This window comes from Triturus cristatus, chromosome 1_1 (assembly GCF_964204655.1).
Source record: "Triturus cristatus chromosome 1_1, aTriCri1.1, whole genome shotgun sequence".
Taxonomy (NCBI): domain Eukaryota; kingdom Metazoa; phylum Chordata; class Amphibia; order Caudata; family Salamandridae; genus Triturus; species Triturus cristatus.
The window spans coordinates 154747193-154880683 of NC_140579.1; the positions used below are offsets into that span (position 1 = coordinate 154747193).

Below are 133491 nucleotides of genomic sequence, written 5' to 3' on the forward strand. Positions count from 1 at the left end.
GGTAGAACAAAAACTGAACATGACAAAAGAGTGAGACAGGTTCTTGAAATATTAAATGAAAAAGGATTAACTGCTGAATATAATAAATGCAAATTTGGTTGCAACTCTGTCAACTACCTTGGACATCAGATTACTGGGAATGGTATTAGCCCGAAAAAAGAATTGATGGATGCCATCATGGACTCGCCGGTTCCCACCAACAAAGATGAACTGAGATCGTTTTTGGGAATGGTGGAATTCTATGCGAGGTTTATTAGAAATTTCTCACAAAAAACTTATGATTTGAGGCAACTCCTCAAATTGAAGAATACATTTACATGGTCAGATGACTGTGACAGGAGCTTCAAAAATATTTAAAAAAATATGTGCGCAGCACTACCCCTTAAGGGTTTCGATACTTCTCTTAGAAGCTTTGTGACAACCGATGCAAGCAACAAGGGGTTAGGTGCTGTGCTCTCACAAAAAGACCCCAAGGGTGTAGAATACACCATAGCTTTCGTATCGCGCTCACTCACTCCCTCTGAAGAGCATTTTTCAGTGATTGAGTGGGAAGCCCTGGCTTGTGTGTGGGCACTGGAACACTTCAGGCATTTTGTGTGGGGCCGCAAAGTCACATTATGTACAGACCACAAACCGTTAACAAACGTTTTTACCACCAAGGGTTTGTACACGGCATCCCCAAGATTAGCCAGACTTTCTGTTCGCCTTTTCGACTTCATGTATGAAATCGAATATGTTCCAGGAACCAAGAACGTTGTTGCAGATTTCCTAAGCAGGATGCCTGTTGATCATCCGACTAATGAAACATTTTCTGAGGTGGAAGAGAATGCAATAGCAGCAGTCTTGGAACAGAACAGCGGCATATCCAGGGACGAATGGTTCGAGGAGCAGAAAAACGATTGCACCATTGAGCAAGTGATAAAATTCCTAAAAGACGGATGGTGCACTAAGAATAAGCTCAATGAGCAACTGAAAGCATTTTGGCATGTTAAGAATTAATTGTCGTATGAGGATGGTTTCCTACTCAGGAGCGGTACATTTTTACCTCCCCATAAGATCAGAGGTAAACTTTTAAAACTATGTCACGAAGGGCATTTAGGCATAGTCAAAACGAAGGAGAGGGTTAAAAACATGTACTGGTGGCCAGGAGTCAGTCTGGAAATTGAACGTACAGTGAGGGAGTGTGCCCTGTGTATGTCATCAGACAAAACACAGGTAACGTTCAGACCACCCCTACAAGCATTAACCAGCCCAAGCATGCCTTGGGAAAGAATAGGAATAGACATTATGGTGCCGATCACGATCCGGTAAAAAAATGGCCCGTACGACTCGTATCCGGTCTTTTTACCGTACGAATCGTACAAGTGCCGTACAAACTGGCAATCACGATTCGCACGGTAAAAAGACCATACGAACCGCCTTGGGAATTATTCCCCACACGTCCTTGGGTCGGAAAATGTGTCCGACACGTCCTCGGACGATTTACCGTACAAATGTGAAAAGTGAAGTCCGACCGAGGAATCACGATCCAACCCGTGCGTCCGATCTTACAACCGTATGGTAAAAACACCGTCCGCACCGAACTCCCATAGCAACCATGGAGACATGTGCCCGCATACGCGCCCAACACTCCCCCCAGCACCCATACGTCCGAGTCGTACTCCCCGTGTATGTACACACCCCCCCCTGTATGTACACCCGTGTACGTGTCGAACCCCCACCCGTGTATGTACACCCCAGTACGTTCGAGTCCTACCCCCACCCCTGTACGTGTCGTACCACCGTGTATGTACACCCCTGTACGTTCGAGTCATACCCCCACCCCTGTACGTGTCGTACCACCGTGTATGTACACCCCTGTATGTTCGAGTAGTACCCCCACCAATGTACGTGTCATACCACCGTGTATGTACACCCCAGTACGTTCGAGTCCTACCCCCACCCCTGTACGTGTCGTACCACCGTGTATGTACACCCCTGTACGTTCGAGTCGTACCCCCACCCCTGTACGTGTCGTACCACCGTGTATGTACACCCCTGTACGTTCGAGTAGTACCCCCACCCGTGTACGTGTCGTACCACCGTGTATGTACACCCCAGTACGTTCGAGTCCTACCCCCACCCCTGTACGTGTCGTACCACCGTGTATGTACACCCCTGTACGTTCGAGTCATACCCCCACCCCTGTACGTGTCGTACCACCGTGTATGTACACCCCTGTACGTTCGAGTAGTACCCCCACCCGTGTACGTGTCGTACCACCGTGTATGTACACCCCAGTACGTTTGAGTCCTACCCCCACCCCTGTACGTGTCGTACCACCGTGTATGTACACCCCTGTACGTTCGAGTCGTACCCCCACCCCTGTACATGTCGTACCACCGTGTATGTACACCCCTGTACATTCGAGTAGTACCCCCACCCGTGTACGTGTCGTACCACCGTGTATGTACACCCCAGTACGTTCGAGTCCTACCCCCACCCCTGTACGTGTCGTACCACCGTGTATGTACACCCCTGTACATTCGAGTCGTACCCCCACCCCTGTATGTGTCGTACCACCGTGTATGTACACCCCTGTACGTTCAAGTAGTACCCCCACCCGTGTACGTGTCGTACCACCGTGTATGTACACCCCAGTACGTTCGAGTCCTACCCCCACCCCTGTACGTGTCGTACCACCGTGTATGTACACCCCTGTACATTCGAGTCGTACCCCCACCCCTGTACGTGTCGTACCACCGTGTATGTACACCCCTGCATGTTCGAGTAGTACCCCCACCCGTGTACGTGTCGTACCACCGTGTATGTACACCCCAGTACGTTCGAGTCCTAGCCCCACCCCTGTACGTGTCGTACCACCGTGTATGTACACCCCTGTACGTTCGGTCGTACCCCCACCCCTGTACGTGTCGTACCACCGTGTATGTACACCCCTGTACGTTCAAGTAGTACCCCCACCCGTGTACGTGTCATACCACCGTGTATGTACACCCCAGTACGTTCGAGTCCTACCCCCACCCCTGTACGTGTCGTACCACCGTGTATGTACACCCCTGTACGTTCGGTCGTACCCCCACCCCTGTACGTGTCGTACCACCGTGTATGTACACCCCTGTACGTTCAAGTAGTACCCCCACCCGTGTACGTGTCATACCACCGTGTATGTACACCCCAGTACGTTCGAGTCCTACCCCCACCCCTGTACGTGTCGTACCACCGTGTATGTACACCCCAGTACGTGTCGTACCCCCTCGTGTATGTACACCCGTGTACGTGTCGAAGCCCCACCCGTGTATGTACACCCCTGTACATGTCGTACCCCCGTGTACCTACACCCGTGTACGTCAGAGTCGTACCCCCACCCGCGTATGCATGGAGCGTACCCCCACCACAACATCCTAAGGACGGAGCGCACCCCAGACCCCAACATCACAACCGAATGTACGACTCGTACCAAGCCAAACACAAGGACAGCACTGTACAACAAAATGGGCCATGTACACACCGTATACACGCCAAAAAACGCACGTACACAACCAGGACAAACCAAAACGACACAAGAATACACCATTCGAATGGCACAAAGCCACAAAACATGTCCAACAACTACCAAAACAACACATTCACTGACCTGCAACTGCCAAAAACAAACAGAGGCCCAAAACACCACCACTCCTTATAACACACCCACCCAAACTTCAAACACAGCCACACCCACCAATGGACCAATAAAAAGGGCCCACACACACAAACCATGAGCCTTTGTAACAGACTCACTGCTGCCAGACCCCACAGACGACCTACAGCACCAAACTAGAAGCTTCACCACACCTTACACTTGCACACCTTCACACAACCACCTTCACAAACACCCCATCATCACATTCACACACACACCTGCACAACCACACCCACACACCCACAACCATCCACACCCACCCCCCCACCATCCACACCCACACCCCTCACCATGCCCACTAACAAGAATCCAAAGTTCAGTAACCGAGAGTTGGAGGTCCTTGTCGATGAAATCCTCAGAGTCGAGCCACAGCTCTTTGGAACATTGGTCAGACAGACCAGCATTTCAGAAAAAACAGCCATGTGGCAGACCATCGTCGATGCTGTGAATGCTGTTGCGGACACCAGAAGGAACAAGCAGGAATGCCAAGCCAGGTGGTACGATCTGCGGAGGAGGGTCCGAGCCAAGATGACGGATGAACACAACCAGGCCAACGTCACTGGAGGAGGGCCGTCCCGCAGACCCGTACACTACCATCCCTGGGAGGAGAGGGTGATGGCCATACTGCCGGTGGAGGCAGTCGCAGGATTAGGAGGACTCCGAGACCCAGGTGAGTACACAAACAACGCACCTCACATGGGGGGAACGTCATCCACAACCAAACTCACAAACAGGCACGCAACCACCCCAAGCTATCGCATGACTCAACCACACTCCATGAACACGCACATGCCACTGGCGCCACCATGCCCCATGCACCCAGCTGGACAATGTCAAGTCACAGGCCACAGAAGACACCAACACATGACACGGTAACCCGGATGGCGGGAGGGTGGGCCCAAAAAATCACATAGTGCAACTCAGAAGCAGACAACAATGCCCTCTGCCCATATGGCCTAGGTCACAGCCACACAAACAGTGTGTCCCCACACAGGAAAGACTCGCCAGCAAATGGCGGACGCCTTGCATTAACACATGGGGGTGAAGGCACTGTTTTGCACATGACAGCAGCTAATGAACAGCCAACATTGTGAAAGAGTGGCAGCACACACCACCACAGCAGCAGCGCAGAGACACACACTACACCCAATGGGTGCCTGGAGATCAGAAACAAACTCACATCAACAAGCCAAGAGCCATTCAAAGATCTGCTAACAGTGTGTGCCCAGGAAGCTGGGCTGAGGTGACAGAGGGTGACACACAGAGGGAGGGAGAGGGGGACAGAGAGGGAGGGAGAGGGGGACAGAGAGGGAGGGAGACACAGGGAGACGGACAGAGGGAGGAGGCTGACACACAGAGGGAGGGAGAGGGGGACAGAGAGGGAGGGAGACACAGGGACACGGACAGAGGGAGGAGGCTGACACACGGAGGGAGGGAGAGGGGGACAGAGAGGGAGGGAGACACAGGGACACGGACAGAGGGAGGAGGCTGACACACGGAGGGAGGGAGAGGGGGACAGAGAGGGAGGGAGACACAGGGACACGGACAGAGGGAGGAGGCTGACACACGGAGGGAGGGAGAGGGGGGACAGAGAGGGAGGGAGACACAGGGACATGGACAGAGGGAGGAGGCTGACACACGGAGGGAGGCAGAGGGGGACAGAGAGGGAGGGAGACACAGGGACACGGACAGAGGGAGGAGGCTGACACACGGAGGGAGGGAGAGGGGGACAGAGAGGGAGGGAGACACAGGGACACGGACAGAGGGAGGAGGCTGACACACAGAGGGAGGGAGAGGGGGACAGAGAGGGAGGGAGACACAGGGACACGGACAGAGGGAGGAGGCTGACACACGGAGGGAGGGAGAGGGGGACAGAGAGGGAGGGAGACACAGGGACACGGACAGAGGGAGGAGGCTGACACACGGAGGGAGGGAGAGGGGGACAGAGAGGGAGGGAGACACAGGGACACGGACAGAGGGAGGAGGCTGACACACAGAGGGAGGGAGAGGGGGACAGAGAGGGAGGGAGACACAGGGACACGGACAGAGGGAGGGTCTGACACACGGAGGGAGGGAGAGGGGGACAGAGAGGGAGGGAGACACAGGGAGAGCAAATCAGCCATGTGGTGTGTGGGAATGTCTGCTCGTCACCAGGTGGACTGTGTGCATGTAGACAAGGGTGGCCAGTGCCAGCACCCCCCCTCTCCTCCATGGCAAAACACAGGGCCAAGTCACAACCTGTGCACGAGCACAACGACAGCTACCTGCATCATATAAGTGTGTGTAACTACTTCATGTGCCCACGTACAGTGCAACACGGAAGGCGCCAATGCACGGTTCGCCACACCTGCCCACTCCACTGCTGACTGCAGTCACACTTGACGCAGCAAGTAAGACTGTGCCACACATAGTTAAAGGCGCCAAAGCTGTCCCGAAGGGACACACCCATGCACAAGTGCACTGTGAGTGGAATGCAAGACAGATCCAAATTCCCAGAGGAAATGTTCCAACTTTGAAACTGATGAAACATGGATGTTGCATGGACCAAAATTAACATTGTCTCTCTCACACACAGGTCAACCTCGTGGTTCACCCCCCAACACTGGGGGGGAAGACTCACAGGACCCGGCTCTGTGGGAGGCCGATCCCACCGGCAGCGACGACTCTCACCACTCTGTGGACGACCCCGACCAACCTGGCCCCTCTGGTGTCCAACGACCTGCAACACCTGCGTCAGGTACAACGGGGCCAACCACCACCCCCACTCCTGCCACATCCCAGGAGACACCCAGGATCCCTGCCCCACCACCACAAAGCAGCCAGGCTGGCCAGGAGGGACACGGTGTCCCGGGCACCCAGGAGGAGGCAGGCGACAACGCCAATGCCACCCCTCAGGGGTCCTGGAGACCCGATGTGCCCACAAGGGCAGGCCAGGTGCAAGTGGGCAGGGGTGGTGGGAGTGGAGGACGGCGGAGGCGCCAGCCTGACCAGTTGGCTGGGGATCCGGTATATTACCATGTCCGAAACATCCTGGACACATACCGGCAGGACACCACGGGCCTGGCCCAGGTTGTGTCCGTCCTCGAGGGGATCAAGACCCAGCAGGCCCAGCAACATGCGGAGCTACATGCCTGTCTACTGCAACACCAACGGAGGATGGAGGACGGACAGGCTGAGCTCGTGACGGTGTACACGGGAATTCGCGATACACTCCGTCGGATGGCCGACAACATGGGCAACCCTCCCTGTGCCAGAAGGTGTAGAACATCACCACCCACAGGGAGGGATCAGGAGGAGGAGGAGGAAACATCGGATGGAGCATCCCAAACATCGTCACGGCCTGCTTCTGAGGGTCCCCGCAGGAGGGCAGGTCGTCCACAGAAAATACCGTGAGGGTCGGCGCTACAGCACCATCTCCCAAGACACCTGGCCTGGCACCTGGCCCACTGGAGCAACAGCAGCACAGCATCAAAAGACATTCTCTGCCACATGGCCTTGCTGGTCACTGTCTGACCAATGTTGACAAAGACTGTGGCATGGACTCTGGGGATTTCAAATGGCAAGGACACCAACTCCCCTACTGAACTTTGGATTCCAAACACCCGGAAAGCCCCTCATGTCATACCCCCCCCCCCCCATTAAAATAAAAAGTCACACCATGAAGAGAAGATGCCTGCTGGTTGCATTATTACCTTACATGTGTCTTGTAAAGTCTAAACATGCCTGAGTTCTCTTTTGACTTCAACCATCCACACCCTGGGGCCTGAGTCTGGCACAGGACACACGGGTCACAGTGTATTAGGCAAGACAGACATGGAGCACCATACACACCCGTGATGGGCCCAACCAGCTGAGGGGGTGGCCGCACAACCGTGCTGACAGACATATTGAGTACAGCAACTGTCATGCGCAGAGGTCAGGGATCATGTCCAGTGTCCTGGGGGGCACCCAGGTATGTGTAGACAGGTGGCAGAACCATGTCCTGCAAGCGTGAGTCCGGTGGATGCAGATAATGGGGGCCTGGCCAACGTTGGATGCATGGGGATGGCACATGTCACAATACCCACACAGTCATGGACATCATGCACAATACACAGTCTCATCCCACACACACAGCTTGCATCTTGCTACTCGACACATAGACACATAGCCACTATCAGTGAAAACCATGCCAGACATGCTGGATGCACCGTGGCAACACACCAGCATTGACTGAGAAGAGGCACCTTGGAGGCATAGGGACACCTTTATTAGTCATGTTTTCGGGATTGCAGAGGCAACTTGAAGTACACATGAATACTTCATGTGGAGTAACATGTGGGTCCAACACTGGCACCCCCCTTCTGCAGCACAAATGCGTGATAGCCATGGAACTGGCACACAAGTGTCGGCTAACAGCTAAACACCCACAGCTGCTCACGGAGAGCCTGCCATACACCATAGATCCGCTGATGTGGAAGTCCCACAGCATGTCAAGCCAATGCAAACCGTATGTGTCCGAGGGCAGTGTTACACACATTGATGCCATCATCACAATCCACTATCCCATCACTGATGACTGTCAACAAGTCTGACCATCTATTCAGGTGTACCCAGCTGCATGTCATGTGTACCATGGTGATGCAACATGGCTGCAGAGGAACCAAAGATCGACAGGGGCAGTGTGCATACATCGTGAACAACTGCCACACCCAATACACCCCTGATGCATCCCTTACCCTAAGGAGACTTCCAAACGTGTCCGTGCCTGTAACGCTGAGTCAGCACACGATGACGTGTCCATGAGGAATAGCAGTGCCACAACAATGCAAGCAGCAGACGGCATGCACAAGTACCTGGGGAAGAGAGACACACAAGAAGTCAGCCACAAAAAGCACAGCCACTTGCATGTGCATTTACTCGACACATATATGGATGACAACATGCTAGGTCATAATTATGACTGGGGAAATACAACCATCACTGGCACCATCACTCCAGTGACACACCCACACACACCTCTGACTCACGTGCCATACATGCAGGTGGAGACACACATCACAACACATGCCACACGGGGACCAATGCGTGCACACTCAGACACTGGTACTCACCACTAAGCAAAGAAGTCGCGTATGAGCCGAGTCCGGATGTCCTCTTGCGGCTCCACATCCTCCACATCACTAGCCCCATTGCCAAGCCCTTCGTCCTCCACGGGTGGATGGTCCTCGTCATCTTGATCCAGGATGAGTGGCACAGCTTTCTCAACTGCCATGTTGTGCAGCATGCAGCAGACCATGAAGATTTTGCAGACCTTCGCCGGGGCATATGGGAGTGCGCCGCCGGTCTTGTGTAGAAACCTGAATCGGCTCTTCAGCAGGCCAAACGTCCTCTCTATCACTCGCCTTGTCCGGCCATGGGTGGTGTTGTAGCGGAGCTGGGCCGGCGTGATGGGGTTGCGGAGAGGTGTGATCAGCCATGGAATGTTGGGATAGCCAGCGTCCCCTACATGGGAAGCACATGGACATCGTTAGAACAGGAGAAGCGGTCGTGCTGGAAGTCTACGCAAAATACAGGACAGACAGACTGTACCCACCAACAACACATGCTCGTTCGTTGCGCAGCTGCGTCATCATTTCAGGCATCCTGCTACGCCTCATGATGTAGGCATCGTGTGCTGATCCTGGAAAACGAGCACAGACATGTGAAATCACCATGTTGGACAGACACACCACAAGGGCATTGATGGAGTGGTAGTGCTTGCGATTCCGGTACGCTACCTCCTGTGCGTGTGGTGGTACCAAAGCAACATGTGTCCCATCTATGGACCCAATGACATGGGGCATCCCTCCCAGGGCATAGAATCCACGCTTGACCCCAGTCAACATTTCAGGGGTAGGAAAATGTATGAAGTCATCCAGGTGAATCAACATGGCCTCTAAGAAATCATGCAGCACACGGCAGAACATGTTCTGGGACATGCCACCAACATGAGCTATGGTATTTTGAAAGGTACCCGTGGCTAGAAAATGTAGGGCTGCCATTACCTTCAGCTTGGGTGTCAGTGCCGGAGGATACCTGTGCAGCGGTTGCAGGTGTGGTGCCAGTCTCGCCGTCAAATCCAGAATCAACCGTTGGGGGAAGCGGTAGTACCGGATACAATCATTCTCCCGCATGGCAGCCAAGTCCGGAATTGGTCGGGGAAAAGGCGGCGCTCTGCAGCAATTTGGAAGTGACAAGGAAGAGTGAGTGCACCACAACAACAAATAATTTGTCCTGAGCACATGTTAATCTGTCTATACACATATGCGACATACGGAGTCAGGTATGTGCCACATGCCCTGGACACGTATGGCTGGCAGGTGACACTCCTACCAAGACCCAGCTACACACGGAGATTGAGAACCTCCACATGCCATGGCATGGGATTAGCTGTGTCCCAGTGCAAGTGAACAGCCAGACGCAAGACAGGAGTGACATACACCCACACATCAGCAGAAGTAGGATGTAGATTGCAGAGACTGGTAGCGGAACACTAGAGCCACAGGTCACATGACATTACACTAGGACAGCCCACACACCTTGCCATGAAGGTGCACATGTCATGACTCACCACACATTCATAGAGAGGATGCAGACATGTCCTTGTTACGCTACTCCGTGTCCCATGCATACATACGCACCTCACATCCGATACCACATGTGGCATGGTGTGCGGAACAGTGTGCCATGGCCATCTACACACAGACACATGTTGGTTGCTGCAACGGCTGCAGCTTTTGAGGGAGCTCAAACATCTACCTAATGTGAACCCCCCACACATACATGACATAGTCACATCGTGCACCGTGGGTAGTGACATGTCAGGTGTGGTAACCCCTGTACCGGGCCTCAGGGGACATTTCCGTGTGTTGGTGTCCGTGCCATGCCAGTGACGCTCATGCCAAGTGTGCAGTACGACATGCACACATGTCAAAGGAGTCAAGGGCATGCCTGGCACACATTGCACCGTCAACCATTACATATGTACACATCTCATCATACATCTGGTGCCTTCTCCACTCAGTAGTATTGTGCCACATCACAGCCTTTCACACCTGTGCCCCACACATGTAGTACTGCCCAGACAATGCCTTGAAGTCCATCCATGAACACGTATGTCAGCCCTATTCCTTCCTGTGTGCTGCCTGTCACCACTGTGATGTGTGAAAAACACCGTACTTCTGCTAAGAGGGCCTGTGTACCTTCCCGTATCACTATGGGAGTGCTGCCGTATGTGTACCCATCGTGATGGTGAGCGTACAGGCATGTGTACGGTCCGTACCACTACGAGTACGCATACGCAAGAACACCCATAGTGGTACGGCCCGTACACGCGTGCCTACGTTCACTTTCACTATGGGTGTCCTCGCGTATGCGTACTCGTAGTGGTACGGCCCGTACACACACCTGTACGCTCCCTATCACTATGGGTGTCCTCGCGTATGCGTACTCGTAGTGGTACGGCCCGTACACACGCCTGTACGCTCCCTATTACTATGGGTGTCCTCGCATATGCGTACTCGTAGTGGTACGGCCCGTACACACGCCTGAACGCTCCCTATCACTATGGGTGTCCTCGCGTATGCGTACTCGTAGTGGTACGGCCCGTACACACGCCTGTACGCTCCCTATCACTATGGGTGTCCTCGCGTATGCGTACACGTAGTGATAGTGAGCGTACAGGCGTGTGTACGGGCCGTACCACTACGAGTACGCATACGCATACGCGAGGACACCCATAGTGATAGGGAGCGTACAGGCGTGTGTACGGGCCGTACCACTACGAGTACGCATACGCGAGGACACCCATAGTGATAGGGAGCGTACAGGCGTGTGTACGGGCCGTACCACTACGAGTACGCATACGCGAGGACACCCATAGTGATAGTGAACGTACGCACGCGTGTACGGGCCGTTGCTATGCATTTGGGGTGCCCTAGGGCCCCGGATCGCACCGTACCTGTGTGTGAAGCTCAAAATTACATAGGGGACACATGAGGGACAAGTATTAAGGCCTACATGCATGCTGGTTGTCATGGAGACCAAGTTTAAACTTTGATTTTGTTCTGGAAGGTGCACAGCAGAAGTCAGTTGGAATGAATCTACTTTGTTGCAATGTGTTTGTGGGGTTGACATATCATGCTGAAGAAAAAAACAGAATAAGAACCCACTGACTGCTAGGTTTGAAGGGATTGGAGGAAACATAGGAAGCAAATGTGAGTGACCAATCACTCTGCACTCCTGTGCATGAAATGGGCCAGCAAGGCAGATATAAGGCAGCCAGGTCCCATGAGGGAGCACTTGCCTGCACATCTCTGTATTCCACGACCCAGCTGCTGCTACTGATTCCCTGGAACCATGTCAAGGGCTGTGGAGAGGTCACAGCCATTCACCCTGGAGGAGAACATGGCTTTGGTGGATGTGATCCTCCCACAGTACCCCATGCTGTATGTGCGACCAGGTTATCAGGTGAGTGCAGTGTCCACTGGCACAGACTGTGTCCCTTTTTTGTGACTGTGACTTCTGCCATTGTGTCCAGGTGTGACACACATGCTATGTACTGTAGGGGGGGTCCCAGGGGGGGATTGCCTGATGTCTCCCAGCAGTGCCCAGAGACAGGAGGGGTGGGTGCCTTTCACTCCAGGCAGTGCCCAGAGACAGGAGGGGTGGGTGCCTTTCACTCCCAGCAGTGCCCAGAGACAGGAGGGGTGGGTGCCTATCACTCCCAGCAGTGCCCAGAGACAGGAGGGGTGGGTGCCTATCACTCCCAGCAGTGCCCAGAGACAGGAGGGGTGAGTGCAGAGTCCCCCCAGCAGTGCCCAGAGACAGGAGGGGTGGGTGCCTATCACTCCCAGCAGTGCCCAGAGACAGGAGGGGTGGGTGCCTATCACTGCCAGCAGTGCCCAGAGACAGGAGGGGTGTGAGCAGAGTCCCCCCAGCAGTGCCCAGACATATGAGGGGTGGGTGCAGAGTCCTCCCAGCAGTGCCCAGAGACAGGCGTATACTCCCAGCCTCGCATACATGTGGTACATGTACTGCAGGGTCTTTGTGCACCTGACTGACATTTGTGGGCATGGTATCTGTGGCTACTCCACCCTTTGCGTTCCATGGGCACTGCTGGGAGTGTTAGGCACCCACCCCTCCTGTCTCTGGGCACTGCTGGGAGGACTCTGCACCCACCCTTCCTGTCTCTGGGCACTGCTGGGGGGACTCTGCACCCACCCCTCCTGTCTCTGGGCACTGCTGGGAGGACTCTGCACCCACCCCTCCTGTCTCTGGGCACTGCTGGGGGGACTCTGCACACACCCCTCCTGTCTCTGGGCACTGCTGGGAGTGATAGGCACCCACCCCTCCTGTCTCTGGGCACTGCTGGGGGGACTCTGCACACACCCCTCCTGTCTCTGGACACTGCTGGGAGTGATAGGCACCACCCCTCATATGTCTGGGCACTGCTGGGGGGACTCTGCACACACCCCTCCTAATTCACAATATGTACGCTTCGAACATACACGGGTGTGGGTTCGCTCCATGCATACGCGGGTGAGGGTACGGGTCGTACTTACACTGTTGGGGTGGGGGGTTCGCTCCATGCATACGCGGGTGAGGGTACGTGTCGTACTTACACTGTTGGGGTGGGGAGTACGCTCCATGCATACGCGGGTGAGGGTACGGGTCGTACTTACACTGTTGGGGTGGGGGGTACGCTCCATGCATACGCGGGTGAGGGTACGGGTCGTACTTACACTGTTGGGGTGGGGGGTACGCTCCATGCGTACGCGGGTGAGGGTACAGGTCATACTTACACTGTTGGGGTGGGGGGTACGCTCCGTACGTACGCGGGTGGGGGTACGTGTCGTACTTACACTGTTGGGGTGGGGGGTACGCTCCGTACATACGCGGGTGGGGGTACGTGTCGTACTTACACTGTTGGGGTGGGGGGTACGCTTCGTACGTACGCGGGTGGGGGTACGTGTCGTACTTACACTGTTGGGGTGGGGGGTACGCTCCATGCATACGCGGGTGGGGGTACGGTCCGTACATTGCCGTACCCACGCTGTGGAATACGTGTGCGGGCCGTCCCCAGGCCTTTGCCACGTGGGTACGTGCTGTCCCGCAATTGTTGGGGTGACGTAGGTGTGGGCGTGGTACGACTCGTACCCACTCTCTTAAGGCGTGGGTACGGGACGTACCTGTATGGTTGTGTTGCCGGTTCGCGTCGTGAAGAACTTCCGTTGTGGCGGTCGCTGGCTTGGCTGGACACGCCCCCACCCCCTCGTAGTGACCAGGGCCTGAGGGTCAGGTATGTCCAGGGCATGTGTGCTGTGTGACTTGGGTGGGGGTTATGTGTCCTGCCCCTGCCCCCCCCCCTTTGCCCATGGGTGTTGTTCTGACCTTCTGCGGCGTCTGCGTCGTAACCTGTAGAGGAGGTCGACTGCTATGAGGGCCGGGATGACACGTAGGTTCGGGTCCATGTCTGTCCGTCGCGTACAGGTCCTCCTTGTTCGCGTCGTCCTGTCTGTCCGTCGCGTACGGGTCCTCCTTGTTCGAGTCGTCCTGATTTCCCGGCAGTTTTTGGCAGCCGGAAAATATTTACCGTGCGGGATGACGTCGGTGCGAATCGTAATTCCTGGTTCGTGAATGGCAGGCTGCGTGCGTCCCGACGTCACGTCGGCGCTTGCCCGGATCGCATTTGTACGTTTATTTTGTTCGGTCGGGGTTTTGTACGATTCGTACGGGAAAGGTGTTTCCGTGCGAATCGTAATTCCATGTTTGTAGTTTGGTACGACCGGGTACGTGTCGGACGGAGAATATGCTCCGTCCGACGGTTCGTACCCGTTTTTTACCGGATCGTGATCGGCACCTATGGGTCCAATATCGGAAGGTCATGAGAAATGGTATGTTTGTGTCATGATAGATCATTTCTCTAAATGGCCAGAAGTACTGTTCACGAAAAATCCGGAGGCATTAAACATTGTAAAGTTCATGGATAGTGTTTTCTGTCGCGAAGGTCTACCTAAACAAATTGTAAGTGATAATGGCACCCAATTCACTTCAGACATTTTCAAGGAGTATATTTTGAAAAATAATATTATTCATAAGACAACCTCAGTCTACCACCCAGCAGGTAATGGAGCAATTGAGCGATTCAACAGAGTAATTTAAGGCATAGTGCAAATTGCAAATAGCAACGGATTGCAGTGGAGGTGTGAAACACTGAAGACTGTTTGGGCTTATAGAATCACCCCCATGTGAAACAACGGGACACAGCCCCTTTGAGCTGATGCGTGGGAGGAGACCGTTGTCTAAGGACAATGTTGGTTGGATCAAGGCAGCCAGGAAAGTTGACCGGTCATCCAAACTGGTTCATGATAAGCTTGCGGAGTCACAAGCTAGAGCTAAAGCATACTATGACAAAACACATGGTAGCAAACTGGTTGTGCTGAAAGAAGGAGACTATGTGAAAGTAAAAAAAAGTGGGCATATCGCAAAAGGTCAAGAAAAATACACTCCACCGTTGCAAGTCAGTGAGGTGTATTGTAATTCTGCTCTTCTCATTGATGGTAGGGTGTGGCACTTTACCAATCTATCGGCATTCAGACATCCCTGGGATGATTCAGAAGCCCACACTTCAAAAGAACAAGCCAGTGGATCAGACCCGGAATCCAGGAACACCACCCTGCGCAAGCGGGCGCTGGACTGTGACTCTGAGTGTGATATGCCAATGAAACCTACATTCAGTGCCAACCAGAGTGTGGTGGCTCCTTCCGGTCAGGTTGAGATGCCCAGTCCAAAGGAAGACAAGATCAGACGCAGGCTGCCACTACCATCGGTTTTGGACAATGATATACCGGTAACGACCAGCAGGGCGGGTAGACTTCTGGGTCCGCCTACCAGTTTAAGGGACTATATTTGTGAGTGAACTTTTTCATCCGTTTTCCAGCTTTTCCCTTTTCTCTCTGTTCCCTAGGGGGAAGGATGTATTGTGTTTGCATATTGTCCCTGCGTGGACACCGTAGTTCCGCCACTCGTCCCAGCTGATACGCCGTATCAGCTGTGACGTGATCAGCTGCCTTCTGTCTTTGACAGTTGACAGCTGACCACTGAACCCTTTGGATGTTTTGCTTGCTCCGTCCTCGGAGCATTGTGTTGGCTTATTCTAATAAAGCAACTTTCAACAAGACAACTTCGTCTGTTTATTCAACAGAAGTCCGTGTTTTTTTTTACACTAGTGTAATCCCAGATCATTGAGGCTGCCCTATCTCACAAACGGTGTCGGACCAGTGGGCAGAAAGTGCTCTCACCCTCTCCTGGAGTCGATAGTGCCGTGAGATACGATGGTGCGGTGGGGCACGGAACGCAGTCGGGCCATGTAATGGTCCGAGAGCAGTAGAGCCGTAGAGACGATGATACTGCCCGCTGTGCCCGTCACTGGTCAAAGTACCTGATTTTGGTACCGCTGGATGACTCAGCGGTTCCGCCGCATTATTACTGCTGGGGATGTCTTCAAATGCTGCGGGAAATGGGTTAAAATGCAGTTTCTGGCATTTCACGGGAGGAGAAGAAGGTTCACGCCGCCATCTTCGCCGACGTCCAAACCACGCCGAACTTTAACTATTTTTGTCAGCATCTGTAGTTTTAGCATACTGACTTGTGGTTTCTTGCACCTAGACCCAGATACCATTAACACAGCGGCATGTATCTCTGACAACTGTTCATTGACGCAGACTCTATGATAAACGCTGTGGTAAAAGAGATTAGTCAAGAAGTCTTTTGAGTTCACCTGATCACAAGCAATTAAAGACTTTAAAATGATTTGGAGTCTTATTTCGACCCAAAATGAGTCCACACCTGGTTTTATATGTGTCTGATAACTTCATTTTCTGCTGTTATTATTTACCTGTAATGATAATCCTTTTCTGACTGACCGGCCATTGATTTGACTGTGCTATGCTGTGTTAGAGTCTGTAATCACTACTTCTCCCTAGATTAGGCCACCTTCTTATCTGATTACCCATGAAGAAAAAAGTGGCCAGATGGAGTAGCTTGGGGTCCAATCTATAGTTAGCAACTACTCTGTTTTTTGCAGTGGTCTGCATGGAGCATGGCCTGTTCTACATTAATACCTCTGATTCGGGGACATGTGAAGCAAATGTAGTGCGACTGCCTCAGCTCTAAATCTTACCAAACCCAGGTTCAAGAAGAACTTAAAAAGGCATGATGAATGTTTTGGAAGATGCCTTGAATAAACGTTTCCCCACATTTCAGAAAAGAGTATGTGGTTCATGCCTTTGGATTAATGTGTTTGAATTGGCTGAGAGATAGGTGTGACCCTAGTCAGTTCTCAAGCTTTGGAGGAAAACTGATGTCGTCCTAACATTGTTTTAAAGATCTGTCATATTAAATTCTTATTTGCCCCAAGACGCCATGAAATTGGCCCATGTCATGAGAGGGACTTGGGGTGAATATCGCTAAACACACTGGTACTCGCAGTTTCACTTTTCACATCACAGGTACATGGCTACAAATTCCATAAAGGGAAATGCTGTTAGCTGAAGAGTAGTGACGGGCTGAAAGTCTTATCATTACATTCAGCCAGTTGACTTCTCTTTTACCTTTGTACATGTTGGAATATGATGTACAAGCAATTAGCCATTGTAGTGAATGCCATGCTTCCACCATGGTGAATCGCTGTATCATATTTATTATTAGATCATTTTCTATGTTAAGTTATACTTGAAAGGATATTTTCATTTGTGTAAAACAAAATTGTAATACTGCTAACGTATTATCCACTTTGAGACAATGTATTTGCTTGTCTTCCAGCTCTACTGGTGTATCGGGTCTTCAGGAACGAGTCCAAGTATACCTCGAAAATCATTCATGGGACACAGCATGTCTTCGCTTTCGTAATCGCTCTTGTAGGGAAGGTAGCCAGTACCAAACCCATGATATATGGACTGGTGGAGGGACTGAATAGAAGAGGGGTTGGTGGTCCTTGAGATAAGGTGGGGCAGGGGAGCATTCAAGTCTACAAGCCTATAATCAATGGTGCCAATTATCCAAGCTATTGCAAATGAGGCAACACACTCTCATAGAGATATTTCCTTGTTAATGGCCTCTATCACTATATGTGACATTCATAGACAAATTAGGGGATTACCAGCCTCTCTGGATAAACTAAAATATTCACATTTCATTATTCTGCATTGTTTCTTCTGCATGTAAATAACGTGGTTTGAGCCAAGACTCTCAATGAAGTTTATAGAGCCTGCCCTTTAAACTGCACAGGCATTTTCAGCCTTAGCTTCAGATGCATTTCTTTGATTACAGAGAAGTGAATCCCTTTAAGTAATGGTATACTACTTTCTAATTTAAAAAGGAAACGTTTTTCTATTGAAAAAAGGCAATGAATAAGAGCTAGTATGTTTTTCTTTTATAAAAGGCCAAACTGAGATCCCTAACCCCAGGAATCTCATCCCCCTGCAGGGAGATGTAGAGTCACAGAGATTGGCTTATGCCCATTAAATTTATACACTTGATGAGGTGTAGAGGTGGATCCTGGATGTTGTTGCCTATCATACTGTCATTACAGGCAACCCCAACAACAAGGGTTACATATTTGCTTCTTGATCTAAACTCAGAAAGAGGTAAAAGGACTCATATGACCTGGAATGGACTCACACCTAACCCTTGGGTAGCCTAAGTAGCACCATTTGAGGATGGGGGCAGAATAGATGAACATAGGAGTTTTATTCCCATCTTTACAGAGAATATGCAGTGATTTGTGTCCCTGTTGTCATATTAAAGAGGAGTGCTACTCCTGGCAGTGCCATCAGATTATTGAATCCATATTGGCACAGCCAGTCGTTAAAGTACAGTAGGTTGCCTAAGCAGGTTCTCTCCAAGAAAGCCTTCCTGGTCCTGCCAGTTTCTAGGAATATAGCTTGATTACTAATCTCATGAGAGCTTCTCCATGGTAAACATAAAAGTAAACTCCACAGTTATAGGAAGGTGGGGATTTGGGGTGCACTTTCCACTCAATCTCAGTGTAGGTATTTGCCCAGTCTAATTCGCACTTGGCTTTGAACATAATCCTCAGCATCAGTCACTACATGGGAAGGTCATGGTTCTCATGGCAAACTCTCCAAGCGTTGCTATATTCCTCAACCAAGGAAGACTATGTTTTTAAATGACTATTACGATGGGCACATGGTTAGTACATTTCTCAGCATCATTGTTAATCTTTTCCATTACCACTAGTTCTTTCATGAGTACAGAGGCCTACTTAAAGGCAAGGCTTCCCATCACTACCATATTTTACGGCTTGGGCATCAAAGAAGAAACAGATTATACACCCACATTTCACATACCCAATCCCTTCCTATGCCAATTACCCACATGTTTTCTGAAGGCAAATCAAGATATTTCACTACCACGCGTGTGCACATAACAAGGTTTCAAGGGGAAATCTTGTTTATTACCATAATGTCTACAGAAATGGGGCAAATGTTGGTTCAGGTACCTTTCTAAAAGTCACAAATGATTTATCTGGAGACAAAATCAAAATCCACATTCTGGAGTGGCTAAGATTTGCTTTATCTCTAGGTACTAATGTGAGGAAGATAGTAATTATTCTTACTGTTTAGATCTTGTTCGGTTTGCAACACAGCAAAGCTCTAAATGTAATTGTCCAACAGACTGAAACAATATTAATAGATAATTCTAAATGTAACTTTATGCACACTCAGTATTGATGGATGCTAATACCCTGTTCGGTTTAAGATCTACTGAATCTACCGAATGGGCATTAAATATGTTTACCTTGAAATTAACTCTGCTCAATTTTCCTACTTTGAAGCCAAGATCAACAGGGCATCTAACTCCCCAAGGGAATTTTTCAATTATGTTGAATGCTTAACCACATCAAATTCTGACAGTAATCATCCAGAACCTACAGTAGCACATTGCAATAAACTGGCACTGTTCTTTCAAAAAACATCTACGATATCTATTGTTCCCCACAAAGTATGAGGAGTATCCCTAACCCCCTCCCAGAGGGAAAGGCAGGGAGCACATCTACAGTATACCTAACAAATTTCCCCGCCATTACTGTCAAACTACTCCTAACACTTTTTAGTAAAGTAAAGTCTGGGTCCCCCCAAACCACACCACCCCAAATACTCGTTCAAAGAGCAGAATGTATTTTTCCAGCTATAGTGGATCTTCTCAACCTCTCACTAACAAATGGCGCTGTTCCCTCAGCATAGAAACACGCTGTAGTAAAGCCAATATTTAAAAAAACAAAAAACAATCTTGACCTAATATGACCTGGGAACTACAGACCTATATCTCTGCTTCCAGCAGCGGGCAAGATTCTAGTAAAACATGTAAATCGAAATTTATCTCTATTCCAGGAGGAGAATACTCTCCTACATCCCATGTAGACAGGATTCCGCCCACAACATAACACTGAGACTGCACTCTTGGCGGTCACAGAGGAGCTTAGGATGATGTTAGACCAGGGAGGGTCCACTGCTATCATCCTCCTCTAGTGTGGCTTTCGACACAGTAGACCATTGAATACTTACCCAAAGAATGAGTCAAGCTGGAATAAAATATAATGCTCTAAATATGTTTCACTTCTTTCCTAGAAGACAGGACGTTTCAAGTCTGTGAACAAACTTGCTACTCGGATATCTTCCCCCTGAAGTGCGGAGTGCCACACTCAGTCCCATACTTTTTAACCTCTCCATGCGCCCATTCGTGGACATTGTCCTTGAATTTGGGCTGTCAGTTGTCTCCTATTCAGACAACACACAGCTAGCCATCTCACTTAAATGAGGACAAGGAGCACAGCCTCAGCAACTGGCTCCCTGTTTGGAAAAAGTAGCTAGCTGGATGGTGGGCTACTGCCTCAAGCTCAATGGGGAGAAGACGGAGATTATGGTATTGGACAATAAGCCAAATTCCCATATGATGCTGGGGTGAACTGACTGTCTAGGAACTGTGCCAATTCCTAAGACCCTATTAAAAGTTTGGAGGTGTGGCTTGACAGATCTCTTTGAGTGGAAGCACAGGCTAGGAAACTTGCCGCCAGCTGTTATAACATCCTCAGAACTCTCTGGAAAATCTTCGATTTGCTCCCCCTTACTTCCAGAAGGATTGTTGTTCAAGCCTTAGTACTATCTCGCTTGGACCATGGGAACTCCCTATACCTGGGTTTTGACATGTGACGAAAAGGCGACAAGTTGTTCAAAGCGCAGCAACTCGGCTTTTGCTCAGTGTTCCAAAACATATCTCTGCTAAGAATGCCTTGGTCTCCCTATACTGGCTTCCCACTTAGCAGCGGGTGAAGTTTAAGGCGTTATGCCTAGCTCATAGAGGACTTTACATGAAAGGCCCCTCTCTGTTGCTGGCCCTGATGATGCCCTATATCCCAAGCAGGACACTGAGGTCAACCAATGCTCGACTTCTGAAAGTGCCCCAAATACATAGGACACGAAGGGATGGACGCTCTTTCTCCCATCTAGTCCCAAAACGGTGAAACTCATTGCCTTGTAACCCAAGGCTGATGGATAACAAACTCGTGTTCAGGAAGCAGTTAAAATCATGGCTCTTTCCTATTTAACCTCCACCTAAGACTGGTTTCAGTAAAGCTTACGTGTCAAAATGCGGCAAGGCTAGCTCTGGGAAGACTTCAGGTAGCCATGCACTCTAGAAATCCATATAGAATGGAATAGAATAGCCGCCTCATAGGAGATTAGCCAGGGACACCCACCGGGCTGCATGAAACTTGAAAGTCTATAAATGATTATGTCTTCTTAAATTATCCATCAGCACAACATTTGTTCTGCATAGAACCCTTAAAAGATTCTGTACACAATCATCATTTCCCATTACTGAGTTTGATCTCTTAAGATTCATAATTAGGTTTTTAACACTGTGGGCACTATTCACAAAAGTATATTAACATGCAAGTATATTTACATGTGTTAATTTACTCTTACACTTTGTAGTAAAGGTATTACTTTTTATAAATTGATTACTTTTGGGTATTCACCATTTCCGAGTGTATATTTACTTGTGTAGTGTACATGTCTCCACCCCCTTAAACAGGGGGTAGAGCTAAATTTGCGAGTGAAAAGTTACTGCTGATAACTTTTCACGTACAGAAGGGTATATTAAATAGATTATTAAAATATTATTTATTTTTATATATATATCTGTATACTTACCCGTGAGCAAGGCGGCTTCGCCTAAACGCGTAGGGTGCTTTTGTTTAGCTCGATGAATTAAAACTCTTTGGAGCATTTTCTGGAGTTGGCGTTATTATATGAGAGGAGTGCACGCGTGCTTGGTTGCACGAGGAGCGGTATAAGAAACCGGGTTGCCTCGGACCCGGAGGTGCACCGCGGCTTAAAGTGTCCCGGCTTTCTCTGAGGGTGAGGAACGAGTGTGTATATATATATATATATATATATATATATATATATATATGAACCAACGAGGTGCCTGTTGTAGAAAAACCCCACGACAGGTAAGTATCAGCCACATTCATTTATTGGAGGGAACAGCGAGGATGAAGAATTGCAACCACACAATAATGTCCAAACAGCCTGACGCGTTTCGTGGAACAACCACTTCTTCAAAGGCAACAGACTCGTGATGCAAAGGCATGGCAATTTCCAGGCACCCCATTTATGTCTACAGTCCTGCCTCAGTGGGCGTGGCCACTCCCGTGGCCTGATGGTATTTGTAGTGCCATGTATTTCTAATGTTAGCTGGCATGCCCTAGCACTCACAATGTTCAAGTATTCCCTAGTGGGTAGTGATGAAAGGCTCCAACACACCGCTGACACTTTGTAACTCCAATAAACCGGCACCTGTGCCTTCAACAGCGGCGTCGGTTGGCGTCGTTGCAGGAGTGCTGAGAACAACACCGGGGCTCTCTCTGCGGCTCAGGCGGGGTCGCAAAACATGAACCAACGAGGTGCCTGTTGTAGAAAGACCCCACGACAGGTAAGTATCAGCCACATTCATTTATTGGAGGGAACAGCGAGGATGAAGACTTGCAACCACAAAATAATGTCCAAACAGCCTGACGCGTTTCGTGGAACAACCACTTCTTCAAAGGCAACGGACTCGTGATGCAAAGGCATGGCAATTTCCAGGCACCACCATTTATGTCTACAGTCCCGCCTCAGTGGGCGTGGCCACTCCCGTGACCTGATGGTATTTGTAGTGTCATGTATTTCTAATGTTAGCTGGCATGCCCCTGCACTCACAATGTTCAAGTATTCCCTAGTGGGTAGTGTTGAAAGGCTCCAACACACCGCTGACACTTTGTAACTCCAATAAACCGGCACCTGTCCCTTCAACAGCGGCGACGGTTGGCGTAGTTGCAGGAGTACTGAGAACAACACCGGGGCTCTCTCTGCAGCTCAGGCGGGGCCGCAAAACATGAAACATGAGTGTCAGCGGTGTGTTGGAGCCTTTCATCACTACCCACTAGGGAATACTTGAACATTGTGAGTGCAAGGGCATGCCAGCTAACATTAGAAATACATGGCACTACAAATACCATCAGGTACATAAATGGTGGTGCCTGGAAATTGCCATGCCTGTGCATCACAAGTCCGTTGCCTTTGAAGAAGTGGTTGTTCCACGAAACGCGTCAGGCTGTTTGGACATTATTTTCTGGTTGCAAGTCTTCATCCTCGCTGTTCCCTCCAATAAATGAATGTGGCTGATACTTACCTGTCGTGGGGTCTTTCTACAACAGGCCCCTCGTTGGTTCATATATATATATATATATATATATATATATATAGAGAGAGAGATTTCCTATGGAAACGTGGTCCTAACTATAACTACCTACTGGCGACCGCCAGTAGGTAATATATATATATATATATATATATATATATATATATATATATATATGTGTGTGTGTTTCTTTAACATTAAATTAAATTTATGGATATATATATATATATATATATTTTTTAAGTCAAAGTAATTTAATTAATTTTAACAATATTTTCAACGGGGTTCTATTTTAAGTCCCTGCCTCAGTCGTTTTCTATGGGATTGTGTTGCAGTACCAGAGGTAAGCCATGTGTGGTGCTGGACTTATTTCAGGTCTGAGCTGGAGTACATGTACAACTGTTTTGGGTCCTTTTTAAATGTAGTAACTTTAGAAGTGCAGTTTGTGAATAGGAATCAGATTACACTTTTGTGGCTGGATGCATTTCTTTCCCTAAACTCCTTATCTCTCCCTAACCCCTTCTTCCTCCCCTCTAAACCCCTACCATTTTGTAGTAAGGAGTCCCTGTTTTTCCAGCCACTCCCCCATCCCTCCCACATTTATTAATAAAATGTCTGCAGTTAGGGCAGAGATCCCCTCACAGAAAAGATACGAGAGGCGAAGACCTCCACATGTAAGTTAGTGAATAGCATTTTGTAGTATGTGAGTATGTGAGTAGCACTACTAAAACTACAACAAAATGCAGTTTGTGAATATACCCTTATGATTGCATCAGACTCATCTACTAAAACACTCCTCTAAAGCAGATTATGACTGGAACATTAAGACAATTGATTGCATCTGCTGTACATGGAAACATAATTAAAAATACTGGATTTAAATGACTCAAACTTGGTCCAACAGCAGAATCACGACATTCAATCTCCAAATGGTTCTGGAAAAACAGGAAAGTGAAACAAAATATGGTCAGATGTAAATGTGACACTCTTAAATGGGGATTATAAAACATTTTTTATAGTGGCAACAGCAGTGGGTAATTCAGTGTGGAAAATGGTTACAATTGTATTGATAATGTCGTGGATTTAGCACACTTCAAAATTATATGCATTGCATAATATGAAAATCTCTGCTAATTTCTTCAATCAGATCCAGTATCAAAATGAGATATATTCTTAAATGAATAAAGGATACAAAACATCAGGTGTGCAGGTTCCCGATGGGCTACCGAGAATCACTCTAAAACTAAACTCCCTGAATGGGCGATCATTTGCAGCCTTTTATAGATGCATGTCTTCCACTGTGATCCCTGCTTTTTAGAAAAGGAAACTTGATTTCACTGATTGACTAAAAAGGGACCTATTCATTATTAACACAGTTATAGTGTGCTTTCTTTATTGGACTACATCTGCAAGGCATTTGTGAAATACATTTTTTCTGATTGAATTTTTTTAAGTGTTAAAAACAAAATGTATTTCAACAAGCACTGATTGAGGATAATACCAAAAATATGCATATCCATAGACTGTAAAAAACAAGGTAGAAGGTATTTGCCATCACGGCTAATCATCACAGATGCTTACTTATTCGACTAATCAAGTCAAAATTCATCAATGATAATATTGTACTTATATATGCAATAAAGAGAAAGAATGATAACTATAACACAGAGTATACACAGCTAATCATCAGTAATAATAATATACTTTTATCAGAAATAAAAAGATATACAGATGACTATTGCACAGAGGATATATACCACCAAGTTATTAAAAATATTCATTCCATCTCTGACTAACCCCCCCCTCCCCACCCCCCGTGACCATTGCTCCAGAGGGGCCCAGATCTTCTTTCCTCTCTTTTTGGCTTTTTTGCTAGGGTGACCAGATTCTCAAAACAAAAAACGGGGACAGGTCATAGACATAGAAGTAGGACTACGATTTGCAGTAACCACCGACATAAAAGTAGGACTATTTGACAGCTGTGATAAACATAGAAAAAGGACTACGACAGCTCCCTCCAAGACCGAGATGAAGCATTACAGATGACAAATCAGAGGTCTTTTATCGGCAGTAAGCATTAATTCCATTTAAACAGACTTTGCCTCAACATTTGCTTTAGTCCAAGTTTGTTTTCTTATTAGATAAGTATATATATTGGGATTGTTAACTGAACAATAAAGAAAATTGCACAATCGAAGAGGAGTTTGTGCTCTTGTTTTTGCCATGAGGAAGTGAACGAGTGCATCGCTAGCGAGTTTGATAGATATATATATACACACATATACACACACACACATTCTGTCATCGTCAAAATCAGATACTGCTGTTTGTAGAATACTCCTTCCCATTAAGCACTCCCCCTACGTTCAGCGCAGTTGACTGAAATATAAATAATGTTTGCTTTATTTACGTGGAAACATTTACGCACATTAGCATAGTAAATAGTTTAGAACATATAAGACAGGGCTGGCTTTAGTGCTGGTGGCGCCCTGCGCGACAATGTTTGTTTGCGCCCCCCGCAATGACCACCTCCACCACGGATTCTCTCACTAGCACCCTTTAACAGTGACCAAGTCACCATAACCACACTCTATCAGATGCATTGAATTAGTTATATAGCGCCACTCATACCAGTGTAGGGTGTCCGAGCACTTTGCATCACACACACATTACACAGAGACAATCAATCATACGTGTGTAAATCAGTGTATAGGAAATGTTACATAAGCCAAAGGACTGAAAGTGTAGGAGTCACATGTCATCCATACTGGTAGGCAGTATAGTTTAAGAGTGCTTGGTGTGGAGAAGCACAAACGCAGAGTCGAAAAAGAAACAGCATAGTTGGGAGTTTTCTTTAATATTAAGAATCGATTTCTAGCCAGATTAACCCTTTTTGAAACATTAATCAATGTTCTAATAATGTATACTTTGCAGTGTGTATGCAGTTCTAGGATGAAAGTTAATAGCTCACTATTCTATATTAGGACTTTAAGTTATAAATTGCAAGTAGCAAAAAAATGTCTCTTTTGAAAGCAGTAACCTGCTGATCTGTTTACATCATACACACTCTGTAATCTACTTGGTACACGTTCTTTGCAGCAGGCATATTAACCCTCTGCACTAACTTCAGCCAAGTCAAAACCTCAACTATACAAAATGCTGATCTCTCTCCAGGAAGATAATTAATCACACTCTTGACATTTATGTGAGGCCTGGTAATTGCTGGGGGAAAGAAACGCTACACGGCCCCCCAGGAAGCCAGCACTGGTGCGGATAAAACTCTCAGGGTTAAAATACACGTTGCGGGCTTGCAGGCTGGGAGGGCAAGGATTCCTGGATGATGCAGCTCTGATGCAAGGCAGTGTCCCGACGGTGCTGGTAGGGCTGGGGAGGCGTCACGAAGCTGCTGCTGGATTCTGCTGTAGTTTGAGACTGTCCGACCCTCGCTCGCTTTAAGGCAGAGCAGGGTCACGGTGGATTGCTGCAGGCTGTAAAATCAGGGTCATGCCGGTCACAGGTGGTTCTAACCAGCTGCATGATGACGTAGGTGGCGCTGTGTAGACAAAGAGAAGGGAAATCCCGAGAGAACATGTCTCTCTTCAAAGGATTTCCCTTCCTGCTACAGCGCTCACCTCAGTGACGTCACCAAGCTGTGCAAACAGAGCATGCGCGCAACCGGAACAGTAAAAAACCGGGACATTTCTTTGTTCAACCCGGACACTGTTCTAAAACGGGGACATTTGACTCCATTGGAGTACAGTGTCGGGACACGGGGACATTTCACAAAAAACGGGGACCGTCCGGGCAAAACCGGGACGTCTGGTCACCCTATTTTTTGCCCATTTGACAATATAGGCTGCTTTCTAGATGGAATAGTGAGAGCAGCTTAGCCAACCACTGATGCAATGCAGGAGGGTCAGAAGTGAGCCAGGCTGTGGCAGTGCTAATGGCAGCTACCATCATTGCAATAAACACTAGGTATTGCCCATCAATCCTACCTGTGTTGTCATGCACTCCTGAGAGCTTCAGTTGAGGAGATAATATCACTTCAGGGTGTAGGACGATCTGCAGAAAGCAAGATATCTCTATTTTTAGGGAGTCTAGAGTCTGACAGCTAAAAAACACATGAACAGTCTCTGCTTCCAAACGCTGACAGCGTAGGCAGAATATACCAGTGTCCCTCCCCCAGCTAGCTATTTTAGCCAGAGTGTAGTTGAAGTTAAAAAGTGTTTTTAGGGCGGTGTGGCCTGGAGTCAGCTAAGATGGACGCGTAGGGAGAGAGCTCCGCCGAGGCCGTAACGAAAACCCCTAAATATCCGGCATTATCCTGTCATTTAGCGCGCCTGCTGCGGCCCGCAGTGCCTGTATGCAACTTGCGGCAGTGAGCGGTGTCCAAATCCGGAGGGAAAGTGTCCGGTATCCCTAGTAAAAACCCATCCTGGGGACGGAAGCGCAGAGTGGCTCAAGACCTGGAGGGGCGGGGCTGTGCTTGAGTAGCACGCAGCGGACCCGACGGCTGGAGAGATGGGAGACGGCTGCGTAGCAGAGCCTGTGGATATGCGGCCTGTACCCCGACCGGCAGGTACAGAGATCGGAACCGGCCTGAATGATCCTGGGGGACCGGGCGCCTGCAGTGTGCGGCGGAACAGAGGTGAGCACGGAAGATGTGGTGCTGCACCGGGGGTGCCCAGAGTGAGTGGCGCAGGCAGAAACCCTCCCCCCCGGGTGGCCTTACAACAACCGAGCGGCAGTGCGACTTCCAAATAGACTTTCAGCGCCCCCGGCTGAGGCCGGGCTGACTGCTGGACTGATTTGCCTAGATGGGAATAAGCACCCAGCTGGGCCGCCACATACAGGTGAGAGTGACCAAGGGGAGGACGCCTAACACGTGCAAATGGCTCCATAATAGTCCCCAATTGGTTCCCATGAAGTGCATACCCTCCGGTGCCGGACCACACCATGCGTGGGAAGAGCGCGTGTCCCCCTCCAGAGATCCAGATAGACAGTGGTAGTGCGAGTGCAATACGAAGAGTAACAGCAGTATAAACCTGCACTCCGGTAGCGCCGGCCCTTAAGCCCTGAGACTGAGTGCACTGGGGTCTGGTTGGGGTGTGGGTCCCCTGGAGAGAGCCCCCTGTGGAGGACGATGAGAATAGCGCCCAGAGCATGGCAGAGACAATAATACATCCCGTACGTGGTTTTGTACGGAGCGCAATTGAAGAGAGGCTTGGGCGGGGGGGACCAGCTGAGCCTGTCATATTGGTGACAATTCAGAGCAACATCCTGGGGTCAAGTAGAAGGATTGCAAGAGGGGCATCAATATAATCGTCGGATGCGGAAGTCCAAGACCGCAACGGAATATACGGCACCCCCAACCGCGTCAGCCCCCCTGGGAGCGAGACCTGGCTCAACAGAAAGTTATCCTCTGAGCCACAACCAAAAGTGAGTACCCCACTATAGCGCACGTACCCAAAGACATTGCAAGAAAGGGGGGGGGGGTGCGTGGGGACCGCGATCGCCCTCTGGCCCGAGGGCTGCCCATTGGAACGGGCCCGTATTGGACTCGGACTCCGCCCCTGCCCACAGCCCAGACTCTGCAGGTACCCACGAGACCACTTTAGACTAAACACACAAAGGACAACGTTAAGGCAAAATGAAACCAAAAGTGGGCGCAACGGTGCAGGCCAATAAGCTTGATAAGTATGCAGTCCCGAAACAGTCACTCACCGAAGAAGAGGTTTCCGGTGGTCAGACCGACAACCCGTAACCCTCACTCAGCTCCATAATGGCGGCCATCCAAGTTCTGGGTGCAACATTAGAAACCAAAATAGACAAAGTCTCAATAGAAATGAACCTACTCAGGGCTGATTCGAACAAGACATCGGAGATGGTGACCAAGACGGAAGTAAATATATCGGAACTACAAATCACTACACGCAAGCTCGAAGAGAGAGTCCAACAACTTGTCCACCAGCATCGGCAGGTGGCCCTGAAACTGGAGGATCAGGAAGGACGGGCCCGCCGCAATAACATCCGCTTAGTAGGGGTCCCGGAGGGGGCGGAGGGGCCTAGTGTGGGCCTTTTCCTTGAGGACCTAATCTTAAATCTCCTCAAACCAAAACGACTGTCTAACTACTTTACAGTAGAACGTACGCACAGGGCAACGGTCCCCCCACCGAAGCCAGGAGCACACCCCAGGACAATTATAGCCAAGATTCTAAACTAAAGAGACCGGGATGCCATCCTGCAGGTCGCCAGGCTCCATGGGGACCTCCAGTATGAGAACGTCACCGTGAGATTCTTCCCGGACTTTACCCTCAAGGTACAGTAAGAGCGACGCACCTTTGACGGAGTGAAGCGCACTCAGAGACAGAGGCATCAAATATATGATGTTCTTCCCAGCAAAACTCAAAATCATGGCTAAAGGAAAATCCTGGTTCTTCACCGCTCCAGTGGAAGTGCAGGCATGACTGGACTAAGTGGACTCACGGAAAGACGACCGACACATGGGACAGGATGGAGAGACACCCGTGACGGATCGCCGGGTTCTTCAAGTGGTCGTGAGGGCCGGTCCAAACAAGATCAGTGCTCCTGGCGACCGACATCGAGTCCAATACTCCCGGGCGACAAAGGAGAATGACTTTCCTTCACAGACACCGGACTCAAGACTTGACTTAACAACAGTAAGATGTAATGTTTAAGAGAGATGCTGACAACTGCCTCTTTATAGTGGGCGGGCACTGCAAGTGGGGCGGCGCAGGCGATGCTGCTCACCGTAACTGGGTTGGAGTTGGGCTCCTGGATGCCTCAAGACGGCGTCACCCAGCACACCCATCCACTAGTTGACTTGTTTATTGCTCGACAGGCGCTCTGCTAGTTGGGGACGTGGGTAGTTACGAACCTACGAAGCAGGGTAGCATGGAGGGGAGGAACAGTTTTCAAGGGTTTCCTTTTTGATGTCACAATTTATTGTTTCTCAACCACCAAGGTTCATGCACTGTGGGAATGTTTTCAATGTTAATGTTTTAACAGTTATTGATCTGCAATTCTCGACATACAGTCACTATAGAACAGGGTTCACAATGACCTTCGCTGCTCGCCATGTCACGACCATTAACATTTACAATGACCTTGTCTGATCCAATGACACAACGCACTACACTGCCGACGCGGTCATTCCTCTCTTGGAATGTCAATGGGCTGAGGGACAAGATAAAATGGGGACTGGTGCTACAATATCTGAAACGCATATCCCCGGCAGTTATGATGCTTCAGGAGACACACTTGATGGACTCCATGGGTAAGGCCCTCAACCGGTGGGGGTTTCAGTTGGCGGTACATTCAGAATTCACCACAGGATCCCGGGGGGTGGGGATTTCGATACGAAAACGATTCCCCCTCATTATCCACCACACATTTAAGGATGACCATGGCTGCTTTGAGGCAATCTCGCTTCAATCGGAGGGTCGTATGATCAACTTTGCCTCTCTCTATGTCCCGCCTGCTCTGCAATCCCCCGCCTTTCAAGATTTGGGTAAATTCCTCCTAACACTACCAGACGGAGATTTAATACTAGGGGGAGACTTCAACGTGACCGTAAATGACGCACTGGACCGTACACCTATCCGCCCACAACATCGTGTCAGTTCACCACTGGCCGAATTTTTTGACGCACATGAAATCACCCTGGGTAGGGGGACGAGACAGGGCTGCCCATTGTCGCCCTTGCTGTCCGCATTGGTCCTGGAACCACTGGCGGCGTGGATAAGGTGGGAACCCATGGTCCGGGGTCTAAAATGGAGGGAGGAATGGGAAGATCGTATCTCCCTCTAAGCTGACGATGTATTGCTACATATCTCCTCTCCCGCGCGATCCCTCCATGCGTTACTCAATATCTGCGCAGTGTTTGGTTCAGTATCTGGGTATGCCATTAACTGGGATAAGTCCGTGCTGTACATATTACATGGAAAGCCCCCGCGTCTCCCAAGGGACTGCAAGGTTCAGATAGTCACAGATCGCTTTAAGTACCTTGGCATACATATAACATCGGATCAAGACACATTTTTAGCACTTAACTTACAAGCCCCTTTGCAAAAACTGAAGCTTGACATTAAGCATTGGAAAGCACTACCACTCACCCAGCTGGGTAGAGCGTCTCTCATTAAAATGATGGCCCTGCCCAGGTTTCTATACGTCCTACACAATACGCCGTAATCAGTCCCTGACTCATACTTTAGAGCAGTGAATTCAGAGGTCGCTGCTCTCCTATGGGATAGCAAACCGGCTAGGTTGGCAGCAAATAAACTGGTGCGGAGTTGGTATGACGGCAGGATAGCCTTGCCTGATATCAAAGCGTACTACTGGGCTTCACAACTCACAGTAATCAATCAATGGCTTCACGTACCGGACACAGACCCTACCTACCACCTGGACAGAATGACCCTAGGGAAAGGGGGTGTTAATAGAGCACTTTACAATGATCGGAAGGCCCGTGACCTTATAGGCCCGGCGAGGCATACTATCCGCATATGGCACACGGTAAACAGACATCTGGGCTGGTCGGGCAGACTTACACATCACACACCCTTGTTGGACACACGTCAATTAGGAACTCTAGGTAACATTGAAGGGTTTCAAAAATGGGATCTGATAGGCATCTCCCGGCTAGGGGACCTCTGGCGTAATGGAGAGGTCGTCAGTTTAGCCTATTTGCAAGAGCAGTACACAATGGCCCCGAGCGAACAGTTCAGATATATGCGAATTAAACATGCGATAGAAGCAGCCCTTCCTACTGCTGAGACGCTCCCGGAATCATCCCCTTTAGAGGAACGACTGCTCACCGACTATCTGCATAAACGAGAGACCTCACTAACATATAGAAAAATCATTAATAACCGGACAGATCCACTTGACCGGCTCAGGGAGTCCTGGCAGTCAGAGGTGGGAGTGATGGATGACCCTGACTGGAGTGAGACAATAGCATCGCCTAAGGAGGTGGCACTCTCCTCTAGACTACGATTGGTGCAGTTTAAAATACTGCATAGGACCTATTACACACAGGTTGTACTACACAGGCTGGGGAGGACTCCTGACCCATCTTGCATGCGCCTATGTGGGGACGTAGGTACCTTCTATCACACCTTATGGGGCTGCGCAAGACTTGTACCGTATTGGGAGGCAGTGGTAAGAACCATCACAGAGGTCACCGAGAAGCATGTCCCGCTAGAGCCTAATGTTGCCTTCTCAAAGTCTGGGGACCGACAGACCTTAACCACGCCGAACGCCAATAGGCAACGACGAGCATGACAATAGCTAAACGGAATATTGCGAAAAAGTGGGGAGTAGAGTCTGTACCAACGTTATTGAATTGGTGTAAAGTTATGGATTTGGTCATGGTAGCGGAAAAGACCAATTTTATTAATAGGAAATGCCCTAAAAAATGGGGAAGAGTGTGGGGAAAATGGAATGTATATAGGGGAAACATCTGCATGCCTCCAGAGGAAGACAGCGACTCGGATGAGGACATGTAGTAATAGTAAAGGCATATATGCATCAATGTAGAACTGTATGTCGATTGTCTGTAAAGAAGTGACATTAAGAATGTAAAATTGTATACGCAGATCAATGTTGTTTTCAAGAAACTTTAATAAAAAAATTATATATTAAAAAAAAAGTGTTTTGAAATGCTGTGGCCGCAGCCCCGCAGAAAATAATAGCATATGGCCAAGTTCTAATGACTCATAGAAGTAGCACTCAGTGGACCCAACCCTTCGCGTCCAGTTGCCTGACTGTTTCTCAAGATCATCAGACACAAAGCCCCCCAGATACTCCTAGATCTGACTTATCCTACATTCTGCAGTGTTGTGGAGTAATTAAAGTAATATTTCTTTATTAAATCCAGTTGTTCCGTCACACTTTCTGGTTAAAAAGCTTCCTAAACTGTAGATATTTTCAAAAGTCTCTCTTATTGAGACCAAACTCAAGTTGCAGCTCCCCGAATGACAGCAATTGGTTATTTACAAAGAGGTCACCGCATTTTTACTTCCATTTTGCTTGCTAAGGCAATATGAATTGTGGAAAATCGTTGGTAACGCCTAGGACTGCCACATGGGGGTATTACAATTAAATCTCCCTATGCGAATCTTCTTCCTGACTATCCCCCATATTTTATATGCAGCTAATAAGATCTTGAATTTTACTTTTTTATAGTCGCTGGGTTCTGCCATTTTCAAAAAGAGAGCCTTAGAGTCCTCCCTTACCAACAATTCATAATATGCTGGGTGTCATCTCCGCCACGTGGGAGTCATACTGCTATCCCCGAGTAGAGAATTCATATATTGTAAAGTGGCATTCCACTAATAAAACCTGATTTTTGGAACAGCCCAACCACCTCTATCTTTAGGCAGTATCATGAACTTTAAGGCCCTCCTGGCTTTAGCATAAGACCAGATGAAACTAGTAGATAACTCTTCCATTTTTTAAACCTGTGTTTTTCGAATGCCAGTGGTACAGAGCTGAAAGGGTACAGCTCTTTGGGCAAATATAGCATTTTGATGATATTTCAAAAGCTAATTATCGTATGACAGAGATTATCCATTCTTCTAAAGTCCTGCTTAGTTTTATGACGTACTGGAGCAAGATTTATTTCGACTACCTGATCTATATTAAGGTTAACATTAACCCTTATGTACACTGCCTGGTCCACAACCTGATCATCCTCGGATTGTACATGATCGTTGAGTACCAAATGTGTCTTATTCCAGTTCAGAAAATAGCCAGAAATCTTCCCAAAAATTAACGCTTTCTTTTCCAGCTCCTGCATAGCCCCTTTTCGGATCAGACCTTACCACTGCAAGTGGTAAATATATAGAGTGAATAGTAGAGGTGAACAAGGGCACCCCTGCCTTGTACCCGTGCATATTTGCAGAGGGTCAGATTCCACCCCCCCATAATTTGGAATCTCGCTGTTGGATTCTCATAAACAGCATGGCTAGCTGTAATAAATCCAGCGCCAAATTTATGCCATCTCAGCACCGCCACCCGATCAAAATCCTTCTCGAAATCTAGAAGGACATAGGGGCCCCAGCACATTTGCCCAGTCTAATAGAGTTATAACTTGTCTAACATGGTCGGTCATTCCACGACCACATTTGAAACCATGTTGTCTGGGGGAGTAGTTTGTTGATAATACGGGTTAACCTGACTGCCAACATTTTTTAATGTAGTTTGGTATCACTGTTAAACAGGGAGATGGGTCTGTATGACCCAGAATCGTAAGGGGATTTCCCTTTTTTCATAAAGAGCACTATATTAGTAGTACCCCCGTAAAACCCCAGTCATGTCCTCTTCTAGGACAGACAGAAACACTTTATAGAACTCAAGCATAATTTTGTCCGTAACTGCTGCTTTGCTGGAAGTAAGAGCCTTAAAGTGCTTTTGTAATTTCCTTCTGGGAAAAGGGGGCTCCAAAGGGGCCTGATCTTCTAAATTAACTCTGGTACACCGAGTAGCCTACAAATACTTAAAAATACTCTGCTCATTCGTCAACACTTACGCTTGGTACAGTTCTTTGTAAAAGTTTCTGAAAACCTCCAAGATAGCCTCAGGGGTGTTGGCTAACTGCCTGTCCTTGTCTCTAATCTCAGTTATTTTGCCATAGACATTTTGTTGCCTGGCCCAGGGCTTCAGTAATCGACCAACTCTTTCATTATACTCATAGCACTCTATTTTACATGCCATATGTTTTCTGACGACCCCTGCTGAGGCATTCTTGATAGTCGATTTAATCGCTGCTAGTTTGTGCATAATCTGTTGGAGTTCACCCCCTTCAGAAGTTGCCTTAATCAATTGAGCCTCTGCATCCAATAACTCACTACATTTATCGCTCAAAAACTCGGCAAGGGTCCTTTGCCGATTATGGCTAAAGCAGAGTGTCTTCCCCCCTAATTCCAGCCTTCAGTGTCCCAGACCATGCCAACTGAGGAACCTCCCCTATTTCTTTCCAAAAATTCGGGAATGCAGTCCTTCATGAAACATAATCTTAACTAGACAGTAACCCACTACCAAATGACCACATCTGTGAGAAACCTTTCCTGCTCAGGGTAGTTATTTCCATAACCAGCAGATTGTTATCCAACAGGACCCATGGATGCTTCTCTATTTGCAACCCACTGACCAGGCTTGGAGAGATGAGGAAATAATCTAACATGACATGCTTCCTATGCGGAACAGAGAAGAGCTTATAACCAGGAACTGAAGCCTTAAGCTTGTGCCAAATATTCACCAGGCCCTGATTCAGCGTCAGATTCTGAAATGGTTGATAAAGCCTGGATTCCTGCCAGAATAATGCCCATCAGAAAAATTCACTTGCATATTCCCTATTTTTTTTTTTTAACCATTCTTTTTATTAAATAATGACCGGTGAATGGTAGGGTACAGTGGAGCCATGCAGTTAACACTTCGCACAATGTATGAATGGAAGGATATACAGACAGTACATATGAGAGGAACATCACGGCAAAATAGGGTCATCATGATCAACATTTCGAGGTGGTGCGCGGATCTCTCCTCTAAAAGTGTTCCATGGGTTCCAAATAAGTGACCACTTCCTAGGGCACCCTCTTGCCAGATACACTGTCTTTTCTCTAAACATACACCAATCGAGATTTTTCTCCCAACCTTCCAATGTGGGTGTGTGAGCTGCCCCCCACAGTTGAGCGATATTTTGTTTTGCCAGCATGTTCCCCAGAGTGGCCTACTGGGTCTGTGAAGTGTTTAAGTCCGTGGGCTCCCAGATGTTCAGGAGGCACCGTCTCACCTCGGGGCGGAGGGAGACATGTAATACTTTGTTAATTGTGTCAATCACTTGATGCCAAAAGAGGTTGATATGTGAGCATTCCCAGATGATGTGCATAAATGTTCCGGTAAGGCCACATCGCCGTCTGGATTCCCCTGCCTCCGACCACCCCATGTGGACTAATCTAGATCCTGTTATGTAGGTTCTATGGAGGATCTTTAGCTCAACCAGTCGCAAACGTGCCGGGATGGTCACCACTTTGGGGGAGGAAACCGCTGCCTGCCAATCTTCATCGTCAAGCTCTACCCCATCCTGCACCCACTTATCTCGCAATCATGTGAGGGGGTCTGCCATGTGGTTGATTAGCTTTTTGTATATTAATGATATTGTTTTATCTGGGAGGTATCCATCTAAGACTCTGTCCTCCAAGGGGGAGGCCTCCGGGGGATTGGCTCCTCTAGGCAATGAAGACTGAAGCGAATGTGAGACCTGTATATAGTGAAAGCACTCAGTATCCGCCAAATCATATTCACTCTGAAGCGCGCTGAAGGACTTAATTTCCCCCCTTCCCCAAACATCTTTAATCACTGAGATCCCAATAAGGTCCCACTTATCGAACCCCTTCATCCTCCACAGGTCGCCCAACTTCTCTGAATCCCAAAGAGGGGTGGCTAATGTTAGTCTGTTTTTCCACCCAAGAAAATTCGTAACATCGTGCCAGATTTGAACCGAATGCTTCGTGGGGCCTGTTAGCTGAAACCGCTGAGGGCGGGAGTATAGCGCCCTACCATACGTGCCGCCCGGAAGGAGCCATCTGTCCATGGCATAACCTGGGTCATCCGCCCGACCATATGTGCCATGGTTGATAGCTGCCATATGAGAGGCCCAATAGTATTTCTTAATATCCGGGAGGCTAATGCCCCCATCATACCAATGTAACGTGAGCTTATTCAAGGCGATTCAAGGCCTTCCGTCCCATAATAAGTCCCTCTGTAGGCTCTCAACCTCCCTGAAATATTGTGCTGGAACTAGATCTAGGGTATTTTGTAGGGCATACAAGAACCGTGGTAATGCCATCATTTTGAACAGAGTAGCTCTGCCCAAAAGAGAAATGGGGAGAGTCTTCCAGCTAGCAATGTCACTTTTAAGTCTACGAAGAGGGGGAAGGAGATTCTGGGCATAACGGACCGAGGGTTCCAGCGAGACAAAAATCCCCAAATACTTAAATCCATCCAAGTTGATTTGTATTGGGCAGTTCCGTAGAGGGACGGGAGGGTCCCCACTAAGAACAAACAACAAGGATTTACCCCAATTAATGGAAAATCCCGAAAATCTACCAAAAACTGCGAGAATGTCCAGCATCGCTGCAAGCGACTTCCTGGGGGAGGCCAAATAGAGTAAGACGTCATCTGCATACAAGGATATGCGGTCCTCCCAGCCGGGTGACCACCACAAACCCCTTATCAATGGGTCCCAACGAATCCAGGCGGCAAGGGGTTCTAAGGCCAGGGAAAAGAGAAGGGGGGATAGTGGGCAACCCTGACGAGTTCCCCGACCAAGCACAAAGGAGGCTGAAACCTTATTGTTTACCACAACTTGAGCCAGTGGTTCCGAGTATAAAAGACGTACCCACTGAATGTACTTCGGGCCAAGTCCCAGTTTCGCAAGAACGGCCCACAAGTACGGCCACTCGATGGTATCGAAGGCCATAGTTGCGTCCAACGATACGATCACGGCCGGTTCCCGAAGGGTATGGACTCTGGCTATCACCCCATGAACCCTACGCAAGTTCAAGGCTGTATTTCGATGCGGCATAAAACCGGATTGGTCCGGGTGTACTAAGCCACCAATCACCTTCACCAAACGGTTAGCTAAGAGTTTGGCCAAGATCTTAGGTTCAGTGTTTAAAAGAGAGATGGACCTATACGAGGCACAGTCGGATTTGGCCATCCCTTCCTTGTGGATGGTGACAATAGTTGCTATTCTTTGTTCCCGGGGCATCATTCCCACTTCCCTAGATTCTTCAAACATAGACTTTAAATAGGGGGCTAGCTTATCCGGTTTCAGCTTGTAGAGCTCAATGGGAAGCCCATTTGGGCCCAACGCTTTCCCAGAATCCAGGGAGCAGATCGCTTATGCGATCTCATCGGTTGTAAGAGGGCTATCCATAAAATTCAGGTCATCAAGGGAGAGACAATGAAGCTTGATATCTTGCAGTAGGTTCTGAGAGTCCTCTACAGTGCGGGAGGAAACCGCTGTATATACTGAGTGGAAATGTTCCGCAAACCGGTCCACTATGTCCTGTGGCTCTGTGATTGAGACACCTCCTTGCACCCTGAGCTCCGGGACCAATCGACTCGCCCATTCCTTTCTGTCTAGTCACACTATCAGCTTCCCGGCTTTGTCTCCCAAGTCATAAAGTCTGCCTTGCTGCTCTCTACTCTGGGCCGTGGCTCTTTCTGAGGTCAATGCTTTATAGTCGTGCTGTTTCAGACTCAGCAGATGGAGCTTCTCCGGCGTGACACCCGACTCCAAGTCCCTTTCCAGTCTATATATGTCTGCTTCAATCTCAAGGACCGCTTTTTGTCTGTCCTTCTTGGAGCCAGATATCAATGACAGGGCTTGTCCCCGAATTACAGTTTTAAATGCTTCCCATAGGGACCGCAAAGAGGACACTGACCCTTCATTTTCTGAAAAAAGTTGTCAATAGCTTTAATTGGCTCTTTACGGATCTTGGGGTTACGAAGATACCAGGGGTTGATTGGGGCCAATCTACCGACTCCACCCATACTTATGTGCAAGCGGACCCAAATAGGCGAGTGGTCTGAGATACCTCTGGCCAAGTGCTTAATTTCATTGATATATATGGCTTAGTCTAGGAGGGAGAGACTGTTGTGCGCCCCAGAGTGAAAGGTGTGCTGAACTTGATCTGGATGATATACTCTCCAGCCATCAACCAGTCCCATCGCCTCAAGGAAGTCCGGCAGCCAACGGGCAGACGGTCGCACCTCTCGAGGGGGATATCTATCCAATGTACCAGAGACCACTGCATTAAAGTCCCCCCCCCCCCCCCCCCAAGACCAGGAGCCCATCCAGAAGTGTGAGCAAGGCTGAGCCAAGATCGGCAAACGTTGTACCCTGTAGGCCTGGTGGAACATAGACAGACAAAGGTGGTGGGCCGTCCCTCCCATACCCCGGATATACCAACATATCTGCCTCTATCATCAACCTGTGTGGAGTTGATTGTCAATGGGAAGGTGTTCTTCATCATAATACCTACGCCCCTAGATCCTGATGTGAAACCAGAGTGTGCAATGAGTTTGTATCCTCCCCTACATGAATTTCCAACCAGATGTGTTTCCTGGAGCAGGACTATGTCCGGAGAGTGCCTCTTAATGTATAGGAGAAGCACGCTTCGTTTGATTTTATCACCTAAGCCGTTAACATTCCAACTCAAAATCTTTACTTTTTTATCCCCCATCCTGCCTGCAATGCGAACCGTAAGTCAAGAAGCCCTTGGCTTGTATTCTTTCTGCGACTCCTCTGCACATGCACCCATACATTGCACCGAAAAAATAACTGTACCAAATAACAAACAACCCCCCACCCCGCTGCCCTGCACTTTGGGCTCAGAACTGCCCATCGGGAACCTGTAGAGTGCCTGTCGCCCTAACGAGAAGTTCAAAGGAAGAAAAAAATGGTGGAATAGTGTGCTCCGTGTCCCTGCCCCTAATTATGTGAAGTGTGACACTCCTGATAGAAAGGAAACTTAAACATATATCATATCCCCAGCTCCCGCAATGAAACTTAAATGCCCCGGCCCACTCCACATCAAAATCCCCGTTACTCAGTTCTATGTCGTCATCCCCAGAGTTCCAATGGAGGCTGGTTCGATGCATGCCTATCCTCCGTCATCTCCATCCGCCCGATTCTTTGCTTCGCGATGTTCAATCCACACTGCCACTGCTTCAGGCTGTTCGAAGACCCACGCTCTTCCCGCTGCTTCAACTCGAAGACGAGCTGGAAACAGCATTGAGTATTTTAGACCCCTTTCTCTCAGGTCACGTTTCACAGAAAGGAAGGACCGCCTCTGATTCTGTACTCTCTGCGTGAAGTCCGGAAAGGAGATATCCGCATCTTCATAGCGAAGGGGGGCCCCCGCTCTGGAATTTTGGAGAATAACATCTCTGTCCCGATAGTTCAAGACCCGAGCTAGTATGGGCCGTGGGGGAGCGCCCGGCCTGGGACGGCCGCCCGGGACCCTATGTGCACGTTCAATGACAAAAAAATTGCTGAGGCCTTTGGGCTGCAGGTGTTTAAGTATGAGGTCCTCAACAAACAGGTCCGGAGATTGCCCCTCCGATTTCTCCGGAACTCCTAGGATGCGGACAATATTGCGGCGGAGCCGGCCTTCATAGTCATCCAGCTTGAGATCAGTGTACTTGCGAGAGTCCTGGAGGTCCTGCACCTCTCTTTGTAGTTGCCGGACATCATCCACCAGGCCGGAGGTCGTTATTTCCACCTGCTTGACTTTTTCACTGAGTTTCCCTAGGTCAGCCCTAATAAGATTGATGTCGATTGCCATGGTGTCCATTTTGTGTTCCAGTGAGGTTTTGACCCCAGTGATAGCCTCCAGGACATCCTTGAGCGACGGCTCTTGTCCCTCGTCCACCGGTTTTTCCTGAACTATCTCTCCGGACAGCCGGTTCTGCTGGGCATCTTTTAAAACGATGTACCTGTCCAGTTTATTCGTCTGGACCAGCTTTGTCCCACGGGACCCGGAACCTTTGACGCGATCCATCAGGGTGTGGAAGATATGGCCCAACGGGGCCGAAGTACCGGGGGAGGGCAAAGGCACTAATCTGACAATACACACCAGTAAGGTCAACTATGCAAAGTATCAGCGACCGAGGCGCGGGCCCCCGAGGCCTGAAGTCAAGTTTTTCCCCCTCCAGGGGGCGAGACCTGCAACCCAGGAAGACTGCGAAGGACCGCCGGTTGAGAGGGTTTGGGGGGGACCCTCACCTCAGTGCCTTAATGGACTCAAGTCGTGGTCCCCAGTATCTCTCCTGCTGCATCCATTCACAACTGTAGAGCAGGCTGAAGAAGATGTGCCACTCACAGGGGCACACTGCCCCCACCAGCAGGGGCACGGCAGGCACACCCTGTGCCGTACTCTCTGATTAGTGTCCCCTCCCCCTCACCAGTCTCCAGGTGTAGAGGTGTAATCACCGCTGCAGCCACGGGTTCCAGATGTCTCTGTAAAGTTTTAACTGTGGTGGTCCTGGTGTCACTGTAAAACCCCAGCCTCACACTCAAATTCAGGCACCTCTGACAGTGCAGGAGTGGGGGGGGTAGTTGTGCCAGCTAGCCTTCTCCTGAGCTGAGTGAATATGATGCCACCCCGATCCAGGCGCCCGACATTTCCTCCCTCGTGGGGGCAATCAGGAGGAGCGACTTTCGTCCGGCGCGCTCCTCGTATGCTGCAGTGTTTTTATGGCACCCGCTCTAAAATCACAAGTGTTGCTCACCGCCGCAGCTCCGGGTCCCGGGGGCTTCCTCCGCTGGCTGTTGTTGCGGTGGCGCCTCCATAGCACGGCGCCCCCGCGTGAAGGCAGCAGACCGGGTCGAGCTAAACCGCGGCTCCCGCCGCCACTATGGGTCCCGGCTCACATGTTCGACGAAGGCCTCAACCCTCCAGGGCTGAAATCTCGGCTCTCCCAGCAGCTGGACGGACCAGGGCTGGCGCGCTGAAAACCGCTGCCGCTTAGGTCTCGGGAGCTGCCATGGGATGACACCAGAATGCAGTCAGGATAGACGTTGGGGCAGGGACCCACGGAGGAGCAAGTGCACTACGCGGCCATCTTAGCCCCGCGTTCAGCCACGCCCCCCCCATATTCCCTATATTGATGTTCAAGTCCACACAAACAATAATCAGTGTCTGCCATAGTGTCAGCTCAGATTGGAGATTTAGATGGAGCAGAGCATGGCTACCCACTCCTCAAAGTGACATTCAGCTACTACCCTCCTGCCATATTTATCAGCGGTGCTGCGAATTAGCCTACAAACATTCCTACGTGACAATATGTTCATCCTTGTGTATTTGTGCCCTGTGCAATGCACCCCAGAAGATTATATACTTGCATTTCCACCAGGTTCTTCCTACCCCCCAATTATGTGTTTCCTGTAGACATACTACATCTGCCTGCAACAGTTTCAATCCTTCTGCTACATTTCTTCTTCTTGTTTGGTCATTAAACCCACAGATATTATGGTAGCAATATGTACATGGGCTCTGTGAGTCATATATACAGATTTAATGTTTCAAGCTACACAGACTCGTCCATGAACTACCCTCGAACTGAAGATTCAACTTAAACAATGGTTGGCTGACACTGTCAGCCTGGAACTTAGTGATCCTCTCATCCCGATCCACTTCTCTTGTGATTACCACCCTGCACGCTTGCCAAACCATCCAACCCTCCCCATAAAGCCCCCTCAACCACCAAACCCTCACGCTACCCCTCCCATTCCAACTATTTAAGGCAATCCGACCGAAGTCTGAGTGATGGCTCACGTGCTTGCCCTCCCTCCCAGCATGAATATAAAGCTGTGCGAAAAAAAAACGAAACCCAAATCTAATAAAGTCATCTCTATGTAAGAGACCTAACCCCTCCTGTTAAGGTCAGATGCATCCTTAAGTAATCACACAGCCTTAATATCCACCCCAAAAAGAGGGGGAGGGGGAAGCAAAAAATGGGGGGGGGGGGAGAATGAGAAGAACAAGAAGAGATTCTTGGAGACTTTCACCAACCCACACCTCCCTTGTAAGTCAGCCCTTTAGACCTGACCCAGCAGCCTCAGTCCCCGAGTTCATCTAGCAATAATTTTGCCTTGATTTCCGAGGTAAAAATTCGATTTGATTCTTAAAGAAGATTTTAAGCCGAGCAGGGTTCAGCAAATAGGCCTCAGCAACCTTATCTTGACATGGCTTTATAAGTTGTCTTAGTCTCAGACGGCACTCAACGGTGACATGGCATAAGTCCAGCCTTGTAAAGAAAGAGCAGCCTTCAAAGCTTTGCTTTGGCGTCAGGGAATGCCTTCAAAACAGCCCGTCTTAGTAGATAATTACCAAAAATCATTATGACACCCCTAGGCCTGGAAATATCACTTCCCTGTGATTGACTCTGATTTTTCAGCATAAGAGGGAATTGATGGACCCTCTGTACCTCCAGGTCCAAGTTCCAGTTGGAGAAAGTTCTCTAAAACAGCTTGACTACAAAAGACTTGATGTCATTGCCCTCCATTCCCTCTTCAAGGGCCAGAATTTGCAAATTGTTGCATCGCTGTCTGTTCTCTTAATCCTCAAGCTTCCATTTCATGTCCAGGATCCGAGATTTTTGGGCCTCCGACTCACCCGTAAGACTTGTCAGGTCTGTCTCTCCTATTGAAGTGCGGGTTTCCACTGCAGAGATCCTTCTGCCAATTTTAGTGCAGGCTTTAAAGATCTTTCAAATTGCTCCATGGAGTTTCTTCATCACCACCCTTGCCTTACGCCCATCAGGGCAGGTTTCTTCCTGATGCTGTTTAATAGACCGATAAATCAGCTCCAGTGTCGGCTCCACTGCAGGGCACCAGTGAAATTCTGCTGCATTTTAGGAGGATCAACGTGCATCTGCTGCATTGATGAATAATCGCATTTTAGTACGGGGACAGTTGGATTCCCCCATTTCTCCCCTTCAGCTGAGTGCTGATTTTTAGACCATCTCTGGAGCTTTGCAAACTTAGATACTGTGGCTAGGCTCAGCTCTTCCGATGAGCCGCGTGTTGTTAGATCCAAGGGTGCTACCGAGTCCACCTCTTCAGGGCTTAGGAACTAAGACCCTCTGTCAATGAAAAAAACTTGCCAAAGAGAGAGAGCGGAATCTTGATTACTGTACTAGCATTACATTATTTGTATATGTCCCCAGTTTTAAATGAGAAAACAATACAAGCCATTTTTTCTCATTTAAAACTAGGGACATATACGAATAATTTAATACTAGTAGAGTAATCGAGATTCCTCTCTGTCTCTTCGGCAATCAATTGTTTAGCTAAAGTCATGATGGACAGATAAACCTGTCTGAAACAACTTTCTTTCTTTGAAGCATTTATAGATTTGTCCAGTGCTTTCAACAAAATCGATAGACCCACCTTTTAGAGAAATCTATAAAATATGGTAATTCCAGACACCCTCCTGCGCCTCTTGGTAGAGCAACGCTTGCGTGCCCCTATAGACTGTTAGTAGATTCACTTATTGTTAGCGTATTGGGGTGCAAAATGGCCCTGAAATAGGGTTGTCTTTTGGACCATTCCTGTCTTTTGGTTTGTTGTTGCGGTACTTGAGCCATTCATGTCACATACACTGTATTTTGGACGTACTCAAGGAACTTTGTTTCAGCCACCAGCCGCCTTTGCTTCTTAAGACCAGGACACTTCAGCTATTGACTTGGAACATTGTCATTCACATCTTACTTAGATCAGACCATATGATTATGTTTTCAGCTGTTTGGTTGTGTCTTTTCCATTGCACTATATGAGGGACTATTTTGCATCTGAAAAGTACATAGTATATTTAGCTATTTGTCTCATTCGTGCACTGTATACAAAAGTAATCTCTTTTATGGTTTTGCAACAGATATTTTTCATTGCTTGTGTTGACAATTGAACATGAGCATCAAACCTTTAAACTCTCCCAATATTGGTTCATTATATCTCTCAGATCGTCGAAACCAACTATCAACGAGACCCTCCTTCTCTCTGTCAGCAGGTGCTAGGGAATTCATCTTTCTGATGCATGCTTCCAACATTATTTGTTTATAGATGACCCTTGAAGTCTACAACGAAAATTGAATAGATTAGAAATTACATAGTGTCAAACTGTCGACCAGTGACACAGTCATTGAGCATGGTTTTTCTAAAAAAAATGTTGGTTTCCTAAAGATACATGGGTCTAGGAAACCATTGATTTAATGGTATGAGTTGTCACTGATATTTGGGGATTCCTTTTTGTTTGTTTTCAAAATACCTTGAGATACAGACCACTGAAAAGGGGCTTCTAAATATGGTAAAACAGCAGATAGAGGCGCTTGAGCTAGAATTCCTGCTATTGTATGGCATGGCATTAACTTTATTCTAGACAAATTAAGCTAGTGCTTGATGAAGGCAATCGTTGGAGGAGGTTCTTGTCCATGTGGAAGAGCCTTTCAATAGAAGCAATTTGTCTTGAAATAGCAATGAAAGTAAGTAGCATACAGTCATGTGGTGAGATCCTGGTATAATTAAAAAGGGAAGAAGTCCTGCCCCTCTTGTGCCCCACCACAGGTGATAGCTGCAACTAGCAAAAACAGACACTGCCGCCTGGGAACAGCAATGTTGTTCCTGTTAACATTTCACGTTTTACTTACTCTTGCATTCCATTAGATTATTTGCTTTTTCCTGGAGGGGGTGTTTGTGTAATATTTTCATGCAACACATTACTTGAGTATAGAGCAAGAGTCGCTCCTATGTAGCTGTCTGAGTTCAGGCTGAGGCTGGGCCACGATTGAGAGCTGTGAGGTTCAGGCAGAATGCAGTGCAAACTTCTCACAGTGCCTGTCACCAGGCCAAAAAGGGGTTTGGAATGAATGCTCCTCCAGTTTTATCTGTGGCCCCTTGTGTGCCCCCCCCCCCCCCTAAAAATCATGGCTAGAGACGCCAGTGTTTCCAGGTCAAGGCCTCCTTCCTTCATAGGCTGTGGCTCCAGGTCAACAGCTGGAAATTCACCACCTCCAGGACCCAGAAAGGTTGGATGTAGTGCAATGCAGTGTATTCATGTTCCCTTACCCTACTCCTACTCTACCAGAACCAATCTGCATGGAATGGCAAGGCAGATAAATGTGGGGCAGATGTGGGGGGGGTGCATGTGTGTGTGTGTGTGTGTGGTTTGAGCATTTCAAGGCACATTGTGGTATTGACTCTCCTCTAGAGAATATCTTAAACACATCATCTGATGTACTTGAAGAGCAATGTGGAAGAGATTAGCATATGAGGGATTATTGCACTGGTTGAAACATGGTATAGCAGATGGGGAGATAACTAGGACAGATCATGCCACTGGAATGCATTTCAGGATGGAGGGTTAGCTCAGGCACATTTTGCACTGACTGTAATTTGGAGGGATAATACTGGCTAATTTTGGCATTGTCTGGCTAACCTGGCATACCTGTGGAACATCGTGATATTGATGATTATCGTATGTGGAAGAAACAGGCACTTGTCTTCATTGGCATATGGTGATATCTGGGCACAGTATGGCACACTCTTGCATCTAATAGAATATTAATAAGGTGCCAATCACCAGCGCAGAGCTAATTTATTAGATCTCACCTAGGCAGCACTTGCGCTGTCTCTTCGAGACATGGTGTATTCAGGATATGAGCATAAAGCGCTGCCCATCTTTTTAATTGGCTCCTGTTCCTGTCCTTTGTAAATGGTGCCTTTTAATTGGTCAATAGGCTTGGTAGTCCCTCCTTAGTACTGCCTTGACTCTTCTTGTAACCTCCAATGAGGACACCCCCTGTTACATGTGTTGTTACTCCCTAGGTTTTAATGACAGCCTCAGAGCATTATTTTCTTAAAGGGCTTCAGGCAGGACCTACACTTGGTGCTTAGAAAGGCTGGCAGTGGTTACTTTACTCACTAGCACATCTCATATTTATATGAGACCTTCAATAAATTTCCCTTTATCAGCTCCACCGAGAGTACAACCTAATCCTGAATTAATATAATGATTCTTTTGTTATTGCAAAGCTGTTAATTGTATATATGGACATAGCTATTTGAATGTACTCGTGTTACTGTCTTGCATGCAATGCATTATGAGTAGGGAGGATTTACCATATCTTCTGCTGAGTGCAATACCATATGTGGCCAAAAGAGGTCCCATTGGACCTCTTTTGGCCACATATGGTACTGCACCCTGTAACATGGCTAGGTAAAAAACATTGGCATTTATAATGCCGATAACATCAACTTTGCAGGGTGCAGTACCATATGTGGCCAACCTCTTATGGCCCAAAAGCTTTTCCCGATGGGGCCGTCCTTCCTTGCACTGCTTAAAGATCCAAACCAGTAGGGATTCTGTAAAGTTCATAAATCTTGCTCTCAATTGAAGAATAGAGTTTCAATAAAGAATTTATTCATTGCATTTCCATTTGGTTGTAATGGGTAATTTTCATTCATGCCAATACTGAATTGTAAATACAGTTCTCAAAAATCAAAGAGTTTGTCTATAAACAACTGTAAGCCATCCCATCCCGATGCATATCGGGCCAGATTGGCCCTTCATCAGGGGTAAATGAATCGGCAAAAAAATTAAAGCACAAAGGTCACAATTGCCAGTCGACCGGCTGTACCAACATATATGATACATATCCAACACGCGTTCACTTAAAAAATAACAGACAATGTAACCAACCTCTACTCTGGAGGTGTAAATCATACAAACAATGTCCATGTAACCAGGTGACCCCAATAATATCATCTGCGGTTTAAAAACGATGCTAAGACTCAAGCCAGCCGTATGTACGACATTGTAGATGTGCCATCTAACACCAGTGAATCATGCTCAAAATTTCGTGGAAAAATTAGTAACCATAATACAAGGTTAGCCATATATAATCCTTGTACACGATCGGTAAATATACCAGTTCAGGTGGCGCGTTTTCCTAAGGTAAAAAAACGAAGTGTTTCTCAAGTGTCAGTAAGACATGTGCAGCACGGTAAAAAAAACTTAGACGTACGCGTGAAATACAGTGAAATCTCATATAAATTCATATCCAACTTGGAATCTTGTGAACATGCACCCAGTGCTCTAAAAAAGTAATCCCACGTGTGTCAATGTAAACTTACAGAGCTTTTTGGTCGGTGAGGACGCGTGTAAACGCTCTCTCCCATCAGTGATTATCCACACGATTACCCAGAAACCTTTAAACTGGCAAGATCGACTAGACCTACTCTACTTTTATCCAAAGTCTGGCCCATATGATCGCCAAAGTGTTTTAGCCTCGTAGATAACTAAAGATTGGATGAATCTGAGCCATTTGAAACTTAATGTCTTTTGTGCCACAGACCAAAATGGAGCCTGGGTCAACATCCTTGCTTCAAATTGATATCCTTTTGCCTTGCAATGTTTTTGGTAAAATGCACACAACAAAATCAGTACCATGCATATTTGGAAAGTAATTGACCAACAAACTTTCTGAAAAGTCACTAAAACCTTGCCACTCCCCCCACTTTGATTCTGATTCAAATATAGGACAGCTAGTAAACTCCTCTGTAGAGGTGTTTAAAATACCAGTAGCCCCCTCAAAATGACTACTTTTTAATAATGCTGGATACACAGGATTCACTGAACTATAGACCACTATTGGCCTGCAGAATATCTGCGAGATACTAGAAAAGGTAGTGACAAAGCAACTTCTTGGACATCTGGAGGAGGAAAAATCAATACTGATTCCACCACTGTCAAGGGACAGAAACAGCAGTTCTCAACATTGTAGATTTCATCAGGCAGACCAATCAGACCGTAATCTTCAGGTGCTTCAGAACCTTCCTGCAGCCTGTGCTACTGTGGTGCATGAAGCTTTACTAACTCGATTAACAGAAATAGTGGGAGTCAGTGGTCACAACCTATCATGCTTACAATAATTTCTAGCCGAATGTAGGGGACTTTCTGCAAGGTTTTAAGGGAATTAGGATATGAAGTCCCACAGGAATCACCTTACTTTTAAATGTCTATGGGATGTACAGGCTTCATCTTATGCCGACAATATCCACATCCTATAAACTTTCAATGCAAAAGCTCTCACTATGAGGATGTAAAAGGTTGATTACATCAAATGAGGACATTGATGCGCTCCAGTTGGCTTTCTACAAATGGAGCCAAAACACAAATTATGTTTTAGTCTTCAGTGCCTGGCTACCAAACCAGACTTCAATTGCCACTGCTTCTGATCTTCCAGGACACTTCATCAGTAACAAGGAAAGTGTAAGAAACTTGGGGTCCTAAGTGATCCTGGATTGCCAGTGTAACTTCAGTACAAGGAAATTGCCGCAAATATATTTTTCCACTTATCACTTATAAAAAATGATCCGTTTTGTTCTTTCTTGCGGCTGGCAGCTAGTGGCAGAAGACATAAATAACTCTCCACTAGTATATGCGAACAGTCTCTTTGCTGGGAATTCCAGGTATTTTATTAGTATATTGGAATTGGATGAAAATGTACCGATATGAAAATGGTTATAGGCATTGATAAAACATCACTTGACAGAGCAATGTAGATCCCTGCATTGGCTTAAAGAGCACGTTCAAATTCATTTTAAGGTCATGTCTCTAGTTCACACTATCTCCATGGTAAGAACACAGTTATTGTGGGCATAAACATTTGTTTGGTATCTCATTTATCTCTAAGATTGGAAGAACAATGGTATTCTCTCAAATTTTATGACAAAAGTTAAGTCTTCCCACCTACAGCCTTCTGAGTGCCTCTGCACGTGTAGCTCAGAATTTCTGCTCTGTCTCTTTAACAGAGCACTCTATGACTGCAATGTCTACCAATACTATATGCAGCAGGGCCTATCTTTTTACCCTCGGAATAGCCTCAATATCACAGATTGCCTGTTAACTCAACTATGCCCTTTATTGGCTGAAACTTTAGCTCGTTCACCTTTGAGATCCAAGCCCACATAACAAGTTGCAGCCTAAATCATATCAGTGATCTTTGGGACAACTCATGCAGCCACAAGCCTTCTGGATATAAACACAGCCAACCATATATTGGGTTTTCTCCTTTCTCACTAAATAATACCAGGCATTTGTTCATATTTTATGATTCTGGAAGGGCCAGGAGCTAATTCATCTATAAGATTTTGTGTATAAATCTGTAGTTTTTTAATTCAGAAACGTTATTGGAGTAGTAAAATCCACACTAAAATACCTAACGTTCTGAAGAGAAGTCCTAAGCAATATTAGCTTGATTACCTACTGCCCGAAAAAGCCTGGGATGTGAAATAGAAAACCTATGTGCTGCTGCTGGCTATTGCAGAAGCATCCTGAGTAAATGGGGCTGCTGTACTCTGCCAACATAATTGGACTGGTACCACAAACTTTGACACATGGATGGAAACAAATTGCACATGTATTGCTTTATTGAGCGTTTTACGAAGCATGTACATGTCCCGGGGGTATCAGAGCTCTGTACATTATATAAGGAACAGCAGGTTACTGAGAATAGTTTACAGGTTATACACAACAAGGGAGAGTATTTACAAGGGTTACGCACAGGAGTGAGAAAAAGGGAGTAATCAGTTCACTGAAGGGTACATAATGGCAGGCCAGTTCATTAGATAGCTTTCAAGCAGAAAGGATGCAACTCTCTTCTTGAAAGATGACAGGGTGTGGTTTGTGCATATCTTCAAAGGTAGTGAGCTTCAGATCATTGGAGTGTTTTCTGTGAGGGAGCGTGAGTGGAGTCTTTCTTGAATCTAGTCAGATCAATTAGCCTGTCCATGCTGCACAAGAGGCAGCTCCTTCTGGCACAGGTTAGTTTGCGAGTCAGGTATTTAAAGGTTTCACATTTGTAGTGCTTTGTGAGCGATGCAAGCCACTTTGAGAATGCTAGGGGCCTCAGTTGGGAGCCAGCCTGACTACCACATCGGGCGTGGCCTTGATAGGTGTGCTTTAAGATTTCAGCATGCCAGCTAGAATTGCATTACCATAGTCAAGCCTAGAGATTACAAGCACTTGTACAAAACTTTGGAAGTAAAGTTGCAGGATGAACGTTTTGACCTTTTTTAGAAGTCTCAGTTGGCACTTCTGGCCTTAGAGTTGATCATGCTAAGCATGTTTAGCATTTTGTCTAGAGTTATTCCAAAGGATGTGGTGCGGTCAATGAATTTGGGAGTGCAGTTGAGTGCATCTAGGCGACTGAGACAGTCTTTCATCTGGGGAGTATTGTATGGTGGAGAAATGAGAAGGAAGTACATCTTTAGATGTTTTGTTTTTAAATGGCTGACCAATAGCCAAGACCAAACATTTATTTAGAGATCTTTTAAGTGAAGTACGTCATCTTGAAATTAGTTCTTTAGGTAACGGTGCGTGCCATCCACATACAGATGTATGCGACATTGCTTGTTGAAAGGTCAAGAAAGGGGCTCCATGCAGAGATTGAAGAGTGTGGGTACAAGAATGGAGCCCGAGGAACCCTTGGCTGACCGGGGCAGGGATTGATATGGAGTCTTTTAGTTTGATATGTTGGCAGCGATATTTCAGATATGAAGAAACCCAGTTCAGGACTGGGCCATCAATCCCGAATCATGACATTAAAGTGTTGAGAAGATTGGTGTGCTTAACTTTGTCAAAGGCCGAGGAGAGATTGAGAAGAACTAGTAGACGAGATTCCTTTTATCTAGAATGGAGAGACAGTCATCAGTTACATCAAGTATGGCAAGTTCCGTCCTTCACCTAGCCCTAAAACACGGATGGAAATTGTCTAATGGGTCATAGCCTTCAGTGTGGAGATTGAGTGGAGACAGTGCACATTTTTCTAGGACTTTGGCCAGGAAAGGCAGGTTGTTCACCAGGTGGAATTTGTTCATGTCTTGAGGCTCTGCTACTTTTTTCTTAATGAGTGGGTGACATGACTCGATTACAGGCAATCTGGAACTGCACCTTGTGACAGTGATTAGTTGATTATTGAAATTCAGAGGGTGGAGATGAAGAGACTGATCTCTTTAATTGGGGGAAGGGATAGGATCGGAGATGTAAGCAGCTGGTTTACTAGATATGATTTTTAGGAGCTTGTGTTCTCTAATCACCCTTAATTCATTCCGAGGCATTGTGTTTTGGGTTCAGTTTTGTAGGAGGAATGTCCACTTTTGTCAGTGTTATTCTTGAGAGAGCCATGCAGTAATGTGGATAGGGAGAGATTGTGTTTCGATTCACAAGTCAGAAACTGTTCGATCTTCTTGATCTCGTCAGTGAAGAAATTTGAGAACATCTCTCTGGTGAGGAGTCCATATACGTTTCAGTGGTAGGAGATAGCTGTGTGATGATGCGGAGTAGTGTGCTTGGACAGTTTCTTGCCTTATCTAGTTGGTATGTGAGAAAGGAGGATTTTTGTTTGAAAATTAAATTTTTGTATTTCTTTTTTTGTATCGTAGGAGAGTGAGATGAAGGGTTGTAGGTTCATGTCTTCAACTTCTTTCCATTATTCTGAGTTGTCTCTTTTTTTCATTTTGGTCCTTGTTGTACCATGAGCAGGAAGATTTATTTATTTAGTTTCCGTGGGGCAGTCTCTTAGAATATATTGGACATGGTAGTGTTGTAGAATGAGGTCAAGTCGTTCACTGTGTGGAGATAGTTGGAGGTGTGATCTGACAGTAGATGATAGTTTGTTATTTCTGATTTGTTTTATATCTCTGATTTTAGCATTAAGGCTTGCTCATTTGTACTTGAAAGTTGTTTTTTGAAAGGGAAGAGAATGACCTGGTTGTTAGACCAGTCCAGTGGTAAAATGGATTCCATGAGGACAGAATTTTTGTTGCATATAAGGAATTCAAGCCTAGAAACATTGGTGCGAGTTGGACCAGCACAGTATTGTCAAGTCATTGTTGTTCAAGAAGTCTTTGAAACGAGCTGCCGAGGGTTGCAGGTGTCATACCAGTGGTTTAAGGGCATTCTTTAAGTAGTCTGAGCTTGTCGTTTTTCGATGCATATTTAGAGAGGTAAATGATCTTGAATAAGTTTGAACCAGCTTTTGGAAGCCTATTGGCAGTGGGGTGATCCATTGGTCAGTTGCAGATAGCTAGAGAATATTGACTGGTCTGGGTGGTCTAGGCTTTCTGTGTCATTTAGATCGTAGAGTGCTTTCAGGAAAATGCGTGACATAACTTACCAAGATGCTACATCTATGAAAATGCTGAAGATCACTGCAGATACTATAGCATGACTACCATGATGTGGGGAGGAAGGGTGGAAGGCAGAGTAGTTTTGAGAGATATGGCTTAATGTTTTTCAATGCTTGTTCAAAAACAAATTAAAGTGTTTTGACCATAAAATACCTAAATACATGCATGGCTATGCACACAATAAAAAATATTACTTAGAATCTCATGCATGACACTAAATTCTTCAACGAAAGTCAACCTGCATCTATGCGTGTTTCCACCCATAGATGAAGAGCATATGCTGGTAGCAATAAAAGAGACCAAGTTGAGTGCTGTGGAGTCACACACGTGGCAACAGCTCGTTATATAAATGCCAAGAAATAATAACAATGTTGGAGATACCTAGGATAATGACATCAACAACTGACATTGATGTATTTAAAAAAAAGTGATATTTTGGTGGAAATTTGTGATGTTAATGAAACGACAATCGGATATTTCAAGTTTATATTTAGTTCACAAAAATGAGAATCTAACATTTGGAGACAATATTGGGGTATTTAAAAAAAAAATGAAAAGCTGACTAATTGAGGTTTGTACTGAAATTACAAGCAAATATTTAGGGACAAATAAAGCAGATTTCCGAAATATTTCAAGCTGAAATAAAAGTCTTTAGCAAACATATGTTACTAATGTTATGGCATCATGTTTTTTCAATCACCCAGATAACATTTTGTTGACTTAATATACTCATTTGGAGACCTATTAAAATTGAAATTTGTGTATGAGCCTATACGAGTTGTCTAACCTGCTATGTAGCTCTGATGTCTAGGGTCTCAGAACTTTAAACTGCATTCACTTTCCAACCAAAAATTTCAGCTACATCATATGGTGCATATTACATTAAGGGGCCAAGATGGGAAAATGACAAGAAGCAGAGGTAGACCCATGTTTTAAAATACGAGGCAACATCAATTCAGATAGCCAATTTATGTATACTGTCTGTTTAAACATATGGCTTTTTCAAAATCTTCTTTGGGAAACCGAGTTTTTAAAATGCACCATTTGAACCTATGTTTGTAAATTTTATTTTGGGAGTCCATCCTTGCCGCACCCCTTCAGAACCTGTTTGGGAAGGGCAAGAGTTACACTGCAGATTACCAAATTTTGAAACATTTATGGAGGGATTCTTCAAAACATTTTGTAGAACCTACGACGTTTTAGAAAAATCCAAGTTTGTATAGTGCACCGTTTGACCAATTTCTTTCAACACTTTCTTAGGGGAGAACCTCCCAGCCTCTTGGAGCTTCATAGACTTTTTCAATCGCCTTGTGCAATTTAGCTTTGACCTGCCACTTTCAACTGTAGACTAACTTCTTACTGCCAGACCTTTAGTGAAGCATAATCTAAAACAACTCAAAAAGACATCTAGGAAGGAAAGGGTATAAAGTAAAGTAGAATGTTAGATTTTCTGACATGCTCCCAGGGAATGAGATGGAAGTGTCTCAATGTGATGGTTAGAGGTGGAAAAGTCTGAGGAGTAGAGGAAAACCTTCTTTACAGTGGAATTTTGATAGAGACTTCTAACTGCAGATAACTCACCTTAGAATATTCCCCCATTCATCAGACTGTATCTGGAAATCTGGGGCAGTACCTCTGGTGCAGGAAGGTGGCAACAGCGACTCTGCGTCAATCGTCTGCATCGAAATTAATTTACGCCCCTTCCTTCTGCAGCTGGGTCAAACTCCTATATGAGGGGCCAACGGCACGCGTGAGGGTCAACGGTGCCATGTCTAGGTCCTTTCGGCTCCGGAGAGGCACGCGGCAGGGGTGCCCACTACCCCCGCTCCTGTTTGCTCTGGTACTGGAGCCTCTAACTCATTGGGTCAGGAGAGATCCTGAGATTTGGGGGCTGAGAGCGCAGGATGATTGGGAAGAGCGTATCTCCTTGTACGCCGACGGCATCGTGCTCTATTTGGCATGGCCGTACTAATCCATAGCGCGAGTCCTACACATCTTCAAGCTGTTCGGTAGCTATTTAGGATATACCATTAACTGGTCGAAGTCCGTGATCTTCCCCCTCTTGGGTCCTCCCCCTAGGGTTCCGCGGTGTTGTGCAGCCCCAGTGGTGGTGGAGGGTCTTAAGTATCTGGGGATCTATATCACCAGAGACCAGAAAGACTTTCTGGCAAGAAACCTGGGGTCGCAGATGAGTCGTCTGGCTGCAGATGTGAGCCACTGGCGAACGCTTCCACTCTCGCTGATGGGACGGGTGGCCCTATATAAGATGTTAATGCTACCTCGGCTCCTGTACATACTGCAGAACACTCCCTCCCGGACTCCGCAGACCTTTTTCAAGCGAATAACACAGGAGGTGCGGTCTTTGCTGTGGGCGGGGGGGGGACGCAGAGGATTGCGCTACAGAAATTACATAGAGGCGTCTATGATGGAGGGATGCTATACTACTGGGCCTCCCAAATGCAGGTGATCAACGACTGGGTCTATGTGCGGATGGAAGAGCCGGACTACAGAGTATATAGGGCATCTCTGCTGCAGATCAACTGTGAATCCCTCTTGTATTCCTATAGGGCATCTCTGCTGCAGATCAACTGTGAATCCCTCTTGTATTCCCGTCGACTGGGCGCGGACTGGCCGGAACATACTAGGGTAGTGGTTCAATGTTGGAAGGATACAAACAGGTTCCTCGGCTGGGCTGGGCAGTTGACTGGCAGAACCCCGCTGTGGGCGGGTGATCCTCTTAGGGAGGTGGCAGCTGTGACGGGTTTCAGGGGCTGGCGACTAATCGGAATTGAGTACCTGGGAGACTTATGGAAGGGCGAATCACCCCGATCGTTCGAATACTTGCAGAAAGAATATGATATGCATGACTCGCAGCGATACACACTCTTGCGGCTCCTCCCTGCTTGAGGATCGGCTATTGCTGGACCCCATACAGGGAAAACCCACTTCCATGATATATTGCAAACTAGTTAACAATCATGGGTGAGAGACCTGGGTGATCTCGATGATGAAGACTGGCAGGAGGCACTCCAGAGCCCTCGGGAAGTAGCTATGCGCGTCAGATTCAGGCTAGTGCAGCTCAAGATCCTACATCGCGTATACTACCCTCGAAGTCACCTCTACATCTGGGGATGTGCCACATCTGTGCAGTGCGTTTGGGGGTGCGGAGAAGAAGGTACCTTCCTATACACGCTATGGGATTGTCCCGAGATAGCCGCATTCTGGCGGAAGGTTACTGAGGTCATGTCAGAGGTGGTGGGTGAGCCGATTCCGTTGGACCCAAAGTGGCTTCTTCTCATGATCAGAAGGGAGGCAGACTGGTCCAGATACGTGGGCATATGGCTGGCATTGGCGACGGAGGTGGTGAAGCGCAACATCGCCAGAAACTGGGGGGTGCAGGCTCCTCCCCTGCTTCACGAATGGAAACGGGACCTTGATTGGTGCCAGAGAGCGTAGGAAACAGTGTACAAGTGCAGGGGGTGTGCCAAAAAGTAGGAACGTGTGTGGCTGCCGTGGTGAAGATACCGAGGGCTGGGGGTATTGGATTCATGATGTGGGATATATTACTGGGGGGGCCCACCCCATCTGAGAATGTACTATCTGTGGTTTATTGTAAATGGAAACAACGTCCTCGTGCTATCATCTCTGTATGCTGTGGTCTCTCGAGTCTTGTTAATAAAAAGAATTAAAAAAAAAATAATAATAATTTACGCAGTGCCAACCCAGCATGCCCGGCATGCTGACATCAGCTCCTTTCTTTCTGTGCCAACATCGCAGTCACTTTTTGACCAACCGTTTCGACCTTTGTTGTCAAACTTTTGTAATTTCTCCCAGTGAGCTAGGGACATGCCCCATAATAAAACCACATGTTTCAAACCTTGTGGGGAATGTCATAGACAAATGTCTGTGTCTGATCCCCATTTATTCAGTCTTTGGTATCTGGGATGGGACCATGACTTCACGGCCTGTGCCGACTGATGGTAAATGCAGCCAAATCTGGGAGCAAGAAATGAAGTTCCTAGGCACATGGCACAAGAAGGCACTGCATCATTCCCGGTCCAGATCCTGAGGGAGATCTCTGGCATGGCCGCGGAATCGATCTCTAGACCGGTCCTGTTCAAAGTCTAAGGTGCTAGAAGCACAACAAAAAGAGGAAGTGTTCTTTGCTTTCTCCCTCCCGATCTTGTGCTTCTAGACCTTGCTCCTGCACTCCTCCTGTGGCACGGTAGGCCAGATCCGCTCCGTGCCTCCCTGAATTCTGTGGAGCTGGAGTAACTCCATTTCAACTTGGGGAGTTCTGTATCACCATGCACTCCATGTTTGGACCAACAACTCCCTCTGGCATGCCTACGGCCCTCAAGGAGCCAAGATATGCTCCACTTTGAATTCTGCTAGTGGACTTGCCCCTGATGCCAACCAGGTCCGCTGGATCTGCCTCCAAATCTGGACTGACTCCAACCTCGAAGCTGAGAACCCCACCAGAGCAAGCCCTCCTGACGCCATCTCGAAAGTCACCAGCACCACTGGACGACGTGAAACCCGTTGTCCTGTCTAACTTCAAAATGGCGTTGTTCAATGTTGACACTGGCCCCAGCTGGACCTCAACCGTCCGGTTCAGACATACTGCCTCTGTCCTTTGACATACTCAGTGCAAACGTGGACTTTGTGGGTGGTGATGACGATAGCTATGGGTTCCCTGACCCAACCGAGGACCCAGGTCAATCTGACTATGATGACACCCTGTATGAGCAGATGGAAGATGCCAGTGGACTGGACAGGTCCCCAGATTGTTGCTCCTGCCTCCGGGAAGTGCTACGGCGGAAGGCGAAGGTCCTCGACCTGCTGCTTCCCTCCATTTCAGCCAAGACCTATGTCTTTACAGAGGTTCTTCAACCGGGGTTACCCTCCGCAGTGCACCTAACCCCTTTAATGAAGCCCTCACGGACATCCTCCTGGGCCTAACCGTGCACAGATGTAATGGTGCACGATAATTGCTTGTTGCTGCTGCATTCACCTCAGTACCCAGCTTTACTCACCCAGCACCCCACTCCCCAGAGCATGGTGGTGCAGACCCTGGCAGCGAAATTCAATCCCAGTGCAATGTATACCACTCTACGGGGCAGGGAATCCAAGAGGCTAAACACCTCCTGAAGGAGAATGTTCTCTTGTATCAGCCTAGCATTGTGGTCAGTGAACTTTGCATGCCTCTTGAGTCAATACTCCCACACCATGTGGGACTCGGTTGCACCAGTACTGCATATGATTTTCGAGAAAGCCCAGGCCATACTGAAGCAAACTATACTTGATGGCTGGGATGCAGCAGAGTTCACCCTCTGGGGTGGATTGGACACCACTGACTCGCCGGGCAGAGCCATCACATGCTTTTCTTGAAATGTTTGAAAACTGCTTGATAATCTGCGCAATCGGATTAAATGTCAGGAATAACTTTGCTCCCTCTACTATTATGATCATGACAAGTGAATAGGTGACTAGAGCGAACTGTTACCGATAACTGAATGTCCTCGAGCTGTAGTAAAAATAAACGTTTTTAGAGTTTTGTTCCCTTGCACCGAGGCAAAGGAAGGATTTTCCGCAGTTTAGGGCCAGGAAGCAAAACAACCGACCAATCAATTGGGAGAGTTCATTCTTAGTTTCGGTTAGAAGAGGACTGAAGCAAGGGCATGGGATCATTGGTAGCCATGCATAGGAAAGGAACCAGATTATAACACTTTATGACAAAAGCTCAAAGCTTTAAACATCGCTCTTTGGGGAGCCAGTGAAATCTGACAAAAGAAGACTTTCCTGCAACCATGATATTAGACTTTTGAAAATCCCAGGGCAGATGTCATCACTATAATCAATCTGCGTTAATAATAAATGCTTGATCAACCTCTATGGGATGGCAGAGAGCTAAAGGAGCAGGACGGTCTGCTGAAAAATCTTCCGAAGTCCAAACAGGCGGCCACGGCGCAATTGAACTTTGAAACGCTAGTTGAAGAGAGAGAAAGATAACAGAGCCATTTCCTTTATCAGGAGCAATAGACTGGAAACACCTCACATCTAAATATGTTGGAGGAAAAGCTGCTCTAATAAGGTAAATCTTGCTGAAATATTCATAAGGTTGTTGCAGAGCTCAAGAATGAAATGAATAGCAGTAAAAGTATTCAAAAGTTCCTTATCAATTTTAAACAACTTTTTTTGTGGAATTAGAATGTAGGAAGAAATTATTTAAAAAGCACAGGATTGACGAGGGTGCACTTGTACTTAGTCAAGGATAATTATATATCCTTGACTTGTACCAAGTCTAGGATGTATAATTATCAACCTCATCAAGGGAGTTGTGATTGTGCGGCTTACCTTAACTGGCAAGTCCCTGTGTTTTTTTTTTAGTTTTTGTATCATAACTAGTAGTTCCCTGCAACTGAGGGTTGTGAGCGAAATACACATGCGCATATAATATATACTTATAATATTTTATTGAGTCTGGGATAGGAATTCTGGTTGAAGTTAAATCTGTGTGTAGAAATGTCTTTTTTTTAAAAAATCTTTTGCACAGCTAAACGAAATTGATATACACTTTTCTGAAGTTTGTTTCATCCAAATTGACTTGATCCAAGATAGTTTTGTGAAGACCAATATGGGGGCGAGGGGGCAGGGTAAAAGGTATAAATGGGTTTCTTAAATTCTGAACCCTGTGCAAAATCCAATATGGGGAAATTTCTATTGCACCTAGGGCAGAAAACGCTTGAATTTGTTTGCTGACATTTTATTTAAATATATGCGTTCACATGTGGGGTTTATCAGAATGTACTTATTCAAGCTGTTGGTGCCAACTTTTACATAATTTTCTAATGAAGTGATCTCCCACCAATTAGTAACTTCCTTTTCCTTTTCCAGTTGTAATTGTTGCCCTAGTGACTGTCGTTTGTTAGACCCAGAGCTCGTGGTGGCCATGATGCTAAGTTCATTGCCATCTACTTCATCATATATCAAAGATGCCACTTCTTTCCTTTTTCGGAATGGGTTCACCATACTGCTGAAAAGACAGGCGTGATCAGGAAATAGATCACATAAACGATTACTGTCCCACAATCCATCCTGCTACTTAGCCCCAAGTAAGTTTCTTAGGCTTTCAGGCTGCACCTCCATTTTTTAAAATCTGCAGCTCCTGAAGCGTAGCTCGAACGGCAGTATGCCTGAAGCTGTGGCACCTCTACCCTTTGCCCTCAAATGCTCAAACAGCTCAGAGTGCTTCACCTATGCTTATTAATTGTCAAAGCAGTGGGAACGTGTGAGAAGTTGGCCTGGTATATGCTGTCCACTACTTATAGTGGGCACCTTGTACCAGTCCAAACAGCCCCTTATTGATGATAGGTTAAAGACAACCTTTATTGAAAGCTATCCTAGTGGTAGCTATGGAGAACAGCCTTCAGGCTAAGTCTTGAAGGAATGTAAAGCAGCTACTTTAACCAGTCTATAATCTCTTGAATGGCTAAATGACAACCACACCAGGTATATATATAAAATATATGTATTTATTTCTAAACACACCCTCCTAGTCTCTTTGTGAGGCTAGAAATCAAAACACATAAGTTACACTTCAAATAGTACAGTACAATAGCACAAATACATGTCAGGCCCAAGGGGCGGGCCAAACCATATACTAAAATAGTGGTATAAGAACCACGACTTAACTAGAGACAAGGCTTAGAGCCTGTAGAATCGCTGGGACCCCAAGGTACCACCCAAGGTAGTGACACAGGGGACCCACGGGGGCCGTGTGCAGTGTGAGAACACAGCGGCGAGCTCCCGTTAGCTTCTATGGGAAAAGTCGCGGTTAGATTTTTAAAGATTAGGGACACTTAGAAATGCGTTAGGACCAAACCCTTCGGGACTTAGGAAGTTCTAGGGTCAACATCCACGGGAGCACCGGAGTACTCGTGTTACCTCACCCAGGGAAGCCGGGTGCATAGGTGTCAAATGGTGTTGGGTCACGTTGTCGATTTCAATGGGAGCTGGCAAAGAAGTGCTGCTGCCGGGAAGATGCGAAGTGTCTGAAGAGATCCAAGCCTGGATCCAAGTCGAGAAGAACCTGAAAGTAGAGGGGACAGAGTCTGGGTCACTTGCCAGTGACCAGGAGCACGATAGGCGAATGCCCACCGAAGTCGGGTAATTTCAGGTGAAGAAGGTGAAGCTTGACTCTTTAGTCATGAGGACCAGGAGGTGTCAAGGACAACCAGGAGCTGGATTCGAGTTGTCCCACGAAGGATGTCAAGAGCTGCAGCGTCGGTGCCCAGATTGGACACAACAAGCCTTGGCAACAGCAAACCACGCAGAAAGGAGAAAGATGCATCGGTCTGAGGGACTCACCACGTGGTGGGGAGTCGGGGCACGTCTGGAGCAACCAGGAAAGCCCAAGGAAAATCAAAGTTGCCTTCTCAGGGACCCACCAGTCGATGGACCAGGGATCATGAAGGAGACTTGAGCTGAAATGCAAGAAGCGGGCTCACGGAACACTTGTGTAGGCCCACAATCTTCAGTGCAGATGGTGCTTGAGGTGGGGGCTACAAGTAACCCTAAGCACGACTTCAAGAGACGTTGAGAAGTCAAGGCACTTGCAAATGTGCACGGTTACCAGGAGTTCCGGTTCCACGCTACTCACGGGGGATGTGGGTCTCAGCTTTGCTGGGTACTCAGGTCGGCCTCTGAGTGAGATGTCTGGAAATCCTCTTCCTGGGCTGCAAATACTTCGGAGTCCGGCGGGAGCTTCGGAGATGCAGACCGGCAAAATGCTTCATTGGTACTGCCAAGCAGGGGAGTCACTCCTTGACCCCAAGGGAGATTTATTGAGTCCTCTAGTCTTTTTTTTTTTTTTTTGGTCCTCATTTTTCGCCCTTGGTTACCAAATAGAGGCGCAAGAAGAGAGACATACTGTCACAGAAGAGCTGGTAGAGGTGCAGACCTGTTTATAAGGTATCACCTCCCAGTATTGTCTCGGTACTCCAATAGCACTCCCTAAAGACAACCAAAAAAAGAAAAGAGAGAGTGATATTGCTGCAGTCAAATACCCATTGCTGATGTCGAGAGCGCCCTGGTGGGTATACCAACACATGGAATTTCCAAACAGCATAATCATTGGACCATGGGGAAAAAAAAAAAAAACACCCCACAGACCGATGCACCGAATACGCCCAATTCAACAGAAGCCAAAAACTTCTCTTTTCAGGATTTCCAGCTCTTGTTAAATCTACTTTAGAGGTTTGTAGAACTGAAGTGCGCCAGTCCAGCAAGGTAGGTGGTAACGAATCCTTCCATTTTCTACAAATTTCTCTTCTAGCCAGCAATATGCAATAGAAGAGAAGATTTTTCGCTGTACCCCGAATCTCAGGTGAAACTCCAAATATTACGAGAGGAGAACTTATCAAGACTTCAAAGCCGAAAGCAGTTGAAAGTGAGAGACTTATCGCATTCCAATAAGGGAGCAGAAGGGGGCACTCAAAGAACATGTGCATATTTGAGGCAGCTATCAGCCCACATTTAGGACATGCCACTGAAGAGTCTTTTGAGAATTTTGAAAGTCTCTGTGGCGAATAGTAGGCCCTTTGTAGGGTAAAAAGATGATTCCTACGAAGCCAAGCAGGTTTCACTATATCCCACATGATCTTAAAAGATGTAAACCACAGATTCTCGATGTTCTGGTCAGTAATGGAGGAAGCCCACAACAACTCTGGCAGTTGGAATTCGCCATCAACTTCTTCCAGTAGTAGCTTATACCATAGTGAAACCTCCTTTCTGGCTGGTGGCTTATCCAGTAAGTGCGTCACTAGATTACTGTCTCCTCCTAACACAAATCTGCCCCTAGCAGAGATCTGTGAGTGTGCCCAACTTGCAATCTGAAGGAACTTAAACCTAGAGAAGCCCGGCCCAGTTTTAGATAGCAAAGCCTCCCATGGGAGCAAACAACCTTCCACAGTTTTTACAGCTGACAGTTCTTAAAATTTTACGTGGAGAAATTTGTTTGTGTGCAACTTTGCTCCCCCCCTGGGCACTCATTATTGGTTTGGCTTACCTGGCATTTCCCGCACAGCGGATCTATCGCTGCCTCGGGCTTGCAATCTGGTCTTGCCGCCACTCCCTGGAACTCCCCAGGACAGCCCACTAGCGCTGGTCACGCCCCCTATACCAGGCTACTTAACGCGCGCTTTCTACCCGCGCCTGACACCCTTAGCAACCTCCTGAGGCGGAAGCCGGGAGTTTTTACAGCTGACAGTTCTTAAACTTTTACGTGTAGAAATTTGTTTGTGTGCAACTTTGCTCCCCCCCCTGGGCACTCATTATTGGTTTGGCTTACCTGGCATTTCCCGCACAGCGGATCTATCGCTGCCTCGGGCTTGCAATCTGGTCTTGTCGCCACTCCCTGGAACTCCCCAGGACAGCCCACTAGCGCTGGTCACACCCCCTATACCAGGCTACTTAACGCGCGCTTTCTACCCGCGCCTGACACCCTTAGCAACCTCCTGAGGCAGAAGCCGGGAGTTTTTACAGCTGACAGTTCTTAACATTTTACGTGTAGAAATTTGTTTGTGTGCAACTTCGCTCCCCCCTGGGCACTCATTATTGGTTTGGCTTACCTGGCATTTCCCGCACAGCGGATCTATCGCTGCCTCGGGCTTGCAATCTGGTCTTGCCGCCACTCCCTGGAACTCCCCAGGACAGCCCACTAGCGCTGGTCATGCCCCCTCCCTGCCCCCACCTGTCTACAAATTATGTGCACCCATCGGGCGCGCAGCGGACGAGCGCAGCGGGCGCACCGCTGGCACGCCGAAGGCGCGCCTAAGGCAAGCCCGTCTGCGCCCGTCCGCGACCGAACGGGGCCCGGGGCCTGTTACTCTGCCCACACCGCTCACACCACTCAATATTCTACTGCTGATCTTCTTGATTTGCGCGCCCCGTGGCCGTTGGCCCCAAGTACTCGCTTGCAGCTCAATCACCTGGGCCTGGGTTGCACCCGTAACATCTTCCCTGAGCTCGACGCCCGTATAGACTCTACCCTCCCTCAAATCCCCCCCCACTCCCTCTCCCAGAACACATCCCCCAGCCCCGAGTTTAAAGTATGCTATCTTAATACTCGTTCACTTGTAAAACATCACACAGAAATCTTTCACCTTCTTGACACTGATAACCCCGATATTCTGTTTCTTACCGAAACTTGGCTGCACGATGGATCCTCCCCTGACATCTTGGCTGCCACTCCCCCTGGTTACTACATCCTCCAAAGCAATCGGGTTTCCGGAAAACCCGGAGGGGGCGTGGCAGCCATTATCAAGCTTTCCATTAGATTTTCCACCCTCACTGTATCATGTATCCCTCAGGTTGATTGTCTCGTTTTGAGACTGGAATCCTTAGTATCATCCTTCATCTGTGTATTGGTCTATCGTCCTCCTCAATTCATGCCAGACTTTCCATCCCTGTTCGGAGACCTTCTTTCCCAGGTAGTTATCAACAATTCCAAAATCTTAGTCCTTGGGGACTTTAATTATTGGCCCCAGGACGAGAAGGAAAGCGCCTGCTCGGCGGCCCTTTCTGATCTGTTACGCAGCCTGAATTGCCGCCAACATATTAACGCCGCCACGCACACCAAAGGTCATATACTGGATCAGGTCTGGACCTCCAATCTATTGATCTCGGCCCCTCTTATACTGCCGTGTGCATGGTCCGACCATTCTATTATTTCCTTCTCCCTCAAAATCTCCATCTGTCCCAGTAGGCCCCTTGATACCAATTTTCCTGCCCGAAATTGGAACAAAGCTGACATCAGCCAATTTATTAACCTACTAAGCACCTCTACCCCCCCCCCCCCCCCGGAATCCGACTCACTAGACACATATGCTCGGAATTTAAATTTTTGGCTTGAGTCTGCCAGTGATGTGGGCGCTCCCCTCAGACGGATCAAACTTAGACGCCCTCATGACGCTCAGAAATGGTTTTCTGAGGACCTTAAAGTTTTAAAACTCGGTCTCAGACAAGCCGAGCGCCGGTGGCGCAAAAATTACTCCCTCGTAGCCAGGGCAGAATTCCTATCCCTTCTCAAAGGGTATAAATCCTCTATTGCGTTAGCTAAAACCACATATTTTTCAACAAAATTGTGGAATCAGCTAACAAAACTAAAAGCATCTTTTCGATCGTGGAGGAGCTATCCCATCCTGACAGAGTGTCCATCAAACCCCTCCCTTCCCAGAAGCTCTGCGACTCCCTCAATCACTTCTTCATTGAGAAGATCGTAAAAATTAAAAACAGCATCCTGGTGCCGCCCCCCTTCGGACTCCTCTGTGCCCCCAGTCAACCCTTATGTTGACCCTCCTCTCCCCCTGTCTCTCACTCTGATTCCCCTCATTACAGAGGCTGATTTCCCCGTTCTCCTCAACAAAGTTACCTCAGGTTCCCCCACTGATTGCTGCCCCCCCAAGATTCTATGCAAGGCCTTTTCTGTTTGCCCTGCCCCCCCTTTGGCACTACTGAACAACTCCCTTTCCTCTGGCCGAGTCCCCAGCATTTTTAAGACAGCCGAGGTAGTACCCATCCTAAAAAAAACGACAGCCGACCCTACGATCATGAGTAACTTTCGTCCCATCTCCCTCCTCCCTTACCTTGGTAAGGTGCTCGAGACCCATGTTACTAATATTTTGAGCTCCCATGTCGAGCAGTCTCACTTTCTTGACTCTCAACAGGCTGGCTTTAGGCCCGCCCACTCTACCGAGATGGTCATACTCTCTGTCATGGAAGAACTGCGCAGGGGAGCTGATTCTAACATCTGCCAGGCCCTGGTTCTTCTGGACCTGTCGGCTGCCTTCGACACGGTCGACCACGCTATCTTGGTCGACCGGGTCAGGCAGGCGGGGATAGAGGGTACTGCCCTCGATTGGGTCCGTTTGTTTCTCACCTGCCGCCAACAAGCGGTTCGACTGTCCCAGTTTTCTGCCGACAAGGTTGGCCTGAATTGCGGCGTGCCTCAGGGATCCTCTTTGTCCCCTCTTCTTTTCAACTTATACCTCACCCCCCTGATCAGTTCTCTCCGAGATAAAAATGTCTCCGCATTTAATTATGCGGATGACATCCAGCTAGTCTTTAACATTGACTCCTCGGACCAGTCAGTCTCTGATTTCCAAGCCATCCTCTGTCATATTAGCAATTGGATGGGGGCAAATCACTTGAAACTGAATCCCGACAAGACCGAACTGGTTCTTGTCGGAGGCCCTTCCAATCCCTGGAACTCCAACTTCTGGCCCTCTAGCCTGGGTCGTCCCCCCAGCCCTACTGACTCGGCTAAAAGTCTGGAAGTTATCATCAGCAAAGATCTGTCAATGAAACCCCAGATAAACGCCACTGTCTCTGCCTGTTTCTTTCAACTACGTAAAATCCGGAAAATTGCACGCTTCCTCACTACCGAAGCCCTCACCTTAGCTCTTTTGGCATTAGTCATTTCCAGAATTGACTACGCCAACTCCCTGTACGTAGGCATTCCTGACTACCAGCTCAATCGCTTGCAGCTTGTTCAGAACCAGGCAGCTTGCCTCATCTTCCATCAACCGAGGCACCACCACACCTGCCCTCTTTTAAAATCCTTGCACTGGCTCCCTGTCTCTGAACGCTGTAAATTCAAGTTAGGCTGCCTTATCTTTAAATCCCTGGCCGGTATCAGCCCCTCGTTCATTTCTTCTCTCATCCACCCGTATGTCCCCTCCCGTAATTTGCGCTCGGCCCACTTGGCTTTTCTTAAAGTCCCTAAATTCAAGCGCAAGAAATGGGGCGGTCTTAGATTCTCGTTCCTAGCTCCATCCCTTTGGAATACCCTCCCCCTTGATGTAAGACTAGCTTCACCTTACACCCATTTCAGATCCCTCCTCAAGACTTATTTGTTCCGCTCAGGGTACCACTAATCTCATTCTCTCTCCTCCCAGTTCCCCTCCTCTCCTTCTTTTCCCCCCTCCTTCCCCCAGGCAGTTGCTTATTTCAGCGCCAAGAAACTGTACAGTGTACGCTGCGCTTTATAAATGCTTTTCACATCACATCACATCACATCACATCACATCACATCACATCACAAATAAGTCCGCCCAAGCCTCAAAACCTGCCTCTCTCAATGGTATTGCAAGACTATCAAAAAGCCAATCCGGGCTACCCGGTGAGTTCCACAATGGTGACCTACTTGCAAAATAACCAATCTTTATAGAGCACCTAAGTTTCACCCATGTTTTTGCCATATCTCGCAACACCTTCAGTTTCACTTTTTTTTTAAATTTCGGATCACCAAATTTAAACAAAAAACCTTGCTGGGCCACACCTTCTCCTCTAAGTAATGCTGCAAACATGCACCCAATTCCAGAATTTGTGGGCATTTTTAGCAGCATCCTAGCATGGGAGAATTGAAATGCCCACGCATATAGTTGCAAATCAGGCACCGCCAAACCCCCCTTCTCTCTACGCCGCCTAAGTTTTTTCCAAGCAATCCTAGGTGTATGGTCATTCCATATGAAAGAACTAATATCACGCTGAAGTTTAGTTATCGGAGAAGGTTACAAAAATAGGGGAATGGTGTTAAACAAAAAATAAATTTTTGGCAAAATAGACATTTTTATTAAGTTTACTCTGCCCAAAATTGATAGGGGGAGCGAAGACCAAGATCGTATAAGTCTTCGACATTCTTTGGCAACATTAGAGAAATTTGATGGTACAGTTTTATTTATATCCTTGACAATATTAAGGCCTAGATAGCGCAAGATAGAGCTCAACTGAGCCCCTGCCACAGGTTCAGGATCGTTCCAGACCATAATATCAGTTTTAGAGGCATTGATCTCGTAACCTGATACTTTACCAAAATCATGAGCCAAAGCAATTACTGAGGGGAGAGCCGTACGTAGTTCTGAGAAAAAGACGAGAATATCATCAGCATATAGGGCTACTTTCTTTCCCCACCCCCCATAAGTGAAGGGCTTGATGTTACGATCATCCCTCAGCCGTTGAGCGAAAGGCTCAATATATAAATCAAATAGGAGGGGGGAAAGAGGGCAGCCCTGACGCGTACCACGCGTGATGTTAAATGGATTTGACAGTTCTCCATTTACTAACAAAGAAGCTGAAGGATTCTGATATAGGAGTCTCACAGCTCGCCGGAATCTCTCCCCGATGTTAAACCTACCCAAGACCCTCGACAGGTACACCCAGTTCACCCTATCGAAGGCCTTGGTGGCGTCCAATGTAAGTACAGCCAATGGGAGAGACTCCATAGTTGCCATATCAATGGCTGCTATAAGATCACATGTCAACTCATACAGCTGACGGCCCCTCACGAAACCCTTCTGATCTGAATGCAAAATCCCCGTTGCTACTGCTCCCAGTCTATTTGCCAGAACTGACGCAAAGACTTTGTAATCAGAATTCAGGATTGCAATCGGTCTATATGAACCGCAACAGGTAGCTGGTTTTCCTGGTTTCAATATTAGGGTTATGGAAGCACTATTCCATGAAGTAGGAGGAGACAATCCTTCCTGAAGAATCTGGTTAAACAAAACTGTAAGAAAAGGGAGAATTGTTGTCTCCAGAGCCATATAAATTTCAGACGGCAAGCCATCTGGGCCGGTTGCCTTACCCTTCTTGCAATTTAAAATAGCAAGTCTAACCTCTTCCTGCGCAATCTCCCGATCCAGAGAGGTACTCTGTTCAGGAGACAATACGGGAAGGGGTATTCCCTTCAGCCAGTCTTCCACTTGCATATCCTCAATATCTTTGTCTTCATGATATATGTTGCAAAAGAAATCCCGAAAGGCTCCTCTAATATCCTCATCGGCAGAATATGTTACACCACCAGAAATAATTGAATCTATATTGTTTCTGACCTGGTCGGTTTTTGCCTTCCAGGCTAACAACTTCCCTGCCCCCTCGCCATATTGGAAATGAGCTCACCTCCCACCTCTCAAGGACCCGCAAATTCAAAGTTGAACCCAGTTCCCCTCTTAGAGTAACTAGCTTGTTCTGCCACTCCTGTAGAGTGTTAGCAAGGACGTCCGGGTGCAAGACTATTTCCGCTTGCACTCTAGCCATCTCAGCCTCCAAAGAGGCTTCTGCTTCTTTGTAGATCTTTTTCTTATATGTGGCCTTGTTAGTTATCAGGCCCCTTAAAAACGCCTTATATGCATCCCATACACACTCCGGGGCGCTGAACCAATGTTGTTATCCAGAAAATTCTGAGCTTCAGTTTTAAGAGAGTTAATAACCTCTAATGACGAAAGCAAAGAGCGATCAAAGGTCCAGCTTCTCGGGGGGCTTTTAGAAAAGCCCCCCAATTCTAAATAAACGGCCGCGTGGTCAGAAAGATGGAATGGGAGGTAAGAGATAATTTGCACCAAGTTAACCAATTTTTGACTAATCAAAATGTAGTCAATTCTCGACTGATGATGGTACTTATAGTTATGGAATGAGACACCTCTTTATTGCCCTGATTTTACCCTCCAGATATCCACATAACCTAGCTGCTTCAGATTATCAAGCAGAAAGGACCTGGTTTTAGACAGAGTTATAGCTCTGCTGGTCGGGGACTTGTCCAATATAGGATCTAAAACGATATTAAAGTCCCCTGCCACGATGGTCGGCTCTGGAAACGAGAGCAGGTGGGAGAAGATGGTTTTCAAGACTGAAGGATCATCGCAGTTAGGGCCATAATATCCTACTATAGTAATAGGAGATCCAGCTATAATTACAGATACAATAACCCATCTACCCCCTGGGTCCACCATCTTAGAAACTAATCTCGCCTTTACAGATTTCTTTAAAAAAATTGCTACACCCCTAATGTGTGCTGTTTGCGATGTCGTTACGCAGAGGTCAATCCACCTATTCTTTTTAACCACTGAAAGCAACTCACATTCAGTTAAATGGGTCTCTTGGAGTATAATAATAACCTGCGCATCTGAGACACGGAGATATTGCATTATCTTATTTTTCCTAGGACTAGTGCGCAGGCCATTAATATTCCAAGAGATAATCTTCAACTTACTCATAACATAGGAATCCTCCCGCCATCACCATCCCCATCCCCATACCAATCGCCCAATAAACCAAAAGCAGAAACTGAACAAACCCAGCAGCATTCTTCACTAGAGAATAAAGTAGTGACCGTATAACTCTCCAGCAATGGCAACTTTTCAAAACATAAACTAAAACAAGGACGAAAATGAGGAAAAACTTTTTGGGTTTTTACCCCTTGCAACCCCTCCCCATGCCCTACTCTACCCCTCACCCTCCCATGGAAAACCCTTACCCTATCTATCTGGAAATTCCAGAAGGTAGTGCCCCTCACTGAGTTCCCGTCCTACATCTAACAACACAAAAAAAAAAAAAAATCACTACACAGAGATAAATAACCATCTGCTTACTGCGTTCTACAATATAGAAGCCCGTAGATACATAGCCCTGTATTATTTAAGTGTCTGTTCTCATAATAGTTTCTCCTACACTTACACTACACTTACACTACACCTGCACTGACCCCCCCCTTATCTTTCCCCATAGTCATCAGTAGCTCGTCTGCTGCTAGCACCGATCTAATATTGTGCATTTTATTTTTATACATGATTTTCAATGCAGCAGGAAAAACTAATTGGGCCACTGCACCATAGCCTCTGAAAGCTTCGAGCCTCCTTCCGAACTCCCACTGTTTATCTAGGGTGGTCCTGGAAAGATCAGAGCGGATCTGAAAATTATACCCCTTCCCACTCACAGATTTCTGCTTGAGGGCCAGATTGAGAATAGCCTCCTTAAGAGAATATGTATGAAAGTTTACCAAGATCTTCCTTGGTTTAGTTCTTTGAGGAATTTTCCTGAAAGGATCTCTATGAATGCGCTGAATATCTAAGGTTAGCTCTTCCACTGATTGATCTAATCTTAGGGATTCTTTCAACAGCGAGATGATATATTTCTTAATATCTGAGCCTTCGCTATCTTCCGGGACATTCAAAATGCGGAGGTTATTGCGTCGAGCGTGATTTTCTAATGTCTCCATCCTCTGCCAACATCAGGTCCTCTTTTTTAAGCTTAATAATATCTGCCCTTGCTTCATCTAGATACAGGGACAGTTCTGTTACAGTATCTTCCAATACTTCTGTTCTTGTAGACAGACCGCTGATTTTACTGTCAAGAGACTCACAGAAGCTTCTTATTTCAGACTGGTTCGCTGCTGATGTTTCAAACCCTTTTTTAATGTCTGCAGACAAAGATGTAAACATATCCTGCAGGGAGTTAACTAGTGATGTACTATCATAACCCTCAGCCAGAGGGCCGGAGAGAGCAGAAACGCAGTCCTGCAAAACTTCATCCTGAAATATCCCTCTACTAGGTGACCCCAATAGGGAGTTAGGTGGAACCACTAAAGCACTAAAGCACCATCTGCCATTACATCCACCCTTTCCGCCGTCTCAACTACTCCATCCAAAGTATCCACATCTACGGTGACTATGCAAGCTTCCAAAACCACTGCCATACTCCGAGATATAGCTGCAGAATTCACAGGAGTCGCCTCATTGGGGTCTAGTGATGCCTTAGAGATCAGCGTATTTCCCGAAAGATCTTTCACAGGATGCTGCTCCGCAAGATGTAGAACCTGTGGAACTATTTTGAAATAGGATCGGAGAGATGGGATTATCTTTGACCCGTTGTTGTTAATGAACTTAGTACCCTTCGAGGTCCCAACTGCTTTGCCCGTGTATGCTCTCTTAGCTTTAACCTGCCTAGTCAGAAAAGATGAAACTTTCTTTTAATTTGATGGACTCGTAAAATTTGACTCTGGGAGAGACTTTATTTAAATCAGAGCCAGGGCCATGCTCACTTCCTACAGTCTCTATATTTTTGTTCTTCTTAGCCCCCTTACAAATTAACCCACGCTTGCCCTTCTTTGTTTGCCCTGAAACTTCTACCAGGGCTCCGTTACCTGCAGACCCAAGGCAAGCCACCGTATTGTTGTCGGCCCCCCTGGAACCTCCTGTCAGCGTTGTTGGCGTATTACCATTCTCTCCTGCTCCACGCAGTACACTAACGCGGGAGCTGGCGGCTGCACCGCGAGAACCCCGGATGAGGCTCAGGTCTTTCGCCCCCGTCGCAGTTCCAGGGCGGCTAGGCTCCAATGCCACAAGCTTGTAACAGCCTACAGCGGCTCCAAAAAGTTCAAAGGCTGCGGGAGACGCGGAGAGGAAACCTGGTCTGCCGCCTCAAGAAAGTAGAGACACGCCCCGTCCACACACATGGGGCTCAGCGTAGTAGTACGAGGTAATCCGACAAAGCGGCAAAAATATCCCAAAACACTCAAGAATGAAACTTCCAAAATTGCTTAGGACATTAAAAGACAGGCTGACTTCATTTTCGTGCAGACGGCTGTATTTAAAGTATTAAAACGCCGGGACAGGAACTCAAGCACCGCGGCAGCTCAACTCGCCGCCGCCATGTTTCCCCCCCCCAAGACCGTGTTCAAGCATTTAAAGAATTAAAACGCCGGGACGGGAACTCAAGAGCGGAGTCTTGAGTAGAGCGTTGAAGTTCCAGGATTCAGCTTCAGATTTTCGTCCAGGGATATCTAAAGTCCTGTTGCCAGGGGTTCCTTACTTATACCTAAGGAAGGGGTTGGACTAGCTCTGGGGACTCACCTATGGGAGGGTTTGGAAAGAGGGGTGGCTACACCCATTTCCTTTGTCCAGTTTCACGCCAGAGCAGGGGCTTGAAGCCCCTGAACCGGTTTGAGCTGGACTATGCACAGGGACACCAAATGTGCCCCCAGTGCAGGACTTCAAAGCACTCTGAGAGTGCTTCCACCCAGCCCCAATACACATAAGCCTGTATGGGAGATGGTTACACCTCCCTGTGACAGGAAACCTATTGTCCAGGCCTCCCCTGCCAGAGTTTCGGTCAGCAGCAGGAGGCCAGACCCGTGTCTGTGACTGCAGCATCCATTTTGTGATACCAGGGCTCAGTTAAGTTGGTACCGGGTATACCGGTGCTGTCATGTCGCTCCCTCTAGAAAGATGGGATCATATTCTCACATCAGGAATTGATGTAGGGGTATGATTCCAAGGTGTTTGACACCAAACACGACATGTTTCCGTGCAGCCAGTCCAAAGTTAGCATTAACCGCTTTAGATATAATGCACTTAAGAGTATATGGTCAGGCTGCACCACTGACAACCCCGGAAATGAGATTCTGAAGGCTGCAGAGGGGCTCAGCTCATGCCTGGGCACCCTCTCACATATCACCAAGCAACCTGCCTTCAGGATTGATAAGGCCTGCCATAGGGGTGACTGATAGGTTACTATGTGCAGTGATAGGTGAGGTATAGTGAACCTATACCTCCGTAAGGGGTGAATGCACCACCTTACCCAGGCTGTAGTAGCAGACCTGTGGTGTCATTTTGGAGGGCTTTCCAGGGGTGGCCCAATACATGCTTCAGCCCCTGGTAGGCCTCTGGGGTACCTATGCCCTGGGTACATAGTATACCATATACTAGGGACTCACAAGGGTACCCCAGAATCCAATCTGGAGTATACCTAAAGTACATGCTATCAATTTAGAGAGGAAGCAGCTAGGCTGGGGTCCTGAAAAGCAGGGCCCCAGCCAGACTAAAGTCGAAAAACAATGAAACACCAGCAAAAAGTTGGGGTAACCATAAGAGGCAGATCCTACTCTCCTACACAACGGATGTAAAAATCCCCAAAGTCCTGGTGCTGCACGGGCCAGTCACATCAACCCAATGCATCTGTGCTGGTTTACGGATGCTGCACCCTTGTTCAATGTATAAAATCACAATTGCTCTGTTTTCATGAAATGTACCAGCAATCCAGGATTGCTGTTATGATGTGAAGTTTATTCCAGATGATTATGCGTTTGAGCACCTCAGCCTTCCTTAAATCAACTGCCTCACTACCTCACAAAACCTATATACACAGTGCATAAACATGGAAGACATACTATGAGTGTTCGAATCTTGACATCACAAATACTTGAGTTTGATACAAATCGCAGCCCATGGCAGAATGTATTAAAGTGCATACATTTCAATAAATTCATACAAAGAATTGTAAAAGGCTTTTGTCATTTTACAGCTCGGCCAGGGTGGCACTAGCTAATCCTATGATTAAAGGTTTAGCAGTAGAGATAGCAAAGGACTTTGCCCCTTTCTAGCTCGGTGTGGATGGCACTGTGCTAATCCAATACTTAAAAACGTTGCTAGAAAAACAGACATCTGAGGTAAGCATTTTCAGTGTGTCGCTGGTGTTGTAGGGTGCTGTATATAGGAGCTCCTCTCCACCTCAACTAAGGTACTACTCAGAGTTCTCTGCTTCCTTTTTTTGCATAATTTATTTATATAATTTATATTCCTCATCCGACTTCCAGTCCCTATCTGCAGTGGTACACCTGTCTGGGTATGAGAGCCCAAAGAAATTCAATTATCCATCGTAAAAGAAAATAATCACTTCCAAGTTAGTGAAATACTGGTGCATTGTTTCAATATTCTGTATCCTGCATCAGGATGACCCGAAACCTTCACATGGGTTACATGTGTAAACATATTACCTTACTTTAACATGCACAAGCGTTATTAAAACACCCAAAGGCATAACTGTGACTACATACAAGGACAAACAGACCCACTGTATTATAACGTTCGATCAATCAGTTTATTATTATTATTTGGGTATCTATAAAGCGCAACAGCTACTCAAAGAGTGTCCCTATGCTAAGAGTAAAATCTAACCTAACAAATAAAAGAACTACAAGGTTGACCCAATTTGGCAGTAGAGAAACTAATACGGGCATGGATGGACATTGACAATCTTGGAAGGAAAACCACGTATATGGAAACAACAAATACAGAGAATGTTTGTCACAATGTAACCATAGAGTCGACATATCGCAACTGATAACACCCCGTTGAACAATACGACATTGCAATGAAAAGATTGTCTTCTAGGCCACCCCATATCTGCACGTACCATGAATTGGCATTAATTACCCAAGAGTCAGTTTCAATTAAATGTCCACAGATACCCTAAGTCATGAAAACAGCCTGATAACCTGTTTGTGGGATTGGAGTAGAGCAAACCGGACTAAGGATGCAGTAGGATACGCACCTCACGGTGAACAACCTTTACAACGCAACTGTTACAACGCACTACACTTACAACGAAATTTTTACAACGCAACATCCACTACAACGCATTCCATTACATAGCATGACACTACAACGCATGTTTAAAAACTACCTTTACAACGCATTCCATTACATCGCATACTACCTTTACAACGCATACCATTACAACGCAATCCAACACTTACCCTACTGTTGCACCCCCTGGAGTTAGAATAGTAATTTTTACCCCTATACTATGCGTTGTAATGGTATGCGTTGTAAAGGTAGTATGCGATGTAATGGAATGTGTTGTAAAGGTAGTTTTTAAACATGCGTTGTAGTGTCATGCTATGTAATGGAATGCGTTGTAGTGGATGTTGCGTTGTAAAAAATGCGTTGTGAGTGCATGCGTTGTAAAAGTGTGCGGGTATGAGATCAGCATATACCTCGCTGTTTGTATTGCAATAAGCCAGGCTGCGTAGCCAGCCGGCCAGGGTGGAGGCAGTTCTGCGACCCCACAGTAGGGCAATTTAGCGTTTAGCTAACAGTAAACTGAGGGATGCAAAATGCCTGACATTATTGGGAAAGTTTACGGTATATCCCAGTAGTGCTACTTCCGGAATGGGGGTAAGGGTCAACTTCGTAATGGTACCTAATGTGTTGTGCACTTCCAGAATGTGCGAAGCTTGCGGCAAGTCCATGTGAGATGCGCAAAATCACTGTGTGGGGGTGCGCATATGCGGCATGTGTGTGGCCTAGTAGGGTCCAGCCTGTGGGCTTTAGCTGGGGTAAAATAAATTCGCCGTAGGAACTTGTAATGTAACAGCTTATGTCTACTATTTAATGAGAAGTCATGTGTCACTGCGCAGCATTTAGTCCGCTGATCGTCTGTGATCTGGTGCCCAAGGTCTATCTCCCAGTCTGCGCGGACTTTCTCGTCATGAACGGGTCGTAAGGACGCGCAGGATTTGTACAGTTTGGAGATGAGATGTGCCCCAGTAGGGCTCTCTATTATAAGTGTTAGGGGCGGAAAAGACTCCGGCTCAAGGGGGAAGTCAGGCATCGCAGCGCGCAGTGCAGATCGGATACGGCTCAATACGAAGCTGTCCTTGAATGTGACGGTCTGAAAACGGGCATCTTCTGACGGGGGAAAAAATATGTCCCTCTGGATATAAGTCCCGGAACGTAGTAATGTCAAACTTAGTAAAGGTGCGCTGGATCAATTGGCCAACGAGCATTTGGGACAGGCAAAGCAGGGGAATATAGTAAGGGAGTGGCGGTGAACCGTCGTAACTTCTCCCATGCCCAGCTAGTGGTGGAAACTGTCTGTATGTCAGAGGGATCATGGGACACTCCCTTGCGCAGCACAGTCGATAACCGTTCAGGGAGGACAAAATCCACCTCTGGCCGAAGATAGGGTATCCGCACATCTGGGTGGTACCACACATAGGCGTAGCAGCACTGAGCAACTAAATAATGCAGTTGGAGATCTGGTACTCCATAGCCACCTCTTTCGTACGGTAAGGTAAGAATATGCCAGTGAATGCGAGCTTGCTTACCACCCCATATCAGTCGAATAAGGAGTTTGCGCAAATGTAAAAAAAAAAAAACGTTGGTGAGTGGGATAGGAATATTGTGGAAGACATACAAAAATTTGGGCAATACTATCATTTTAAGAATTGCAACTCGACCAGCTATGGACAAGGGCAAGTGTAACCATCTCTCAATCTGAGATTCGAGTGTTGTGATAGCTTGACCGTAATGAGTCGAAGGATCTGAGGGGTGTCAAGGTGTAAATGAATGCCTAGGTATTTGATGGAATCGGTGCACAATTCCAAAGGAAATTAGCATTCCCAGGGGGTTGTGCTGGGGGTAAGTGGGAAGATCACTTTATACCAAGGCCAGAGAAGAGGCCAAACCGGAGTATTTCCCTGATGAGGGGCTCCAAGTTTACCCGGGGGTCTCTAACGTAGAGGATGGTGTCATCTGCGTATAGGGAAACTAGGAGGGGGCCAGTGTTAAATTGTAAGCCCCTTTGCAGAGGTCTTTCCTGAAAGTCTTTCCTGTCTTTACTGAAAGTGCCTTATCAGGGGACCCATGGCCAATATAAATAGCAAGGACGAGAGGGGGCAGCCCTGTCGCTTGCCGCGAGAAAGGACGAGATAAAGTTCCGTTTATGCGAAGCCGAGCTGTGGGGCCGCTGTACAGTAGGGCAGTGGTAGCCGTGAAACCAATCGGCATGCCCATGCATAAGCGAAAGGAAGAAGGGCCATTCTAAAGAATGAAAGGCCTTCTCGGTATCTAATAAAACGGCGGCCGCTGGGACTGCGGGATCGATTCTATTCAAGAAAAGTGTGGGACAAATCCAGATTGAGCTGGGGAAATGATGAATTCCATCAGCTGGGAAAGACGATTGGCCTCTATTTTGACTAATATTTTATATTGCAGGTTTAAGAGGGACAGGGGCCTATACGAACCTCTCAACGTTGGATCTTTTCCAGGTTTGGGGAGAAGGATCACGACCGCTTCTCTAAGCATAGGGGGCAGCATCTGTTTTTCGAGGGCCTCTGCATACACCACAATCAATTGCCAGGCTAGTAAATCTGTATAAGTTTGGGAGCGCTAGGGGGCGCCGGACCATCATGGCCGCTTAGCGGTGCGGCTCCGGGCGCCCGGCCCTGAGCTGCCCTGGCTGAGATTTGGCGGGCGCATTGGGGCACGGAGCGGACCCGCGTCCTTGGGGCCAAGTTTGCAGTGATCTGGTCCCCCCCCGGGCGCCGCTAAACGACATCGAGGCGGACCCGGCGAGCCCGGAGCAGGAACCGGGGAAGGCGGCTACTTGAGCCCGCGGCGCCCATGAGGTGTCTGGGCCCCGGGCCTCCGGCGGCGAAGGAGAGGCGCTTGGCTGCGGTGATCGCGGGGGGCGTCCCTCCCCCCCACGAGGCGAGAACTACCCCTGCCTGGAATATCCGAGGAGCCTGTGAGGGAGTGGAGCTGGTTCCGGGGGGCAGCCTGATACCAGGAGGTTGCCGGTGAGTGCGGCGCTGTGGAGGCGGGCAGCGGGGCCATTGGAGCTGCGTGGAGGACTTAGAGGTGGCTCCTGGGGGGGGACTGGCGCCCCTTCGCTTGACCCCCCCCTTGCTCCCCCCTCCGTTGGTGCTGCCCTTCTGGGGGTGCTTGTCCCATCCCGTGGAGGGACGCTGGGTGGCGTGAGGCTGTCTCCGATTATCGGACCGCGGGCCGGCGGTCAGGAGATCCGGCTCCATTTCCCCCCCGCTCCGCCCGCGCCCCGGGGAACCGCCCTGCAATCCTTGGACACCCGTGTGGGGTGACTGGGCACTGAGGCCCCATTGAAAACGGCGGCACGGGCCGTGGGCAGGGGTGGGTGGCGGCGTACCATCCTGAGCTCCGACGGGCCGCGGATAGGCGGCGGTCCCTGGGGGCAGTTCAGCTGCCATCTCGGGCAGCGCCCCGGGAGGTGCTTTGCAGGGCTTGTGCCGACGGGCTGCCCAGGCGAGTGGAGGCCCCGACTGCACGTTCTCCCCTCTGACGTTCAGTTCCCCGGTCCTGGTGGGCTCACTGAGATCTACGGTGGGGCCCACCGGCGGGTACGGCCGTCCCCCACTGGCTGAAGTGGGGCCACCATGGGCAAGGACAGTGCCTCCAGACCGACGCCTGCGGCCACCCAAACCAGGATTGAACAATTTGCGACCTCCGAGAGGGGGACTGGCCCGACCGGGGAGGCGGCGTTGGCCCCTGCTACAGATCTGGCCGCCATCTTGCAGGCCATCAACGCGTCCCGCTCCTCCCTGGAGGGTATGGTAGGGGAGGTCAAGGTTGATGTTGCCCTCCTCCGACAGGACTTGCGCAATGCCACCACCCGCATCTCTGAGGCTGAATCGAGAATATCGACTGCCGAGGATGACATCCGCCAGCTGCAGGATCAAGTGCGGGAGCTCACCACCCACTCTAAGGAGCTTCATCGCCGGGCTGAAGATGCAGAAAACCGGGTGCGGCGCAGCAACCTCCGCCTGGTGGGATTTCCGGAGGGGGCCGAGTCGGGCCGGGCAGATGACTTTTTGGAGCGTTGGTTTAAATCCTGCATGCCTGCGGGCAGCCTGTCGGCCTGGTTTGTTATGGAGAGGGCCCACCGCTCCTTGGCTCCTAGGCCTCCGGGGGCGCCCCCCCGGCCCTTCATCCTAAAGATCCTTAATTTCAGAGACAGGGACGCAATTCTCCGTGAGGCCAGGCGTGCGGAAACTCTTACATACCAGAATCATAATATCATGATCTTCCCGGACGACACTCGAGAGGTCCAGGAGCTGCGGCGGTCCTACACGGAGGTGAAACAGAAGATGCGGACTCTGGGCCTCCAATACCAGCTCCAGTTCCCGGCCCACCTCCGGATCATCTTTCAGCACAAAGCCATATTTTTTGATACGCCTCGAGCAGCTTGGACTTCGCTGACGGAGGAACATCCACTGCACCGATCTGTACAAGGCTCACCGACGATGAGCCGCAGGGGACAGGCAGTGTCCAGACCGTCCAGAACCCGTCGACGGAGGCGCACGGTGCCCCGGGGGCACGCGGAGGGAGAGGTGGTGGCCACGCACTCCATGGGACGGCCGCGTCGGGCCTCTGGAGCTTCACCTGCCTCTTCGGTCGCCCCTGCCAGTCCCGTCGCTACTGGACGCCGGGCCGGATCCCCCCTACGGGTGGGCTCTGGGGTTTCGCCTGCTGCACAAATGGACACCTCGGACCTTTCCCGCAGTCCAGTTATCTGACTCTCTCTTGCTGGGGGTGGTTTGTTGGGGGGAATAGGGAGTGGTCTTCCGGGCTGCCAGTGCCAGCATTTGGACTTCCGTGCTCCACTTTAGGGATAGCTCTCGGCCAGGGCAGGGGATTTAGTCATGATCCGGTCTGTTGAGGGGTCCACTATGCGCTCAAGCCCGAGCGTTTTAGCTTGGTAGTTGTTCTTTAGATGCTTCCGTTTTCGAAGTATAGGGTGGGGGGTGGGGGGTTGGGGTTGTTTTGGGGTTGTTTCCTTCTCCTAGGGAGGATTATGTTGGTTGGAGATATCCTCCTCATGGTTGTTGTCCTAAGGCATCATTGCGTTCCTGACCTGCCCGCTGACCTGCTTTCCCGGTGTCTCTCCCCTTGGGGAGGCCCTGCGCCTGCGTCCCCCCTGGTTTCGTTGTTAGGGTCGCGCTCTAGGGACGACCCCCTTCCGCGTGCACTGGGTGCCCCTGCTTGGGGCTATGACTGACACTATCATTCCTGAGGCAGCCATGCGTATTTTGTCGTGGAATGTCAACGGCCTTCTGGACCGTTTCAAACGCATGGCGGTCCTTAAGTACGCGCAGCGTATGGGGATTGATGTCCTTCTCCTGCAGGAGACCCATCTTCTTGGCAATAACTGTCCCTTTCTTGCCCGTTACGGGTACGATAGGGTGTGGCACTCAGGCTTTGCTAGGGGTTCCCGGGGAGTGGCTATCCTGCTCAGGCGGACTTTTCCCTTTGTTCTAACCCAGGTGCATTTCGACTCCCAAGGTACGGCTGTTGCTGTCTGTGGTACCCTCGAGGGGCGGCCACTCACCCATCTATCCTTGTATGCGGCGCCGTCCCTGTTGCACACCGTCCTCTCATACACTGCAGACTTACTTCCAACACTCCCGGCGGGCACGCTCGTCTTGGGGGGGGATTTCAACGCTGTCTACGCGCCTAGCATGGATGCGACGGGCCCGATCTCCCTCGCCAGAGCCGCCCGCGCGAAGCAGCTATCGAACTGGGCCGAGGCCCAGGGCCTGTGTGACGTATGGAGGGTCTGGCACCCGCAGGCCCGCCAATACACCCACACCTCGGCGGCGCACCACTCGCACGCTCGGATTGATTTAATCTTTGTCCCGTCTACCGAATGCGCGGGGGTTCAGGATGCCCGAATTCTTCCTAGGGGCCTCTCGGACCACTCTCCGCTGCTTCTGGCCCTCGGACCGCCTCCCTTTTCCGCCCGCCCGGTGTGGCGCCTGAACGCTTGGTTCCTTCAAGATAAGGACTTTCGGAAGTTGGTAGGAGCTGAGATTTCTAGCTACTATCACCACAATGTGGGCTCTGTCTCTTCCTCGGCCGTCCTCTGGGAGGCTGGTAAGGCGACTATTAGGGGAGCGGCCAAGGGACTTGTACAGCAACAGCGCTGGAGACACCTCCAGCAGCTTATGGAGTGTGAGGCACAAGCCTTGGAGCTTGAGCGTGACCAGGAGGTGGGCGCGGCGGCTGGCCTTTCTGCGGGATGAGATTCGCATGCACTCCATGGAAGCGGCGAAAACGCTATGGCGCTCCTCAGTGGCTCGGGTGTACGGCTGGGGGGATAAGAACGGTGCACTTCTCCACCGGCTGGCCACATACCCCCGGGTAAACAGCATTATCCCTGCCATTGTGGGCCCCACCGGCGAAACTCACGCAGTCTCCGTGGCGGGGGCTCAGTCCTTTGCTGATTATTATTCCACGCTGTACCGGGCTCGGGCACCGGGGATCCCCCTTACGGAGCTGCTGGGGACGAGTGGAGCGGGTCTGAAGTGCTTGTGGCGGGAGGCCGGTGAGACCCTTGACTCGCCCGTTACGCTACAAGAAATTGACGAAGCCATCAGCCATCTGGCTCCTGGGAAAACTCCGGGTCCGGACGGCTTCCCACAGGAATATTATGCCCACTACCGTGAAACCCTCGCTCCGCAGCTTTTGGGCCTTTATGCAGAGGTGATAGAGAAAGGTTCGTTCCAATCGGAGACGGACACGGCTACGATAGTCGTTCTCCCCAAGACGCAGCCCCCATCGCAGTCCTGTTCGGACTATCGGCCGATATCTCTCATTAATACTGAGGTTAAGATATACGCTACCATCCTGGCGCAACGGTTGAGCCCGCACCTCACTTCACTGGTCCACCCGGACCAATGTGGATTCATGCCGAACCGAGGGACCCGGCACTGCCTGCGTCGCCTGCATCTCACCATAGCTCACCGAGGGCGCCTCTCCCCTTACCTGGCCCTGTTGCTGGTCGACTTTGAGAAGGCCTTTGACTCGGTGGGGTGGGTCTACCTTGGAGAGGTACTGGAGAAGATGGGGTTCGGTCCTCAATTTCGCGCCATGGTCCGGGTCTTGTACGCGGCTCCACGGCCCAGAGTGTTGGTGAATGGGGCTCTGTCCCGCCCGTTTCCCATCGGGCGGGGGACGCGTCAGGGTTGTCCGCTCTCGCCCCTCCTCTTCGCCTTGGCAATGGAACCCCTGGCCGTACTGGTCCGGTCGGATCCTGCTCTCCGTGGGTGGGACTGGCCGGGCATGGCCCCTGATAAAATAGCTCTGTACGCGGATGATGTCCTCCTTTACCTCTCAGATTCAGCTAGCTCCGGTCCTCGTGTTCGTCAGATTCTTCACCGGTTTGGTCAGGCGTCGGGTCTCCTTCTCAACCCCAGGAAATCGGTCCTGGTTCCGCTGCATCCGTCTAGAGATTGCTTCGACTGGCAGTCCGATATTCCCCTCCGGAGACTTTCCTTTAAGTACCTGGGGATCTGGGTCACCCTTCTGCCAGAGCTCTGCTGGGCCCTCAATGTGGCCCCTGTGGTCAATAAAGCCAGATCGGACCTGACGAGGTGGCAATCGCTCCCATTGAACCTACTGGGGAGGATTGCGCTCTACAAGATGATAATCCTTCCCAAGTTCCTGTACATGCTGCAGAACAAGCCCTGCTCTTTTTCTCGTCCTTGGTTCCGGGACTTGGATAGGATGGCGACCAAGTTTCTCTGGGGAGGCGGTAGAGCCCGTCTGGCCCTGAGCCGGTGCCGGATTCCGTCATACGACGGAGGTCTGAGCATGACCAACCTTTATTTGTATTATCTTGCAACTCGGCTCCTGGTGGTCCATGATTGGTTTTCGGGCGGGTGGGACGACCCGGCCTACAGACTGGAGGTACAGCCTGTAGCATGCTCTACGGGGCGACGGTTCCTCGGTCGCTTCCGGACGTTGTACGGGCCCCTTTCTTGGCATGGAATGCCGCGCTACGACATACCCGGTGGTCGGGGAAACTGACTCGTGTTACACCGCTCTGGCATGGCACTTGGCTGAGGGAGGTCGCGGGTTTGGGAGGGTTTCGAGCATGGGATCTCCTTGGGATTTCTTGTTTAGGCGATCTGTGGCGGGGGAGTCGCATGTGCTCCTTCCAGGAGCTCCGGGATCGTTTCTCGTTGTGCCCCTCGCAGTTTTATAAATATCTCCAGCTGCGTCACGCGATTCAGTCTCATGTCCCTCTGGATTCACGGATCCCTGACCATAGCCCACCCGAAGCTCAGGTGATGATGGGATTTCTGGGGAAGGGGGGAATCTCCCGTATTTACCGGACCCTGGTCAATAACACCCCGACGGACTGGGACGACACGAAGCTGCGCTGGGAGGCCTGGATGGGACCATTGGACGAAGCTGCTTGGAGGGACGCCCTTATGGCACCCAGGACGATTACCTCATCAGCCAGGTTGCGGCTCATTCAGCTTTATTACCTGCATACCGCATATTTGACCCCGGAACGCCTCTACCGTGCGGGTCTTTCTCCAGATGCCTCATGTGCGCGCTGTGGGGCAGGCCCGGCGGACTTTTTTCACATGGTGTGGACCTGCCCGCGTCTGGGAGCCTACTGGGGTGAGATTGAGACTGAACTAACCGAGACACTGGGGTGGGAGGTTCCCCATGATCCCAAACTGGCCCTGCTGGGGATAACGGACGGTTTGGACGGTTCCCGTAATGAGAAATTCTTCCTAACTACGGCTCTGGTAGTGGCTAAAAGGGATATTGCCGCTGCCTGGAAGCGGACCGACCCACCCAAATGCGCTACATGGAGAAGGGGGGTGGACTGGTGCGCGACGCAGGAGCGCATGATGTACTCGGTGCCGGGTTGCCCCAAAAAGTTTAGCAGAATATGGGGGAAGTGGCTAGGGGGTATAATCTAGGAGTGTCAATGTGGGTGGAGGGAGTGAGGGAGTCGGGGAGAGGGAGGGGAGGTCTCACTATTGAGGGGCTATGAATCTAGGAGATGTCATTCTGATGCCAGTTCATTAGGACGGTTGTATGTGTATTTATGTGTGTTCTTTTGCAAAATAAAAATTTGCTTATCAAAAAAAAAAATCTGTATAAGTTTTATAAAAGTCCCAGGTGAAGCAGTCGAGGCCGGGGGCTGAGGAGCAGCGGAGGGTAGCAATCGCACCACGGACCTCGGATTCAGTTATCGGTTCGGTGAGGAAGTCTTGCATATCTCTTTACAGATACACTAAAGCTATTTCCCACAAATACGCCTCCTGAGCCGAAAGGTCGCTTCCCGTTTTAGTGAAGTACAAAGCAGTGAAGTATTCTGCGAATTCCTCACGGATTTCTGAAGTGGAGGTGAGGGACTGCTTGGAAGTAGAGTGTATCTCAGTGATGCATGCTTTGCTGTAGGGAGGCCTCAACATCTGTGCCAATACCCTGCCCGGCCTCACACCCTCCCCATGCAGCCTAGCTGCTTGGTATTTACCTAAGTAAAGGATCTCTCGGTTCGCTGCATCACGGTGTTCGATCAGCAGAGCCAACCACCGGCCACAATAAGAAGCCAAAGCCTTAATCTTACATACTATCTACAACTGCACTGAGAGTATGTTGCTTTATACTCAGAAACTCCTGCCACAATTCTGTTAGATCCGACCCAATGACAGGTAGCTATCTGCATCAGTGGAGCATTTTATGCACTCAGTGCTACAGTAGAACAATGACCAGCATTCAGGTTGGATACTTTTTCGACTTCTAAAACATTACTTGATTATAAATACTCATAACTTGTTTAAATACCATACCCATCCTAGCTGAGACCTTAACTCACTTTACAAAAATGTCACAAATACACATACAACTGATGTGGATATAATTTATTTAACTTATGGGCTGGGTAACCTGGTTGGGATTTGACTCTTCATTATTCTAGTTTTAGAGATGTTACTGCCAGTGCCTTTGAAGATATATTTCAACATGGCCAACAGGATGAAGTATCAACAAGTATAGAGCTGATATCAGTTCACAGTTGCTTACACTAAGGCCTTAACACATCTTAGCTAAAGTTTGGTGAGTAGAGAGGGTGTGGCTGGTTATGGATGGTGTATGGCAGAAGGTGAGGTGATTTCCAGTGTCTTATGGTGGTGTTGATTGGCTTTTCCTTCACCATCGTTCTCCCCAAACTGCAAAGTCTGAGAGGAAGCCTGTGTCCTGTAGATGGAGATGGGAGTCTCGTAGAAACTGGTATCTCATTAACAAGCCTGCCTTATAATAATGCGAGGTGGGATGCCCTTTGGAGGAAAAGGGAGATCGGTCTCACAGCCAGACCCTTTGCAATACATGGTCTCTTCTGTTTCTCAGTGAATTTCTTTGTTTTATACCACGTCCAATTCTATTTATATATTGCCACTTTCTACTGATACCAACATCTGAGTTACAAACTTAGTAACAGATTTGAGCGGATGTGAAAACATACCAGGACAAGACCAACATAACCGAGACAACAAATAAGAACACTGCTCCTTGTCCCATCCATCTCTTGCACCCAAGAATCATACAGGAAAATGACTTTGGCGATTTGTCTTCTTTCACTCTCCCTGCACCGAGGAGCCTTTGGGTCATTTTATCGAGGGTGATTACATTCGGAGGCTGTCTGTTTGCTGGGACTGCGAGGTCCAGGGTGCGTAGCTGCCAGATCTATTCAGCGCACCTGGTCACTCTTCCCGGCCCCTCCCTCAGCTCCTCCGCTTACAAATGCCTCACGGCCCCCGCTTCGCGGGAGCCGCTCGCAGGCGCGGACTTTGGCGATTTGTCTTCTTTCACTCTCCCTGCACCGAGGAGCCTTTGGGTCATTTTATCGAGGGTGATTACATTCGGAGGCTGTCTGTTTGCTGGGACTGCGAGGTCCAGGGTGCGTAGCTGCCAGATCTATTCAGCGCACCTGGTCACTCTTCCCGGCCCCTCCCTCAGCTCCTCCGCTTACAAAACGCCTCACGGCCCCCGCTTCGCGGCGGCCGCTCGCAGGCGCGGACTTTGGCGATTTGTCTTCTTTCACTCTCCCTGCACCGAGGAGCCTTTGGGTCATTTTATCGAGGGTGATTACATTCGGAGGCTGTCTGTTTGCTGGGACTGCGAGGTCCAGGGTGCGTAGCTGCCAGATCTATTCAGCGCACCTGGTCACTCTTCCCGGCCCCTCCCTCAGCTCCTCCTCCTCTTACTATATAATCCCTTGATCACTTACGTGCTAGCAGGACGCGTGCGGGGCGCAGCCCGGGGCGAAGCCCGGGCAAAGGGCGGGCCGTTTGAGGCCGTTAGAGGACAGGAGAGGTTGGGCTTGGGCCACCCCCCTTGGTCCAGCCCGGGAATTCATTTGGATTTTGAGGGTTACTGTTGGTGTTTGCTACTAGAGATGACGACAAGGGAAACAAGGAGTAAAAGTGCATCGGCTGCTGCAGCTGTAACAAAGGGAACATTGGATAACTACTTCGTGAAAGCTGGGTCCCTACTAATAGAGGACATTACGCTCCTTGAGAGGCGAATATCTCAAGAATTGGACTGGGTGAGGAGATCGTCTATGGGTCCCTTGGCTCAGGCAAAGTCTCCTGAGGTAAGCCCAGAACTTATTGTGCTGGACACGGGGGTAGCCGGCACAAGTGATTCCTCCGGGACTTTGGATATATCAAATTGTACCTCCCAGTTAAGCATGAAGGACCCTAGCGATTCTGTAGACCTTAGTATGCTAACTCTCCCGCCTGCTCAACCTCACCCCATACTTACTACTAACCTCATCCCAAACCCCGATAATGTTAACTCCGCAGGCCCAAAAGTGAACAAGCGAAAGGGGATTAGAGAAGGAGCAATCCCGAAAAATAGAGGAGGGCCCAAGAATAAGGGTGCTCGAAAGCTGAATACCTCAAAACTTTCCCCGTATCCGCTATTAAACAGCCCTTGTTTAAACATCAGGGAAAAAACGCAAATTGATAGACCTGAGGCCATGCACTTCAATTTACCGGGGGAGACAAGCACTCACGCTAATTTGAATTTACTAGAGCCCACTGAGGAGGACGTTACCCTTGCGGATATAGGTGCCCTTATAAGAAACCTCTTAAGCCCCCTGGAAGAAAGGCTAATAAAAATGGAAGCTAGGTTAGTGGCCATAGAAAAGTCGACAGTCCAACTAGCTGACAGTTTTAAAGTAACTAACAATGGTGGGACCAAGGTTCCCGATAGAGAGACAAAAAAGGGACCATCTCAGGCCACAAATCAGGTTAAAAGCGCCACACATATAGCGCAGCAGACAAAACCTACTCCGTCTATAAGTAACAACACATACCCGAAGGCAAATGCTCCAAAAAATCATGTAGAACAGTATAATCATCCATCTTCCCCTCCAACTAGTGCAAAGCAAGTTAGGGAAAGTGATCCTGCTCCTATCAACATATCGAACACTGGAGAACCAACGACCGAGGGTGTGAGCAAGAGGAAATAGCCTAGACCAGTACACCTTCCCCCAGAGGCAGCCCCATATACTGTTGTTCTAGTAGGGGTACCAGAACTGAACGCTACCTCTAAAGAATCTACCGCCTCTCTTAAGAATAAGGTGATAAATTGGCTATGCACACACAGACCGCTCCCGGAAGGCATATTGAGCGCAGTCCTTATGGTACGAAGGGTCCCTTGGTTGGGTAGTTCAATTAAATCCATAAATGGTGACTGTGTTATAGTCAGTTTTAAAGACCATAGGACCGTCCTGCATATATGCGGATGGTTCCCAGAGGATGAGGGGACTACCATTCAATCCTTACCCCTCTCCTTTTTTTACCCCCCTCTGGTATATGATAGAGAGGATGAGACCTGGGGGGCTCGGATACAAAGACCGGCCGGGTGGGGCGATATCAAAAGAAGGGGAGTTTTTCATCATCCCAGAAGCCAATACCAAGGGTACCCTGAAATTAATGCACAAGGCACCCATCCAGAGAGATTGGGTTGGGGGTTGGCAAGAGGATGGAGAGAATTCCCCAACTCTAGAAGACAGGAGCAAGCCCACTACACCACAAACATGGACGACGAGGGATGGGAAATTTGCCATAGGAGGGGCGGCAACTGGGGCGTTAGTGAGCAAGACTACCATCCCCGGAGATCCCTTCAGCAATTTTACCTTCCAACGCTGAACAGGTACAGTCAGCTAGACATGGTAGATTGACTGCCCACATACACAAGCAGGAAGTGTAATTCTGTATCATGGGAGGCTGCGGACGGAATTAGTTTAGAGATAGAGTTGCCTGATGCCCTAGAACACCATGGGGATCTGAGTAATTCCATTGGCGAGCCACGATACAATGTGGGGGAAGAAACAAGTCACCCCCCAATATATCCAGAGATCATGGCCAGCGATAAAGGGAATGTTTCCACCCACACTATTATTATTTCGATTAATAGGCCCCTGCCACTAAAAATATTGTCATGGAATGTGGCAGGTCTGGGAAGTAAGTCCGAATGTCAGGAATGGATTGAATATACTGATTCCAAAGATTTATGTATGTTCCAGGAAACTTGGGAGAGAGAGGAACACACGAGGCAGGGTTTTGCAGTGTTCTCCATTCCCGCGAAATGGGGGGGAAGGGGGCGTCCATCGGAGGCCTTGAAACCTGGGTCGCAGTTCACCTGGGATGCCAGGCCACGCGTTTTCCAGTGGCATCAGAAGACATACTTGTGGTTCTACTGGAATGGTCCCATTGCTGCAGACTAGCAGTGGTAAATGTATACTCAAGGCCGGTTACCATCTCTCAGGAGTCCGCCACCATTGACGAACTGTCGGATCTTCTCGCTGAACTCCCTAAGGGGATCCCTTTTGTAGTGGGTGGGGATTTGAACTCACATTTTGAGCCCTTAGCTGGTCTCTTAGATGGGGCTTTTTTAGAGGAAGATGCAAGATGGCGAGTTCCACTGACAGTATCTATATCGCCCAAAGCTTGGACCCCACTAGCACTCCAGATTACTGCCCTAACTATGAGACATGGGGTGAGGGCCTGTAACGGGCATGTTAAATCTGATATCCCGAGTAAACCCACATTCAATCGGAAAGGTAGGGAATCAAGATTGACTACATCTTAGTGCAACTATCCTCGTGGTCGTGCGTCATTGATTTTAGGGTTATAGATAGAGAAGACAGCGACCACAATGCCCTGGAATTGGACTTTCTCCTGCCTGGACGGGATCATGGGGAAGTAGAATCGCTTAAGACAAACCCTGATCTAGTCCTTGAAAGTAATAGGAGGAGAATCAAGTGGGAAAAAATAGTTGCAAGCACAGTCAAGCTACCTCGGTTTTATAATAATCTCATTCCTATACTGGAAAAAATGGCTACTTTAAGCGATGAACCCAGTTCAGGGGAAAAAAATAAACAAATTTGGCTGAACCATGAAGAAGTCGTTAAGACTCTGACTGCAGACCTATTCAATAATGGACCAAGGAGGGGGGGTGGAAGGAATCAGTGCACATGGTATAATGCGGTGTGCCGTAGAGCAAGGAGGGACCTTTTGTCGAGCATTAAGAATCGCAAAAGTAGGCCAGAGATCCAAGCCAGGAGACGCGAATACAAGAAGCTGGTTGCTAATGCCAAGATTGAGTGGGACCAGAATAAATGGGAAGAACTTGCCAGCTCCCTAGCCTCCATGGACTCACGGAAGTTTTGGCGAATTGTCAACACAGGCTCCGAGGAACTTGTTTCGGCAATAGAGCCAATTATTTCTTCCAAGATCTGGCAGGAGCATTTCCAGTCTCTGTATACAGTGGAAGCAGGGCATGGAGGCTGTATTATTCCATCTGTCCATAATTGTCTGGAAGGGGACCCATTCACCGAAAAAGAGGTTCGGGTTGCCATATCGGGCTTGTCAACTGGCAAGGCACCTGGCCTGGATGGTCTCCCGGGTGACCTTTTTAAACAGGAGCCAGACATATGGGCCCCTTATTTCCTGGTACTATTCAATGCGATTCTGAAGGGTATGGAGGTGCCCTGTACTTGGCTGGGCGCAGAGGTGGTTCCGATTTTTAAGAAAGGCTCGCCCCTGCTCCCATCCAACTACAGGCCCATCAGCCTGATAGATGTGTCGCAAAAACTTTTTGGAAGGCTCATCTTAGATCGTTTACAGAACTGGATAGAGGAAACCGCCACCATGAGCCCTTACCAGGCCAGGTTCAGAAAGGGGGTATCCACCATGGACCAAATTTTTCGCCTTAATCTCATTTATTGGAGGACGGCACTTGTCGAGGGGGGCAGCTTGTACACGGTGTTCGTGGACTTGCGTGCCGCCTTCGACTTGGTGCCGAGATCCAAACTCTGGAGTGTCCTTGATGACCTAGGAGTCCCGCCAGATATCCTGGCCATCTTGATTAAATTACATCAGGACAATTTTGCGCGGGTCAGGTGTGGCAGGATGGGGGGCTTAACAGAAAGATTCCCCGTTGACAGGGGGGTGAGGCGGGGATGTGTGCCCGCACCCACCCTGTTTTGCCTCTTTGTCAACAGGGTAATCGCCCACCTGTCCAGGATAGAAGACATCGACGCTCCTAAACTGAATGGCAGCAGGGTGCCCGCCATAATGTTTGCAGATGACACCCTGCTGCTGTCTAAATCCCCCATGGTAATCCAACGGATAGTGGACGGGTTCTTGAAATTTTGTACTGAGAGGGGCCTCGAAATTAATGCCTCCAAGACAAAATTTATGATTCTGAACCCTACCCCCTCAACACGTCCTAATCCTTTGTTAGGTACAGAGCGATTAGAGAGGGTTTCCACATTCGAATATTTGGGGGTAACCCTGAATGAGAAAATGACGTGGGGGACACATACGATTAAGGCAAACATGAAATTATCACAGAAAGTGGGGGGTATTACTAGAATGGCAGGTAAATCTATATATCGCCCTCTGGGCCCCATGATACAGATCTATAAATCCCAAGCTCGGGGCTCAGTTATATATGGGGCGGAACTTTGGGGCCATACTCCTGTTAAAAACCTAACAATTACAGAGAATAAATTTCTCAGGCAGCTGGTGGCCCTCCCTTCGAGTACCCCATTGTTTCCCCTGAGATTGGACCTAGGTCTTAGGCCAATCGCTGAGGAACTTGGTCTAAAACCCCTAACCTTTTGGCAACGACTATGGAGCAGCCAGGAACTTAGTGACTATAGAAGCGAGCTGCAGGAGTTCCTGGCTTTACCGAACATCAGTAACATTCCCTGGTTAAGATACATAAAGAGATCATGTGAAAGTTTAGGCCTACCAGAATTATGGACCGACCCTGTTAATTTAAGCAGGAGGACCCCTCGAAAGGCACTCTCACAACTTTATTATCAGTCAAAGCTGACTACCGCTCTAGACAGTACACGGGTGGGCTCATTGACTAATACATTTATACAATTGAAAGACTCTTACCTAATGGAAAGTGTTTTGGATGGCATGGCTCCTGTGATGGCAAGAAAGCTCTACCTACAGTGGAGATATGGTTCTCTACCTCTGAGGGCCTTTACCAGCTCTTGGTCCCAGCCTCCAACAATAGAGCAATGCCCAGCCTGTGCATATCCGCAGGAAAGCGACTTACATGCGGTCCTTTTTTGTAAAGCCTACCAAAGAGCAAGGAAGTACTGGCTTCTACCCATTCTCAAAAATATGGGATTTAGGAAATATCTGCCTGCGTTCAGAATCCTAAAAACTGATCTGTCACCTCCGATTGTTTTTGCTGTGGCAAAGTATCTAATGGCCATGTGGTATGTTCGATCTCGTCTTTTAAAAGAGGGGGGGGTTGTATAATGTCATAAGATTTTGGATTATCTTCTTTCATGTTTTTTAACGCTTGTATTATGAAATTTTCGAAAGCCATTGTTTACATGTAATTGTATAAAATATCGAAAACTTCAAAATTTTAAAAAATTGCTATGTATTTATATCTTTGATGATCTAAATGATCGAAAATAAAGATTATTTGATTTGATTTGTAAACATGTAAATTGTGCCTAACAATTTGCATGTTAACACTAACTTCTCAAATAGAATTGGCTTTATGATGATAACAGTGGTTCAATTTTATGTGGTGTTTCTTATATGTGTCAAATGTTGCTGTACTCAATTAATATTTGTGTCAATGCTTTACACAGTGTATGTTTTTGTCTGCCCATGGTTCACCTTGATATGCGATTCTCAAATAAACACTTGCAGCAGGGCAGCCGGTGATCTTTGGATTTTCTGCGATGATGCTGGAATCACTTTCTTATGTACAAGACTCAAGTCGCCAAGAGTCACAGCCTACTCATTGTTTTTGATTGTGCTTGACACATCACATTTATTCCCTTGTCCATGTTCCCCTGTGCCTTGTGGTAGTCAACACGCCTCTGGAACTTTATTTTCTGTTTGGTAAATGTTTAGGAATGTTGACTGCATCATGTTGTGGTAAGGATATGCAAGTATGTGTGTTTGTGAGGTTGTACGATGCTGTGTGGCAATGCTCTAGATCATGGGTACTCACAAACTTTCTCTCGGGGCCTAATTTACAGTGTGGTTTGTGGCCGAGGGCCGCACCGGTGGGGGCGGGGTCAGAGGGGGAGGGGCAGGGCTAAAGCAAAAAAAGATGGTGACCATGAGGTTGAACACCGGTCCCTGCAGCAGACGCCTTCGTCCACTGAGCGACCAGACCCGGCATACACACATCTCTCTCTCTCTCCCTCTCCCTCTCCCTCTCCCCCTCCCTCCCCTCTCCCTCCCTCTCCCTCTCTCCCCTCCGTCTCCCCCCCTGTCTCTCTCCCCCTGTCTCTCTCCCCCTGTCTCTCTCCCCCTGTCTCTTTCTCCCTGTCTCCCTCCCTCCGTCGCCCTCCTCCCTCTGTCTCCCTCCTCCCTCTGTCTCCCTCCTCCCTCTGTCTCCCTCCTCCCTCTCTGTCTCCCTCTCTGTCTCCCTCTCTGTCGCCCTCCCTCTCTGTCGCCCTCCCTCTGTCGCCCTCCCTCTCTGTTGCCCTCCCTCTCTGTCGCCCACCCTCTCTGTCGCCCACCCTCTCTGTCGCCCACCCTCTCTGTCGCCCACCCTCTGTCGCCCACCCTCTGTCGCCCACCCTCTGTCGCCCACCCTCTGTCGCCCACCCTCTGTCGCCCACCCTCTGTCGCCCACCCTCTGTCGCCCACCCTCTGTCGCCCACCCTCTGTCGCCCACCCTCTGTCGCCCTCCCTCTGTCGCCCTCCCTCTCCCTCCCTCCCTCCGTCTCCCTCCCCCCTTCGTCTCCCTCCCTCCCTCCCTTAGTCTCCCTCCCCCCCTTCGTCTCCCTCCCTCCCTTCGTCTCCCTCCCTGTCTCCCTCTCCCTCCCTCTGTCTCCCTCCCTCCCTCTGTCTCCCTCCCTCCCTCTGTCTCCCTCCCTCCCTCTGTCTCTCTCCCTCTGTCTCTCTCCCTCCCTCTGTCACCCTCTGTCTCTCTCCCTGTCTCCCTCTCCCTCCCTCTGTCTCCCTCCCTCTGTCTCCCTCCCTCTGTCATCCTCCGTCTCCCTCCCTGTCTCCCTCCCTCTCCCTCTGTCTCTCTCCCTCCGTCTCCCTCTGTCTCTCTCCCTCCGTCTCCCTCCCTCTCCCTCCGTCTCCCTCTGTCTCCCTCCTTCTATCTCTCCCTGTCTCTCTCCCTCCCTCTGTCTCCCTCCGTCTGTCTCTCTCCCTCTCCCTCCCTCCGTCTCCCTCCCTCTACCTCTCTCCCTCTGTCTCCCCCAGACTGCACCTCTCTGTCACCCTCTGTCAACCTCTGTCTCCCTCCCTCTGTCTCCCTCTCCCTCCCTCCCTCCCTCTCTCTCTCTCCCTCTGTCTCTCTCCCTCTGTCGCCCTCCCTCTGTCTATCTCCCTCTGTCTCTCTCCCTGTCTCCCTCTCCCTCCCTCTGTCTCCCTCCCTCCCTCTGTCACCCTCCATCTCCCTCCCTGTCTCCCTCCCTCTCCCTCTGTCTCTCTCCCTCCGTCTCCCTCCCTCTCCCTCCCTCTCCCTCTGTCTCCCTCCTTCTATCTCTCCCTGTCTCTCTCCCTCCCTCTGTCTCCCTCCGTCTGTCTCTCTCCCTCTCCCTCCCTCCGTCTCCCTTCCTCTCCCTCCCTCTCCCTCTCTCCCTCTGTCTCCCCCAGACTGCGCCTCTCTGTCACCCTCTGTCAACCTCTGTCTCCCTCCCTCTCCCTCCCTCCGTCACCCTCTGTCATCTCACCCCGTGTGTGTGTCAGCCCGGGCTGAGACAGCTTCCCAGCGCGCACACACAGCCGCACTGAGACAGCTTCCCAGCGCGCACACAGCCGCACCCGAGTACTTCACAGGTCTTTAAAAGACCATTTACATGTTAATAAAGCTTTGTTGTATTTCACCTCTTAGGCCCCTGCATATCCACTTTGACAATCACTGGAATCCCCTGGCCCCCACAGAGCAGAGTCTCAGAGTCCGGGCTGCTGCACCCGGCAGTGTTTGCTAACACTATTTTTTTTTAAAACACAGGTAGGATGTCTGCAAGGTCCGCGGGCCGCCAAGGAAGGCTTGCCGGGCCGCTGGCGGCCCGCGGGCCGTACTATGAGTAACCGTGCTCTAGATGATATCTAGGACTTCTAGTACTTTCAGATTGCTGGAAGATTAGTCAGTAGAGGGAATGTTGCAAATAAGGAGCTGTAGTGAGCATCCAAACTCTTCAAGACTGTTGTGCATTCCTAGTGGGCAAACTGGATACTCGGCTCTTTAGCACGTGTCTCGTATGCACCTAGTAAGCAACATGTGAACCCTCTAAGCCACATCACCCTTTGATCTAGGCGAAGCCCAGATACCGCAGGACGAGCAGGAGACCATGCATACTGCATGATCTTCATGACCTCTGGCACTTTGGGAGCCACTCCACCCTGCACCACAATTAGAACCACTGCAGACGCAGCTGACTGACGATAGACAGCATAAAACTACTCCCATCACACCTCGCGGAGAGAGAAGTGAAGCGGAACAAATGCAAGGTAGAAATGTGCTAGAACAGCCCCCACCCTAAAGCAACCTAACCCCCACCTACTTTCACTTCTTGATGTTGTAGATTAGAAAGCTGATATCCATAAATACCAAACGCAGTCTGTTTTGCCCTCTGGAAAGAAAAGCTTGATTGACGTCAGCTCCAGCAAACTGATATGAAGTTCTCTATGTGTTCCTGCCCAAAAGCCACTCATTCGGGTACCCTACATTTTTACTTCTACTACAGTTAATGCTTCATCTGTCACCAGCTAAACCTGACGGAGGAACTGTTCATCAATTGATGATTTCTACAGGCACTCAGATGTTTTGACTTACAAACTTACAAATAGGGGATACCCTAAGAAATTGATATCACACTCCCTAAAACTAGCACGATTTTATGATCGTGACAGTATACTGGGAGGAAAGAAAAAAAATAACAGAGTGAACAACGACATGAAAAAATTGGTATTTGTAAGTCAGTATTCCTGTTTGAGTAATAAAATTAAGAAAATTATCAACTCGAGTTGGAATATCCTTAATGACCAAACATCAACCAAACTTAATAGACCACTATTTGCATTCAGACGTAACAACAACCTGAGAAGGGAGTTAGTTCACACCTACAGAGAAACTTCTTCCACCCATCAACGTACATTGATGGGCACTCAAGCAATTGTCAATTACAAATGCAATGGCTGCAACATGTGCGAACAGTGTATACAAGGCAAAGAAATTGTTTACAACAAACACACTCTGACTTCCAAAACCTTGAATAACTGTAGGAGCAAGAACTTGGTGTATTTACTTGTATGTCCATGTAATTTGGGATATGTTGGTGAAACATCTCGGGAACTACGCACCAGACTAGGAAAACACAAGTCCGCTATAAAGAACAAGAAGGAAAATGCCCCCCTTATGAATCATTTTCTGAGAGAGGGACATACCTTAACGGACTTTAGGTGGTTCATCATAGAGAATATAGAGGGAAACATGAGATCGGGCGATCTAACCCTAAAACGCAAAAAACGTGAACAATGGTACATTTCCATTCTAGACACCATCAGAACAGGGTTGAACACCAAAGAAGATTGGATGAGACTGATAGATTAAGAAACGGATAGGTATTATGATAATGTTCATGCACCGTACCTCATGGCGGACGTTTTCATGATTTGAAGCCCACACCAATAAATTTAACTGATATACCGGCGATCGGTTTCTTTGAGGGGTGGTCTTTGTCTTAGCGTGTATCTGCCAACTGTACGTTATGTGTGGACGTTACAGCACAGATATACAATTGATATGTAACAATCCCTCATAATTAAACAAGAAATATCTTCGAAATAAACGGAAAACCCTACTAACAATTCTCTAAATGAACAAACTGATTGCTCGAATCATAATTCGATCTATAATAGTTATACAAAATATTTAAAACCCTAGCTCTTATCGAATTAAAGGAAACAATGTACCCGATTATAGGGTCTACACCTTTCTTTCTGATTGTCGTTTTAAGAAAGTTGGGGCCGCTTTAAGATATCGCAGTGCTCACTCCTTTAACTGTTGCGGCTTTAAGACAAGCGGGGCCATTCCTAACAAAGACATGTAAAGAACTGGCTTTCCATATTAGTTTTCTTATAATAAGGTTGTTATATTATTATAGCTTTCATTTTATTTAACTAAACTTTGGTGGAGTGTGGACCCCACCGTTGGGTTTTCACATCATTGGATTTGTATTCGTGAGGTTGCCGCTTTAAAACAAACGAGGTCGCCTTAACATTCGAGGAAAAGTCGCGTTATTTTTACGTAAGACGCCAGGTGTAGGTAATTTAGTTGGAGAGTTGTATGTATAAAAGACTCCCCGAACAGAGAACTGATCTACTGGTTGCTCACCCGGCAACGAGAGATACGGGGAGACAGTACGGCATTTCAAAGGATCAGACCGCATCGCATGATCAAGGTAAACAGGGGACGGGTAGAACTCAAACATTGGTCCTAGGAGTATGATCATTTGAGTTCTTTTGGACTAAAAAGACACTTTTTAGTGCTTTAAGATTCTGTCGCCCCATGCTTTGCGTTTTACATAGACCTATACAGTTTTAAATTCATGGGAGCGGATTTACGATGTAGATTTTGTGTTCGAACCATGGTCCTAAAAATAGAACCATAGGATGTCCACGTAGATTATGGACGATCTTCTCCAATTAGGGTAAGATTACCAAACAATGGGTTGGTGTAATATATGCCGCCCTCTACCCACGGGGAGGGTAATCAAGGAGTGTATACTTTAAATCTTTTTAGACCGTATAGGAGACAGTCCTGATCACCACATGAAGGATCCACTTGGGGCAATATCTTGATCTATAGTGAACTTTACAAATTCTAAGTCACTCAATATTTATAATAGATATTCGATATTGAATACTCTGAAATTAAGATATTTTATTAATATTGTAGGTGCACTTTAAAAGAAATCTTCAATAAGAAAAACTAAGCTGTTTATTGAAAATTCAGCTATACCCATGCGGGTTCCTTTGATTCACTGGATTGGATTTAAGTGAGCTGAGACCCACATATTCTAATGACATTGTGCGATAATTGAGGTAAGCAGGACATCAATTATGACCCAACTTAAGTAGGAGGTTATTAATAATGATATTAATCCTAATGATATTCGAGACTGGTCACTCTGAGATTAAGACATTTTATTAATATTGTAGGTGCACTGTAAAAGTTGATCGTTGGAAATTCAGCTACATCCATGCGGGTTCCTTTGATTTTTTTCATCGGATTTAAGTGAGCTGAGACTCACATATCCTAATTAATTTGTGCAATAATTGAGGTAAGCAGGACATCAAAAATGACCCCACTTAAGTAGGAGGTTATCGACAATGGTTTTGATTCCAATGAATTTCTAAATTTCCTACTAGGACCCTGAAGCTTGAAAGAACAGGGATATTAAGGCACTCTATCAAGAGAGTATATATGAAACAGAACATCTCTATGTATCTGTCCTTGTGAGTGTACTCCACCCTTTGGGAGGGTAGGTATTATCATTAATATTATATAATGGCAATATCTTTGTAGAGATAGATACAGAACATGAAATTCACTATTCACCTGATGCATGATAATATTGTCACTCTGCATCTCCAGACCTTTACATATATATATATATACATATATATTTGTTCAAGAAATAACTAAACAACTGGGTGGGTTGAATGAGCCTGTATGTTTAGAATACGCATGTGTTTTGAGACTAGGGGACTACTTTCCCAATGGCCGCATGCACTCATAGAGAAAGTTAGGATAGAACTATATGCCCGATAGGTTTTTTGTTATTAGCAGTATTATCACTTGATTGTTTTATTTAATCAATACCTGAAATATTAGACACCTACAGATGTATCATAGATCATGTTTGTAGCAATGTATTCAGGTTTTTGATAATATTATAAAAAACTTTTTTCTTCTTTTATTGCCTTATTAGGTTTTTTAATTATTTAGAAAAATTGGAGAGTTTTTACATTTTGTCCTGATGAAGGTGGGATCCAAATAAGAACTTACCACCGAAACGCGTCGACGCCTGTGCTATTCAGAATTGGTCTAAATTCCAGAAACTGTTTCATGTGTTGATCTATTGATTAAGAAATAGACCTGTGACACGTATACATTGATTTATACGGGAATTACACCATTCTGTGATGAATATATTGATTTCACATTACATCTTCGCTCTCTAATAATAGATAATTTTATATTGTATGTTTATGAATTTTATGCTATATGTACCTTTGAACTCACTTGTAGGGTTATAAGATATGTGGATATATTTTTGTCAATAAATTACAAGATCAATTTTAATCTGATTTAGTTTCTGTTTCTTTGAGTTATATGCGGCCATTTATTTGGGTGTTTCGGAACTTAAGCTAAGTTTGTGTGAATATTTGGTTTGAGTCTGTATAATTGTGATCTAGGGGGTTAAACTTACCCAAGAGAATCTCTATTTTCACACATTTGTGGTACCCTGTCTCTTGGGCAGTGGGGTCGCTCCCATATTTTTTATACAATGGAGTTGACTAGACCTTAGAGGGATTATTGGCATAACACCTACACAGATGCTAGGTACAATTAGGTACATCTAGTTAGGGAGGCATTGTAGGAGTACGCACTTATTATCATGTATTTTATGTACTTGTATATATCTATGATTACTGCAAAATGGTAGAACTGTACCATCCCTTTACTTTCGTAGTACTGCTAATCATTTATCTCTGCTACTGTCTAATGGTTGTTACAGCACATCTATTTTACCCTAGAATAACAACTGTTCAATAAATCCTTATTGAAACGCCCAGGCTGTTTATTCTGTGTATCTCTGAGATGAAATAAGTGAGCACGAGTGACTGAGCGAAAAGTAGTATACTGTTTTCACAATCCTGAGGGATCAGGGTTAACATATCTGGTGGGGGTGCTCGGAACAAGTCTGCCACCAAACCCACAGTCTATGTTATCCGAACGCGCAGATCCTGTATAGGATATAAAGGAACTACACAACATGGCTCCCAACGTTGGTTGGGTACTTATTTAACAGTAGATTCTGAGTAAATCGGTTGTGGTATTCTCATAGACCCAGCTCACAAAACACCAGAGACGTCTGGAGTGGGTGGTCACAAAACTCCGCCACAACTGAGTAGGCGAAAAAATCCTACTTATTAGCTGTTGGTTAATCAAGCTTGAAGGACACAGTGTTCCTAAAATTGTGCTTTAAAACCTTATCTTAGTTCCCTTGAACATCTTCTTCCTCTAAAAAATGACTGAAGGCGTGGAGAACGCAAGCGGAGTTGTGCATAATTTGCAACTCTCAGAGGAAGAAGATGCAGGTTCAATACAGATTGCAGAACAATTCAGACATACAGTCACCCTGAAACTGTTAGAAAATATATCAGCTAGGGGTGGCTTAGTAGTTTTTGTGATTGAGGCACACGAATCAAACAAAACAGATATTTTATTTGTGGGTTACATTCCCAGCAGCAAATGCAAGAACACAGACATTTCACTACTATACAGAAGGAGATGCACCAGTGGAATATGGTCCGTTGGAGGACACAGAGATTCCACTCAGGTACCAGGAACATTTATACTGGTTTAAAGGCGCCATACCCCAGATAAGAGGAAGAGGAAGATTAGGCCCGCTCGGAGGAGAAGGGGCAACATGGCCGATATTAGCGGCCTACACACCACATCCTGACATTGACACAATGCCACAGGCAGACTTACTCATACAACATAAAGATTTAATTAAAATCTACAGAAACATGACGCAATTCGTCATTAGGACTTTCACAGTCCAACCAGCAATAGTTGCAAGAAATGAAACTCAATCTCAGGGTACAGCAACTAAAATTACACCACAAACATTACATGCAGTGATGGGGAAAATGCCCACAAAACGCAAACAATTGCCATTCTGGGTAGCTCCGAAAATAACACAGTTAGAGGCAGTATTCCCGAAACCTACCCCATATGAAAAACACAGAATGCTAACAATCTGCTTGCCCATGGGTATAACACCCCAAGTAGAGGATTGTACCACTTGGGGTACAGTCTTTGCTGCCATTTATACCACAACTGATGGTATTCCTTCATTAGCAGTGATACCCAATGTATTAAGACAAATACAGAACGAGTACGGAGCAGAGCCTGCTCTGAACCTAGGGATGAAGCTACAATGTAACTATGCCCAGGTATCAACCATCATTTTAGCTAATATAAAAGGGGAAGCAGTTTCCTTGCCTAAGGGAGTTCAGTCCTTTACAACAGGAGCACGGACTACCTCAAATAATTGAAACTGCGTATGGAGAATTAGGCAGAGACAGTTTGGGTGGGAAAGCTTTAAAACCACAACTAATGGGCAGTCCTGAAAAGGACACTTCCAAGCAGACACCTGCTTCTTCTGAAAAGGGGACAATAAAAAAAAAAAACATTTAAGGGAAACAGATCTCAATCCCAAGGTAGATCTCCTCCACAGGAGCCCTCTGAAAAGAGGTATAATCTCTGGAATAGGGATAATATTAGGAAACCTGACGGGTATCAGGATACTGATACACGTTCCTCTCATTCCTTTCAGGGTTCATCGAAAAACTCCGAGAGGGAAGGACGGTCAGAAAGACAAGAAGAGCGTACAAAGTCCAGAGACAAGCAGCACGCTCAAGATTATACTTCCAAAAAAGAAGAAAAGTCAAAGGAAAAACCACAAGTCAAAAAGAAGAAGGTTGCAGGTCTAAAGATCAGAAATGCTCAGAATTCTGAGTACTCGACTACTGAATGGAGAATAGGCTCTGACGATGCTAGACAGTGCGGCATAAGTAACAATAGCTCGCCAGAACCTGATGGAATTTCTGGTGATAGCGGCCTTGAATTATTATATCACGGTGGAAACACCTGATACTAGAGTGAGTGTCCCACATAAAGTATATGAAATAACGCTCCAGGTGGAGGGGGACAAGTGTAGAAAAGTGAGAGGTCTCTTTTGGGAGAACCTTACGTTTGACTATGACATTTTGTTAGCTGAACAAGATTAGCCACCAGCTCTCGTCATGGATTGCCCTAAAGGAGAAACTGTAATTCTACCTGCATTCTCAGACCATATTCCCAGGTGGTAGCCCAGGCTCTGGCATTATACAAGAACCATGTTGGATGGGATGAGGATTCAACCCACCACATAATTCCTTTAAAAAATACTCCAACTACACAGAGGCAGTATCCAATAAAGCAAGAAACTAAAAAACAGGTCAGGGATATCTTAGATCAACTTAAATACCAGGGGGTGATTGAAACATGCACCTCTCAAATGAAAAATCCTTTGTTTCCTGTCATAAAACCTGACAATGCATATCGTCTGGTTTTAGACACTTAAACACTTACACTAAGACATTTGCAGTCCAAAATGCCCACTGTGTCGCATTAATGAATAACATTGTGCGGAAAAAATACAGAACAACCCTAGAGATCTCAAATGGATTTTTCTGCCTAAACATAGCACCTGAAAGCAGGTATTTAACAGCATTCTCAGCGCTATGGTCTCAGTGGCAATTTTGGGGACTCCCCCAGGGGTAAAAGAACAGCTCGGGGTTGTTTTCGGCCAGAGTAACATAGTTACTTCAAAAACTGGATGAAGAGGCATTGTCCTATGTATGATATTTATCTGACGGACGATGACCTAGAGGAGCACTTGAACAGGGAGAATAGCATAATTTCGGGATTTGCATGTGAGGGCTACAAATTTAACTTTAGAAAATCAAAAATAGCCCACCTCAGTGTCCTATTTTTAGGATAGGAGCTTTCAAGTAAAGGAAAAAGCCTGGCAGCCAATTCTTTTGAAAAACTTGCACTGCTCCAGCCTCCAAAATCATTAAAAAATCTACACTCAATACTGGGATTCATAAATTTTGGTCGAACATACATTTTGGATTACGCAGAAAGAGTAAAACCTTTCTACGAATTCATTAAACCTGATTTATCAGTAAGAAATTGGATACAGGAGCACACAGATACACTACGTTCTTTACAAGCTGACATGATAGCTTCCAAACACTTACAGACACGCGTAAACGTACGCAACCTGGTGATCCGTACAGTTGCGGGTCAATCTGGGAACACCTATCTGACATATAATGAAGGTGAAACAGTACCAACTGCTTACAAATCACATTTGTACACAAATGTTGAGCTGCGCTTCGCATCCACTGAAAAAATTCTGACAGCGGTACAGACTGCTGTAGTAAGAGAAGGGTCACTGGCACAGAGGAATCGAATAATAGTAGTAACTCTGATTCCAGCCTTAGAGGCGGCGACAAAGGCAAGCGTCCCTAACGCTAAAGCTTTACATCCGAGATGGATATAATGGGCTAATTCTCTCACTGCAACAGATTTAGAATACAGGTAAGACCCAAATTTAAAGACACAAGTATTCCTGCAATACGAACAAGAATATCCTCTACCTAATTAAATAATCCCTCTGGATCAGAACGAATATATTATTTACACTGACGGATCTGCTCAACCGGCCATAGGGAGTAAGCAACAATATAGCGCGGCATGTGCTATCGTTAAAGGTCGCATGCGGAATGGAAAGTTCCATCCGAGTTGCACTAAAACGCAATCTCTAGGAGACTGCACGGCTCAGTTGGCAGAGTTAAAAGCACTTATACTGGCACTTCTAAATACGAATCAAGAATTCCCCACACTAATTGTGTGCAATTCCTTTTACTGTGTGCAGTCATATAATGAATACTTGCAATACTGGGTTCAAAACGGGTTCAAAGATGCTAAAGGTGGCACAATTAAGCATAAAATGCTATGGGAACAGGTTGTGGAGTTGAAATCCAAACTACCAAGGACTCATGTGATACATACACTGAGTCATCAGCGTGATGGCGTTCACGTTGAAGGGAATTCATGGGCTGATAAAGCCCCGAAGGGGGCTGTACGCATGGCTTCCGTAGCTGCAATCACTTGTTCTAAAACGAAAATAGACGGTGAGAATATGGTGGCAGTTATTACTTCACGCAAAAACAGCGGTGCAGTACCAAAAAGATTTCCACTCAAGTACTCCTACAAGTTAGATGCAAATAACATTCCATTTGCTCAGATTCCTGGAGTGGGGCATAGAGTAATTCCAAACATGGATCGTAGGTTAGGTTTAAATTTAGCAGCACACGATGGGATAGGTTCTGCTCATGCATGAGTTATGGCGACTGTATCTTTATTGAAACAACGCTATTAGTGGCCTGGTTTAACAAAGCAGACTAAAGACTACGTCTTGAAATGTGACATCTGCCAGCAGATGAAAGGTTCCACCGTAACACTTCCAGTGCAGACACCGTTGTTAATAGCTGACAAACCCCTAGTGTGTGTCTACCTAGACCACTGCGGCCCATTGAAAAGAGATGGGGCTAAAAAGTATATAATGGTAGCAGTGGATTCCTGCTCAAGATTCCTATGGGTGTGGCCCCAGCGCTCGGCTGACGCTTGAACTGTTATACAAGATTTGCGAGTCTTCATTGGGACATATGCATTGGCACATTACATTCTGACCAGGGCCCTGCGTTTAGCTCTAGGGCTTACAAGGAGGCCATGGGAAGTTCGGGTGTAGCATTGCGGTACTCATCTCCGTACCATCCCGAGGGAAATTCGGTAGTGGAGTGAAAAAAACTAGACTTAAAGCAATCTTCAACAGATAGAGTATTAGGCATGGGCGAAAATTGGGTAAAACATCTTTATGGAGTCCAGCGGGCTCTCAATAACATGCCAAGAAGTTCTCTAGGGGGGTCACTCCTTATGAGGTCATATTTGGGACAAGAATGTGGGTACCTGATCTTGATTGTGGAGGATGAAAAACCATTTGACATCCATGATCATTTGGCTGTTTTACAGGAACTAAATGAATCCAGGAAAAAAACTAAATAATGTCGACCTGAAGCAGACCGCCACTGGGGAAGTCAAATCAGTCACGGCAAGACCTGTCTGGATCCCAAAAGTCGTGGATCCAGTCAGAAAGAAAATAGCGGACAAGAAAGAATTTGGGCCATCCTACAGAAAACCTGTACTGGTCCTAGCAATTGAAGGAACAAGAACTGTACTTCTACCGCCTCTTGCCGGAAAAAAGGAGAAAAGATTTGTCTCAATTGACCTAATCAAACCACACTATGTGGCGGATACTAAGCAGTAGGCTGCGTGGACTCCAAATTAGCAGACGCCCTCCTCTCACTACAATTCAAGAAGTTCAAACAGAAAGACTCATTCGAGGAGTCACCTGTACGAAATGAAGGACTATGTAATAATGATATGGAACTCGTTCCTCTTGAACCTGAAGTTTAACTTCAAAACGAAACTCAAAATAAAACTCAAGTTGCTATTCGACCAAACACCGACGTCTACGTTAACATGCCTCGACGAGAGCAAAGTACGATTTCAACAAATCCCGATGCAATTCCAACAATTGATCAAACTGCTTCTGGCTACTTCATAAACTTTGATACGTTTTCTTTGGATCCAAGTGAACCTGAAACGAGGGAAGCCCAGAAAACATGCAAGTAGCAAGTTAAAGAAGATCTGAACTTTCTTAGAAAACTTACCTGGTATTACCATAGGTAGAACTATGGGTAACTTCCGGGATTCTTTTCTTTCTTTTCTGCTTAAGCTTAGTGATAGCTTTTAACATGCTTATTAGTGGACAATACATTCGCCAAAGCTCTGCTGCCCAAGAAATTACATTAATTTTTAAAACCACATCAATCATCTCATCGAGAACAAAGAGACTTGTCATCAGTAAACATTACAGCAGTTCCTGTACCAGATGGTCTAGTTTGGGACAAGGTTGATTTCGATATATTTGGCCCAACAGAAATTTTAAAAATCCCAGATTTATTTAAAATATCATTAAGTGATATCATTACCTCAAGTACATTTTCTGATGATTGGGATTTTGAAACTGTTAATAACGTTGTCTGATTTAGAAAACTCTGCTGCATTTTCTAACAGTGAAACATTGGAGAGCTCAGCAGATTACGAATCAATGTATTGTTATCAGCATTATGGTCATCATTTTGTGCATAAATATAAAAATCCTAGAAATGTGTTCACATACCACCAGTGGGAACATTGTCCAACACCGCCAAAAGGCAGTTCAAAAACATTTGCACAAAAGTTTACATATTTTCCAGGGTTTAATAGGACTGACCCAGCCTCATATTATTATAAGGTTGCACCAACATCAGCATAGAAAAATATGTTGACAAACACCAAACAGATTTACTCTGCATCCTTTATTGCCCAGTTGTCTGAACAAGGTTACGACTTATGGAAAGACACCATAGACTTAAAATGGGTCTGGGGTACTATAGAATGGCAAGTGCAGGGGACAGAAGCTTTATTTAGAGCATGCCTTATGCCTCAACAACTCATGTTTTTGAACTAGACAGTGCAACAGACATCTTGCCTTGGACTAGCCAAGAACAAAGACTTGAACACGCCTCGGCTACCATTACTAACCGAGGGTAATGAAACATCACAAGAGGAGGTTACATTAGATGAGATCATGCAATACAATAGATCAGACCCCGAGTGGAAGAAAGGGTTGATTTGGCCCACAGACACCAATGGTTGTCAGGAAAGATTCATGGGTAAAACCAAGGGGTTTAGTATCCATAGGCCAGATCCACACTATGTACAGAGACAACATCCAGGGGTAGTGACGTCATACAGTGTTGGGAAGTTGTGCCTTGATTGGCTAGAAACCTCAACACTCAGAGAGGTGAAACAGCACTTATCCTTACTCACATGAGACATGGATCTTAGGGAATTTTTACTAGGTCCCCGGAAGCCACGTCAGAAATGTTTCATATATGCAGGCATTTATGCTGCCTACAATGATATTTGGAAAATATCCCAACAAGAGGCCGCAGAGAGAATACGGGAAATAGACCGTATTGACTTAGAGAAATCTCTAGCAGTGATTGACAATGGGTTAACAACATTGACCTCCAGGATATATACCTTAGGCAACATTGTATCTTCTGCGATAGCCATACTGGAACAAGATCTGGCCATATTACAACACGGGCAATCTCAGTTACGTTCTATTATGTTGTTGAGCTGGACGCCTCAATGTTTGCGTGCAGGCAATGTGCCTTGGCATTTTATAAACAGTACGTCTCTGTTTTCTGAATACAATCTAACAGATAAACAGATAGAAAGGGCATAAAGGGGAGCAAAATATACAATGCTGCGTATCGAAAAACTGGATAGATTACCATTCACAGTGGCAGAATCACCGCACACAAAATGGCTAATCCATGGCCACATAACTCTACCGGTCACTACTTTTCAGTTTCAATATTGCCTTGAACAAAAGCAGGCAGGCAAATATGAAAAAATGGGTAAGGAATACATTAGGAATCTTGGGAAGTATCATACAGATTTCGATGCCAGAGTGGGGATTGAAAAGTGTTTCTCAGTGATACAAACTGTGAGAGCGCTTTAAGTGGATTGCTCATATGTCAGGATATTACACTGCCCGGGGCATGTAATGGTTCTGTAGCGAACTTGTCCTGTCATCTGAGGGGTACCCCAGCTGCAGTGATTACTCCAGCCTTCGGGCTACTTTCGAATAGGAGTTACTTGATGCTGAACAGTCAAGGCTGCTGCGGAATGCTCCCAGGCATCGCATATCTGGTAACGTGAGCTCCAGGGTTACTTGTTGTATGCATCTATTGTTTCCACCGACACATACAGTCAGGGAGGCGCCGTTATGGCCTTCACTGAATGTTTCTTTAATACGGTTTGATACTCTAGGCAGAGTGAAAGCCATGCTTTTACAGAAGTCTGTGCCCTTAACCTCCAAACGAGAGACTTTTGAACTCGAGATCGCAAGGTCTTCAGCTGAGATACAGGCGCTTATAAATACAAATTGCCCTGTACATTTCATAGAAATGGTAAATCGTATCTTTAACCTCTTCGATGCCGATGACGGAACGGTTCCGTCATGCACGCCGGTTGGGCTGTGCTTATGACGGAACCGCTCCGTCATGGCCCCGCCCGCGCTCAGATCTTTCAGCACTGCGCGGGAATCCGCGCAGCGCTGAAGAGGTTAACATGTCTGATACGACTGGCATTGTTCACCTATTTAAGATCATAGGTTCAGGACTTCTAAGCACCTTTCAGACGGTACTTGCAGTTATACCAAACTTCATACACTCCGTATTCGGAAGCATCTTTGGAGGACTTCCGCTGATCCGGTTTCTAATAGCAGGTATCCTGATTGTCTTCTATTTGCTACGCAATGGACGTCCCAGTCACCAAGGAGATGGAAAAAGCGCTCCTGGAGCGGAAATACCAAGACCGAATGGTACAATATCTAGGCACACCTCCCCTGAGACAACTAAGTGCATCTTGGTTCCTGTCATTTCGACCAGTCTGGATGGACTGCATCTTACCTGTCCTCTGATGCCTGTTTTGTGGAGAAGAATGCGTGTTAGACCTCTGTTTGACACTCCCATCATGTGCGCAACCGGACGTGAATGCTTTACTGGACCCGATAACGGCTCATGTTCTGCAGTGTCCTCGGCGCATTCCAATGTTGTTGGCGGCATTCCTTGAGTCACCACAGGGTGTAACTACGCCTGTTGGTATGAAAAGCGGCTCCTCCTTTGACACCCAGGCTTTAGACGGCGCACCGGTTGCGTACAGAGCGGAAGATCATCTGTGCTCAATTGACGTACTATGCGAGGTGTTACAGGAGCCGTCTACTGCGGAAGCAAGCAACGCAAATGTTGCGTCTACCAGCCAGGACACAAACAATTGACTCACATTTGGCTCGTCGTGTGCTGGAAGAAATTCCCCCTTTTTATTAACAAGCTCATTTGAAACACAGACACAAAATTGACATTCCTTTTCATTCATTGGGAATAAATGACTTTCTAATGCTTATAGTGGTTTGGACTATACCAACGGACACTTTGTTAGAGCTAGGGCCTGCAAAATTGTTTTTCTTTTTACATTTTTAAGTCTACATTTTTAAGTCTTTTTAGAAATTGTTAGACATTTTTAACTAAAGAAACGTTTTTAACACTCTAGTGCATACCAATGTCTAGTCAGAATAGTAGTACACTTATAGGTTACATATGTCGTCCAGTCGGAAGAGGAGTGGGTGTTATATTCCATATAGGTACCCTATATAGGCGCAGGTAACACTGCACCCTTTCACTTATATCCTTCCCTACATTACATACATAACGGTTCATAGGGACTGACCTTTTACCTAGATACGACACTGCATTCAGAACGCAGGTTTTTCCCTAGTTCGAAACTCATACATTATGCTTGAGGCTTCTTGGAAGCACAGCAGGACTGACATCAGGACGAACATCTCCTGTATAATATCTATGTATAAAGTTCAAGCCCGACGTCATCCTTTTAGGCCGACACAGTAACACAGCAATGTAGGACCCCCGGAGAGACCTGTGGGTATATATACATCATGTCTTGCCTAGACAGAGAGGTTCGCATGCAGACGCTCCAGCTAGCAGTGGTCTAACTTTCCTCGCGGGGTGTCCAACTCGAGACCAGGATGGTGTCCCATATTCTCTCCTTGCTCAGGTAATGCGGTTGATTATACCTTAGAGGGAATCTTGGCATAACACATACACAGATGCTAGGTACATTTAGGTACATCTAGTTAGGGAGGCATCCTAGGAGTACGCACTTATTATCATGTATTTTATGTACTTGTATATATCTATGATTACTGCAAAATGGCAGAACTGTACCATCCCTTTACTTTCGTAGTACTGCTAATCATATATCTCTGCTACTGTCTAATGGTTGTTACAGCACATCTATTTTACACTGGAATAACAACTGTTCAATAAATCCTTATTGAAACGCCCGACTGTTTATTCTGTGTATCTCTGAGACGAACTAAGTGAGCACGAGTGCCTGAGCGAAAAGTAGTAAATTGTTTCCACGATCCTGAGGGATCAGGGTTGTCATGTTCTGATGTTGCCAGAAACTATTCTCTCCCCGATAAGAGGAGATTCTAGTGGCACTGTGAGTTGGCTAATGCAAACAGGTTAACATATCCAGTGGGGGTGCTCGGAACCAGTCTGCCACCAAACCCACAGTCTATGTTATCCGAACGCGCAGATCCTGTACAGGATATATAGGAACTACACGACAACTACTTTCTGAACACTTAGGTGATTAGTGACATGAATCCAAAATGCATATTCCTTTGCTGAAAATACATTACTTCTACCACAAAATACAGGTGTTTTCTTGAGTTACAGGAACTGCAAAATTACACTCCATGCATAACCAATTACACCAGCCAGTCTCTATCTCTTCGTGCCACTTACCCCAGCATAAAATTTACCATTCTGATTTTCTTATACACTTTTTGAGCACACTGAGATCTAAATTTGGCCACAACTTTCCGACTAAAATTCTGTATTCCACTCTTCAAAGGTCCACCTTTGCATCATCTGAGAAATCTTGACTAACGACTTTTCTCTCAGTTTTTTGGTCATTTTATGTTTCTGTGGTGGGCAGTGTGATAGAATGTTTACGTCAGAGTTGGAACCATTTACCTACACTGCTGGGAACTATGGAGGGATTAAGGTATAGAAGAGAAGTCAAAGACATCCCTTTTTCTTGACTGTGTTATCTGAACCAAGAATGCCCCGTTATCGCCATTCCTATCATAAAACCAACAAAATTCATACTAGTCTGAGTACTATCAATGCCTGCTGTCTGCTTCTTAGGCAAGTGGCCAACTGCCCTTCCAGCCAATTGAGGCAGAGGTCCATTACCAGAGGTCTTCTTTGCCAGCATGTATATTGTTGTACTCTCTACCGGTGCTGCAAAAGCACTAGCCTTTGTTCTCGCATTTGCAGCATGATCCCCCAGAGAAATCACCTCTGACTAGCAAGATAAGTTGGATCACCCAAAAATGCTGTACAGAGAATAAATTGAAAAAGGCTTCTCACAAATATCTGCTTTAAAGTCCTTGCAGGGAAAGGCAGGTTGATTATCACATTATCAAAATATCAAACTCCTAGATAGGAGGTGGCATTAGCCCTAGAGCACAAGAATCTCATCTTAAAAGAGCAATGCATGAATTATAGTCATCAAATTAACTAGGAGAAGTATCCAATGTAATACCATCCATGAAAACCTGTAACTTCTCAGCTACCTCAACATCTTTATGTGCCTCATGGTCTGTGAGCACATGTCCTTATGTTTTGGTATGAATATTATGTTGTTTCTATTTCAGGTATTCCCCTGCTCAAGTTACATCCGACAATCAATCAATCAATCAAACAGCATTTGTAAAGCTCAAGGTATCGTGGCGCTGTGCCTACGTCGAAGAGCCAGGTCTTGAGTCTCTTTCGGAAGTCTGCCAGCGAGGGGGCAGTACAGAGCTGAAAGGCGTTTCATGTCTTGGCAATCAAAAAGTGAATATGCAGGATTAACATGACACACATTTCGTTTATACTATTAAGTTCTGCTGTGTGATAATCAAGCTTATGTGAATATATTATAATATTTACTTTGAACGCTGACTGCTTAATTTTACAGTAGCTTGTTATTGATTTCTAAGAGTTTCCAGAAGGCTGACACCTATGTGTCTTGTGTACGGAAGTTATTTCAAAAGAACCCATTTTGTAGAATTAAAATAATTGAAAGGGCATTGGGCCACTTCCTGTTAATTGTTTTTGCTAAGAGTTTTTAAAAATTAGATTACAAAAGTCAAGCACAGAAAGGGGAGGATAGAGGGGAATTTTCAAAACAGACGATACTGGAACAGGCCCCATAGAATAATATCTCCAGTCCCAAATGAAGAGTACTGGATGGTGGGCATTCAGTCTTTGCTCGCTGATTTATCAGTGCAGCTGGCCTTGTGAGACAAAAATAGGAGACCTTGCAACTGCATTGAACATAATAACTATTGTTCAAACAGGTATGCAGGTGTGTACAATTTCTGAAATTCATGGACTTCACAAATGCATTAAAAACTACCAGATGGGGCTGCATATCTGTCAGATCCACATAAAGCACACTAAGTTGCCCATTCAATGACAACCTCTGCCTCGTTGATGCTGTCCTGCTCCGATGCTGGAGGCTCTAGAAATTTGTCAGGAAACTCAAGGTGCAAATGTAATTGACATTCTCAATGACAGCAGAAGCAATACATCCCAGAACATTATCTAACAATGAAAGCCCTCTTAGTTGCTTCAGTGTTTCCACATTCACAATGACTGGAAATCTAGAATGGCAGTCAACAGACCTTCTCAGCATCCTTTCATTGACAGGTAACCCTATTGCATTCTTGCAATCTGTTAGTGATAGAGACAGATTTCTGAAGAATGAAATAAGTTTACCAAGGCTTTTTCTGAATAGGTTTAATACGGAACTTAAACAATACTATTTCAGAAGTTTGTCACATAGAATTTGATAGAAAAATGAAGATTTGATCTAATTTATAGCAATTAAATTAAACACTACATGAGGATGTGTTTTATGTGATTCCTATTTGCCCTGATAAATGTCCTCCCAGATACTCTGTAGGACAAAATGTATGAGCTGGATGAATTGAATATTAATTGAGATTTTTTGCACTATATTTCGGAAGACTTTTGATACACTTATAAAGTATTTGTAATTATGATTCAGGCAGCTTTGGACCTCAAAATTGATTTGTGTGGATGGTGTGTAATCTTAAAGAAACAGTTATGTGTATGCACCATGAAAGGCATGGAAATTTAGTTCTGACCGAGTAGCAGAAGTTGTAAGATTCTGGCACTATTTTCTAAAAAGATCTTGTTACAAAGTAACATTATACTGATTAATTGGTGGATGAAGTTATACGCCATTGCTGTTCAAATAAGAATGTAATTCTTTCCAAAGAAAAACCTCAAAAAGAAAATGTTTTCCAACAGCCTAGGGCCCACTCTTTATAGTGGGCAGGGGTGGGCTGGGCTTGAATGAACCCAGGTCTGTACCCACTGAACTATACAGAGATGGCCAAGTGGCTGCATTTGGGAGATCAGTAAGACAGATTGCATAAAGTATTTCTCAGGAAAATTATACCATATTTTTTATTCACATTGCTCCAGTCAGAATCAGTTGATGATTAATCAAAATAGCCAGTCCCTCACACTAAGTTCTCTCCTGCAAGGATCCATTACAATTACCCTAAATATTGAAAATGCACGTGAGCAAATATTCATGTGACCATCTGAAGCAGCGGGAATGCTTTCAACAATTGCAGGAATCGTCATTTCTTCTAAAGCTCCTATTCCTACTACATTATGTAAACAAGGAGAAAATGAAAGCATTTCTCTCCTTCTATAGAAAAATATCAAAATAAAAGCAAATATTCAATTTATTTTTAATGTAAACCAAACCATTTCCCCTGATAATCATGAAGATAAGTGTTTCAGAAACTCTTGAGAAAGGGGAAAACCCTTCTTGTTCCATTATAATGAATTCCAGACAGTTTAGGAAAAATAGCAAAGCCGATTGGGCCTTTAGGAACCTCTCTCAAACGAAAAATGAAGCCATCAAACTCCTGAATAAAATTAGGACTTCTGGTGCCATTTTCCTACAAAACTGATATTAAGAATATTTGTCAACACTAAGTCCATTAGTAAGATGGATCCATGGTGCATTCGGAAATCTCAGATTTACTCACAGATTCCCTTGGGAAGGACATACAATTCTTTCTTTAAGAAACACTGCATCTTTTATTGCACAAGGCCATAATATATATGAAACATTGGCAATCCCTAATGTAGCATTAGGTATGCTTGACAGGAGAAAGCTGAAAATGTATATAAGAATGAAAATTGTTCCTAACTCCAGTGTAGGAAAGTTTCAATTCTATTAAGGAAATGTAGGAGAGGATTATGCTTAGTCTCTTTTCTCTTTATTATAATAGCAGCCTTTTTCAAAACACAACTTCTTTTAACTTTCATCTTAAAAGTGAAAAACTAACAGTCCCAAGAGTCTCTGGGAATGTAGCAACAAAACAACCAATCGCAGTTAAACAGTACTCCATGGCGATAACCAATCAGACTCCACTTGAGCCTTTAACAGTCCTCGCTCAGCTCTGATCCCCCTCTTTCTTCGCTAAAGTTAAGCCTTAGCCACTTCCTCATTGGTCCTGTTTAGCACCATCCAGTCATAGAAATAAAAAAGACAGATCAGGCCGAATCATAACATCAGGATTACCCATAGACAGTAATTTCATGAAGAACATTGTCAACAATCTTTTAAGATAAACACAACATGTGTATACATCATATAAATGTAGTACTTGCTCCCTAGGGTGGGTTCCAGTAAGAGAGAAACTTTCTCCGCGGGTGGGATAATCCTCACCTTCGTGTCCTAAATAGAAATTAAACTTTCCAACACAAGAGTTAGGAACAATTTTCATTCTATGTCAGGACCCGAGGCGAGGATTATGCTGGTTCAAAGCTTGCTCACCACCAAATGAGTAATATCCAGCACCGGCTTGAAGTAAAATCTCTTAAAAGTTGAATCTGAGGACCAATCTGTGGCATTCATAATGTCCTCTAATCTCGCTTCCAGGGAGAATGCCTTAAAAGTCTTTGCACCTCTAGCGGCATGGGCCCCGATGTGGTCTGATCAATGCCCGCTTCCTGCATGACCCATCATACCCACCGGGCAATTGTGGGAGAAGAGACTGCAGAATGCGGCTTCTTACATGCGATCAGAAGTTGTGGGGGGAGGGGGGAATTCTTCGACATTTGCTCGTATGCTTTGAGGCACTGAATCACATAGCGCATTGCGGAGTCTGGGAAGGTTGGCTACTCAATGGTTCTTGTATTGGATTTGGTTCTTCTAGAAACCGTGAAGGACACTCCAAAAGGGGAAAAAATTCTACCTGTTATATCGAGGGCCCGCACATCGGGTACCCTTCGGCATGAGACTAGGCATAGCAACATCCCCTGCTTGGCGGAGACTTCTTTACGAGACAGGAACCTGTTTGGCTGCAAGGAGAGAAATAGGTTGAGAACCTGGTTGACATCCCAAAGCACGCTCCGAGTATCTTGGAGATGGCGGCAGGGATTGATTGATTCCCCAAAGGAGTCTACATACGAAAGCCTTTTCTCTCAATGGAGCCCCGTCCACCGCAATATGATCGGCAGAGATTGCACAGCGGAAGGTGTTTATGCAACGATAAGCCACACCCTCTGTGGCTAATTCCGCAAAATAATTAAATACCTGGACTACATCAGTGACCACAGGATCCAAACCTCGTCTCAGACACCAATGTGGCAATCGGTTCCAAGCTGACCTGTACCTCTTGACCGTACTGTCTGTCAAGGCCTTGGACAGGAGTTCTTCAGCCTGGTGCAAAAGGCCTGGGACCAACCATCGTCCCCTGTAATCCGCCAAGCCATCAAGGTAGGAGAACCCCCAGGACCAGCTTGTGGGGAATCCGGTCTGGATTGAGAAGGAGATGAGGAAATTGGGAGAGTTGGATTGGAGAATCCCAAGAAAGTCCCAGTAGAACCGGAAGCCGCACTTGAGACCTCCAGATCGGTGTGACAATGACCGCATCCACCCACTGTCGTCTGTTCTGGGCCGATACTTGAGTGATCATGGCGAAGGGGGAATGGCATACCCCTGCTCCGTGGTCCAATTTTGAAGGAAAGCATCTGTCGCGGCTGCCAGACGGTCCGGTCACCAGTTGAAGAACTGAGGGAACGGATGGTCCAGCCAGGATGCAAACAGGTCCAGTTAGAACAGACCCCCATCTTCTCTGTAGCTGTGCAAATACCTCCAAGTCTAGTTTACATAGGCTGGAGTCCCGCAAATGGCAGGGTCCTTGGCCGAACTGAAGATCATTTTTTCATTCCATGCCTTCATGTGCGAGAGCCACCATGAAGTTTCCTCTTGCACCTCATCTGTGAGGGTGACCATCTGGGAGTAAGTAAGGCCCTTGCGGAGATGTGTTGCCTTGAGCCTCTGCAGGGCCCAATAATGCAAGGGGCCCTCGAAGATGGCTTGGATTGAGGCTAGGCGGCCTACTAGGTGGGCAATCTGGCCCAAGGATGTCCGTGGTTTGGCTAGTGTACGTCGCAGTTCGTGCCTGATTGTTGCCATATTTCGGGATGGTAAACTGAGGGTAAAGGTTGTGAAGTCTATGGCAAATCCTAAAAAGATTGTTGTCTGCAATGGAACCAGGAGGGATTTCCACTCGTTTATCACAAAACTAACTTTCTAAGAGGTCTTTCACAGTCTGCAAGTGGAGTGCCAGCTAGAGAGGGAATTGGGCCATGAAGAGCATGTTGTCCAGATAAACAATGAGGCGGATGCCTCGAGCTCGAAGGTGTTCCACCACTGGTTTGAGAACCTTGGTGAAGCACCAGGGAGCGGAGAACAGTCCGAAGGGAAGACTTGAAAATTCAAACTCTTGCTGGCACCACATGGGTGTGGTGGAAAAATGGGTATTACCAGGTACGCATCCCTGAGGTTGGGCCGCACCGTCCAATCGGACGGCCGAAGGACATCCCACCGGAGGTGAATACCCTCCATTTTGAAATTGCAGTACACCAATCATTCATTGAATCCCTGTAAGTGTATTACGGGACACTGGCCCCCATCGGCTTTGTCCACCAGAAAAATGTTGCTGACGAAACCATGGGGGTGAATGACCGTCCGCTGAATCGCTCACTTAGCAAACAGGGCTTGGGACCCCTGCATATATTAAGGCTGTTTTCACCGCCGAGAATTGGATGAGGCGCAGTCTAATCACCTGACAGGGAGTACCATAGATCTCTATCTGGAACCCCCTGTGAGGTTTGTAGGACCCAGGCGTCTGTCATTAGAGCCCGACACACTCGGGTGAAACATGCCAACCGTCCCCCCACCTAAACCCCCAAGGAACGGTGTACACTTACCGGCATTGGAGTTGTTGGCCTGTCCTTTGGAACCTCATCCGTGGAAGTTTGAGAAGCGGGATTGGTCCTAGTAACCTTAGCCACGCCGGGAGCCCTGCCTTCTGGAGTAGGGTTGGGAAGCAAAGCGGCCTGCTGAGTGGCCCCTACTACAGGGAGGCCCCTTAGAAAACCCGGGAGGGAAACACTTTCTTTATTGAAGTTTGGGCCTTATCTAGGGAGGTGAAGGTGTTCACAAACTTCGAGTTCTTTGATCAAAAGCCGCCCGAAGAGCCCACCCTGGGCTACTGCCCCGCTTCCGAGACAGCGAGGTCCCCAAGTTTCAGATCCACTTTGATCAACAATGATCGTCTGCGCTCCATAGACAGTGCGCAGTTGGCATTACCCAAAAAGATAATCGCCCTCTGTGCCAATCCCGAAAGAGCCTCTGGGGACATCATGGCACCCAAAGCCTTGGCATCCTCAGGCATGTCTAAGACCTTGGTCAAGGGTCCTACAGCATCCAATAGCTTGTCCTGGCAAGCACGCCAGGACCGGTTTATCCCCTATTTTGGATCTTTAGTAAACTTAGCCAAGAATGTGGCCATCTTGCATTCTATGTCCGGGGTTTGGGCTACTCTACCCTCTAAAGAGGGCCTATGGCTCACTGCCCTCAGGCAACTATGCGCTTCTTTCTCTAATGGCTTGCGCAGGTGATTGGCCACATACTGTGCCACCTTGTCGCATGATACCCAATCCGTCGATCGTGGGTAAAGAATCTAGTCGGAATCCAGCATGTCTGATTGTAACGTCCCCACTGGCACCTGGCTGAGTGGGGGGCATGGCCGCCATGGCCTGGATGACCCTGCCTCTTCATCAGAAGGATCATCATCCTGCAAGTCGAGGGTTAGGGGGGGCTGGGGTTTCCTGTTAGGGCTCTGGGTCTGGTGAGGGAATTTCATGGATGCTCTTCACCATAAAGGTGTGTTTCAATTGTTCAAAAGTGACTAGGGCGCTTTGCCAGTGTAAAATCTGGGTCTTGAGGGTCTGGAAGAGCAGGGGATGGGTCTGGCATGGCAGGTGTTGCATGGGATCTCATGGCGCACTCAGGTGCAATAATCTGGGTGAGGCGCTCTTCCATGGGACCCATAGCTTAGTCTACCACCCGTAGAATGAGACATCGACAGCACTATAAAAATCTTCATCCCAAGGAAGGCAATCCAAAGGGTCCTCTTACACCCCCCTGAGGCTTCCATTCTAAGTTGCAGAGTTCTTACCCAAGGGAAAACAAGTATGGGAAAGACTGACCCTTTTATGTATAGCTATACCTTTCTAGGTGCCACTAGTGCAGCACACCTTCAGAAGGAGAATATGGGCAGGCAGGTAGCTGCAAATTTGAGGACTGCGGGCACAGTCAATGCATTGTCGTGGGCAGAGCCATACAGAAATAAGGGTCGTACCCTGGGAACACTCCAACTGGTGCTGTCACATGTAAGGGGTAAATTTATGCCTAGGAACATGTTCGCTCAATGGACCTGAATGGTCAGTGTAATAATACAGACCCAGGAGGTGGCATCAAGCACAACACACAATTCCAACCCTGAAACTAGGGCGTTGGATTCTGTATAAGGGAAAGACAAAGGATGGCGATGGCAGTACAGACCCCAAACACGGGGGGTACATTTCCAGTCAAAGGCTCTCGGCGGTCTTGGTTCCTGACACAAGTCCAATCCTGTCAGATGAAGCTGACAGGAATCGCACGTTGCGGAGGAGGGCGAGAAAGACCGTCTGAGTCAAGTGTCACCTGGTGGGCAAAGGACCGCACCGCGGCGCAGCACCATCAACTGCGGTTGCGAACAAGCGGAAAGACGCTCCAACGCCCAGGTCATTTTTAGCACTGTGCACTGCATACACACCCCAATTATTATTTACAGATAAAGACACCCTCGTAATCACAAATACACAAGAAGAGAGAAAAATAACTTAACTGAGGCTGCAAGCAGCGAAGATAGAGGGGGATCAGAGCTGAGAGAGGACCGTGAAAGGCACAAGTGGAGCCTAATTGGTTATCGCCATGGACTACTGTTTAACTGCGATTGGTTGTTTTGTTGCTACATTCTCAGAGACTATTGGGACTGTTAGATTTTTGCTTTTAAGATGAAAGTTAAAAGAAGTTGTGTTTTGAAAAAGGCTGCTATTATAATAAAGCAAAGACAGAACATGCATAATCTTCGCCTCCAGTCCTGACATAGAATCTATTTGTAAAGAAAATTAGGAATCCATCTCTGATACCAATATTGGAGTACTTCTTTTGGTCCTCATGTTGAGTCAGTACCAAGTTCATATGATAGCAACTCAGAACTTAGAAATTCAAACGGAATCTCTAAGTACCAGCATCAGACCAAATTAACAATATCTGCTCATTTACAACACTTCCCTAAATTGATAAGGAGAAACCGTGATATTAAGATAATTAAAAAGATGGAAATTAGGAGGAACCATGAAAATAAGATAATTAAAAGAGCATTCATAATTCCTATGACATAAGTAAACTTAAAATAGGGAAGTGGTATTATGCCTCTGTTTCAATGAGGAACATTATTAGAAACAAGTATGTAGTCAACGATTCTTTCAAAGCCCCTGTTAGAGCCTTTCATGCCAAAGATCAAAACCACATTAAATTCCAATCCACCTGCTTCTGGAACAGTACAATTTGATGGAAAAGAGGTCAATGTGTTAGTCATTGCCAAACCTGATTTAAAATAGGTTAACAAAAACAAATTAATCCAATGACCATAATACAAGCTCACAGTTCGTGGCTTTTGGTTGGAATGGAGTGCTTGCATCACTAATCCCCATTCATTGACTGTGTCAATAAGTCACTGCAAACCCATGATTGTTGTTAAATCAAGAGCACGAAAGTAAGTATTTAAGTCAATCCAACCAAAATGATGTCTACAAGGCTCACAGTAAATAGAAATATCCGTTTACAATTCATTCTCCTAATGCAAACCTAACAACGGGCCTATGAAGTTCTCACACCAATAAATAGTGATTTTTTTTCTCATGTGGGATGGAGAATCCCATTTTGAAGAAATGTTGAGTTCAGCAGTCCCATATCTGAAGTAGCAGCACTTCTCGCCAACGACCATGAAGATCAAAGCCAATATTTCAAAATAAATGGGGACCTGAGCACACCATCTATTAGGTAGGCACTGACAAAAGAAGGAAGTAACTGATGGGAATTTAGGTGGTATATCCCCTATCAGTGGAAACTAAATCCACAGTGATCCATTGCTACTCAATGCCAGCAATCAAATTCTAGGGGTTTACACCCAGTACATAATATTTGATGTGCTTTGACAACCATGTATTATGATCCCATTCCTGAAGACGGTTGTTATAGATTCACTCGCTACTATCAATATCACATGTCCAGGGTTATTAAAAAGCCGTTTATGAGATGACTCTGAAGAGTAAGTCTTATTTTAAATTCCATGGTTTCCTTCTGCTTCAGGTCCCTCCGAATCTCTACAAGTCAATTCGGTGAGTGAAGACATATTGTTAGAATTGGTGAAGATGGACAAAATGTTACCAGCAACGTCTTTATTGAATTTTCTGATATTGTGAACCAGGAATTGGACTTGGCAGATACGTGTTCTTCTAAAGCTGCAAAGACATTGCTGAAATACCTGTTTAAGTACGCTTAAGTGTGTTGGTGATTTGGACTTGCTGTGGCTGAGCGGATCACACTGTCCATAATTCCTGGAAGCAGCTGAGAGGTGGAGGTGGGGTCCGACTGCTTTCAAAGCTGGGACACCGAGGCCGTTAGAGACCAAAAGGAGACTGTGCGGGCCACCCAGCCTTGGATGTAGGACTTGACCCTTCTTTTTATTTATCAAGGATTGTCTGACAAACTTTTAGCTCCTTAGGTTAAGGAGAAACTGCACAGAAATCGCTGATTTCAGAACACAGGCTGCAAAACTGTCTAACAAACTTTTAGCGAGGAACTACCCGAAATGGATAGTGTCGCAAGCAAAAAAACAAGCAAGGAACAACCACAGAGACTCCTTATTGGAGACACGTCCACAACGGAACAAGGAAAAAGACAAGAGAACTATTTGCATTACCACCTTCAATATAGCCTCAGATCGGGTTTCTAAAATTATAGGAAAACCTTGGCGGATCCTGAACAGCGGACAACTTAACATCCCAAAACCTATGTTCTCCCACAGAAGGGGGAGGAGCCAAAGGGACATACTGGTCCACAACCGCCCAAAACCTAAAGATACCAGAGACAGGAACCAAACTAGGATGGGCGCACCACCAACAGGCCACTAACCCTGTGGTAGCTGCAGTGTCTGCCACCTCACGACCATCACGAAGACTGTGTCCTTCAACAACCAAATGAGATAGGAACTGCGTAACTTAACTAATTGCAACACAACAGGGGTAGTGTATCTCATCACTTGCCCCTGCAATCTACACTACGTGGGCATGACCACGCGAAAAGTGAGTACCAGGATTTGCGAACACCGCAGTAACGTCCGATGCCAACGCATCACCAGGAAGCTGTTATAACACTTCGTCAAACTGAAACACACACCCGAAGACCTGTAATGGGTAATCCTGGAACACCTAAGACATATAGAGAATTTGAAACAACGACTTCTTGAAAAAGAACAGCAATGGGTTTTTAAACTCCGTACAGATACCCAGTGACTCACTGATAACATCCCGTGGGGCCTAATGGTTGAGCTCAACTTTACCCACTACTCCTTTGAATAAAGTATCTTGAACTTCAGTGTACCTGATGTCCATGTAAAAGACAACGAGAAATCATTAGGATAACACATATATACATCAGGTAACATTTTTTCAGCCTGAATACTTATAACACATGGTTATCCCAAGGAACCTTCTACTTGACAACCGAAACATTATTAAAATCTCCCAGTAAAATCTAGTTATTTTTACAATGATATGATCAGACTGTTTCTCCGGAGTATTGGTTTTCCTGATAATCCATGTCTCGTTTTTTTTTTTAAACAATTGCTGGAAAGACGTTGATAACGATAACCCCCTTTTCTCAGCCATCTGACTGTGCCAGAGAGCAAAAAAAACGAGCAGGTATTATTAATGTAATACCATCTGATTAGACCCCTTCAGTGTCTCATTCCGCTAATATTTTAATACAATCACCACACACTATTTAGTGACTCTCCTCTAGAATATTACTAAATATTAAATACTGGGTTTTTTATAAATATAGTACAAAAGCAATTACGAGTACCTAATGGAAGAGACAAACTCAGCCCTTCCTAAGTTTTTCGCTTACTCTATAACTCCAATAAGGCGCCGGTGTGACGCCACCTCTGACGGCCATTTTTAAACACTGCGCGTTGCAGTGTTCATCCGAGGCAGGGCTGTGGCCCTTTCACGCCCCGCCGAGCGCGAGTGGACTTGAAAAGAGGGACCGGAGCACAATGCGCTAATATGCGGTCCCCAGGGCAGAAAGTATGTGCATTGTCCGAGGCGGTCTTGATGAAGTAAGTGACTGGGATATTACCTAAGGATGCTCTCAATAGGCGGCAACCGATGCTAATTAAGTTGCACTACCGACAGCAGCTTCTTTCTGATCAGCATATCCTTCCTTCCTCATTAGGGTTTCACTACAGGCTCCTCGGCCCTGGTATTGACCATGATGCTATAGTTCAGCGTTTTTAGGTCGAGGACTACCGGTCTGCCGAAGGCAGAACCGGAAGTCGGAGATTTAATGTTTCCTAGAGTGGCTCCTTAGCCCGCCTCTCTTTTTGCCTCTCCTCCATTGGCTGGCTTCCTAAAAGGAGGCCAGCCATTGGAGGAGAGAGCTGTCCCTCCAAATAGGCTCCGTCTTTTTCAGATTCGGGGGCGTGTTCGTGCTGTTCTTTTTCCCTTTTTAGCCATGCCCTTTTAGAACAGCAGGAACACGCACCCGAATCTGAAAAAATTTCGAAGCTTCCATCCGCCATTTTTTTGTTGTCGTCTGGCCGTGAGCAGAGAAATGGCAGGGGTCTATCGACACAGCGTCTCTTCTGAAGTCAATATCCGTTCTTCCTGCTGAGGTCAATATCCTTCTCTTCGGTAAGGGGACGTGGCGCTGCTCAGCCCCTTCCTTCCCCCACTCTCTCACCCAAGGCACCCACGGTGTCAAGCACAAAAGAAGAGGTGGCGAAAAATGCGACAGCCTTTAGCATGTAAGAGCATCCCTTGTCTTGTTGACTTACAGCCCCCCATCCACCTCAGCGAATATCCCTGGTTCGCGCCCAGATGGCACATCGTCCGTGGTTAAAGATGCCCCCCCCCCATGTTAAAGCGGCGACTCCGTGCGCCTACTCTAGACGCATGGCCCAGGTTAACATGCGGCGTTCCGCCGTTACGATCTTCCCAGGAAAAGCAGGGTGTTATGCTGGCCCATTAGTCATGTTTTGGCGCCTCGTCCCCTCTTGCCCTGGTGAATCCGTTGGTTCTCTGTCTACCACATGGCGCAGTCTTCCCAATTTGCTAATGTCCCCTGTTGGCTCACTGCCCCCAGCTCCCGATGCTCATACACTCGCTCACAAGCTGTTTAGTAGTCTGGTCCCGTCCCAGCAGCGGACATGCTGAGGGCTCGACAGGCTCTTGTACACAGCACCAGGGTCTGATTTATTCAGGCGCAAATTGGCTCCCTATTCTCCATCGCCGATCGCTAACCATGACCGATCTATTTCATATAGAGATGAGCTCCTCCTCGTTCTATACGCCCCCACAGATGCTCCCTCAATCTCTCTGTATGTATGTAAGTATGTATGTATTCTTATATCTTCTCTCTGAACCGTTGCTGGTTTCCTTTCTAGCACAGTACACACTCTTTCTCTGTCTAATGTTCGATTTATATTCCTCAGTCCCTATCTCTGCAGGCAGAAAAGGGACAGAATGTGAGCCTTTTAATTCCTGGCTAAGGTTACCATATGACCATGTCACAAGGCCTTAATGTTCCAGTCCTGGAGTTTCCTTTTTAGAAATGATTGGTTTGGAGTGTATTAATTACTGTAGATAATCTGACGTTGACGAGGACTACAACTCCCAGAATGCATTTTGTTACATGGGAGGTCGGGCTGGAGCACTGCATCTCTGAGATGGCATCGTCTCGCAACTTTGTGCCTCCAAACTCAGTGTTTGCAGGTTGCTATGATCGGTGACGTCACGTGGTAACCCTGCCTTTGATTGACTTGCATAAGACTGAACAAACCCGCTTAGGCGTCGGACCTCGGGGCGGAAGGAGAGGCAGAGATGGCAGTCTCCCTTCCTTCTCGGTTAAGGCAGCTCTTGTGCCACACGCCCACGCCGCCTGGAGAGACCGAAGTAGTTAAAAGCCAGAGGGCCGTTTCGCAGGAAGTGGAGTAAATGAGAGGCGGTGTGTGTTGGATCACATGATGTGGCAGCGCCTCCCGCTGATTGTGTCTGACACTTCTCGTAGGTTGGCATCGGGACACCACGCCTGCGGAGCCGGGGCTGTGTAGAGTTACTGATCTCCGACTTTCATCAGCAGCTGAACTGCCGTAAGTGCATCTCTGAAGTGCAAAGGTTTAAGAATCTCTACAGTTTGTTGTGGGGTGGGGGCGGGGTGTGCTCTTTCTCAGATCGAAGTTTGGCAAAGTAGAAACCTAGATTGGCGGTTGCTTCCACTAATGTTTGTGGACATGAAATGTACTTTGAACGTTTCGGCAAGCAGTACGAAAAGAGGCTTTCCTTTAAACCTTGCTATTCTAAAAAAAAAAAAAAAAAGGTAATATTCAAGATGTCAAAATAGGAGCTCCGGGAATCCCGCACAGCGCAAGAAAGATTCCGCATGGCTAGATCCACTCTATCTCACTATCTCACAACCTCTCTCTCTCTCAAAACATCACTACCTCACTCTCTAGCTCACAACCTCACAACTTCTCTCTCACTCACTACCTCAATCACTCTCTATCTCACTACCTCACTCTTTCTATCTCACTCACTCACTTTCACTCTCTCTTTCACTACCTCTCTCTATCTCACTACATCACAACATCACTCTATGCTTATATATCACTACCTCACAACATCCCTCTCTTTCTCTACCTCACTCTCTAGCTCACTACCTCACTCTCTATCTACCTCACTCTATCTCACTACCTCACTCTCTATCTACCTCACTCTATCTCACTACCTCACTCTCTATTTCAATACCTCACTCTCTCTCACTACCTCACCCTCTCTCTGCTAATGCAATAGGTATCACATATGCACAAAAAAAAGATAATGCCAATAGAAATGACAATGCCATTTATTTAGGGATAAAAAAATAATAAAAAAATAATGAGCAATACCAATAGCTCTACCTATAATATTGCCGAGACCATTGCATTGTAAATGCTTGTTAAAGTATGTCATGAAGTATTTTACTTCCTATTTGTTAAATGTGTTATCATGTTGTGTCTTGTTGTGTTTTGTCTCACAAGTGAGTTTTTTGCACAAACCACAGAGTGTGGCAACGATTTTACATGTTAAAAAGAGTGATCACTGGTTAGACCTATTGCGCACCCACAATATACGGGTGTAACATAGTCATGGTTCAGGATGTCTTTTGCGACCTGCCAGCCCTGCTGACAGGTCAATGTTTTTAATGCTTTTGCCTTTGTGTTATTACAGATACGGAATATTTAATTAACAAAGCGTATGTATACAGGGTGCATGCGCATTATGTGTGTACGAGTGTGTCCTTATTAGAGGATCTATTTGGAGTGGTACACACAGGTCTGGTTCCAGTGAAGTCCTGAAGAAGAGCCAAAATGGGAACGATTCGAAACATGTTGGCTATCCATTACTGCGACAACCAGACTCATTATGGCATTTTTTAACTGCACATTTTCCACTTCCCTTTACTTCACCATGTTTACACCAGTAAGTGCTCCTGCGGAATCGCCAAGTCGCAGCACGCCTCAATCCATAGAGGATTGGGATGAACCCTGATGATGAAGCATGCCACCTAGGGGTGACTTTGGTGGGTGAATGGTCTCTAGACAAAAGTCTTTTTTCTAGTAAGTGATTACAGTGGATTCTCGCTGTGTCCAATCACCATTCCTTTGGGCAGGTTTTCTTCGAAGTATTCGATTTTTGTGGGTTACTTATCAATAAGGAGGATAAACCTACCCTTTACCTCTACCTCCCCCTTTTTTACGTATAATTTATTGGGCAGCGTGCAGCTGTGGGAGTCTCTTCCCTATCTCCCACGACAAGACAACACTAATATGGACAAAATCACAGGCCTCACCTTCTCGGAAGAGGAGGTGGAAAGGATTCTATCAATGATTTCTCCATTTAAGACATCGACCTCTTTAACAAATGCAACAGGTCTCAGCTGGGATGAACTAACGGAATTGAAACAGAATCAAATAAAAACTATGATTCATAGCATTATGATGACAGAGTTCCTGAGGGTCAATGCAGCACCCCAAGTCTAATTGTACGCAGGAGCCGTTCATTTTTCAACATGACAAGACTTTTAAAAAAGATTGGTCCCTAATATCATGGCAGTGCACAAGGGATTTGCTGGTCCTGATTATCAAGACAGCCGCATGCCTATCACAAGAAATGAAGGAAGAAATTCACACTATTGGAGTGCCTTTTAAGTCTTACCAATCAGTCACAGAATTGAAGAAGAGACTGGAGGAATTAAACAAAACAATGCTGGATTTTGAGGATAAACTGAAGGTCACAAAATTTCAAAAATTCAAGAAAGGCGCGAAGAGTTTTTCACATGAAAAAGTATATCCCTACATAAGGAAAGACTACAATGTAACGGGTAGGAACCTGGGATACAACACAGATGGATCAGACACCGGTTCTGACAGTTCTGATTTCAGCAATAACAGGAGAGGCAACCACAAGAACCGGAGAAATCACGGTAGAAGAATGGGACATCAAGGAGGACAAGGACGAGGGTGGCCACCTTTTCGAGGTCCCCCACCTAATCCTGGCCCCTTCTGTTATGGGCCACCACTGTTTCAACAACAGCACTTTAAATACTGGAATCCAGCTCAAACACAACAAGCTGGATATTCAGGACCATCCATTCCTTTTTTCGGTTGAGGCAAAGGACCCCAGAGAGGCCGAATGAAGAAGGGCCAGCAAGTACAGTGGTGGAACCCACTGGAACAGACGAGGATGACAACGAGAAGCATGGACTCCACCAATGACCCAGGAACGAGCAACCGACCAGTTTAGTGGTAAATCTGACAAATAAGATCTTATCACCTACTGACCGTAGGGGAAAGGAGAAAGGCCTTGGGTTCGCACCTACAGCAAACCTGGACAAATTTAAGTTGAGCTGTAATGTCAATGAATTTATCTGCAAAATTAAACTGAAAGTTTTCTTTGCTGATAAGCCAGCCTCCGATGACAAAAGCAACGACACAGGATTACATCTCAAATCCACCTTCACACCACCGACTTCAACCTTACCGGTGGAAATCCTAGCCTTCAAGAAGGGGGGTCTTGAAAGATATAGGGGAGATTGATCCCAGGACAATCAAGATCTTCCACAATACCACCAAGGAGGAACCAATTGCCATCCAGCAACTGGCTAACGACGCCAGCAAGGTAATAAAACCAGCGGACAAAGGGGGGGCAATTGTCCTACAAACCATGGATGCACAGCACAGGGAATGCCTGAGACTTTTGGCTGATGAGAGAAACTACCAGCAGATCAGAGACGATCCCACAGAGCGCATACGGATACAGATAACAAGTATGGTGGAAGAAGCAGTATCACTTGATTGGATTACCAAAAAGGAAGGAGACTTCTTGACTAACACTCACCCGGTAATCCCATACTTTTATACAATCCCTAAAAACCACAAATCCTTGGAAAATCCCCTTGGCCAACCTCTTGTATTGAGCATCGGCTCGGTGTTGGAACCACTTTATTTTATTTATTTATTTATTTATTTATTAGGTTTTTAAAGCGCGACAGCTACCCAAACAGGGTTTCCCGGCGCTAAGAGATATTAACCACTTGAGTAGAACTAAAAAACTCAAAGGAGGGGCTGGAGCAAATTACTGGCAAAAGAGCCAGGTCTTGATGGCTTTGCGGAAGCGGATATGGCTGCTTTCCAGATGTAAATGCTGAGGAAGGGAATTCCAGAGCTTAGGACCCAGTAGGGAAAAAGATCTGCCCCCCATCCTCGCTAGGCGAACTTTAGGTACACAGAAAAGACCTTGATATGAAGATCTCAAACAGCGAGCCGGAGTGTAAGCACGCACAAGGGCTTGCAGATAACTGGGGGCATTGCCCCATTTGATTCTGTGCATAAGGCTAAGTGTTTTAAATTTGACCCTATTAGCGATTGGTAGCCAATGGAGAGCCTTGAGGTGACCGGACATATGTTCCCTTCTATTGCACTTGCAGAGCAGTCTTGCTGCAGCGTTCTGCACCAATTGAAGGCGACGCATGATTGCCTGTGGAGACCCCAGGTAAAGAACATTTCCGTAGTCTAAACGGGAGGTGATTAGTGCATTGACCACAGACTTTTTAGTGTCGTCAGGTAGCATCCAAATGATTTTCCTGAGCCACCTCAAGATGGTGAAACAGGTGTGTAGGAAGGTGGATATCTGACTATGGTTACCCCCAAATTTTTGCCTAGTGTCTAGCTGGTTTTTCGACTTAGTTGGCCTGAGATCCTGCCATTCAGGCTCTCAGGCTATCTGCTCTCTCTGTAAAATGGACTCCATGTACCCTAGGTACATACCCAATTGGTTGGATCACCCTGTCAGCCCCTGTACCAGTGTACACTAGGTACCCAGGGCATTGGTGTATCCAAGGCCTGCCAGGGGCTGAAGCATGTATTATGCCACCCCAGGCTTGGCCTAACAATCTGACACAACTGGCTGATCACTCAGCTGGGGTAAGTTGGTGTAATCACCTCTTACTTAGGTGTAGTATACCTATACCTAAACTTAAATGGGACACCTGGTAACCTATAAGTCACTCCTATGGCAGGCCTTAACAATCCTGAAGGCAGAGTGCTTGGTTCCATGTGAGATGGTGCTCTGGCATGAGCTGAGCCTGTCTGCAGTGGTCGGAACAACTTCCTTCTACTGTTTCCAGATATCGTCATACCATATACTCTTAAGTGCATTATGAACCTCGCGGTTAAATGCTATCTTTGGTTTGGCTTTATCAAAACATGTCGAGTAAGGTGTCATACGAATTGGAATACTAACCCCTCGCCAATTCTGGCGACGGGGTTAGCATTCCACCCTTCTAGAGGGACACGACATGTACAGTACCTGAAACCCGGGTAAAATCAGACATAGCCTCAGCTCCACAAAATGGATGCTGCCACCACAGACACAAGTCTGCCCTCCTGCTGCTGGGAGTCCTTCCAGCTTGGGAGGTGTGGACAAAGGGTTTCCTGCCAGGGGAGGTGCATGCACCACCCCAGACAGGATTTTGTGTATTGGTCAGGTAGGGCTTGAAAGAAACCAGACATGCCTGTGGCTCACAAGGAGCCTCGGTGCATATGCCAGTTCAAACCGGTCCTGGGGCACACCAGTCCCGGGCCTGGGGCGAGCTGGACAAAGGATTGGGGGTGTAACCACCCCCCTTCCTGGTCCCACCCATAGGGAGGGACCTAGCAGGTAGTCCGGCCCCTAGAATCCGAATAAAGGTAGGAGCTGTGTCCTAAGACTTCAGACATCCTGGAATCAACTTGAAACTAAGAAGAAGACGGGAACTTCGACATTCTGCTGCACAGAAGACTGAAGAAAATCTCCCCTGTGGTCAGGGAGTGACCACCTTGCTAACGCAAGCACCATCCAGCGAATCACCGTCTGCTTTGCCGCCGCCTCCCGCCGGAGCCCGAGCCCAGAGACTGACAAGACCTGGACCTCCAGACCTCTCACCGCCCGATCCACAGTCCCTGAAAAGAGGAGACCCGTGGAGGCACCGAGACACGTGGAGCCAGCCATCTTGGAACGACTACGACAAGCTGACAAGTGCAACAACCGAGGCTCCCTCCAAGTTGTGCTTTAGGTCCTGAGAAGCCCAACCCTCGAGCAGCATCTGCACCAAAGGTGAGCCCTCCAGCATCTCCACGATCTGCGTGGGGCCCTTCTGCATTTTGCCACTCGACGCGCCTAACCGGTTGCTGGCCCGCTGGCTAGTGGCCATCTTGGCGACGAAATCTACGACAAACACCGCTGGTCTGGTTGCTCCAGACTGGCCCTTGCTCCCCTCCAAAGGAGCAATCCCTCTGACCTTGCTGGTCAGAACCAACAGCTGATTTCCGAATCCTCCTACAATTGCTTTTGCCAAGGCTTGTTTGCTTCGATCAAGTCGCCGACACCGCCGACAGCGAGAGCCTGCGTGGGACAGCTCGTGAGCCGACTCCTGGACGTCGTCGACCTTCAGGGACCACGTGGCTGCGGAGACAAGCTACCCCTCATCACCTGTTTGCACCCGACATCGCCTGGTACCCACCTGGTGCCACGCTGGTCACTGGCTAGTGACTGTGAACACTGTCCCCTCTGCTTACAGGTCTTCAACATCTCCGATCCACTCTTGGATCCACCGCATCTCTCCCGGACCGACCGCCTGCAGCATCTTTGTCCCAGGCTCAACGGAACAGATAGAAGAAACCCGACGCACTTTGAGGCCTATGCACCCGCTTCCTGTGGGTGAGGTAAAGCTGGCACTCCTGTGCCCAAGTGTAGTATTACATCTCTAGTGCCTGTGTTCCAAATCTTAAGTTCCTAGGTCATCCGGAAGATTCCTTTTGCAGTAACTTTGTACTTTTTACGCACCCATTGAAACCTATGGGAGCACGCGTGTGACTATTTGCTCTGCACACGCCACCCGTGGACCTCCTGGTCACTAACTGACGTTAGCTCCTTGTAGGCCCAGCGATTCTAGAGGCCCTAGGCCTTTTCCCTTTTCTGTTCGTGGTACTTATACCACTATTTTAGTATATGGTTCGAGTGGCCACCAGGGCCTATCCATATAAAGTGCAACTTCTGTGTATTCTGTGATAATCTTGTTTGACGATTTGTGCTCCTGTGCTCATAAAGAGACTAGGGGTTACTTTGAGAAATAAATACATATATATTTTGAATATATATCTGTGTGGTGTCCTTTCATTGGTATAAAAGGGGGTTACTATTGGTAAAACAGCTTGCTTAACACGCTTCACGAGTTTAGCCTCAAAGACTGCTTAGCCTACGCTACCACTAGGGCAGCTAGTCCGAAAAGGTTGACTTACAACCACACCATAAGGGTTGCTTGGCATGGTACAAGGTGATCACTTTAACTAGTGAGCATCATATACCAGGCCAACTTCTCACATTGGTGAGCAGCGGTTGGATTTGAGCTTGCTGTGTTTTACCATTGTAATCTCTTGGTTACCAATTGAAAGATCACATAGGTACCTGTAGGTACATATAAAACAAGATTAGATATACATAAGTTCTACTGAACTTAGTTGTTGTAGAGCAAAGGGAGTAGCACACCCTGACTACAACTACTAGATAGGTTTAGTAGGTAAACACAAGTGTAGGTAGATTGCAACACATCCACCCACACTTAAGAGCAATGGCCGGGGCAGAGGGGTCCACTGTACCCATCTCTGTTGAGAGTGACCCCCAGAGGGCACCATCCAGCTTTGCTACCCTTAATCAGAATGAGCTCAGGCATTTGGCAACTCTTAGAGGCCTTAAACAGCCCAAGAACCCAAACTCTGCTGAGCTCAGAGAACTCTTACAGAATGATGAGAATCAGAGAGAACTCAGGAAAGCTTCCCAGTTAGCCCCCTTAGGGTCAGGAACAGGAGGCCCCCCTTCTGAAGATGCCACAGAGGTACCCCCTTCCAATAGTCACCCCTTAGATGGGATGCCTACCACAGAGGAAGAAAGTGATGGGGATACAGATGTGAGTGGGGATGAAGGGAGAACTAGCCCAGTGCCAAGTGTTATACTTGGCCCAGCTAAACTAAGGCTGTTGGGGACTGACAGTGGGTTCACCCCATTGGATCTCCCCAGTGGACTTAACACAGGGCTTGGAAGGCAAAGGAATCGCTCAGGTGACTCCAATGCTTCCCATGGCTCTAGAGGCTCTCAAGGTCACTCCAGAAGGAGACTGACCACCCCTCAGAGGAGGGAACATGAGGCCAGAATGCAGGAAGCCCAGCTGAGGATCAGGAAGCAGGAGCTAGAAGTAGCCCTGATGGAAGAAAAACTGAACAAGGCTAGGCAGCCTAGAGAGAGTGGGTCTATACCCACTGGTGGCAGCAATGTCCCTAGGGACAAAGATAGGGTCTTTGACAATAGGAACCTGTCCAAGATTGTGCCCCCCTACAAAAGTGGGGATGACATCCACAAATGGATGACTGCTCTTGAGAGAGCCTGCAAAGTGCAGCAGGTTCCTGAAGACCAGTGGGCAGCAATCTTATGGCTCTCCTTTGAGGGGAGAGGCAGAGATAGACTCCTCACTGTTAGAGAAGAGGATGTCAGAAATTACAGAGTCCTGAAGAGTGTCCTAGTTGATGGGTTAGGCTTAACCACTGAACAGTACAGGTTAATGTTCAGAGACACCCAGAAGACACAGACTCAGGACTGGTCTGAATATGTGGAATGTGCCACTAAGGCTTTGGAGGGTTGGTTGCTGGGAAGTAAGGTGTCTGATTATACAGGATTGTACAATTTGATGATGAGAGAGCAGATTTTAAGTAATTGTCAAAACCAGCTTCTCCATCAACACCTGGTAGACTCAGATTTGACCTCTCCCCAAGAATTGGGAAAGAGGGCAGATAAATGGGTCAGGACCAGGATCAGGCCTAAAAACCAGGGTGGTGACCAAAAGAAAGATACCACCAAGCCTCAAGAGAAGGGTGGGGATAAAGAAAAAGAGAAACCTTCCTCAGGGCCCCAAAACTCCACACAGGGTGGTGGGTCCCAAGCTCCCTCCTCTACCACAGCTAAAAAGCCCTACTGCCATGAGTGTAAAACTCCTGGGCATTGGAAAACTGACAGCGGTTGCCCAAGGGCTAAAAACAAAACTGTTCCTCCAATTACTCCTGTCACACCACCTATTACTGTCAGCAGTAATCCCCCAGGTGGTGGGAGTGCCCCCAGAAATCTGGGTGGGTTTACTTGGGGAACACAGGGGGACCCTGGCTTAGCCAATTCCCCTACAGCAACCACTCTTGTCTGTGATGGTGGCATGGGGTTTGCCAACTTCACTGCCTGTCCCAACACTTTGGGTAGGTACAGACAGGAGCCCTACATCAATGGTACAAAAGCTGAGGCCTACAGAGACACTGGGGCTAGCATCACAATGGTGGCCCATTGGCTAGTTCCCTCTGAGCAGCTTTTGCCCGGTTTCTCCTACCAGGTGACTAACATTGATGGCAAACAGAACAGTCATCCCATGGCAGAGGTATGTCTCAGCTGGGGAGGGGTCACTGGCCCTAAAAGGGTAGCAGTGTCCCCAACCTTGCCTGTAGACTGCTTACTGGG

The 133491-nt window shown here is 47.2% G+C and overlaps 1 long non-coding RNA gene across 1 annotated transcript; it reads left to right on the top strand.

Moving 5' to 3' along the window:
• The first annotated feature begins 27740 nt into the window (after positions 1–27740).
• LOC146869878 (uncharacterized) lies at positions 27741–121684 on the top strand. Its single transcript, XR_014968032.1, has 3 exons — positions 27741–28326; positions 111300–111480; positions 120452–121684. It is a non-coding gene; the product is annotated as an uncharacterized LOC146869878 (long non-coding RNA).
• The last annotated feature ends 11807 nt before the right edge of the window (positions 121685–133491 follow it).